The 144,179-nt window shown below is 35.9% G+C and overlaps 11 protein-coding genes and 2 pseudogenes across 13 annotated transcripts; 2 read left to right on the top strand and 11 right to left on the bottom strand.

The window, feature by feature from the left end:
* Positions 1 to 22,854: 22,854 nt before the first annotated feature.
* Positions 22,855 to 27,543, bottom strand: LOC137742637 (65-kDa microtubule-associated protein 1). The gene is made up of 10 exons (XM_068482557.1): positions 27,401 to 27,543; positions 26,410 to 26,504; positions 26,102 to 26,305; positions 25,733 to 25,981; positions 25,413 to 25,628; positions 25,133 to 25,288; positions 24,743 to 25,054; positions 24,043 to 24,130; positions 23,678 to 23,826; positions 22,855 to 23,440 (listed from the first exon to the last, which is right to left on the bottom strand). The coding sequence occupies exons 2-10, from the start codon at positions 26,479 to 26,481 to the stop codon at positions 23,141 to 23,143; spliced, it is 1,746 nt and encodes a 581-aa protein (XP_068338658.1). The 5' UTR covers positions 26,482 to 26,504; positions 27,401 to 27,543; the 3' UTR covers positions 22,855 to 23,140.
* A 15,959-nt stretch (positions 27,544 to 43,502) lies between these two features.
* LOC137742008 (trigger factor-like protein TIG, Chloroplastic) lies at positions 43,503 to 48,097 on the bottom strand. The gene is made up of 13 exons (XM_068481739.1): positions 47,761 to 48,097; positions 47,589 to 47,672; positions 47,355 to 47,483; positions 47,010 to 47,098; positions 46,607 to 46,790; positions 46,008 to 46,098; positions 45,738 to 45,892; positions 45,541 to 45,633; positions 45,358 to 45,450; positions 44,817 to 44,897; positions 44,528 to 44,677; positions 44,271 to 44,366; positions 43,503 to 43,873 (listed from the first exon to the last, which is right to left on the bottom strand). The coding sequence occupies exons 1-13, from the start codon at positions 48,049 to 48,051 to the stop codon at positions 43,796 to 43,798; spliced, it is 1,614 nt and encodes a 537-aa protein (XP_068337840.1). The 5' UTR covers positions 48,052 to 48,097; the 3' UTR covers positions 43,503 to 43,795.
* A 923-nt stretch (positions 48,098 to 49,020) lies between these two features.
* On the top strand, positions 49,021 to 51,428 carry LOC137742006 (uncharacterized). The gene is made up of 3 exons (XM_068481737.1): positions 49,021 to 49,486; positions 49,997 to 50,143; positions 50,980 to 51,428. Exons 1-3 carry the CDS (start codon positions 49,211 to 49,213, stop codon positions 51,124 to 51,126), a joined length of 570 nt encoding a protein of 189 aa, XP_068337838.1. The 5' UTR covers positions 49,021 to 49,210; the 3' UTR covers positions 51,127 to 51,428.
* A 575-nt stretch (positions 51,429 to 52,003) lies between these two features.
* Positions 52,004 to 55,434, bottom strand: LOC137742005 (grpE protein homolog 2, mitochondrial-like). Of its 3 annotated transcripts, XM_068481735.1 has the most exons (6): positions 55,080 to 55,424; positions 53,897 to 54,098; positions 53,619 to 53,812; positions 53,323 to 53,490; positions 52,925 to 53,053; positions 52,004 to 52,291 (listed from the first exon to the last, which is right to left on the bottom strand). In XM_068481735.1, the coding sequence occupies exons 1-6, from the start codon at positions 55,215 to 55,217 to the stop codon at positions 52,208 to 52,210; spliced, it is 915 nt and encodes a 304-aa protein (XP_068337836.1). In that variant the 5' UTR covers positions 55,218 to 55,424; the 3' UTR covers positions 52,004 to 52,207. The 3 variants fall into 3 exon arrangements, with proteins under 3 accessions (XP_068337836.1, XP_068337835.1, XP_068337834.1); XM_068481734.1 differs by having other exon boundaries at positions 53,619 to 54,083; positions 55,080 to 55,434; XM_068481733.1 differs by having other exon boundaries at positions 53,619 to 54,098; positions 55,080 to 55,428.
* Positions 55,435 to 71,125: 15,691 nt separating this feature from the next.
* LOC137742428 (uncharacterized) lies at positions 71,126 to 74,374 on the bottom strand. The gene is made up of 5 exons (XM_068482290.1): positions 74,158 to 74,374; positions 73,455 to 74,066; positions 73,223 to 73,363; positions 72,967 to 73,127; positions 71,126 to 71,641 (listed from the first exon to the last, which is right to left on the bottom strand). The coding sequence occupies exons 1-5, from the start codon at positions 74,223 to 74,225 to the stop codon at positions 71,469 to 71,471; spliced, it is 1,155 nt and encodes a 384-aa protein (XP_068338391.1). The 5' UTR covers positions 74,226 to 74,374; the 3' UTR covers positions 71,126 to 71,468.
* Positions 74,375 to 77,988: 3,614 nt separating this feature from the next.
* Positions 77,989 to 81,171, bottom strand: LOC137742907 (MATH domain and coiled-coil domain-containing protein At3g58370-like; annotated as a pseudogene).
* A 12,683-nt stretch (positions 81,172 to 93,854) lies between these two features.
* Positions 93,855 to 95,325, top strand: LOC137743614 (GDSL esterase/lipase At4g26790). Its single transcript, XM_068483540.1, has 3 exons — positions 93,855 to 94,237; positions 94,539 to 95,028; positions 95,132 to 95,325. Exons 1-3 carry the CDS (start codon positions 93,872 to 93,874, stop codon positions 95,323 to 95,325), a joined length of 1,050 nt encoding a protein of 349 aa, XP_068339641.1. The 5' UTR covers positions 93,855 to 93,871.
* Positions 95,131 to 97,122, bottom strand: LOC137743615 (upstream activation factor subunit spp27-like; annotated as a pseudogene).
* Positions 97,123 to 102,814: 5,692 nt separating this feature from the next.
* Positions 102,815 to 108,271, bottom strand: LOC137742004 (EH domain-containing protein 1). The gene is made up of 16 exons (XM_068481732.1): positions 108,069 to 108,271; positions 107,849 to 107,928; positions 107,279 to 107,347; positions 107,125 to 107,182; positions 106,886 to 106,944; positions 106,723 to 106,765; positions 106,581 to 106,642; positions 105,980 to 106,093; positions 105,718 to 105,820; positions 105,567 to 105,616; positions 104,571 to 104,699; positions 104,237 to 104,488; positions 104,041 to 104,120; positions 103,791 to 103,917; positions 103,469 to 103,612; positions 102,815 to 103,394 (listed from the first exon to the last, which is right to left on the bottom strand). The coding sequence occupies exons 1-16, from the start codon at positions 108,151 to 108,153 to the stop codon at positions 103,206 to 103,208; spliced, it is 1,644 nt and encodes a 547-aa protein (XP_068337833.1). The 5' UTR covers positions 108,154 to 108,271; the 3' UTR covers positions 102,815 to 103,205.
* A 6,692-nt stretch (positions 108,272 to 114,963) lies between these two features.
* Positions 114,964 to 118,013, bottom strand: LOC137742905 (uncharacterized). Its single transcript, XM_068482845.1, has 4 exons — positions 117,612 to 118,013; positions 116,589 to 117,044; positions 116,053 to 116,368; positions 114,964 to 115,182 (listed from the first exon to the last, which is right to left on the bottom strand). The coding sequence occupies exons 1-4, from the start codon at positions 118,011 to 118,013 to the stop codon at positions 115,046 to 115,048; spliced, it is 1,311 nt and encodes a 436-aa protein (XP_068338946.1). The 3' UTR covers positions 114,964 to 115,045.
* A 2,393-nt stretch (positions 118,014 to 120,406) lies between these two features.
* On the bottom strand, positions 120,407 to 123,904 carry LOC137743356 (uncharacterized). Its single transcript, XM_068483236.1, has 4 exons — positions 123,236 to 123,904; positions 121,923 to 122,378; positions 121,213 to 121,516; positions 120,407 to 120,948 (listed from the first exon to the last, which is right to left on the bottom strand). Exons 1-4 carry the CDS (start codon positions 123,773 to 123,775, stop codon positions 120,812 to 120,814), a joined length of 1,437 nt encoding a protein of 478 aa, XP_068339337.1. The 5' UTR covers positions 123,776 to 123,904; the 3' UTR covers positions 120,407 to 120,811.
* A 974-nt stretch (positions 123,905 to 124,878) lies between these two features.
* On the bottom strand, positions 124,879 to 128,328 carry LOC137743357 (nascent polypeptide-associated complex subunit alpha-like protein 1). The gene is made up of 5 exons (XM_068483237.1): positions 128,207 to 128,328; positions 127,535 to 127,595; positions 126,061 to 126,142; positions 125,443 to 125,570; positions 124,879 to 125,351 (listed from the first exon to the last, which is right to left on the bottom strand). The coding sequence occupies exons 2-5, from the start codon at positions 127,592 to 127,594 to the stop codon at positions 125,019 to 125,021; spliced, it is 603 nt and encodes a 200-aa protein (XP_068339338.1). The 5' UTR covers position 127,595; positions 128,207 to 128,328; the 3' UTR covers positions 124,879 to 125,018.
* Positions 128,329 to 136,149: 7,821 nt separating this feature from the next.
* LOC137742241 (ethylene-responsive transcription factor 3-like) lies at positions 136,150 to 137,155 on the bottom strand. The gene has a single exon (XM_068482059.1). It carries the CDS (start codon positions 136,936 to 136,938, stop codon positions 136,246 to 136,248), a length of 693 nt encoding a protein of 230 aa, XP_068338160.1. The 5' UTR covers positions 136,939 to 137,155; the 3' UTR covers positions 136,150 to 136,245.
* Positions 137,156 to 144,179: the final 7,024 nt, after the last annotated feature.

Raw genomic sequence — 144,179 nt, 5'->3', positions numbered from 1 at the left:
AAAAAATTAAAAAATTACTTAAAATATTAATAAATTATTATTAAAATATTATTATTAAGCTTACCAAATATTTATGCTCCTAAAAATGCTTGCAGAGCCACTCCCAATTCTCTGGGCGCTCCACCAACTCATCAAGGCAACCCTCTAGGAGAGTGGTCTTCGGATCATCATATAGCTCATAATGCTTGTGGAGCTCGATCTTCCACAATTGGTACCGGGCTACGAACTACCCATATTTGTAGGTGGCCATCTTGTCATTAATGTTCTCAAAAGGATAATGCTAAGGAGACCAAATTTTTAAATCAAATGATGTGTCACCAATAAAAAAAAATAAGCATGTTAATCAACACTTAAGTAATAATTCAATCTTTAACAACCATATCATTTGGTTTACAAAATTTGGTTTAAAAATTTGGTCTTCCTAGCATTATCCTCCTCAAAATTATAGTTTGTATACAAGTAGGAAAATATTAAAATAATATATACTTTTATTAATACTTCTATACTTTATCGAAAAACGAATAAAAGTTGAGAATTTGTAAACTTACCAACAATTGATGGCGCACCACCTTCATCATGCTGACATTAGCCAACACCTTGACAAAAGGTTGGGCACATCTTGCTCGGCCATTTGGACAGGTTTTGCATAGCCCACCAATTGCCCTTGCAAATTTGGACCGGTGGAGGTTGCTTTATGGGTTAGAGGGCATCTTTTGGGCCTTTCCCTTGCCTTTCACCAACCGATGGAGATGCTCCAAGAGAGCCATGATTTAAATATGTTTTACAAAATGTTCACATCTCATATTTTTTTTAAATGTGGTTTACAATAAGTTGATCATCCATATTACAACCTCTCCACTAATTGAAAACACATATAAGGTATAAAAATTCTAATGACGGGAGGCTATTGATAAAAGCTTAGGAGCGTCAAGTTACAAGTTATGAGGAAAAATCAGCGAACACAATCTTTAAAACAAATACATGAATAATATGAGGTTCAGCCCTTCAATACCAAATTTTCTACATCCTTCTCCTATAGCCAGGGCCGACCTTGAGGGTAGCTAAAGTAGGCGGGCCGCCTAGGGCTCCTACTCCGGAGGGGCCCCCAATTTTTATTTTATTTTGTATATAAAATTAATATTACAAACTTTATGTCCTTTGAAATAAGAAGTTTACAGACATTGAGTCCTTGAGTCTTTGCTTGTGGAATTTTTTTAACCATACCAGTTATTGTTACATCTGCAAAAAGAAGTTTTTCACAATTAAAGTTGATCAAATCTTATCTTCAGTCCACTATGTCACAAAGAAAGATTGAATAGATTAGCTATTTTATCAACTGAAAAAGAATTGTTTGAAAAATTAGATTATGTAAACTTGACATTTGCATTTAAAAAACTAGACGTAAAATATTTAAGTAATGTTTGTATATCTTTCTTCTTTTGATATTAATTTTTAATAATATTTGATGTAGAAAAATCTAAATAGATTTTTCATGTATTTAGCAAATGTTTTTTATATACATATTAATGTATAAAGGGTCGAGGGTCAGAGAACTAAAGGGCCTCACTTTAAAGACTCGTATGGCCCTCAAATTCTCAAGCTGGCCCTGCATCTATACACACACACACACACACACACACACACACACACACACACATATATATATATATATATATATATATATATCAGAGGAAGCTTCCAGCCACTCTACCACCACCACCAGTAAAACAAGAATCAAGCCCAGATTCTTCATTGGCCTTAGCCATTACCAACCGTTTCACTCCCTTAGGTTCCATAATAGGAAACCATAGGCCAAACTACCAAACCACGTCCTAATTGTCAAATGGCATTAGTCAGTCAATATGATCCCTATTCAACCCCAACATACCAACCATCATTATCCCAATCAACTAGTTATACCAAAACATCACCATATGTCAATAAAAACCCCAGTGAATACCTTTTCAATATCCCTTTCAATCTCAATCAAGAACAAAAACCAGAAAAATTAGCCAAAATAGTCTTTCCACCCAATTTCCATTATGATCCTACAGAACCACATAAAACATTGAAATACTATCAAGCCATCCTCAGTGAAACTGAGTCCATTTCAATCAAACCTCTCTACAGCAAAACCCATGAAAACAAAATCCTCTACCATTCTCTTTACATTGGAAGGTTTTTAAACGAATCAGATTGGGGAATCCCCCTTTACAAAACCAAACCTCTTCATACCCAATATATCCACATTCCCAATAACAACTACAATGACTTTGATTATATTGATGTATGGACTAACATCTTTCTCCATCAAGCAAAAGACTTTAGTCATTCATGGTTCATTAATTTTGACAAGAGTTTCAAATTAAATTTTCCTGCATGGTTCCCAATATGGTGGTCAACTCACGACCTAACAACCAGTCTTCTACCAGAACTTATGCTGGTTAACTTTGCCAGTTTCCAACAAAAATTTGACAAAAACCGATTCAACTACAGAATTACACTTCTCCCAATATTCATGGCCAAGTATAAAGTCATATAGATCATAAAGTGGAATTATGAAGTCGAAACAGGTGAAGTCTACAGAGCCAGATCAATGAAGTGGTGGGATAAATTCAACCATCAAAAGACCATCAGTTAGGTCCTCACCGAATATCCCATTACTCCACCTCCAATCATTCCGGCACAGCCAACACATCCATCTCAGCCAGTTATCCCAGAACAGTCATTATCGGACATTAGTCCATCATCATCACTCAAAGGAATAACCAAGTCATCCAAGTCAACTAGTTCAAAAGGCAAAGAAAAAGCCACCCAGCTCAAAGACCTACCTCAACAATTACTTGCAGAAGCAGCGATGCTTCATACTGAAGAAGAAGAAGAAGCTGCAGAATTCAAATCTTCAGACACATCCTCACAGCAACCAGCCAACTCAACAAGCCAAAAAACACAGTTAGCCAAGTGGGCGGACTACCAAGATTCCCAATACCCATTTGCATAAGGTAATGTGAGAATTTCAGTCATCTTTCCAAAATCAACCATGTGAAGTGTTCATGTGTTCAAGCATTACCCGCACCAATAATTCCATGGAATAATTCAGTTAGCTAGCAAGTTCCCACCAATGATTCTAACAAATTTTGGAGTCATTCAATCATTCATCCCGTGCTTCCACAGTAAAAGCAGCAATTATTCCAACAACTTTCATTGTTCATCAATAGTGAAAAGCAAGTCATCATTCATCAAATAGTAAAAGCAAGTCTTCCAAGCCCTTTTCCAAGTCTATAAGAAGTGGACTATGGAGAAGAAAGGGGAAAGTTTGGAATTTTCACAACTTCTCAATCAAAAGTTTCTTTGAGTTCACACTGCACCCAAAGAAATAAAAAATTGTAAACACTTTTAATTTTAAAATGCCAAGGATTCCTGCATGCAACAATATCCTTTTCATCAGTCATTTTCTTATTTGCTGACTTAATTGTAAGTTCCAGTGTAAGTTTTGCAATAGAACTTATTTTCAAATTATATTTGCATCATTATTTTAAATTCATTATTTTCATTATGAAGAATATTTTCATAACAATTGATTTTGAATGGCATAAAATCCATACTCACAGTCAATTCATCAAGTACCTCAAGTTCAAGGTAAACATCAATCAATCATTCGTTCAATTCTTGCTATTTGTTTATAACAGTTGGTTTCATGGCATCTTTAATCCTGGTTATCCTCCACATCAAGTTCCACATAATTCAATTAACAATTCATTTAATAGTTCATTCAATCCTAATCATCATTGCCCTTGGTATAATTGTCCTCATCATTATTATTATCACTAGTTCCACCCCATTTGGTATCAGAGCCAAGTGAGTGGTAATTGAGTTATCATCTTTATAATTACTACATTTGTTCATCTTTCAATTTTCATTTACAGTTTATCTTATTTGTTAACCTTCTAAATAGGATTGTTTACTCTCAACCCAAACAGTAAAGCGTGTTCCAAACAATAAGTCCATAAGATTGGCATGAGCGGAGAGGGAGTTTAGCAAATACGTGAGGAAGGTAAAGCCAGTAAGATTTTTGCATATTGAAAACTTGCATTTTGAACAATATGAGTAGATTATTTAGATCTAATTCAACTGCCAGCACTAGCTCCAGATTCAGTTTAAGTAGAATTCCAAACATAGTAAATGAAGAACAAAAATTAGAATTTCAAACGGATCACAATGTTGACTTTGGAGATTGGAATATCCCAAAGGTTTCTAGTAAAAACATTTACAAAAAGAAATGGTCAATAGCCTCTTTTAGAAGTGAACACCACGTCAATACAGTTGAAAAAGCTTATGCTCTTAGTAAAGAACATGAAACTTGTCAATTATTCACACCAGAACAAATCAGAACTTGTAGAAAAGATGGTTATAATTATATTCACATAGGTCTAGTCCAAATAGCAATCAAACCCTTAACAAGAAGAGGCCTCAATACCTTTATTTTGTTATGTCTCCGAGATGCAAGATTCACTGACTTCAATGATAGTATTCTTGGAATGATTGAGTAAAGTCTTTACAATGGACCAATTCATTTTGATTGCTTCCAAGATCTCACAATAAGTTTTTCAGACCCCCATATGCTGAAAGCACTCACATTAAACATAAAAACTTTAGGGTACCAAGTCCTCAAAGGAGTCCAACCATTAGCTTTAAATTTTAGAGTTTACTACAAAGTCACAGGAACAAACATGAATTTCCAAACCTTAGTCAAAAGTCCTCTAGACCATACACTCCTAATCCAAACTAATCAAGAAAACGCCAACATCAAAATACCAGAACCATTAGGTGGTCAGATATCAATCTACCTTCAAATTGGTGCTCGATTAATGAAAGCAAACCAGTTAGTATCCAAAATAGTTTAGTCAACTTAGACAACATAGAACAATATTTTGACAAAACAGTTAAAATCAACTTTGACCGTCCAGCCAGAAAATCTAGTGTCCACTTACACTCACACAAATCTTTAGAACCAAGTAAAAAAAAATTTTCTGGATCCACATCAACCGATATGGTGGGCCGAGATCAAGATTTAATCAATTCAATAGTCAATAGAAAATTAAAAGCAATAGAAACTAGCTCAGCATTCACCTAACTAGAATTAATCAATGACCTAATTAACATAAAACTAAAGTCAATAGAAATAGCCTCTCAGGTGACTCACCCAAGATATCAGCCCAATACTCAAAACCAAGGAGAACAAACCTCTCCAACAGAATCCGACTTCGAATCAAGTCAAATCAACCACCAATTAGTCATACTGAATAAACCATTCAAAATTTGATGGAAGAAACTCAATGCTGACATCGAAGCAACAGAAAAAATTCCCAAAAGGAATATTTTTTTAAATAAATATAAAAAAGGACAAAAATTGGACATTTACAATAAATGGACCAATTTCATGAAAAAGCACATATTTGAAGTATTTTTGTTCGATTTCGTTGAAAAATATTACAAGTCTGAAAAGAAGTTAGAAGTCATCACCAATGAAAATTGGGTTAAAGAAGACAAAACTATAATCTCTTCTAGTCACCCTCCACAAGAAACAATTTTAATTACAACTACAAACACATAAGTACCAGCTGTAAATTATAAACCAATTAAGCCATGATCATCAAACTTCATGATTTTCACATATAAATAAAATGAGGAAATACATTAAACAACCAAGCGTACCTTGGTCCATGACAACAAACAATATGAGATCCCAATAGGATTCTGTCGGTGGAGGAGGAAATAGGTGTTCTCTTTCTTGCCTCTATTTGCACATGAAAACCTAATTGTGTTTTTCTACTATCAAGTGCATATTAGATGGGTATATGCAATATATATTAGTGAGGTAGAGAGATGACCCGTTTCCATTTAAAGCCCATAATCAATTACCACCCATCACTGTAATTCGGTATGAAACATTTCTCATAATTTGACCAATAGGATTATTTACAAATAATAATATATGTTAAACCCTATATATCATATGGATCGTGTCATGTGGACCACTTTAGAATATTAAAATATTCTTACATTCTCCCACTTGGTCCATAGTGACACATGTTCATTTTCCAGTTTAACAAATAAACATTAAGCGCGCAGTAAAGTTCGAAATAATCCTTACTATCAATTGGTCAACATAAATACTGATCTTAAGCAATTCACTAGTGTGAGTCATGGCGGTTGTACATCAACAAGCGACATAGTCCCTTCCATGTGCCACAACACTAGCAATTACCTAAAACAGTCTGTTAATGAGAAACATATATATAGGTCCAATAATGTCTTTGTCAAAGACATTCCTGTTATCATTCATCCAATCACATAAATGTATACATATAATGGAAAAGAAGAAACATAAAAAACATGTCCAATTAACAAGCTCAGAGTGTTAAGCACAATATTGTCATTAAACAAATTCTCATAAACAAAATAAAAATGGCAATCATCATGGACTACAACCAAGACCCATTCTTTCAACATGATCATTAAATGCGTTCAGCCCCAACCCTTTTGTCAAGGGATATGGGATCATAAGCATTATGTTTATGTGCTCAATAGACACTCTTTGTTTCTAAACCTCCTCCTTAAGAGTCAAGTATTTTATATCCATGTGTTTAGCACCATTAGAATACTTGTCATTCTTGGAGAAGAAGATAGCAGCAGCATTGTCACAGAAAATTCTCAACGACTTAGCAATGGAATCAATGACGCCAAGCCTTGAGATAAAATTCTGTAACCTTAATCCATGATTTGCAACCTCAAAGCATGCTATAAACTCAGCTTCCATGGTGGATATAGCAATAGCATCTTGCTTTGCACTTTTCCAGGAAATTGTTCTTCCAGCTAGGAGAAACAAGTAACCAAGAGTTGATCTTCTGCTATCAATACATCCAACAAAATCTGAATCTGAATCTGATTACCAATAACTTCTAGATTATTAGATTTTCTATACGTGAACATATAGTCTTTCGTTCCTTACAAATACCACATCACTTTCTTTGCAACTTTCCAGTGACCCATTCCTAGGGTTACTTTGGTATCTGCCTAACAACCCAATTACAAAACTGATGTCTAGTCTGGTACAAGTTTGTGCATACATCAAACTTCCTACAACAAATGCATAAGGAATACTTTCCATTTGTGCACATTTCAATTCATTTTGTGGGCATTGCATAAGGCTAAACTTATCCCCTTTTTGAATTAGAGCAACACTGGATGAACATTTTTCCATACCGAATCTCTCTAAAACTCTCTCAATATATGCTTTCTTTGACAGGCCTAACATTCCATGTGATCTATCTCGGCATATTTCAATTCCTATCACATAACCCGCCTCACCTATATCTTTCATTTCAAAGTTCTCTGAGAGAAACTGCTTGGTCTCATGTAATAGACCAAGATCACTACTAGCAAGCAAAATGTCATCAACATACAAAATCAGAAAGATAAACTTGCTCCCACTGACCTTTAGATATGTACATCGATCAACGATGTTTGCTTTAAAACCAAAGGATACAATGATATTATCAAACTTAAGATACAATTGTCGTGAAGCTTGTTTAAGTCCGTATATTGACTTCTTTAGTTTACAGACCATGTGTTCCTTTCCCTTTAATGCGAAGCCTTTAGGTTGACCTATGTAGACTTCTTCTTCCAAACTCCCATTCAAGAATGATGTTTTCACATCCATTTGATGTAACTCTAAATCATAATGAGCTACTAATGCCATAATGATTGTAAAAGAGTCTTTCTTTGAAACTGGTGAGAAAGTCTCTTTGTAATCAACGCCTTCTTTCTGAGTAAAACCTTTGGCCACCAATCTGGCTTTATATCATTCTATATTGCCATTAGAGTCGCGTTTGGTCTTAAAACCCCACTTACACCTAACTCGCTTACAACCTTTAAGCAATTCAACAAGATCCCAGACTTCATTTTGGTCCATTGATTTTAACTCATCATTCATGGCATCAATCCATTTGCTAGAACCAATACAGTTAACGGCTTGTGAAAACGAAACCATATCTTTATTTATTCCTACATCAATGTCAGACTCTTTTAGATATACCACACAATCATCCGAAGTAGCACGTTTTCGTTCTCTTTGAGATCTCCTTAATGCTATTTCTTGTAGTTCTTCCACTATATTTTCACTTGTGATAATCTCATTTTGGAGCAGATGGTCATTAATTTGTTGTTCAACATTGTTTAACGATTCAACATGTGTAGGAACAACAACTTGCTTAGATATTATAGGTGTAGGAATCTGCACCCTAACTTCATTAATTACCAATTCTTTAGGTTTTTCGCTCCCACTGATTTCACCATTTTCAATGAATCTGGCATTGCCGGTTTCAACAATTCTTGTAATATAATTAGGACAATAAAACCTATATCCTTTGGATTTTTCCGGGTAACCAATAAAGTAACCACTAATCGTTCTAAAATCTAACTTCTTTTCAAGCGGATAATAAATTCTTATTTCTGTTGGGCAACCCCAAACATGCAGGTGCCTTAAACTAGGTTTCATTCCTGTCCACAGTTCAAATGGTGTTTTGGGAACTGCCTTACTAGAAACCCGATTTAATAAATATACAACAGTCCTAAGAACATACGTTCACAATGATATAGGCAATGATGCATTACTTAACATACTCCTAACCATGTCCATAAAAGTACGATTACTCCTTTCAGCAACACCATTTTGCTGTGGCATACCTGGCATAGTGTATTGTGCACATATGCCATGCTTTTCAAGGAGTTTTGCAAATAGACCAGGACATTGTCTCGATTCATCGTATTTTCCATAAAATTCACCACCTCTATCCAACCTGACAATCTTCACCTTTTTATCTAATTGTCTTTCCACTTTAGTAATGAACACCTGAAGGGCATTCCCTGCTTCAGACTTATCTTTCAATACATAAATATAGTCGTAACGTGAAAAATCATCTATAAAGGTGATAAAATATTTTTCTCCACCAAAGGATGGAGCATCAAAAGCTCCGCATATGTCTGTATGAATTATTTCAAAAAGCTCTGAACTTCTTATAGCTCATTTCTTGGTGTGTTTGGTTTGTTTGCCCTTAATACAATCCACACACACATGGAGATCAGTAAAATCTAGGTTCGAAAGAATCTCATTCTTTACTAATATTTCTAACCTTTCTCTGGATATATGACCCAGTCGTTTATGCCACAAGAATGAAGAATTTTCATTATTTAGGCTACGCTTAATTCCAACATTATGATGCAAGGTCAAAAGTGTTTCAGCAAAACGATTATTGAGCTTTAAATTATACAGCTCACCTATTAGAATACCAGAACCAACAAAAGAGGTATTCTTATATAAATTGAAACATTCATTACCAAACTTTATAAAAAAATCCATTACAGTCAAGCTTCGAAACTGAAACAAAATTTCTGGAACAACTAGGAGCATAAAGTGTCTGAAATAAATCCAAACAATATCCAGTATCCAAAATTAAATGAAAGGTTCCAACAGCTTCAACTGGAGCATTGACTCGATTCCCCATGAAAATGAAATTTTCATTTGGATTTAAAGTTTGGGTCGTAAGGAATCCCTACATCGAATTAGAAATATGAGTCGTAGCACCGGAGTCAACCCATTATAAGGAACTTCAGTTAAATGTGATTCGAAACTTACATAAGCCAAAGGCTCACCTTTCTTTTCGAACCATTCTTTGCGTTTCTGGCAATTCCTTTAATAATGCCCAGGCTTCCTACAGAAGTGACATAAATCACTTTTCTGTTCCTTATCATGAGCCTGCGTAGCATTAGCAAGTCCATTCATCTTGGGTGATCCTCTTTTCTTGCCCTTTCCAGGCTTTCTTCCAAATTTTCTTTCAACTGTTTGACTTACTAAATGAACGGAATGTTCTCCTTGCTGCTTAAGCCTTCCCTCCTCTTGAACAAGTTTAGTGGCCAATTCATCAACATTCCACTTGTCCTTAATAGCATTATAGTTGATTTGAAATGGCCCATACTGAGGAGGCAATGAGTTCAAAATAAATTAAACAAGAAGGGAGTCATCCACATTCATTCCAAGAGTCTTTAGCTTTGCTACTATATTAGTCATTTCAAGGACATGCTCATCCATGCTTCGCATACCATCAAATTTCTTGGTGGTAAGCTCAGCCATTAATGTCCCAGCAAGAGACTTGTCAACAATCTTGAAAGGAGTCTCAATATTTTTCACGTATTCCTTAGCAGTTTCAGCTTGAGGAAGGCCAGTCTTTATGTTGCTCGCTATAGTCATTTGCATAAACATCATGCTCAATCTATTCAATCTCTCCTAGGCATTATATAGAGATTTTTCCTCAGTGCTACTTGTATTCGTAAGAGCAGCAAGTTTGTCAGTTTGGAGTGCTAAATCAAGATCTAGGACACCAAGGTGAAACTGAACTTGTTCACTCCAATCTGAGAAATTTGTTCCATTGAGTGAGGGAATAGATGGAGCAAGCGAATGAAGAGAAACAAGCACTAACACTGCAATTCAAAAGTGCTCACAACATTAAGGCTTTGAGTAATAAAAAACACGTGTAATAACAAAAAGTGTATTATCATATTCTTCTTTGGGTAGATACTACAACAATACAAACAATCATCGATGCATAATACCTTATTGGATATACAACCACATTCATATCATCAATCATATGAGCAATTAGTCTACCGTTGGGTGACCCTTAAGAACTTATGACAAATGAAAAACATATTACTCATCTACAAACCTTTAAACCATAATAAGGTTTTGTTCGTTCATATGCATCATGCTACCATGAGTAATTGATTAATCATCATTTAATTTGAATCCATGTGATCTTTCTAGTTTGGCCACTTTGGTGAATAACAAATAATTTCGTAAGACGAATTACAAATTAAATGAATGACGTTTATGATCGTAATGATCAGTCATAGGTATTCAAATTACTTTAACTAAGTCCAACTAAAAGAATCGACCAGATTGCATCATAATTCTCACACCCCAAATATGCAATTCGGCAAAAATTGTAATAAAACTAAGATTACAATTTCTTAATCCCAACATGCATAATCGATACGTGCAAATAAAATATAATCATGTCTGCCTAAAAACAGCAGACATTGAACCCAAATTAACCACTGATTCAGTTAAAGTTCATAATCGTAAATGGAAAATCATGAGAGCTCTCAACTAATCTCTGATATCACATGTAAATTATAAATCAATTAAGCCATGATCATCGAACTTCATGATTTTCACATATAAATAAAATGCAGAAATACATTAAACAACCAAGTGTACCTTGGTCCATGACAATGAACCCTATGAGATCCCAATCGGATTCTGTCGGTGTAGGAGGAAATAGGTGCTCTCTCTTGCCTCTACTTGCATGTGAAAACCCTAATCATGTTTTTCTACTATCAAGTGCATATTAGATGGGTATATGCAATATATATCAGTGAGGCAAAGAGAGGATCTGTTTCCATTTAAAGCCCATAATCAATTACCACCCATCATTGTAATTTGGTAGGAAATATTTCTCATAATTTGACCAATAGGATTATTTACAAATAATAATATCTGTTAAACCCTACATATCATATGGACAGTGTCATGTGGACCATTATAGAATATTAAAATATTCTTACACCAATCACTCCTTTCAAACTTCCAAAAGAAGATGCAGGAATCAAGCCAGTCATCGAACAAAACAATTTCACAAATCAGAGTCTACACACCAAAGGAAAACAATTAGACAAAATCGAAACTAAAATAGATAGACTTTCTCAACCAAAACCAACAATTAGGGAAAACCCCTTAGTCAACTTCCCAGAGTCTTCCTCTAGCACAATAACTTTAAAAACAATTTCCACAAGTTGGAAAATAGATTAAATGTTACAAGAATTAAAACAAGAAAAAACAGTCAATGTTTTTCAACAACCAGATGAATCTCAACCAAAAACAACTTCTGCAACGTGGGATTCAGAAGGAGAAAGTGAAACAAATTCCATCATAAAAGTAGAAGAAGCTTTTCAAAATCTTGAACTAAAATGAATCACAAACAAAAGAGTCAACCCAACAACTCTTACCAAAAATTGGAATCCCATGCCAACACATCCGGATATTCAATTTGAGGAAAGAAACATCCAAAATCAATTCTCAGTCTCAGCTGATAAACTCTATGAATGGAACATAAATGGATTATTAGAATAAGAACTTTTGAACAAAGTACAACACATCTCCATAGTTGCTAATAGTTATATTACCAATCATAACCTCAGTCAAACACAAGTTGTCGACCTTTTGGTCACTAGATTTACAGGAATGCTCCATTCCTGGTGGGAAAAACATCTCACTGAACAATTAAGAAATGAAATTAAAAATGCAGTCAAAAGAGATGAAGATGGAACACCCATCTTTGATGAGCATCTAGGACGAGGAGTCTCAGATACAGTCAACACATTACTTTTCACCATTATAGAACATTTCATAGGGACACCCAGTAATGTCACCACCAGAATTCATAACCAACTTAGTAACTTAAGATGTCCAACCCTAAGCAATTTTAGATGGTACAAAGATGTTTTCATGTCTACAGTCATGCTTAGAGAAGATAGTAATCAACCATTTTGGAAAGAAAAATTCATTAACGGATTACCAAATCTATTTGCCCATAAAATTAGAAATGTTTTAGTTAATGAAGAATGTATCATACCATATCATACCCTTACATATGGAAATATTATTAATATTATCCAGAAAGAATGATTGAAAATGTGTATTGATATGAAAATTACAAAACAAGTCAACAAAGACAAGTCAATAGCCAAATAAAAATTAAGAACATTTTGTGAACAATACGGATTACCTCCTATTGCTCCATCCAACAAAAAGAAAAAATCAGAAGCCTACAATAGATACCCAAATAGGTACTCCAGTAGGAGACATCCCAAATATAACAAATTCAAAAATAAGAATTTTGAAACAAATAAATTTTACAAGAAACCCAAGTCCAGCAAATGGAAGACTCAGGAAAATTCCACTCCAAAAACCAAGAACAAAAAGGAATTGCTACAAGTGTGGCAAATTCGGTCATTATGTAAATAAATATAGAGTCAAGAAAACAATCAACCAATTGAAAATCTCTAAAGAAGAAAAAACCCAGCTAATCCAAGTCTTAGAATTAAGAGACACAGACCATAGTCAATCCGAAGATGATTTAAGTTCTAATTCGCTCACATCTCAGTAGTATCCAAACACAAGCACTCATTGGCAATAATGATGAAGAAGACAATAGTTCTTCCTCAGACCAAGAGTTAGAATCCAAATCCATAGAAAATCGAACAGAAAACCTAGTTTTAGGATTACTACAAAAAAATTAGGATTCAAAAATGGTATTCTAAAATAAAAATAATAATTGAAGACTTCCAATTAGAAACAGTTGCCTTAATTGACTCAGGTGCAGACTTGAATTGTATTCAAGAAGGTTTAATTCCCACTAAGTATTGCCATAAATCAACAGAAATTCTTAGTGCTACAAATCAGTCACCAATGCAATTAAAATATGAAATCCCAAAAGCCCATGTCTGTCAAAGCAATTTTGTTTTAAAACTCCATTTGTTTTGATAAAAAATATTTTAGACCCAGTCATTTTAGGTCTCCCCTTCCTAGCTCTCCTATATCCTTTTAAGGTACATAATAATCGTATAACCACTAGAATGTTAGGACAAAAAATCACATTTGAGTTCTGCATGGAAACAGATCTAAAAAAATTAAGACAATTACAAAAAGATAGCATATCGAAAACAATCAATCTAGTTACCAAAAAATCACAATAAATTAATTTCTTAGAAGAAGAAACTAATTACAAAAGAATTGAAGAACAATTAACAAACAAATCTTTGTTACAAAACATTGACAACATTCAAAAGAAACTTTTTAATGAAATTTGTTCGGATATTCCCAACGCCTTTTGGCACATAAAACAACACATGGTTAAACTTCCTTACAATAAGGAGTTTAATGAAAAGAAAATTCCAACAAAAATGCTAGACCAATCCAAATGAGTCAAGAAGTTATGGAATTCTGCAAAACAAATATCCAAGAACTTCTCAATAAATGAATCATTAGGAAAAGTAAATCACCATGGTCTTGTCCTGCTTTCTACATCCAAAAGAACGATGAGTTAGAAAGATGAATGCCTTGGTTAGTCATTAATTACAAACCTCTTAATGAAGTCTTGGAATGGATAAGGTATCCAATTCCGAACAAAAGAGATTTAATTAAGAGACTTAGTCAATCTGTAATCTTCTCAAAATTCGACATGAAGTTTGAATTTTTGGCATATTCAAATTCATGAGGATGATAAATACAAAACAGCATTTGTCACTCCTTTTGGTCCTTATGAATGGAATGTAATGTCATTCGGTCTTAAGAATGCCCACAATGAATTTCAGAATATCATGAACGAAATATTTAATCAATACAGTCATTTCTCAATTGTTTATATTGATGATGTTCTCATTTATTCCAAATCGATAAATGAGCATTGGAACCACTTAAACATGTTTGCTAGGATAATTAAGTCAAATGGATTAGTTGTCTCAACAACCAAAATTAAGTTATTCCAAACCAATATTAGGTTTTTAGGATACAATATCCACCAGTCAACCATTCAACCAATAGATAGAGTAATTCAATTTGCAGATAAGTTCCCAAATGAAATCACTGACAAAACCCAATTACAGAGATTTCTAGGATCTTCAAATTATGTTGCAGAATTTTATCCACATCTTAGACAACAATGCAAACCCTTGTTTGATCGTCTAAAAGAAAATCCCTCATCATGGTCCAATGCTCATACTTCCATAGTCAAACAAATCAAATCATATATTAAGACTTTGCCCTATCTTGGCATTCCAACTCCCAATTCATTCAAAATTGTTGAAACTGATGCCTCTAAAATTGGTTATGGAAGCATTCTCAAACAATCAATTTCTTCCAGATTTCCTAAATAAATTGTTCATTTCCATTCAAGAGTATGGAATCCCGCACAAAGTAATTATAGTACTATTAAGAAAGAAATATTATCTATAGCATTATGCATTAGCAAATTTCAAGATGATTTATTAAATCAAAAGTTTTTAATCAGAGTCGATTGCAAATCTGCAAAACATGTTTTACAAAAAGATATTCAAAACATTGCATCAAAACAGATTTTGCACGATGGCAAGCTATATTAAGTATTTTTTTATTTTGAAATCGAATATATCAAAGGTAGTCAAACTTGCATCCCTGATTTCCTAACCAAAGAATTTCTACAGGGGAAGAATGACAGCAAGAAAACCTGATCAGAGGTAATATATATATTACTAAATTCTACTTTCCTCTTGAACATCACCTTGATGACCCGGTGAACAGAAAATGAATATATCAGCCTCTTCTTGTAGTTTAAAGCTGACCCTTCTCTTTACCTTTCCACTACTTTCTTTTCGGCACAAACAAGGATCATAGACATCACTTCTTCCACTTTCATCAGTCAACAGCTTCTGCAAAGAAAAACTGTTCCTATAAGTGGAGGTCACATCATCTGAATCCTCTCCACCTAAAGATGGATGAACCCAATTCCCTCCAGAACCATAGTATTCCCCTTCACTGTTGTTACTAACCCTATTATCAATATCGTCGTTTCGGCACGGCGATGATGCTAAGAACCACTCTTCCAAAGTGAGCTCTTTCTTCTTAACCACTGTCATCTGCTGCTGCTGCCGCTGCTTCTTCGTCTTAGTCTGCTCGTTATCGGACTGCTCTAATTTTTCCCGCATGTTCTTCTTTCCTCCCCAGAAGCATTTTGGCTTCAAAAATTCAATAACTGATGATGTGAAGCTCACATGTTCTTCCTTTACCTTACGCAATGGCAATCTCTCAGGGCTTGGAAACTGGCCAAAGCAATAGTAATAATTGACACCCACTTCTTTATTTTATTCTCCAATTAGGAGTCACAAAATAGTGCTTATAGATGGAAATGCAATACAGCATTTATACATAGGAAATATGCTTTGTATATTTTTTTTTTTATGCTTTGGATTCCTTGGATTCTCCGAAAAATTATTTCGAAATTTCTTGGCGAGGTAACTTAATTCTTATCAACATATTTGTTAAAAGTTTCAGATGGGCCGAGTGTTTCATCAGATATTGTCTCCAACTTAACCACGAGTAATTTAAGAAGTGTGAAGTTTTATCCTAAAAAGTCTTGGTGCAATTAAAAATAGAACCATTTGTATATAAATTATAATTTGTTTGATCAAATCTCCAATGTGGGATTTGCAGCATACCTCTACATGTGGGACCATATCTTTAGTAGACCACATGTGAAGAGAACTTCCACATCTGGAAATGGAGTTTCCAACGCACCTCCACATGTGAATATTAGGCAGTAATGGGGTCCGAAAAGAGTACAAACCCAGTGTTCGAGTCCAAACAAACCTACTATGATATCACATTAAAGTTTCAGAGAGACGGGTCGAATGGTCCAACACCAATATTATCCCTAACTAAACCACATGTTGCCTAAGAGGTGTGACATTGTATCCTAAAACCATTTGTATATTATTTGTAATTTGTTTGTTAAATCTTCGATATGGGAGTTCAAACATTATCTCCTAGACTAGACAGGTAAAGTTAGGGTAGTTTGGTATTGTTGTACTTTTTTTTAAATAAATTGCTTCTGATGTGCTGTGAGAATAAACAGCTGTAAAATAAAGTTGTTAAGTGTCTGGTAAACCTTTTTTTGTAAAAGTGCTTTTAATAAATAAATAAATAAAATAAAATAAAAAATAAAACAGTGTATGAGTGTTTGGTAAACTTTTATATAATTTACTTTGAATATGTTAAATGACTAAAAATGATATAATATTTAGTATGATATAATAATTGTCAAAAATAATAATGTAAGGCCAAATATTGTAATATTATAAGAACAAGACTTGGCTGCTAAAGAATCAACAGCCCCTAATGCTGAAAGCCAATCACAGCTGGACATGGTGTGATTTTTTTAATCACAACTCAGACACATGTCGCGTTGTGATAGGCTCTCAACAAGAAGGGTTGTTGATTCTTTCAACAGCGAAGTTAAACCTATATTATAAAACATGTGGGAGTATACTTGGCATTTGAAAATTTTATTAAATGAGCATTGATTACTATACTTTAAAAAAATAAAAAATAAATAAAAAATAAAAAACCACTTTTTTAGAAGCATAGTAGACCCTGTTTCTGCTTTTCTCTATTTTCTACTTTCATTGACAATAGTTTTTTTTTAAAAAAAAACTTTCTTTTTTTTTTTTTTTTTACCAAACACATTTAATGTTCTAGATTTTTTAGTAAGCTTTTTTTTTTTTTTTTTAAAGCACCACAATCCGAAACCAACACTTGAAGAGCAATGTGGATTATATTAATTAGTTAGTTATGAGCAATATGCCAATATAGTCCTGTATTTATGATGACTTTCCGTAAAATTATATAGAGTTAGTGGAATCTAACTGGTGGTCATGGGTAGACCTGGCATTCGTGTCGTGTTTCTCGTGTTCGTGTCATTTTCGTGTCATACCCGATAGCTTAACGGGTCGTGTCGTGTAATACCCGTTAAAGTAAACGGGTAATATGACCCGACCCGAAACCAAGCCGTTAATATTTTCAGATAATATGACCCGACCCGTTACCCGTTAAGAAAAATATATTTTAAATCAATAAAAATGAAAATGAAAAACATAATTTGACCCAAAAAAATGTAAAACATAATACTAAATCAGTATATGCATACTAAATTTCGGAGTTGACCCCTTAATGAAAGTTGTAAAGCTTTTTATTACGAGTGATTACATTTTTCACACTTCTACAATAATTATTATTAATTTTATTAATTTTTCACTAAAATAAATAACATTGTTCATGAGATTTGGAGGGTTTTAAAAATCTAAACGACCATGTAACCTTGCCAATGGAACTCAAAGCTTACATGTTATTCCTTTTACAAAATCCTCAATTTTCATAGATCATCATGACATAAGATTTTGTGGTATATATCCACTTCTGTAAATATTTTAAATTGACGATCAAATTAGTTCATTGTATTCATATAGGTTCAAGGAGTGTAGCTGTAAAAAATCATCAAAATCAGAGTTAAAATAACCGTTAAATCGTGATTTTTCGTTTATAACCGTCGAAACATTTTGTCTCGTTACTTGATCACCGAATGTTTGTTTTTTGCAATTTCTGGCGTATGCGATCTCGAAGCATATATAAACATGTTTGATGGTTGGATCATTGAAATTAGTTTCATATGATGCGTATCCCATCAAAACGATACATTAACTAACACTTAGAGTTTATTTATATTTTCATTAAGTATAACATAAGATTTTGTGGTATCCACTAATGTAAATATTTTAAATTGAAGATCGAATTCATTCATTGTATTCATATAGGGTCAAGGAGTGTAGCTATAAAAAATCATCAAAATCGGAGTTAAAATAACCGTTAAATCGTGACTTTTCATTTATAACCGTCGAAAAGTTTTGTCTCATTACTTGATCTCTGAATGTTTGTTTTTTTGCAATTTTTGGCGTATGCGATCTCGAAGCATATATAAATAAGTTTGACGGTTGGATCGTTGAAATTAGTTTTGTAGGATGCGTATCCCATCAAAACGATAAATTCACTAACATTTAAGAGTTTATTTATACTTTCATCAAGTATAACATAAGATTTTGTGGTATCCACTAGTGTAAATATTTCAAATTGAAGATCGAATTCATTCATTGTATTCATATAGGGTCAAGAAGTGTAGCTGTAAAAAAACATCAAAATCGAAGTTAAAATAACCGTTAAATCGTGATTTTTCGTTTATAACCGTTGAAAAGTTTTGTCTCTTTACTTGATCTCTGAATGTTTGTTTTTTGCAATTTTTGGCGTATGCGATCTCGAAGCATATATAAACAAGTTTGATGGTTGGATCGTTGAAATTAGTTTCGTAGGATGCGTATCCCATCAAAACAATAGATTCACTAACACTTAAAGAGTTTATTTATACTTTCATCAAGTATAACATAATCCACTAGTGTAAATATTTTAAATTGAAGATCGAATTCATTCATTGTATTCATATAGGGTCAAGGAGTGTAGCTATAAAAAATCATCAAAATCGGAGTTAAAATAACCGTTAAATCATGATTTTTCATTTATAACCGTCGAAAAGTTTTGTCTCATTACTTGATCTCTGAATGTTTGTTTTTTTCAATTTTTGGTGTGTGTGATCTTGAAGCATATATAAACAAGTTTGACGGTTGGATCGTTGACATTAGTTTCGTAGGAAGCGTATCCCATCAAAACGATAGATTTACTAACACTTGAGAGTTTATTTATATTTTCATCAAGTATAACATAAGATTTTGTGGTATCCACTAGTGTAAATATTTTAAATTGAAGATCGAATTCATTCATTGTATTCATATAGGGTCAAGGAGTGTAGCTGTAAAAAATCATCAAAATTAGGGTTAAAATAACCGTTAAATCATGATTTTTCGTTTATAACCGTTGAAAAGTTTTGTCTCGTTACTTGATCTCTAAATGTTTGTTTTTTGCAATTTTTAGTGTATGCGATCTCGAAGCATATATAAACAAGTTTGACGGTTAGATCGTTGAAATTAGTTTCGTAGGATGCGTATCCCATCAAAACGATAGATTCACTAACACTTAAGAGTTTATTTATACTTTCATTAAGTATAACACAAGATTTTGTGGTGTCCACTAGTATAAGTATTTTAAATTGAAGATCGAATTCATTCATTGTATTCATACAGGGTCAAGGAGTGTAGCTGTAAAAAATCATCAAAATCGGAGTTAAAATAACAGTTAAATCGTGATTTTTCGTTTATAACCGTCAAAATTTTTTGTCTCGTTACTTGATCTCTGAATGTTTGTCTTTTGCAATTTTTGGTGTATGCGATATCGAAGCATATATAAACAAGTTTGACGGTTGGATCGTTGAAATTAGTTTTGTAAGATGCGTATCCCATCAAAATGATAAATTCACTAACACTTGAGAATTTATTTATACTTTTATCAAGTATAACATAAGATTTTGTGGTATCCACCAATGTCAATATTTTTAATTGAAGATCGAATTCATTCATTATATTCATATAGGGTCAAAGAGTATAGCTGTAAAAAAATCATCAAAATCAGAGTTAAAACAACCGTTAAATCGTGATTTTTCGTTTATAACCGTTGAAAAGTTTTGTCTCGTTTCTTGATCTCTGAATATTTTTTTTTTTGCAAATTTTGGCGTATGCGATCTCGAAGCATATATAAACAAGTTTGACGGTTGGATCATTGAAATTTGTTTCATAGGATGCGTATCCTATCAAAACGATACATTAACTAACACTTAGAGTTTCTTTGGGTTAAATATTAGGCGGGAAATGGATGGATATAGGCTGCAAAATTTCCCAAACATTAGGCGGGAAATGGATGAAACTCTTGAAATATTAGGCGGGAAATTAATTATTATAATTTTTTTATGTGTTTGGTATTTTTATATTACTTGATATTTTTATTTTTAATGTGTTTTATGATTTTTAATCTCAATCTTTGCCTATAATATACTATAAAAATAAATAAATAAATAAAACTTAAAATTTAAAGTTTATATAGAATAATAATTAATAAACAATATATACATATTCATTATATCTATTGCATTTTATAGTAAGTTTTTTTTAGTAGTTTAAAAAATTAAAATCATCAAAATAGCATTTTTCTTATCGTGTCGAAACAGGTTACCCGCGTGTCACTCTCGTGTAAACCTATTAAGGACCCGTTATTAACGGGTTATTATCGTGTGACCCGATAATGACCCGATTAGTTATCGTGTTGACCCGAAACCCGTTATTTTCGTGTCGTTTACGTGTCGTGTAAGAAATTGCCAGGTCTAGTCATGGGGTTCTCTTTTTCCTTGTTCGGGGTTTCTCTCATTGAGTTTTTTTCACTATTCTAAAAACCCCCGCCTAGGTGCTAGGCGACTGGTCACCGTCCCGATGAATGCTTAAGCGTTTGAAAATTAAGAAAGGACACCTAGACCTACTGAGGCGCCCGCCTAACCCGCCTAGACCCACCTAGATACCTGCCTAGGCTGCAACTCACTTAGATAGAAAATAGATATCTTTCCTTTTGCATTTTATTATTTCCAATAAATTGTAAGAAGCTTATTGAACACTTAAATAAACACATATTATATGTTTGCTTCCCATATTTTCATTATATTCCAATACTTCATAATATATATATGTCATTCTATTTTCTAGTTTATGATAAAATTATATATATTTTAAGTATAAACAGACATTTATTTACACAAATACAATAGATTTATTTAAATCTGCCTAGCCGCCTGGCCCTAACCCGCCGTCCGACTAGCGCCTAACATCTTTTAGAACCTTGGTTTTTTTTTCGGACAAGATTTTCTCTTAAACTGTTGTTTTCATTTGTGAGTGAGAGGTTTTATGTTTGATTCTATTTAAATGTAAATTTGAACCACATTATTAATAGTCAATTGTAAGATTAGCCCACCCTCCATTATTGTAGATAAAAAAATAAAAAAAAATAAACTATGTATCTTTTTTCTTGTTTGGGATTTCTCGCATTTACGCTAAATAAAATTATTTAAAATATCTTGTAAAAAAATGCCCCAATTTGTAATAAGCAATAGATATGTAGCACTAGATGGTGATCACCAGGGAACCAAAAAAATATCTTTACCCAATTTGTTTTAAAATAAATTTTAGAAACTCTCTTGAATCATCCACCTCTTCCACGAGGACAAATTTTATTAACTGGCTTATTTTGTAGATAACACAAAGGCATCCTTGGCAGACAAATTTGTTAGTTTACAAACCCATAAGATAAAATAAAGTTAATGCCAATATAGAAAATAGTTCTAAATCTCAAAGCTAAACTTATTAATTGGGACCCTAATAATTTACATAAGCCCCTTAGAATGGTGAAATTGAAAGATCTATCATTTATCTATATATATATATATATTTTTTCTTTTTTCCTTTTTTTTTTCTTTTTTTTTTTTTTAATTTCAGCTTATTTTTGTATCCTAGCTACGAAACACAGTAGTATAACAAAACCTGTATAAGGATTTCTTCCTGGGTCCATTGAATCTTCAACAATGAAGTACAACAAAATTCTGTTTAGAATGTGATTTTGAATGAGCTTATATAAAACGCACTACTTCTCCTCTTGCCTTATTCTTTTGGGGGTAAATCTTGAACTTTATTCATAGTATCATGTAAGGTTTGTCCATGTATGAAACCTAACCATCAGTGATTTTCATTACATGATTTGTGTTGTCCATGTATTTAGCTCGAGTGTAGCCAGACATGAGGGGGCGCGTAAGCTAAAGCAACGTTAACCTCAGCATGCTTTGCATCTCAAGAAAGAAAATCTAGGAAGGAATTTCGTACCCATCATTATAGTTTGGAAAAAGATACACACATTTATCCTCCTACATATCTTTGGTTAGTCATGTCAATTGTGTCTGTTTAACTTATTCAATCCAATGAACATATATAAAAAGGGGTGTCTGGGAAAAATGTGTGTTCAAATCAATTCCCTATAACTTTAAAGTTTTCTTACTAGTATTAGTATACGAATGAGCAGCATAGATTACCAAGTTCGTTGCAACCAAGACAGGAAATTCAAATTAAACTTTTGATATGGTGTACCAGTTATGCAAAGCAAAACAATAAAAGTGGCGAGAATGCAGATGCAGGATTTTATTTCCAACACAGAATAGTTACCGGCACAGGCACCATCATGCTTGCTTGCTACAATATAGATCAAAACTTGAAGAACAAAGAAAGCAACATGTATTTAGAAAGCTCCGAATGCCAAAACATAACATGCACAGGTACAGACGTCACAGTTCACTCTCCAATTTACCCTCACTGTTTCATACATTATATCCCTACTGCAGTAACAAGTAAAAACGCTAAACTTCGACAGAGCTGTGTAACCTACAGTACTCTCCCTTATTAATTATGGTGAAGCCGGAACCGTGTCAGTGCCAGAAATGTGGGAGGCAGCATCCTCTTTTGCCATTTCAACGTAGTTCATAGGAGCGACGGGCCTAAGATCTCTCTTCCCATCTTTCACTACAGACCTGCTTCCATTTTGATGAGCATTAAGTGAAAGCCGTCTGCTAGGAGTTCCATTGGGGCCACCATTTGCACGGGGACCTACTACCTTCTTTGTGCCAACTGGTCGAGCCGGGCTAGGCTTTGAACCAAATATGGTTTCTTGTTCTGTATGTTGTAGCTCTTGGTACTTCTTCTGATCCTGCAAAATCCATCGTACATAATCCCAATTGATACATGATGACAATAAAGTCAGACTGCTATGTAATAACCAAAACCATACACACTACAGTAATGTCAGATTAGGATTTGGGTCAAATAAAACGCAACTGGTTTCATACTCAGGCACATATCAGAACTCGTACAATGATCAGTGAAAATGTAATCACCTCATATAATCATCAATAAGCATTTGATTATCTATTCAAGTAAAACGTACCCTCATCCTCCGCTTTTCTTCTTCTCTTTCTTGCCTCAGCATGGCATACTCATCCAGCATAGCAAGGAGAGGAACACCATCATAAGTAAATGATATGCCACGCTCTTCCTCCCACCCACGTGTTTTGGCTACCAACGTGTCTACAAGAGCTGCATTGCCAAGAAAATGAAATAATAAGAATTTGGAGGTAATGGGTAATCAAAAGGTGCTAATTGGCAACAATGCACTGTTTAATTTTCTTTTATCAATAACAATACTACAGGCCACACAAAACTTCCATATACTTATGAGCCACACTTTTTGTCAGTTCTGCATCTGTAAGATACAATCATAATAGTTGTGTTATCCCTTGATTCTACACATACCTGGAATTTTGTTAACCAGAATACGTGCTTTCTCTGCACGCTTGAGGTTTAGGTGCGCACCTCTACTCGCATTATACCTGTTTTCATCCTGTTCGAGCAAGAAAATGTTGGTTAGAATGAAACACTTCAAACGGTTCAAGTATAAAGAATCAGCAAAATTCAAGTGGGCTGCATAGATGCAAAGTAGATTCTCCTCAGCCAGTTATTGGTTTAATGATTAAATGACTACACTAACCACCCTGAAAAGGCAAGACTCCAAGCCAAGAACACACATACGCCCAACCTCCCCCCAAGGCCCTTTTTACCGAAGTCCAGCCATGAAATGATCACATTTTCCTGTATGCTTAAATATAGTTTGGTAGGTGGTTAAAATGTTCGGACTCTCCGCAGGCACTGGCCAGGCCCTTTTTACCAAGTAGCTTCATTCTTGGAACTATTAAGTGGCAATAAGTAATTCAAGCATGTCTACCATCTACTGTAATTACAAAGAACAAGCATCACAGGTATAAAATCTCTGATTCCACCAGCTCTAGTAGTACGGTAATACCAGTCTCTTTATTAAGGGAAAGGTCTAGGTAGTTCAACCTCCAATGATGGGGAGCGGACAAGAAAGGTGAAGGGTATATGAATTCCTAAAATCCCCACTCCCTAATACACATGCACACGTAAGCAGATATATTTTGAGAGAGGGTTTACTTACGCGATTGTAGTCCTCAAGCCAACTCTCTTCCTCACAGGCTGACATCCATTTCTCAACCTTGTCCAGTATATCCCTTCTGCTTAGAGCTTCATCCTTTGCTTTCGCTATCTGATCATCCATGTCAGCCAGTAATTCAGTAGGTTCAACATTCCCCGAATCAATGAGTTCCATAATCTTTTCTCTGGCAGCTTCTGTATCTATTTCTACATGAGCTCGAGCAAATATCTCCTCTAGTTCTGCTTGCTTCTTGAACGCAATTTCTTTCATCCTGCTTGACTTCAGCTGATCGAGCCGGTCAACTTCGACCTCAGTCTGAAAAAAAATCGAAGAAATGAGTAAACCATGATACATTGTTTGACAAACCATTGAACATCAATATGCTTCATATACCTGTTCAATCAGATCCAGCGCAAGAGACCCAGGAACAGTCACTTCATCTACTGAAGCTGATATGTTACAGGTTACATGTTCAAATAATCTCCTTTCCTCGTCAGGGGTATCCATCAGATTCCACAGATCAATGAGCTGAGTTGCTGACTCTTGAAGCTTCAGAGCGAAGACAGAAGTCAATTTTAATTCAAAGATCCAACAATCATTGTTTATTTTTTTTGGTAAACACAATAATTGTTTATAAAACCACAATAAATGGATAAAAAAGGAAAAAGAATACCTTATGCAGCCTCTGCTTCTTATCTTCTTTTAGTGCTAAGACAGTCTTTGCCAGCCTAGATAGAGTATCATTGCTAATGCTTTTGGTATGCACACCAGTTGAGTCATTTAAGCTAGGATGAACCTCTGTAACAGTACTCAAGAAGTCCAGTCCAAGTACAGCACAAAGATCGTGCACTGTGCTCACGAATTCAAGCACCTTGTGCAATCTTTCACTCTGCCAGATCAAATGAGCAATTAACATTATCATAGTATTCCACATGAACTGTAGACTACTGTGATAGTGCACTTGTCATGTTCATGAGGACAAGATATTTTTACCTTTTCCTTTTGAAGATCGTGAAGTTGGGATTGAAATTCATCTAATTTCTTCAGGGATAGATCAGACTCATCAACCGCAGGACTCTCGCTGAGATTCGAGTTCCCAGCAATTTCTCCACATATCTTTTGAATTTGAGACTGAACATCAGTAAACTCCTTCACTCTCTCCTCTTTCTGTTCCCACAGCTGTTCCAGTAGAGGCGCTATAGCCCCAAGCTGTTCCTTGATTGTCCCTGAAGTCTTCTCAGGCTGTAATCAAATTAACAGTTCACTATTACTTACCATATCTTTGATAGTACTATTAACATGCTTTAATGTAGCAATAACAAATCATCAGTACATATGAGGAAGATGTATGCAAGTACTCACAACTCCAGTAAAACTTTTTTCTCCAAGAGCTGATAGAAGACTGGAAAGTTCAAGTCTGGAATCAGACAATGCCTGAAGAAGCTGTGCTCTTGACTTAGCTGCCAGCTCGACCTTCCTCTTGTATACATCAAGGCACTCTTGCTCTAACTGAAGAAGCATTTTGTCTCGTTCTTCATCACTCTCGCCAACTTCATTCCAAATTTCCTAAATAAAATCATGGATTCGTTCAATAGCTAATCTTCAAAGTACATACAAAGAAGCTGTGGGGAAGAAAAAGACAAACAACCAAAGGTAAAAATATAAATTACCTGCAGTTTCTGCAGCAAAGAACCGCAAGTGGTTTCTCCAACACGAGGATTTTGAGCATCCGCGACAGCCATTTTTGCTTAGCCTAATACCTAAACTGCATCATCAAAATTTTCAAAAGGCATTCTATGCTTTTTCGAAAACAGCAAGAGAGAACTTGACCAGACAAATAATGCACAAATTCTTTGGCTTCAGTCATATAAGATGCTAGCTAATCTGCAAAAGGACACTAGCATAAAAACGATCACAAGCATGAAAGAACCTCAGTTGGGTATTAAAAACCACAACGCAGTTTCTCTAAACATTAGTACAAAGATAACCCTCTATATTTCTTCTGGGTTCTGGAAATCACATCTATCAACGACGAATACCTTGAACCCAGAAGAATTAAATTTTGGTGAAAATTGAAGTTCCAAACACAGATCACGCTACTCACATCATGTTACGGACTAAACAAAACTACAATCCAAGTCCAAGTCAAAGAACCATAAACAATTGAACCATATCATTAGTTTTCTTCCTTTGAATTTGGAGTGTCAAGAAAGAAAACTAAAGATTCCAAATCTTAAAAACCACAACAAAGAATACAATAATCAAGACAGGAAACTTCTTTTCCTCCCATTTTCTCATCACCAAAAACAAAGCACTAATCTTGGTAGTACATTACACTAAATCCCACTTAATTAACCAAATCAAATCACTAAATCCAAGATTCCAAGTTCATAACCAGCAACCAATCATCAAGAACAAAACTTATCAAGCCCAATCCCAAATACAAACCCCACAAACAAAATCACCCAAATTCACTACAGTAAACACAAAACCCACCAAGAAATTACCCCCAGAAAAAATGCATTACCAACCAAAACCCATTAACCCCCACATTCAATCAAGAACCCAAACACATCAGATCCCTCAAGAACTTGAACAAACACCCAAAAACCCAAGACACACACAGAAAAGCTGAGAGAAAGTAGCAGAGAAAATGCTTACCAGGTCGTCCTTAATGGTAAGGGATTTCTGGCGTTTGTGGGTTTTTCAGATCTAAAAGAGTGAGTGCCTGTTCTTCCTCAGTGCAATCTCTGTGAGTGAGAGTGATGGAAGCTAACTAAGGACAGAGGAGGAAAGATAGGAAAAAAACAGTGTGCAGGTGATGGATGGGACAAAGATGGGGCCCTTATATACCATAATCTAAAATGGTCGCTAAAATTTCGATTAGCAATGCCCTGCATTTGGTTGTTATTTACGATTCTGGCACTGTGTGAGAGTTAATAGGAGGTTTGCTGATTTGACTGGTTTTTTGTCTGGGTCTGGGATGGTCAATGAGCACTTAGAACAAGTTCACAATTTTGGCCATGGAAATTGAAAAAAAAAAAAAAAAAAAAACCCTACAGTAAAAGGGGATTTGTCTCACTCCTCCATATCTCTTCATCTCTTCGTAAATGTTTATATTAGATCCATTGAATCTTTTATATTAGGTTTATTGTTTATTAAGTATTCTACGTTAGATTTATTGTATGAAAGAAATATTGATGTCTGTAATTAATCCATGTTTTTTTCTTTAACAAGTACAATATGCATTAATACGACAAAAAGAACACATGCATATTAGAGGATAAGGTTCATTTAAATGGGCTTCGATAACAACCTTACCGGAAATTTCAACCCGTTCGAAGGGAAAAAAAAAAAGCTTCCAACACCAACAAGTTACAAAGTTGTAATATCTTAAAAAATGAGATCCGTGATTACATAAAGGATTCCTCAAACTAAAGGCGTTTTATTCAATTGGAAATTTGAGAGATTTTAATGAATTTATAAATTCATGGATTTTTATATAATTTAAATTGGTTGGTTGAGATTTCATGTAAAATTTTGATTCATTCCCTCGAAATCTCATGGAAAGAGATTGGATTTGTGAATACTTAAAATAAACTATGAAATCTCTTCAATTCTCTCAAATTCCTCAACTTTTTCAAATTCTTTAAAATCAGTTTCTAATTGAATACAACTGGAATGTTATAGACTTCTTTAAAATTCTAATTGAACTCATCCGGATTTGTAAGGATTTTAATAAACTAACTCAAAATCTTAATTGAATACACTTTAAATTTCAGAGAGCTACTTAAAATCCTGATTGAATACTCCTAAATTCACTAAAATAATTAAAATCCCTCAAAATTCCAATTGAATACACCCCAATAAATCACTTGTTCTTCTAAAGACAATCCCAGCCTTGCCAACTGCAACCTTGTTTGCCTTCTTTCGAGTATAAGTGAGTTTTGTGTGGAGAATTGCATGCATATGGCAAGCGTTGTTCACCACATGCTGTAACAAAGAAGTATTGTCGGATGCATCAAGTTTTAATGTAGTGAGAACATGTTGCAGAGTCTACCAAAATTATTAATATAGATTATGTTCACACCCCCCAAATTACTTTCCCTACACCTTTTTATTTTTTTTTTTTTAATATTTTTGATAGTCTACACACCACTTGATAGAAAAATATTAAAAAATTAAAAGGATGTGGAGAAAGAATTTAAAGTGTGAATTTAATCTCTCAATTATTAAAGCAATCACACAAATGAGAGCATCTCTAGAGCATCTCCTTTGGAGATGGTATGAGAAAATTATTAAAACAATCAGCTAGAATATTCACTACTGTTTTGGTTAAAAATTATTATTCGTATTACAATTATGATACCCCCACTAGCATAATGTTACAATTATGAAACAATCATTGATGATATAATTCGTGTTCGATTACCATTTTTAATATGCTTATCCTAGACTATTTGGGTTGCTCATACAACACATAAACAATTTTCATTTGTAAATTTTTTTTTTTTTTAACAAACGATATTATCTACATAATAGAGTGTATTTAGTTTCACAATGAGCTAGCAACAATGTGGTTCAAACTCGCATTTGACGAGAATCGAACCTAAAACTTTTCACTTACAAGTGTAAAGAAATATCACTGGGTCGTAGTACTAAGTGATCATGTGTAGATCATTAGAAGAACAATTAAAAACCACAAAAAGTGCCTTAAGATTCTAAACGTGCATTGAAGGGTCACAATAACCCTTAAAATACATCAAATGTTCAATTCCAAAGTTTTTTATATGATTGAAAATTTCCAAACATTGTTATATATACAAGGAAAGGAAGTGGCATTTCTGTGATTGAGTTGAAGAAGAATGGCATTTACTTGGGTCGAAGAAATGATAAGAAGAAAGGAGAAAGCATTGGTGTGGGTAAAGAAAGAGTGGTGATCACTGGCCATGGCTTAGGTGTCATCACGAATCCTACTGGTCTCAATCTTCATATCCAATTATCTGCATGCAAGGCAAGGCCTCCAAAATGTTGAGACATGAGATGAGATGAGCTTTTCTATCTTTATATCATATTTATAGTTAATATAAGAGGTCCGGTTACAATGTTAGGTCTCACTCAAAGCACTAATAGTATGTAGACGTTGTGAAGATTAAACAGATTCTTATAACTACTGTTCTCAAATTTCCGCCTAGTACCTCCGAAGCTCCGTCTTGATTAATTCTAAGTGTTTGAAAATTAAGAAATGAAGTCTAGATCTACTTAGCCGCATGCCTAGAACCCACTTAGGTCACGACTCTCACTTAGACATAAAAAATATAACTTTCATCTCGCATTTTTTTAATAAATTGTCAAAAACTTGTTGAATATTTGGAATACCACTCATTATAATATGGTTCCTCATATGTTTTAAAACTTTGTAATCTATTGTTACTCTATTTTTCAATTTATGTATCTCAATACCACTTTGTATTCTTTAAGTATAAACAAGCACTTATTTATACGGTACATAATAAGTTTACTGAAATCCATCTAGTCCACATAAGCCCCACCTAGCTGACTAGGTGCTAGATCCCAGTTCGCCATCCCATTATCGCCTAGCATCTTTTAAAACCTTCCTAATAACAAGAACATTTGAATGTAAAGTGAAAGGAAAATTACAATATAAAAAGGATATTAGAAACTGAAACTTCTTATATTTCAAAATATACAATTAGAGTAAGAGCTAGGTGTTAAAAATATTTTATTTATACAAAGCCATTCTTTCCTTCTTAACTATTTTTTGTTTTATATATATATATATATATATATATATATATATATATGTATATGTATATGTATATGTATATGTATATGTATATATATATGTATATGTATGTATATGTATATATATATGTATATGTATGTATATATATATAAAATAAAATAAAATAAAAAAGCAATTTACACCATATCTCTCGGCGTAAATCAAAATTCATCTGAATTGCCTCAAAAAGTATTCACATGATCACCATGTGAGTCACGTAGCACGAAAATCATGTTTGGACGGAGCCAATGTTCCTCATTTCCGTCCAATTTCACCCAATTCCACCCAATTCATGGACGGAGCCATCTTGGGCTGAGAGGGGGTGGATGTCCCTGCTCATTTTTTTGGGATAAATTAAAAAAAAAAAAACTCTTTCAGTTGTTTGTGATATTAACGTTAACTTTTCATGTGCTACTTCTATTGTTGAAAGAGCATTTTTGACCATGAAATTTATGAAGATCAATTGTAAAATTGTAAATCAATGGATGAATGATAATATGGTTATATTTATTACAATACAGATATTTGATGGTATTGGTAATAACGTTGTCATCTAACACTGTCAAAACATAAAAAACACATAGATGGATATTATAATAATGTTGTATAAAAAAACCTTATAGATTAATATATGTGTTTTGTTTAATAATTCTTAAGCTTTTTAATTTGTAACTTTATTGTTTGAGGATGTTGTTTGAGGATCCCCTCATCTACATAGATCTCTGGATTCATCTTTGACCCCATTTACCCTAATTTGACTTTTACACCTAGGAAATGAACAAGGAAGAGGTGGGAAGACGAGTTTTCCCTCGAATGAGAAGGTGAGGTGCCTTGTTATACAAAGACAAGTCTTTCTTTTTACATGTTTTTCCATATCCATATAAAATGAGACCAAACTATGGTACAATAGTCATCTTGGGTTTGTAGGAATTCAGTTTTCCTTTTGAAGTCCATCATATGAACACATTTAGGGTGCATTTGTTGCACTGAATTATTTCAGACTGAACTAAGTTGTAGGGATTAAATTAGACTAACTTACAATAGACTAAGCTGGATTGATTTAGTGAAGCGTTTGATGCAGTATGAGACTAGGAAGTTGAATGGTTAACAAACTATCACATTATATCATTTAATCCATATGTTAATGTTTTATTAATTAAAAATTAAAATAAAATAAAAAAACTCTTCACACTCTTTCTCTCTCTCTCGAAACACCTATCTTTTTCTCTGTCCCATTCTCTCCCTCCCTTCTCTTTTTTCTACCACTTTTTGCCAAATCTTAAAACGCATAATCCAAAATCCTCGATCTCGTTGATTTGAAGAAAATTTTGAATATTTTTGGAAGAAAAGAAAAGATTTAAATTTTGGTTATTTCACCTCTTTGGTTCAACGATTCTTCTTGAGATCATTGGAATCATTTCCCATCCGATTTTTCCGGCTTAATTTTCTTATTCATAGCATTGTTTCTGATTTGATCTATTGTTTTTTACAGTACAAAGTGATGCTCCTCTGGTGGTTCCATGGACAAAGGAATGATCGTGATGGGAAATTGCCGACATTCTTGCCTCTCGCGTTCCTTCAAGCACACCGAGTGGCTCATGAGTCTCCTCACGCTTCTCCTCGTCGTGTTCCTCACCCACCATTGGGCTCACAAAGATCCCGTCTTTTGGGGAAATGGGTTTCAACAGAGATGAAGGTCTGACGTCTACTTGTTGGACGGCCATGAAGACGGTGTAAAGCAGATTGGATGAGTTTGAGGCGAAGCAAAGCAGACGGGCTTAGCAATCCGATGCTTTTTTGGAGGTCTCGCTAAGACCTCATAGTGAGAAATTTAGTCGAGGTGTGTTCTCCTTTATCCCATTAAATTTAATCATGCCTATAAGAAACATGCGCTTACACTAATATGTATTCCAGTCCAGTGAAAGTTAGTGATGGCAAACAAACACATCCTTAATATTATAGTTTAGGTGAAAATCATTTACTCAATAGAAACTAAAGACAAATGTCTTACTTTAATTTTTGGAAACACATGTCCAAAAATTTTCAAGCCCTAATCCAAAAATTAAAGTAAGACATTTGTTAGACCTGACAAAGGCACCAGATGACACAAAATTTGACACTTGAGAAAAATAAAAAGTTTGAAGAAAAAAACGAAAGAGAAATTTTGGAAACAATAATATAAAACAAGGACCACTTTTAATTGCAACATTGGGTCGTAGCGATGATGGGTATTTCAATCTCATCCCCACCCTTGTTAAGTTTTTTTCCTCATTCCCATGTCCTACCCATAATTTCAAATTGGAAATTCTCATCCCTATTCCCAATGAGAACAAGTTCCCCGCCATGTCTCATTATAGAACTGATAAAATTAAAATATTTTCTTCAACAAAATCTAGACTATAAGAATAATTGATCCACACAGATATCTGTGGACCAACGCAGGTTGATTCTCATTCTGGAAATAAATATTTTTTGTTATTCACAAATGATTGCACTAGATTGATGTGGGCATTCTTTTTGAGATATAAGTGTGGTGCACTTGAGTGTTTTGAAAAGTTCAAGGCAGTGACAGAATTACAATGTGATTATATAGTGAAATGTCTCATAAGTGATAGAGGAAGAGAATTCCTTTCTGCATAATTTGATAAGTATTGCAGTGAACTAGGAATCCAGAGACAGTTAACTATGGCCTACACTCCCTAGCAAAATGGAGTGTCAGATAGGAAAAATAGAACTGTGGAAATGGCAAAGTCAATGATGCATGAGAAGAATCTTCCAAATGTGTTTTGGGCAGAAGCAGTGAACACTGTTGTTTACTTGCTTAACAAATGCCTTTTCAAAGCTTTGGGAAAAATAACTCCATTTGAGGCATATAGTGGCAGAAAACCAGGGATAGCTCACTTGAGAACTTTGGTTCTCTTAGCTATGTGCACATCCCTTCTAATCTCAAACACACATTGGAAAAAAAGTCATAAATGCATCTTTATAGGCTATGGTGCTAGTGTAAAGGGTTACAGACTGTTTGATCTAATTTCAAGGAAGGTCATTCTATCAAGAGATGTTACATTTGATGAGAAAGCTTCCTGGGATTGGAACTACACTACAAACACTGAAGCAAGATTTCTAGTTCTCACTGTGCATCAGAATGCTACTTAGACCTGTGATATTGGTGAGTGCTCTCAATATGATCAATCCACTACTTAGACCTGTGATATTGGTGAGTGCTCTCAATATGATCAATCCACTACTTCTCAAAGTGATAGTATGACTGAAATACCTCATGTATATGATGATACGCCTAAGAAGTGGAGAAGTGTAAATGAAATCATAGCTCAGTGCAATATGTGCATTGTTGAACCTAAAAGTTATAATGATGCAGCTAAGGATGACTCATAGAGGAATGCAATGAAAGCTAAATTAAAAATGATAAAGAATAACAATACATGGCAACTAGTTGAGAGACAATTTGATAAGCCAGTCATTGGTGTCAAATGGGTCTATAAAACTAAACTCAATCTGAATGGTACAGTGCAGAAGAATAAGCTAGATTAGTGCCTAATGGCTACTCACAAAAGCCTGGAATTGAATACAATGAGACTTTTTCCCTTGTGGCAAGATTGGATACCATAAGAACCTTGATTGCACTTGTTGCATAGAAGGAATGGAGTTTGTACCAACTAGATGTGAAATTAGCCTTTCTCAATGGAGTTCTTAATGAGGAAATGTATGTAGATGATATTGTATACACTTGTAGCAGTTCACAAATACTTGATGAGTTTAAAAATGACATGATGAAACACTACGAGATGACAAATTTAGGTTTTTACATCATTTCCTTGGAATGGGTGTATTACAAACTGAGAAAAGCATTTTCATACATTAAAAGAAGTATGCAGAGAAGCTGATTGAGAAATTTAGGTTAAAAGACTACAAAATTGTTGGTACTCCACTTGCTGTGACTGAGAAACTAAGTAAGGTTGATGGCAGTGAAGCTGCAGCTGAAGGTGAATACATAAGACTTGTGGGGAGCTTACTATACTTAACTACAACCAGACCTGATATAATGTTTGTAGCAAGATTCATGCATATTCCCACTAAGAAACACATGGGAACAACAAAGAGGGTGCTGAGATATATTCGAGAACAAATGATTTTGGAATTGTTTTTTAAAAAGGAAAAACTACTACTCAATTGGCTACTGTGATAGTGATTGGGTTGGAAATTAAGATGATATGAGAAGCACTTCGGGTTATGCATTTACACTGGGATCTGGTGTGTTTTCATGGGCATCAATCAAGCAAAGCACTATGGCACTGTCCACAGCTAAAGCAGAATATGTAAGTGTTGCAGAAGCCACTTCTTAAGCAAAATGGCTGAGATTTGTACTTGAAGATTTTGGAGAAAATCAAGTGGAAGAGACACAGATTATGTGTGACAACACATCAGTCATTGCTATGGCTAAGAATCCTGTCTTTCACCAAAAGACAAGACATATCAGCAAAAAGTTTCATTTCATCCGAGAAGCAATTCAAGCCAAGGAGATTGAACTAGTGTACTGTAAGGCATATGAGCAAATTGCAGACATTCTTACTAAAGCTTTGCCTAAAGATCGATTTGCTTATCTAAGAGAGCTTATGGGAGTCAAGACTGCTAAGGGATAGAATGGAGTGTTGGTGTATAACCCTTCAGTTGAGTCTTGGAGGTAAAAAAAGAATTCAAACCTTTAGTTTAATATTTGTTTCAGGTAGTCATATGCTTGTCTTGACTTGTATCTAGCTTAAGTGATAGACTATAACAAATGGCATCATCTCATAGGGTCATAGCAATTAAAGGCTGAGATTTAGATTGTTATTGATGAGTGAAGAATCTCCCTTCCTCTTCCATGTATAATGGTAACAACCTCACATGTTTGTTGTGAGGAATATTACAATCAATTCGATCATCCTTCTCTGAAATTCTCTCTACCATTTTCTGGTTTTTCTCAGACCTTCATCAAGCTTTCATAGACGCTTATCAAATATTCCCATACTCTAACATTTTCCTCTTCCATGGATCGGGTGTAACAATGTCAGGCCTCTTCAACCGTCAAACAGGCATATCGGAGAACCCTCTATGAAATGCTTGGTCCACCGCATAATTCAAGGAACTCAGTCCTCACAAAGCCTCAACAATGGTTGTTGCAAATCAAACTCACAAATTTCAGACTTTCTACCGCCTCCTTCAACATCACACCCCCCCAAGGCACAACCCACTTCAAAAGTTTTAACCCCTAAAGCCTCGAAGACTTCAGCACCCCGGCTAAATCACACAAACCAACCTCTAACGAATGAGCTCTTTGTTCCACCAACTTGGAGGCAACTTGTTGAAAGACACTTAGCAACAGTACAACAACATTCCAAGAGTCCCACATCAACCACGGGCAAGAATGGGGGATTCTCCTCACATATAAATGGCACTTCTCTCTTACAATTAAGGGCTCTTCGATCTTAGGACCCCGAATTTAGGCTTAGTCCTATATTAAAGTTTAAGCCATTTTATTATGTAGATATAACGTTATTAATGAGAACTCATGTAACTCTGTGGATGTAGTCCAATTTAAAGTAAATCACGTATGTCTTGTGTCTACTTATCTTCCCCTTATCTCTTTACATATCATCCTTCCTGAATGACTGAAGCACCGTTGCGTGGATCGTTTCATCATATTTTACGCAAAGCCCACCATATTTTGTATAGCAACAGCTATCATACACTTTCTTTTTGGTGAATTGCAATCATGCGGCTTTAAGACTTCTCCAATGATTTGCTTCTATCATGATCGAACTTATCCTAAATTAAATGAATAATTATGTAATATTCTAAGAGGGATGGTTGATTAATAAATTAACAAAGTAATCGATATGGTATTGTGTGTGTACTATGTTTTGTTTAGAAAATTGAATTCAAAATCAAAGATGTTTGACTAATTATTTAACATGTGATAGATTCCACTTGGATGGTGATCATCTTTTAATTCCGAAAACTAATGATGGAATGGACCAATGGGAACAGCTTTGTAGGGCTTTGCTTCATGTGGCCTAGACAGGAAAAAGCATGGAACTTGTTTGGGTGCATTGTAGCAACCAAAAGTAGTCACGTGGTCTTTGGACTCTTATGCTATTGGTATTATTAATATTACTCGTTTTTGTTTTGGTGAACACAATAAAATATGAGAATTGTTATTAGCATTTCAAAATTCTCATTCTATACTCCTAACTTTCTATATTTAAAAAGAAAAATACACTTGTGAGGAGTGTAGAATAAGATTTTTGGAGTGCCAATAACACTTCTCTAAAATATATGTTAAAAAAAAGTACAACTTATGGCAAAGCATGATTATCCACTCATTTCGAGCTCAGGGAGACCATGCAGAATTTCACTCCATCGTGATCAGGATCAAGTAGACTCGCTAACTTGAAACATCAAATTTGGGACCTCTCACATTAGCAAGAAAATACGATAAATTGGATACGAAGATGTTTGTAACTTTGTAGGACTTAATTTATTTTGCAGGTACTTTGCTTAGAACATTTTTAACGGGGAACATTGTTTTGTCCTTATATTATGTGAGCTGGAATGATCATTAGGGTGTAATTGAACACCAACTTCACTGCCGATGCTATTATTGTTTTTTAACATATTATGGATGGCATTTTTTAAATAGTATTATTCGAGTCCGGTGCGTAATGCTTGATGTATGAGTTTTTAGATGCAATTACGCTTTAATTTGTGATTGGTTGGGCGATTGTACTCTCTTCTTTCGTATTAAAATCATTAACATAGCTGAAATTATAATTTCCTCCGGTAGTTGGATACAATACACACATGTTATATATACGTTGTTAAGAGAGTAGTTGGAGCCGATGGAGGAATTTTGTCTGTGCAAAGATTTGGTATGAATATTTGTTGGTGGGATATATTTGTTCAGGAAACTTCATTAATGCTTGTAATTTGTAGATCCAACCAAACTTGCAAAGTGGGATTGCAATGCAAAACTCTAATGTCCTCATGCGTAGGTATAATTTTATCAGGCATGAACTTATCTGTTATGATTTTTATACGAAGAATAGAATTTACATGAAACGAGTTTTTTCATCTAAAAGTAAACACTAATTATACAATGTTATGAGTTAATTTTTTTCACCTGATATTGTGTTATTGAATCAAAATCCCATAAAACGATAAATTGTTCTGTATAACTTGCTCTTCATGAAACATATATATTGACTGGTAAGTGGCATGTTCGTTTTTTCACCTAACAAACCATGAAATTTGTTAAGGTGTCTCCAACAGATTCTCTAAAACAATTACTTGGTTAAATTAAAATGTTGACGAGGAAGAAGAAAACTATCCATCCTAATTCCAACACTCCATTATTTTATTAGGCTTTTGCAATTACAAACCAGTTTAACTCGAATTAAAATTATTAAGTTTCTATCTGAAAGTTACTATAAAGTGATTAGTTAAATACATTTTTGGCCATTTTAATAAGAATATAACAAAGAAATAGAGTGTTGCTGAAGATGCTCTAATCTTCGTCTTTCTAATGCACCAATAAAGTGTCAATGTTTTAATTGAACCTTCAAAGTGATGAGCCATTAATACTATGATCTTATTGTATCTTCTCCACTTGTATGTTGAGGTTTGATATATCTAATTACTATGACTGCTCTATTATGTGGTTCAATTCAGATTTGCCACTCATTCAAGTGAAATTTTTGTATCAACAAAAAACAACTTTCAAAACTACGATCTTGTAATATTTATTATATGCTGGAACTTGTGAGGGACAATTGTCACACATCAGCTCCAATCTTGAGGAAAGATATCTTCATAAATGAGATGGTAAAATATAATATGGGTCAAAGCCATGGACCTTGGGCTTTGTATTTGGGTGCATATTAATCTGTCAAAGATGGGCCTTGGATTTGGGTGCATTATTATATTTATTATCTTCTAATTATATTTTCTAATAGACTTATAATAAGATTTACAATACTATTTCCTTGAAGATTTTTTTCACTATGCAAAATATCATGTAGTTTTTTAATGGAAAATAACAAACTAAATTATTTTGGTCTAGGGTGAATTTTTCCTTTTTGTTGTTCACTAATATATCAATTAAAATAATCTATCATAAATTGTCAACATTTCTCTAAAGTTACTACTAAATGATTTCTCAAATACTCTCTTCCTTCTCTCTTCTCTCAAATTCTCTAAAGTATGATCAATTGGTATAGTTGCTACTAATATATTATGTTGAACTTTTGTATGCTTACTGGTAAATGTAGGGTGTTCAATAACACCAAGATAAAAAATTTTGCTTCTTGAGTGTCTTGTTTATTCTCTTATAAATATATGCTAATCTTTTCTTTATGCTTGTTATAGTAGGATGTCTAGAACAATAAACTCCTAGTAATTGTGGTTGACAAGGTCTACAAAGACAATAATATACAGTATTCCTACCAAATGAAATGTTTGTGTGATATTTCAGTTGTGTTGATGACTTATGTCCTCAAGGTACTCTATTGTTATAATTATACTATTAAAATGTTAAACTTGACTTTGATATCAAATTCATAGTAGTGGCTCAGTTAAATAGACATACCTTGCACATGGAACTTGACATGTTTCAGCATGAATGCTACTAACAATGCAGGTATAAGGCCCCAATGGCTGAACTCAGAGGTACTGAGAACTCAGAGGTGTCATGGTTTATGTCCAATTATTTGTATGGCACATATTCAACTATAACAGAGTGCTCAAACAAAGCGTCATCATCAGTTAGCAAGATAATAATATAATTACAATAGTATCTCCCTATTTTGGACTAGAAGTCTAATTAAACAAATGGGTTTTTATCACAAACAGTCCCTAAAATTGACCCACTTCATCAATATGGTTCCTAAAATTGAAAATCGATTAATGTAGTCCCTGAAAATAAATCTCGCAAATCAATGTGGTCCTTCCATTATAATACCTTCAAAAATTCTGTTATGTATTGACATAGCACATAAATGGTTTCCACACCTTTACTGGAAGAAGATGATGAACAATGTTCAATCATCTTCTTCTTGTTTTTTCTTTTTTCTTTTTAAATTTTTTAATTATAAAAAATAAATTTATTTTTAATTATTTAAATATTTTTAATTCACATAATAATATTTAATTAATGTGTGGGACCCATTTATGTGCTATGTCAGCACATAACAGAATTCGAGCTCTCACAAATAGAATTGGAGTACCACGGAGAAAAGCTAGCTGCATAAACAAGACAGGGATCGCAGAGAAGAATGAAAGAATGAAACCAAAAACAATTGCTCGATCATGACTTTTTATGGAATTGTAATGGAATGACCACATTGATTTGCAACACCCATTTTCAAGGACTATATTGATTGATTTTCAATTTGAGGGATCATCTTGATGGATAGGTAAACTTCAGGGACCATTTATGATAAAAACTCTTAAACAAACACATGAAAGAAATAAAACTTACTCAAAACTGGAGAATTTGTACACCTATCTTTATTGATATACAATATACAAAGGATATTTACAATGACTAGCCTTTATGCACGCACTCATGTGCGTGCATAAGACATTTTTTTGAATCACGGCATGTTACACACGACTTACACATTTTAAATGTATTTATATGCGTAAATTGACAAAGGAAAAGTTAAATATTTGAAGTAAATGAATAATCATAGATCATGCTAGAACAAACCCCTCATAAACCAATTAAAACAGCTGAATCCACATAATAAAATCGGTCTCTATAGAATTTACATTAAGAATAGAGAAAATAATATTTATTAAACAATTGATTAAATCATATTATTGCTAGCTCATTGTGAGACTAAGCTCACCTCCTCCCCTTAGTGTAGATAATATCGTTTGTTAACAAAAATTCATTTGACAACTAATTTAATCACATTATAGTCCACATGCGAAAGATCATTTTTATAATCTGCATTACATGCCTTTTAAGATGCTTTGAACGTGTTTAAAATTTGAGAAAATAATATTTAATAAACAACTGATTGAATCAGATTATTGCTAGTCCATTGTGAGGTTAAGCTCATCCCCTCCTCCCTTAGTGCAGATAATATCGTTTATTAAAATAAATAAAAAATAATCATTTGACAACTAATCTAATTACATTATTATCCACGTGCGAAAGACCTTTTTTATAATTGGCATTACACGCTTTTTAAGATGTTTTGAACGTGTTTTAAAATAGAGAAATTGAATTGCATTATTACTAGCCTATTGTGAGGTACTAATTAAAAAAAGAAAAAAAAACATCACAAAAAAAACTAATTAAAATGACAAAGACATTTTTTGAATCACGGCGTGCTACACGCGACTTACACATTTTAAAAATATTTATACGCGTAAATTGACAAAAGGAAAGTCAAATATTTGAAGTAAATGAATAATCTTTGATCATGCTAGAAGAAACCCCCTCATAAATCAATTAAAGCAGCTGAATTCATATAACAAAATCGATTTTTATAGAATTTACATTAAGATTAGAGAAAATAATATTTAATAAACAATTGATTGAATCACATTATTGCTAGCTCATTGTGAGGCTAAGCCCACCCCTTCCCTCTTAGTGTAGATAATATCGTTTGTTAAAAAAAAATAAAAAATAAAAAAAAAAACAATAATTTGACAACTAATTTAATCACATTATTATCCGCGTGCGAAAAAACCTTTTTTATAACCGGCATTACACGCCTCTTAAGATATTTTGAACGTGTTTAAAAATAGATAAAATAATATTCAATAAACAACTGATTGAATCACATCATTGCTAGCCTATTGTGAAGCGAAGCCCAACCCCATCCCCCCTAGTGTAGATAATATCGTTTGTTAAAAAAAAATACAATCATTTGACAACTAATTTAATGTAATTTAATCACATTATTATCTGCATGCAAAAGACCTTTTTAATAACCGGCATTACACGCTTCTTAAGATGTTTTGAACGTGTTTAAAAATAAAGAAAATAATATTTAATAAACAACTAATTGAATCACATTATTGCTAGTCCATTGTGACACTAAGCTCATCCCCTCCTCCTTAGTGTAGATAATATTGTTTGTTAAAAAAAACAAAATAAAATAAAAAAAACAATCATTTGACAACTAATTTAATCACATTATTATCCGTGTGCGAAAGAATTTTTTTATAACCGGCATTATACGCCTCTTAAGATGTTTTGAACGTGTTTAAAATAGAGAAAATACTACTTAATAAACAACTGATTGAATCACATTATTGCTAGCTCATTGTGAAGCTAAGCCCACCCCCTCCCCCATAGTGTAGATAATATTGTTTGCTAAAAAAAAAAAACAATCATTTGACAACTAATTTAATCACATTATTATCCGCGTGCGAATGACCTTTTTTATAACCCGCATTACATGTCTCTTAAGATGTTTTGAACGTGTTTAAAAATAGAGAAATTGAATCACATTATTGCTAGCCTATTATAAAGTACTAATTAAAAAAAAAAAAACCACAAAAAAATAATTATTAATAAAATACTATTAAAATGATGAAAATGCCCTTACCTTATTTGATACATTATTTTGGGATGCCTTTGAAGTTTTTTTGTCTTGGGGGCATTTTTGTTGAAGTTTGGTGACAAAAAAATCACTATTCACTTTTCCATTGGCTTTAATCACATTATTGTCTGCGTGCGAAATTTTTTTTTTTTATAATCGGCATTACATGCCTCTTAAGGTGTTTTGAACGTGTTTAAAAATGGAGAAAATAATATTTAATAAATAACTAATTGAATCACATTATTACTAGCTCATTGTGAAGTTAAGCCCACCCTCATCCTCCTTAGTGTAGATAATATCGTTTGTTAAAAAAAAAAAAAACAATCATTTGATAACTAATTTAATTATATTATTATCCGCGTGCGAAATTTTTTTTTTATAACCAGCATTGCACTCCTCTTAAGATGTTTTGAAAGTGTTTAAAATAGAGAAAATAATACTTAACAAACAACTGATTGATCACATTATTGCTAGTCCATTGTGAGGCTAAGCCCACCCCCTTCTTCCTTCGTGTAGATAATATTGTTTGTTAAAAATAAAAATAAAAAATCATTTGACAACTAATTTAATCACATTATTATCCGTGTGCGAATGACCTTTTTTTATAACCGGCATTACACGCATCTCAAAGAGTTTTGACTTGTTTAAAAATAGAGAAATTGAATCACATTATTACTAGCCTATTGTGATATACTAATTTAAAAAAAAAACCACAAAAAATTAATTATTAAAAAAATACTATTAAAATGACAAAAATACCCCTACCTTATTTGATGCATTATTTTGGGATGCCTTTAAAGTTTTTTTGTCTTGGAGGCATTTTTTTCCAAATCTTTTTGTTGAAACTTGGTGACACTAAAATCATTAATCACTTTTCCATTTGCTTTATATATAGGCTTCGAATACTCTTATGTGTGGGCTTTTTATCTTCGTGTGTTGTGAGGGAAAGCTTTCATTTGCACATAAATGGGTCTGCTAACTTACAAAACTCCTTTATAAAAAGCTACAATTATTTACAATATTTCTGAAAGCAAACCACACCTGACAATGTTCCTGAATGTGGAATTGATTTCTTTGTGACCACCTTCATCTGGTGCAATCTGGTTTGGACCACCATTTTATATGCTTTCTGATTGGCACCATTTCATGGACCACCAAGATTTTGTGCAGCATGCCCTACTTTGTATAGTCACGTATATCAATCTTTGTTTTGGTTTGGTTAATTAGTTTTAATTAGTGTAGTTCTTCGCGTATTTCTTTCCTTCTTTGGTTCCTCGAGGTGGTTTCGGTGCTTGATTCAACAGTGTACAGCAAAAAATAACTCTTGTTACCAATTTGACAGAACTTCAAAAACCAGATATTGGATTGATTAGGACTGGATCCACAAACAAAATTCATCATTTCGGAAAAATAGCTTTGAACTCGCTAATCAAACAATTGAACCTCTCGATCTAAAGGCCCTCAACCCGACAATCTGACTAGCGTAAAATTTAGGCATGCTGCAAACTATGCTGGCTTGAATGCGGCTGGGCATCGTCAAAAGAAACCACCTTTAAAGTTAAAACATGACTAGCCTTGAACAACTTTGTGTACACCGTACGCTTGCAAACACAGACATGCTTGTCCTCTCCGTCATCTGGTTACGTATTGAATCTCTGCATGCTCTCTCAACCATTCAAGCACCTTTGCTCCCTCTAAAATTTCTTGAACCTGCAATTTGGAAGATTAATTATATAATTCAAAACCCCGGGAAGGGTAAAAGATGGAGAAAGCAAAAACGTTAAACATTTAGCGCCCGTAAGGAAGCTCTCTTGTTTTAATTTGATTTATTTAATAATGGTACATAACGAAAAATGGTAGAAATGTGAGAAAAGAGAGGATAGAAGAAAGGGAGAAGATCAATAGCATTTGGTTTGGAAAAATGAACTAAACATTTTCGTATAGGTTATCCTTTTAGTTTTACGTATTTCCTTTCCTCTCTTCCCCTAAATTGAGACTGAAATCAAAGACAGCACAAGTAATCAAGATAACAGAAAGCACATAGCCAACACAGTTGAAACTAAATGCACTTGAAATCTGCTTTTCTAACAGGGTGACACATGCTGACCTGTCCCCTGACACGTTCTTCATCATAATCTTGTTTTTGACGTTTGAATTCATCAATTGAATTTTCAACTTCTTTGACAATCTCCTCTGTTGAAATCTGCAAAACACAAACAATAGGTTTCTGGTTACAACACGTTTTGCAGCCCACCAGTTATTTTTCGTGAAGCCTATGCTACCAAGCAGAAAAAGATACAAAGAGCATAACCCACAGAAAAAAGAGTTCAGGACAAATAATCTGTTAATATAAATATAAATTACCTGAAAATTTTCACGTTTATATATGTCTCCGACAGCCAGACTCTGTTTTATCATATTTGTTATGTTCTCCTTCTGGTTTAGAAGGTACTCGTCCACAGCCTTCTTACTTGACAGAGAAGCCAACTGCTCGTCATTTAATTTTACGTTTGCCTACAAAACCATGACAACCAAAAGATAGAAGATGTTAACAGAAAAACGCAGGAACCTACATGCTCACACACACACACAAACTCAAACCACGAGCCAATAAATGTAAATCTCTTTACATTGATATATTGTAACTACTGACCTGTATCTCCAAAAGTTTGGCTCCATAAAGCTGCCTACCTTGCTCCTCAAAAAAGGACTGAGGAATATCAACCTCTACCATCTAAAAACAACAAGACGCAGTTATTCTGCAAGTCGAAGTTCCCATTTAAGAGGACACTTGAAGTGTCCGCATGTCAACACACTCTGCATCTCCTTTGTGGATTTAATAAATAATACTAAGGGAGAGGAACATAATTCTTTGTTTGAAATATGCATATTTAAAACGACCATTCATCTTATGAAAATTGAGGTTTCCCCCAAAAAGAATTAAGCTTGTCAAGCAATTTAACAGTATCATGTTAAATCATAGGACTTCTGGAATTCACGCAAACATGTTGACCAGTGTAATCACAAAACTTCCTTGCAATGGTTTTGCAACAACATGGGTGCAGTTGTGTGCGTTTGTACACAGATATAAAAAGAAGGCATGCAAAGCCCTGTCTCAGAGAGGCAAACATCAAGTGAAGATTGCAAACGATCAATCTAATCTTAATGATGAATATTTGAGAAGTTAAAAGCACCTTGCAAAGCTGATCTAAAATGGCATTATCAGCTGCTTGCTCTCTAGCTGTTTGCTCCATTTCCTGGAACTTTTGTAACAAAACTTCCTTGACCTGCATATTCGTGCAGCAGAGTAGCGTTGTAGATAGTACAATTTTAGCGTATAACTTCATTGAGAGTATTTAAAATCTCATTCAGGCTACCTGTTTGAGGGTGGTGCCTCCAGGAAGAAGCCTTTCAGCAAGGGAGTCATCCAATTCGGGCAAGTCTCTGTAGAATAATTCTTTGCATTCAACCTAAAGGAGAATCAAAAGAAGCAAAACATGAGAACTTTCACCTATTTAGTCTTTTGAGGACAAAGTATACCAAATGGACTTCCACAAAACAGGAAACCACTCACATTGAATTGGGCATGAACTCCTTGGAGCTCTTCTTGTGTCCATGATTCAGGAAAGACAAGTGGAAAGGACTTTGTTTCACCTTGTTGAATTCCAATTATCGACTCGAGGAAACCAGGAACTACTTTATCACCATCTTCCGTATCAAAATGATAACCTTCAGATAGAAAATAGAGTTGAGAGATTCTTCTGCAATAATATTTCATCACTCCGAACCAAAAAAAATAAAGCCATTGTTAATAGAACCGAAGAAGAAGTGGATATTGGCAAACCTTTACTCTCAGCAGATGGAATATTCTTAACATTTGCTTCATCTTGATCTATCGTTGTTGCAGATATATCAAGGACAGCAAGATCACCAATCTGTAGGAGTCTCAATTTTGCCAGTCACCAACGTAATATAACAAGTAGGAGAAGGGTTTTCAATGGAATTTTGAAACTCAACTAATATGACACTCTAATCCATGAAACACTGTGAATGTAACGCAGAAGTACTTCTGAAGAGAATTCAAACACTACATCTGAAGGTGCAGTGAAGAAAGCTTGTTCAGTGATCTTTCTTTATTGAACAAATAAAGCTTAATTAGTTTTGGGAGTGTCTGACAATTCATAAAATTGAAGGTGATAACCGGAAACTTCTCCAATGGACTATTTTTTTTATGTTGTAACTGTCCAAATGAATGCCTAGAAGCCAACCGTCCATTCCAAATAGAATAAGTAACTCAACCGTATGAAAACTTGAGCAACAGACAGATATCTAACTATTTTCATGCAGTGTTTGGCAGAATTTATCCCAGCAAGGAATGAACATATCATTAAAGTAAAATTTAATTCAAAAGAAAAGAACAAAAGTAAATTGAACTTGAGTCACCTGTAGACCTCTATCGGTTACAATTCTCAATGCACCTAAGGACTTATGGCGTTGCCTTAATTCTTGTTCAGAAGCTTTTTGAGCATCTATGTCACTATCTAGCTCAACTGCAACCTTCAAATTCTTGTATCCCTCCTCAGGTGTCCATTTCAACTCCGGTGCTATATCAACAATGACTTCATATCTGGACCACAAATCAAACTGACAAGCATGATCGATCAAATCAAACGTGGAGGCACATAATCAGTTGACATTATCAAATTTCCTTCAATGCATGCCTCTCCTCTTAACATACTGTGAGAGGAGACGTTGCATGTATTATGGCATTGTAAGATGGATATTAACAGAAATATCAAATATGCAAGTGAAAAAATGTAACTTGAAAGATATCTGAATTAGCAACCTGAGAGAATTGAGAGTTGAATAGATCTGCTCCATTTCTGGAAATCTGGTTACAATACGTACTGAGTCTCTTAAAGGTGTGCCTGTCATCTAAACCATAAAAGCAGATCAGCCACAACAGAGAACTCGAGAACGATAAATCATAAGAAATTAACGCTGATCTTATTATATGTTCTGGGGGGGTTGTGATTGTAAAAATGCTGCAGCATTGTAATTTTGAAGCCATTGCCAATAAGCAAAATCCAAACACTAACTTGCAAGTACACGAATTTAAGAAACTCTATGTTTTAACAACAACGATGACGATAAATTGTAATAAATAAACGATATTTCAGTTTTAACGTACCGAAGACATGGCATGTGGAAGGGTCCTCCTCAAAATAGATTCAACAGTAGCCTTGTTGACACTTCTCTTCCCAACATGACTCACAAGAATACTCTCCGGCACCTTCTTTCCAGGCCGGAATCCAGGAACCTGCGCACATTAAAACCCCCAAAAAATATCCATAAATTAAACTTCAAGTCCAGACAAACTAAATGAAAACAATGGAGAAGGAATGCAACACTAGAAAGTAGAAACCTTGGCTTGCTTCATGAACTCGGCCATAACCCTTTTGTAGCAATCGTCGCAGACCTCCGGCGGTACTTGTATGCTTAACTTGACCTGCATACAGATTACAGACAGTGATGATATTAACCAAAATTGAGATTAAAATCATAATTAGAAAAATTGGCAATTAAGAAGATTTTACTCTGGAATTGGGTTCTCGGGTCTCTGTGACAATTATGTCCGCTGGAAGCTGATCTTTATCGTCGCTGACAGCCGTAGAAGAAGAAGGAGAAGCCGGAACCGCCGAGCGAGAGAGTGGTGGCGGTTGGAGATGTTGGAATTGGCGGGAAAGGGAGGAGGGGGGTCGGAGGGAAGTGAAAGGATGAAGAGAAATGGGGTTTCTTGGGGAAAGAAGAGAGCGTGAAGGGGGTGATGGGTTTACGCTGACGACCGACATGGAGACACCATTGACGACGCCCATACAGAGCTCCATAGTTCCTGGTTTCTTTCTGATCTCACTAGCTTGGTGCCCAGCTTTAGCTTGAAAGATAAAGGGCAAAACTGGGATTATCCAACAAAACAAAGAAAGTTTTCCGTTGCATTCTGCTCCCTCGTCCTTGTTAAATTTAAGAAAACTAACTAAAGTTCAAAAAACTTTTAATTTTAATAAAAAATAATAAATAAAGGTGTAGTAAATAGTATTAAGGAAAAGTAAAAATAAAAATATGATTTTTCATTAAAAATGAATAAGACTGTTTCGTTAAAATTTTCTTAAATTTATTTGTGCTAACTACATTTTTATTTTCAATTTTCTCATATTAAATCATGAAGTTTTAAAATTTTATTAATTTATACATTTTCTGTTAAATATTTAATGCTTCATTAATTTGATGAGTGTGTTTGTGTGTGTGTTTTTTTTTTTTTTTTATCATGTAATGAAAATGTGACTTACATGTTAGTCCATATGAGGATTTCACGTTTACAATATCACCAGTTTAACGATGGATCTAACAATCAATCCAACTAGAAGTTAAATTAATACAATTTTACAATTTTATTATTATGGCAAACTTATTGTGTGACTTAGCTCAATCATAACGCTTTAGTTCAATAATATCATTATATTTGAGAAAAGAAGTCAAATTTATAATCAACTAATTTTTCAATTTAGTTTAGATTTATTCTATAAATTAAAATTTGTCAATTAAGAGCTTTAACTTAAACATTGCGTTGCACTACTGATGATTCCGTGAGACTTTTCATTAATATAATTACGTGGCGTGATATAAGATCCATGCTCAGACCCACAATTGGTCCTTGACTTTCCAGCGTACTTTAGACTTTGTCTTTAAATTTTCATCCTAAATATAAATTCAACAGAAATAATGAACAAAATTAAACAGGGATGAAAGAGAACGGAGGAAAGTGTGATTATCATTTTTCCAATGAGAGAGAAGAAAGTAACACGGTTGCAAACCGTCAACGGAACTGTGTCGCGTGTGTTTGACAAAGACGCTGTAACTGAACACAGAAACGACGTCGTGAGGCCTTGAACAACAAATAATCTGTATCTCTCAACCTCGTAGCTGAAATAGTCACACATACTGGCTCAGTCACTCTAGAAAGCCGAAGAAGCAAAAAGCGGGTCGAAAATGGAAGCACTCGGGTCGAGATTGGGCAGGGCGTCCTCCAGGTACGGCCAAACAGCCACCGTCTTCAGCGGCCCCGTCCGCAGGTGGAAGAAGAGGTGGGTCCACGTGTCATCTTCATCCCCCTCCCTTACTTACCAAAACCCTCACTCCCAATCCAACAACAGCAGCTCTCGCCTCCTCCTCTGCCGCTGGACCCCAATCTCTTCCGCTACCTCCCCCGACGAACCCGCCGCGGCTTCGGATGAGCCCCCTCGCCGGAAGTTCCGCTACACGCCGGTAAGTACACCACCAACATGCATATATGCATCTGTATGTTTCAATTGCTGTGTATTTGTTGTTAGGGTTTTTAGGATTTATGGAAATTGCTGGCTTTTATTTTTATCTTTTAGTTTTTGGAGGATTTCTTTGAAGCATTTGATGGACTGTTCTGTAATCTGTATACCGTGTTTCCAAGTTTGGATTTTTGTCTAAAAGAGTGACCTAGATAGGAATTGTAGCTGCTATTTTTGTGAAAACAAGAACTTGTATGAGTTTGTACTTAATAGTATACTGGCTTTAATTTTGTTAAATTATCGGTATTATTTGTTTGCGAATATATTATCCTGCCAAGTACTGCAATTTAGGACTGATGTTATGCTTTGGGGCATTCATGAGAGCTTAACTTGCGTGATCCCCTGAATTGAACTATTTAGAAATATGAGTCCTCTACTCCCGGAATCCATACAATAGATGCTTGATGCTGTTGAATGCTCTTTGTTAATAGCTTATGATCGATTCGTTGTGCAGGTTTCTGTGCTAGAGGAACAGAAAAAGCCAATTCAGAAAAAGGTTGGAGATGAGGAGAAAACTAGTGAGACTGATGAATCGGTTAGCCCAAGTGATAAGGTGCATGGAAAGCCAAATATTAATCAGATTATGAAGGAACAAGCTGAGGTGAGACTTACTGCACTCCTGCTCAATTATCTTCTTTTTGTTCAGTTGGATGTCTTTTTGTGTTCTCGTGCCCTTTCCTAGAGGTTGAAATAATTTTTAGCGTTGCAGAATGAGCATGTGGGTGGTGGTATTGGCCATCACTTAGTTTCTTGTAGTCCATGAGTATTATTTGTGGGTCATTCTATGAAATCACTTAGTTTTCCCGGTTAAGTTCTTTTGCAAATGAAATTATAAGATAATATGAAAGCTTAAAATAAACATCGACCACCAGTCACTGGCCATGGTGCTACAACTTGGCGCTATGGACATAAGGTCTGCAACATATGGCCGTGGTGTTGGTCTAGGAGGAGCAAGTATTTGTATTCTGTTCTTTCTTGAACTGGTACGTGCCCACACACACAGAGACAAACAGAAATAGTGGTTAAATTTTCTGGTTTAAGAATGACCCGCCTTGTATTGTGCGTCACTAGAAATCCAATATCTTCGCCGCTGCAAGATGCTTTATAGTGTTTAAGTAACCTTCACCGCTGCAAGAAATGAAAAAAAAATCTAATGCATTTATACTGTTGCATTTTTATGTGTCCTAAGTATATTTTAGTAAATTTTATGGGCTATATAAGCATGCGAGGTTTTATATGAAACTACTTGAGGAACCAACACCATCATCAACTATGATACTCTATCAAAGCAGTGTGAAAGTGAAGATAACGTTTTCGCCTTGGCCACATCAAGCAAATAGGGGTTAGGATATTTTGAGGTTCTCTTGCTGTAGTGGAGAAAATCTTAAGTAATTTACCATGCAACAAATTATTGATTAGATGCTGTCCGTGCTGCAGGAGTTGGACGAGGACCAATCAGGAGTGCTGGATTCAAACAGAAGCCATCTGGATTTAGATTTGGGCTTGAAAGATGGTCACGGTGTCAGCCTTGATTCAATGATTCAGATGAAGAAAGCAAGTTCAGGTAGATTTTGGTTGGATTGACGCTTAGCGTTTGTGAAGACAAAAACTAGAGCTGCGTGCAGCGATCCACTAGCAGGGACTACTTCAAGCCGTGTGATTTCTATTTAGTATGATGCTGCGTGTGATGTATGTAACTAAGCCGTAGGATTAGTTTGTGGGTTCTCTCCTTATGTATATGGTTAGCAAGTAGTAGTACATGATCAACAAGCACATGACGTTTCGAGCAGCTGACTGTTCGTAAAGATTAGCCGTGTACCAGTTTGCCATTTCTCTGTATTGGTGACCACTCCTGTTTATGATGTGCGCGTGGCCTATTTTTATGACTTCTTATTGGGTTATGTTCGAGGGAATTGAACCTTGGACCTCTCCTATCGCCATTGGCCACTACGGTTTGAGAGGTTTTATGACAGGACATGAGGAACGAAGAAGTTTTATGAAAGCTAGACGTACAACAATTCCAGACACAAAAGTTGTTCTGTCCAATTTTTGTCAGCGAGATTTGTGATCAGAAGAGGCTGAAATGTTTCTGTAAGTCTTCCCAACTCCTCAAAAAGAATGGATAATCGTGGTTTACCACCAGTTGTCCTTTTTGAAAGAAAAAAAACAAAAAAATAAAAATAAAAAAAATTGTCGGCGAAAGGTTCAAGGTTTCAAGGTTTAAGTGGTTGTGATTCTGTACAGGCGAAGAATGCTCGTGGTTTCTTAGAACTCTTACTCCCGAAGGCACAAACGCCGGACTCCAGAAGCTACAACATGATAAACCAACCACACCTGCTCCAGCAGTACGATGAAAACGAAAGCACAAATTTAACCATCTTGGTTACCATCAACAAGCTTAAAAATCGAACCTCTCGAAAACTCTAACGTACCCAGGGCACTTATGTGGTCGTGTCGTCCATAATAACAAGAGTAATATATTACAAAACTAACATAAATGATTGGGTAGAAAAAATTGTCAGACTGGAAAATAAGTTTATGGACCCTTCAGCCACAGGAATAAGATTAAATCCTATTCAAGTTTCTCAAACGTAGGCAAAAAAAATTGTAATGTGATCCGGTGCACCGCAAAGACGTAACTTGGGAAAATTTTGGTAGCTGCAATTTAACTGTCAGCATTGTTCTCCGCTTCCGTTGTTACACCAACTTCAGCTGGTCGAACAACTCGATCATGAAGCATGTATCCCGGCTGCAATACAAAAACGCATTAGGGTATTTACTCATGGGCTTAGTGCTACAGTAATATAAGTCATTTGAACAAACGTAAAATAATTTCTACACACAGATTTGTAAGGAAAACCATATTTTGTTCATCAAAAAAAGTATAATGTAAAGATTCAAGCAATTATTTGGATTCCTGCATTAGTCACATTCCTGCTAACAATTTATCCAAGTCCTTGCAATGACCCTTCTCCATTACTAATATAAGTCATAACGCAAAAACGGCCAATTAATGTTGTTGGAAACAAAAACATATATCAAAGAAATCAGTGCAAAAATATGTGCGGCGATGTGCCTCCAAAAGCCATTTTCTGGAAGTAAATCTTGAATATGGCAGGTTTTCTAATAACATCAAGCGTGTGCCATTTTTTTCCATTAAGTATTTACTCTAGTAGAGAGAAACAGGACATGCTTAACAATTCCAAATTTTTTCATCTCAAACTTGTAAGATGTCAAGATATCCATTGGAGTTCCAATCGCAGCACATAAAGTGTCACCCCGAGGCTTCCAACTTATAGACTTATAGTACTGATGCCGAGCAGTAGTAAACTTCTTTCTCATTTGAAAAGAAATGCAAAAGAATTGATTATATATTTCATACCTTGAGAACCACAGCAATAGTACCCGGAGGCTTGGAAGCATCTTGTAAACTGAATACTGCATTATGCCTGTTTGGGTCAAATGCTTCATTTGTAGGATCATACTTTTCTATTCCGTACTTTCTAAATACCTGAAGGGAAAATGCATTATACGTTACAACTTTGTATTTAATTTCCTCTATTGCTAACAGAACCATTGAGCAGTACACAACTACACACAAAATGTAACCTGAAATAGAAAATATAATATGCGAGAATGAGCCTGATTGACACAAAACATATGAGACGAACAGAACGTACATCCAACTCATTTAAAACAGTGTTATCTCAGCCTTATAAAGCCACTCAAATTTTGAAGGATTACAATGGGTGGTTATAATTAGTGATTAAAACAGTGTACCTCTAAAAGCTGTTTCTCGGTCATTTCAACACCTTCTAGAAGTGTTTTCAGAAGTGGGAATGCTGCACCAGTGTCCTTGGACTCGTCAAGTTTTGAGAAACTTTCTTTGACAACTGAAGAAGCTCTGCCTAGATTGTCTGCAACATCTAGTAAACTCTTTGCAAAACTCTGCAACATATTTATGAAAACTCCGCAGAGTTAGACTTCAGACAATTGTGCAACAAGAAAGAGGTAAAAAGAGAAGCAAATAACAAGTCTCTGAGGACAGGAAATAAATCGTCAAAAGTAACCAGGACCTGTATGGCAAATTTCTTTGAATTCTCTGCCTCACGCTTTGTCCTCTCCATGACATTTTCAATCTCTGCGTAACTTCGGAGGAATTTATCTTGCATTTTCTTGAATTCTTCATGTTTCTCCTTCAGAAGATCTTCCTTCTCAGCAACAAGTTTTACCAGGTCATCCATTGTTAAGTCACCGTCACTCTCTGAATCTGAATCAGAAAATGCAGTTCGTTTAGTACCTCCTCTCCTTCTTTTCACAGAAGACATGGTAGACTGCGAATCCGAAATATAACCTGACTCTTTTGCTTGATCAGCAACTTTCGCGTCTCCACTTGCTTTTTCTGGCTCTCCATTTGTAGAAGCGCTGCCATTCTCTACAGCACTTCCATGATCCTTTTCAGGATGTGGCGATGCAGACGAAGAGAACCCAAATATTTGAGAGATAGACGAAGTTGGGGTTGAATGATGCAATAGGGACACCTGCCTTGGAACAATCTGTTATTCGAAAACAAATGAGATACATAATAAAAAGGAAAAAAAAACACCTTTAGTAACCATGAAGTTTTAAGCTTGTCCAACAGGCTACAAAGTTATATGCTTCAACCCTCAATAGAAAAAAAAACCTCATACTCAGCTGCCCAGCGGAAAGTCAGAGAGCATAACGAAATTCAAATTAAGCATAGAAATTAAAGTGATACAAAATTATGCTCAGATAACTATATCATATGCTATGAAGCACGGATACTTTAGTTTGGTAGCGAAAACAATATTTGTCAGGTACTCCCACATACCAGTATTTGGCTGCTAGGATACCGTTACACTTTCAGATGAGAAATTACGAGGTGAAAGTTAATAGGAAACAAAGATTTAGTTGAAAGTTGATGAATACAAAGAGCTTGCCTCTAATTGAAACAAGTGATATAACTCTCACACTTTATTAACTCGAATTCAGATGTTTTCATGTTAAAATATGTTTTAAATTATAATTTTTATTGTCATATCCATGACGTATCATATCGTATCCTAGTTTTTAGAGATTCTACGTATCACCATATCCGCATTCGTATCCATGCTTCATAGATCACACGGACATGCATACATATGATATTTTATATATCATTTGGAGTAAAAATATATTATTTAGTGCCTACAGAACAAATGAATTCATCAATATTTCAAATCCACTAGCAAAAATACGCTATATTAATTTCTCATATTAGAAAAAATTGAAACCATATACCAGAACCCAATATTCACTAAATACAAAAATAAAATTTGAATCCAATAATCAAACAGAGATAAAAAGTAAGAACAATGATTTCATAAAACCCTAGCAAAATCCTAGCGCTAGATAATAAGAGAACGGGAATTGGATCCAAAAAAGCAGATTAAATTGGTGAAATTTGCAGAAAACCTAAAACCCTAGCAAAACCCTAGTGACAAAAAATTGAAGAAAAAAGAGGGAATTTGAGGCACCTTAGAGGAAAAATCGTGGATCAAAGCTTGGGACTGATTGGAGAGGATTGGCAAGTGATGATTCTGCGGAGCCGCCAAAAGCATTGTGCTCCTGGGGAGGGTCCTCGAGGCCCGAGCTAAAACCCTAGACACCAACATGGCTGGAGAATTCGAGGGGCAAAATGGGAACCAAAATTTGGAAACCTAGAGCGAGAGAGAGACTGCGGTGGCCGTATGGGAAGGGGTTTGTGAAGGGAAGTGAGAATCTCTTGTGCTTGGAGAGAAAGGAAAACAGAGAGACACCGGTGGGATTTTCTGGTTGACGAAAGTATCCTTTTGGATGGGAATATTTTAACCGCTTTTCGGAGGGTGTTTCCGTCAGAGCACCAATTGGGTTCTTGAGGGTTTAGAAGACTCCAGAAGCTTTTCGGCTGGCGCAACCGATATTTGTAGATGACCAAACGTAAATGGTGACACGACATCGTTTAGAACCACATGCATTGCTCGGTCTGCCTTCATTTTCAAAGATTATGGTTGTTTAGAAGTGTTTTTAAAATGATTAAAAACGTGTTTAAAGAAAATGTTTTTAAATTGTAAAAGCGCTTGAAGTACTTCATGCAATAAGCACATATTGCAGTTACAAGAAGCATTTCAAGTATTTTTCCACGATTCATTTGCATTTTTATTAAAGATTAGTTCAAAAAACATTTTCATTTTCACTAAAAGCGTTTCCAAAATTATAAATAAAAAAATACTAATATTTTATTGCTTATTGTCAAGGCTATTCAAATGCAACGGTGGAGGTGCAAAAAACAGTTACTGTTCATTAAGGGCAGTTATTGTTCATTGAGTGGATTAAATAGTGAATAGCTTGGGGGAGGGTTTCCAATTGTGGAACTGCTCTAATAAGAAATCGAACCTAGACCTCGAGAGTTGCAGGAGTAAATGCTTAAATTTTATCACTGGACTATAAGAATTTTATGATAGGACCATAGTTCTAATGGCTATATGATTGAAATGATGGAAAAATTAGGCCAACAGGATCCTCTCCGGATCCTTTTGGTGAGGATCCTGGGATCCATTCATCGTACATTATGCGGTTAGTTATTATCAGGTATTGTTTGTATTTAATTTTGAATAAAAATATTTAAAATGATTTCTGACCGCACGATGTACGATGAACGGATACGATTCACCGATTTCCGGAATCCTCACAAAGAGGATCTAGCGAGAATTCAGATTCAAAATTAGAGTACTTTTAGAGTTTGAATTCATCCAATGTAAGCAAAGTGTAAATTTATGAGCAACAATTGCACTTGTGCAACAAAAAATTATAAATAAATAAGTTTTCACAAAGGTTGTTGTAGGATTTGTACACCCAATATAGGGTGTGTTATCGATATGTAGTATTCGTCCAAGGCTGGCTTTGAGGGGTTGCGAAGAGTGCGACCTTACAGGGCCCTCAATTTTCTAAGGCCCCCAAATTCTAAAATCCTTCTTAATATTCTATACATAAAAAAGCTGGGAAATAATTTATAGATGTTTACCTAGGATGAGCGCTGGTACCTTCATGTTCATGTGGTAGTGCACGGTGTTCGACTCCTTACTTCCTCATATTTGTTAATTTTGATTTTTTTTTTTTCATTTTGGGAATTTTGAGCTCACTAGTTTTTCTATTTTTAAATATTTGTAGTTTAATTTCTTTCATTATAATTGTAGTTAGGAATATCATAATAAATTAAAATTCTTAAATCTGATATAATCTTTAAAAGCCTTCATTCCTGATATGATATCATTTAATGGAATACATTTCATAATTAGAATCGTTTATTCTTTTGGTCCCCGTTTAAAAGTCATCTATTTTTCATTTCATTTGAAGACTATTAAGTCATCCATATCAAAAAGAAAATTATAGTACTACTACACCTATATTGTTAGATTAAGATGGTTTAATTGTTTAAGACATGAATCTCAAAATTTTTACTAATCTAATGGCAATCAACGGGAGAGGGGGAGTGAGAATCATCCTCACTTTAGGGCTTGACCAAAAATGCAATGAAAAAGGTTCATTACAAGATGCTACTAATATCATAACCAGTGATTTGTTTAACACATAAATTTTTCTTGAGATGAACTATAGATGATAAGAAGAGCATGAATGGTTTTGATCGCTGTTCTAAAAATCCCTGCCTAGCGCTGCCTAGACCTTGCCTAGCTGCCTAGGTGCTAGGCCTTAACCCGCCGCCCAACTAACGTCTAGCATCTTTTAAAACCTTGGTTTTGATTATGATATTTTTACAGTGATATGATAGGTACATAGTCATATCACCATGCTTTTTGTATTTAAAAAGTACGGAGATTCAAACCAAAAACATAGAGAACGGAGATAGGTACATGACCATCACATTATGCTTCATTTTTATTTATTTATTTATTTTGCGTTATATCAATTTACACACAATATAAAAATATAAAATATAAAAGAAAATATAGCAACCAAAATTTTAGACCATGCAAGGGCCTCTGTTTGAGTCTCGCACAGGGCCTCCAAAATCTCAAGGCCGACCCTGTATTTGTCCCACTTTGATCATTTCCCTTTCTCTCTTCCCTCCTAGCCACTACATAAAGAGGGCTTTGGGAAAGGAGAAGACACCAACAAAAACAATTCTCTTAGCTATAGAGCTCTTAGTAATCTTTTTCTCTTAGTTTAGCCTCTAGGGTATCACCTTGGCCTTAGCATTAGGAGGCTACTAAGAATTACGGCAGTTTGATCCTTGTGCATGGGCACAAGGTACATAGGCAATCTAACGGGGCTAGATGCAACCGAATCCTCCCTTGGATGACGCTCTCCTTCGTGGTTCGTAGGAATGAGACGGCGATCCAGAATTCGTTAATTCCGCAAGGTATGTCCTATATCGAATTCTTTATATTATATTCGTATAAATTCCCAACAGTGGTATCAGAGCCATAGGGCTCATTCCTCGCCTTACAATTCGATGTAAATTGCGAGAACCACTATATCCACCATGGTTGCATAAACCTGAAAATATCACATTCTAATTCGTTGCCTTTTTTTAAGGATTTCTTTTGAGAAATATATTATCCTATGTGTGAGAATCATTCCCGCCAAACTTCGTGCAAATATATGTCACGGTTTGAGAGAAATCACAAACCCTAGTTTTGTGATTTCTTGAAAATTTTAGTTTTTTCAGCCGTTTTTCAAGCTGAATTTAGGGTACATGGAGCTGTTTTTTCTGTAGTTTTTTTATTTTTTATTGTGATTTGTAGTCGGTCACATAAGCTTCAAAACCATATAAACTACACTTCATTTGGACGAGTATTGAAGAAGATATGGCTTCGCAAATATGCCTTTGCGAATCTGTGAAATCTGGGATTTCTGCATAAAAATTGGAGAAAAACGTGATTTTTATGTTCAGATTTGGGAGCTCTTTTTCGTGCTATTAGAGTCAGTTTTTGGAATTTGTTCCTGAAATAGAAGTTGTAGCTCGTAATTTCGGATTTCTAGTGGTATACAATACGAATCAAACGGATGCATATAGATTGAGATATGGTCTTGGGAAATTTGCCTTACGAAATTGAAAATCTGGGATTTTCATATTTCTTGGAGGAAGAGAATCTCTAATATTTTGAGATATTGTGTCAGTTTAAATTACTTGTCTCGATTGAGTATTTTAAGCGGGATATTATATCATTTTAATTGCTCCTTTTTAGACTTGAGCATTTAAATGGCGAAAAATATTCTTTTGTAGAATATTATTTTATGAGATTAATTCTAATTAGGTGATTTGATCATAATATCATGATTATCAAATTAGAATTAGAATTATTAAGAGGATTATCTCCTATTATATTTTTAATTAATGTGGATTGATTATCTCCTTATTAATTATTTTAAATTGATTATCTAAGTGATTATCTTCTGATTAATTTATATATGATTGTTTATTCTTTATTATTTAATTACAAATAATTGAATATTGTTGTTGGGCTTATTATGAGCATGTCATTTAGGAAAACAATCCATATTTAGGATGTTCATTAAACATGGATTGGGGTTCACTAATGATCACCTCTTACTTGATGTGGTGTCTAGGAAAAATCTTTAAGGAGACATTTTGGATGTCAAAAGGGGTCGGTTTTTAAAAACTTAGCACTGCCACCCCTCCCGGATTTGACCTAACCACACTTACGGAGACCCACTTGTCAAGCCCATTGTCTAAAACTCGAACTTAATCCCAATAAAAGGCCTATTATATGCATGAGTACTATATGATTGTTTAAGCCTTTGCCCATAATTTTTTTTTCTTGCGCTCAATTGGATGTAGCATGAAAACGAAATGGAAATGTGTTTGGAAAAATGTGGAAAAAAAATTTCAAAAATAAATATTTGTTTCCAAAATAATTAAAATTGTGAACTCAACCTGTCACATCCACTAGTACAAAAACATGTTTGCGCGACGAAAACTTGCGCGACGCAGCTAAATGCGTCGCGCAAAGTATGTTTGCGTGACGCTAAACAAAAAACGTCGCGCAAATGGCCTTTGTGCGACAGCACTTTGCGCGACGAAGATTGGCGTCGCGCAATACTGTTTTGCGCGACGTAAGTGCCCTTACGTCGCGCAAAACGGTATTGCTCGACGCCAATCTTCGTCGTGCAAAGTGCTGCAAGCTTTTGGCGCTAAACCAAGTGAGTTTTACCGCTTTTTCTGTTGACCTTGCGTGACGCAGGGCTACATGAGTCGCGCAAAACAGCTTTACGCGACGCACGTGCACTTACGTCGCGCAAAACATCTTTGCGTGACGTATGTCGCGTCACGCAAAACAGTTTTGCGCGACTCATGTAGCCCTGCGTCACGCAAAGATGTTTTGCGCGACGCCGTATGCGTCACGCAAAGTCAACGATTTTTTTCTCCTTTACTTCATCAGTTTGGGTGGTAGAAACTGCAAACTAATTGACTTTTTTCTCAATGCTAAGACAATAGGTTTTAGTTCAATAATGAGCGGGTTGATTTTTGTGAGCATATGCCATACTTATGTAGATAAACAATGGCTATGACGGTTGGATCGTTATTTTTCTCCGTTAAATCGTTATTTTTCATTTATAACCGTCGAAAAGTGTTTGTCGCGTTACTTGATCTCTAAATGTTTTTTTTTTCCTATTTTTCGCGTATGCGATCTCGAAGCATATGCAAACAAGTTTGACGGTTCGATCGTTGAAACTAGTTTCGTACAATGTGTTTCCCATCAAAATGGTTGATTTATTAATACTTTCATTAAGTATAACATAAGATTTTGTGGTATCCACTTGTGTAAATACTTTAAATTGACGATCGAATGAGTTCATTGGATTCATATAGGGTCAAGGAGTGTAGCTGTAAAAAATCATCAAAATCGGAGTTAAAACTACCGTTAAATCGTTATTTTTCATTTATAACCGTCGAAAAGTGTTTGTCGCGTTACTTGATCTCTAAATGTTTTTTTTTTCCTATTTTTCGCAATGCGATCTCGAAGCATATGCAAACTAGTTTGACGGTTGGATCGTTGAAACTAGTTTCGTACAATGTGTTTCCCATCAAAATGGTTGATTTATTAATACTTTCATTAAGTATAACATAAGATTTTGTGGTATCCACTTGTGTAAATACTTTAAATTGACGATCGAATGAGTTCATTGGATTCATATAGGGTCAAGGAGTGTAGCTGTAAAAAATCATCAAAATTGGAGTTAAAACTACCGTTAAATCGTTATTTTTCATTTATAACCGTCGAAAAGTGTTTGTCGCGTTACTTGATCTCTAAATGTTTTTTTTTTCCTATTTTTCGCGTATGCGATCTCGAAGCATATGCAAATAAGTTTGACGGTTCGATCGTTGAAACTAGTTTCGTACAATGTGTTTCCCATCAAAATGGTTGATTTATTAATACTTTCATTAAGTATAACATAAGATTTTGTGGTATCCACTTGTGTAAATACTTTAAATTGATGATCGAATGAGTTCATTGGATTCATATAGGGTCAAGGAGTGTAGCTGTAAAAAATCATCAAAATCGGAGTTAAAACTACCGTTAAATCGTTATTTTTTATTTATAACCGTCGAAAAGTGTTTGTCGCGTTACTTGATCTCTAAATGTTTTTTTTTCCTATTTTTCGCGTATGTGATCTCGAAGGATATGCAAACAAGTTTGACGGTTCGATCGTTGAAACTAGTTTCGTACAATGTGTTTCCCATCAAGATGGTTGATTTATTAATACTTTCATTAAGTATAACATAAGATTTTGTGGTATCCACTTGTGTAAATACTTTAAATTGACGATCGAATGAGTTCATTGGATTCATATAGGGTCAAGGAGTGTAGCTGTAAAAAATCATCAAAATCGGAGTTAAAACTACCGTTAAATCGTTATTTTTCATTTATAACCGTCGAAAAGTGTTTGTCGCGTTACTTGATCTCTAAATGTTTTTTTTTCCTATTTTTCGCGTATGCGATCTCGAAGCATATACAAACAAGTTTGACGGTTGGATCGTTGAAACTAGTTTCGTACAATGTGTTTCCCATCAAGTGCAATGGTATATGTATTTACTAAGTAGATTTTAATTTATTTATTTTGTACTTATAACACTTAAGAAATTGAATGATATATATGTAAAAAAAATTATTATGGGTTTTTTTTTGGAATAATATATTATTGTGGGGTTTATGTGAAATAAAAATTGAACTTGAAAGGAGTAAAGTCACATTTTTGGTAATTTTTTTAATATTAAAAAAAAAAAAAAAAACCTTGCGCGACGCTTTAATCTTCGCGCAAAACCACTTTGCGCGACGTCAAATTGTATACCTACGTCACGCCAATTGAAAATTTTGGCGGTCCATAACGAAAAATAGGCGCTTTTTTTCAATTTTTCCAAGTTTTGCAACACGGCCTAAATTGCAGACTTTCCCTAATCATATACCCTATCCTCTTTTCCTAAATTACAGAGGAGGGAGACACGGGTTGGCGACTTCGATCATGCGTCCTACAGTCTGCATCGATCTCTTCCATCTCTGCTTCGTGATCCCTTCGATCCCTTCAAGAGGTAATTAAATCTCACTTCTTTCTCTGATTCGTACCTTATTCTCACTGTTTTTCTCGAATTGTTAGTTTTTCTTGGATATTGTTGTGTTTCGATCCCAAAATTTTTCGTAAATTTTTCGTATTTGAAGGGATCTTATTTCTGGTATCTGATTTGTGGAGGGTTTTTTATACTTTTAAACGTGGGGTTGTGGGTGTTTTGTCCAGGGAGCAAAATTTATCTGGTTAGGCTTTTTCCCTTTGAAAATTAATAGATGTTCAAATTCGGAACCATGAATTATTAATTTATTTGTTGTTGCGGTAATTTAGGCACTTGAAAGCGAGGCAATCATGGTTAGATTTCATGTGGTTCATGAAAGACTCGGTCAGGCTTTAGAAGGTTTGCCTGATGAACTTTACCTATCAGATGAAGTTGAGGAACAGGCGTATACATATATGTCCCTTTTATCCATTTTCAAGCTAATGCTTCCCATGTGTTATTTCATTTTTTTTCACACAGACAGATCCAAATTTTACTACATATATTTCAAGGAATTAATGTTGGATGCAAAGAACAATGTTACAGTTTCACCATCATACGTCCAAATATTGTAAGTTTGGGACTTAACCTAAGGTGTAGTTAGCAAGACCACTTACAAGTTATAAATGTTTTCTTTTTTTTCTTTTTTTTTTTTTTTGGGGGAAGCAGTTGAAAAACTTGATATCACCTTTGCATTTGTATGTTGTCAATGTAAAGATTATTCTTTTGTTCAGTTAGATGTCAGTTTTATAATCAATGCTTTGGTTAACTATAAATCCACACACCGTTTTCATAAGATTTGTTTTTCTGCCAACATGTTAATTTTGCTCAATGATAATGCCATAATTGGAATATTTTTTATAGAAATGATGTAATGGGTTAATCTGAAATTTCGAACTGAACTCTTACATGACTGCTATTGCACATGCTCCTCTTTTTTGGTTGTTGGGTTTTATTTTTATTTCATTTTTTGGTAAATGCAATTGTTGGTTTTGCAAAGAACTGACTTCTATCTTATTTTTAGTTCTCTATGCATGTAGTTTCACCTTTTTTGATCTCGAGTATCTGGTTGGCTTTATTTATCAGGCCCAGGGTTGTGATTCTGGATGCTGACATGATTAACCACACTTGGTGCGGAGAAATGCAAGCATGTTGCAGCGTAATATGGGTATATTGCTACTACTTTTTTTCCCCCTTTCTGTAAATGATACTAGATTTTAACCAAGACCAGATTGTATCAAACAAAAGCATTGTTTTCCAACTGGTATAAAACAAGATTCTTTTCCACCAAAAAAAGACTAGGTATCCATATTGTATCGTTATTTTCTTTATAGTATAAACCTGTTGAATCAACCATAGAATTGGTTTTGGAGTTTTCGTTTGATCAGAGAGTGTTTTTTTGGGTGAAAGTTTTAATCGGTGAGACTCGGATGAAAATGGAAGAATTTCTCTAAGAATCAGACCCTATGCATTCTTACTGTTTAATGCTGAGAGTTTCTATTCTGTTATATTATAATGGAACCAATGCAGGTTTACTTCGACTACATGAGGAGCTTCAGAGTTGAATTTGATTAGTTTTTTGAGGAAGGAATGATATCAGAAATTGAAGTTGGATTAGGTCCGTGTGGAGAGCTATGGTATCCTTCTTATCCTGAACGGCATGGTTGGAAATATCCTGGTATTGGTGAATTCCAGGTACCTTAACAAATGGTGATCCCTCATTTCATTAGTGGCATGCATATAATATTGAGTGGTAATTACAAGCGACTTAGTGGATTTTTCGATCTTAATTTATAGGATAGGTTCATATTTCTTAATTAAGACTTGTGAAATAAATAAGAAAAATGTGTAGTTAATATATAATCAACGTTTATATATTACTTTTGTGCATAGTTATATGGCTTAAATTATCGAGAGTTGCAAAAAAAAAAAAATTATATATATATATATATATATATATATATTTAATGCTTAAGTAGATAAGCGTTTCTCATGTAATTAGAGCAAAAGGCTCCACCAAAGGGTGTAATGCTGGTTATAATAACATGTCTCTAATGCTTTTAGGAATTGGATACACCTTGACCCTTAAGAGAACCGAGATCCTGATGAGAATTCTCATCAAGAATTAGCTTGAAAGTTAAGGAAGTGCCCTAGGTGGCATGCTAAAAGTAGTCCAATTGAAGAAGTCGAGAGAGAGAGAAAGAGAGGGAGAGAGAGAATGGATAAAATTGCTCAAGCATAGTTGGTTATATTAATGTTGAAGATAAAACATCTCACTCAGATTGGTTGAGTGAGTACTACTATGATCTTCAATTTTAGTTGAGTGAGTACTACTATGATCTTCAATTTTAACTCTCTACTAAATGAAGTATACATGGTGCAAATTTGGCTTGTACTTCTTTTTTAGTTGTGCTTGAAGCAATTTTGGCATATGTGGTGAGAACTTAAATGAAGATAATATAACTTGGTTATCTAATTCTATTCCTTGAAGTACTAAGCGATTGATCCACTTGGAAATGCAAGGAGATTGTGAATAAGTTCGCATTCCTTAGTTTGGCTTAGAAAATTTCTTCAACATTTCATCATCAAGCAATATTTTTGGAATATATGCCCTTTTCGATGCACCAATATTTGAGAAGTTAAAAATACTTTATAATTTTAAGACGACACTATTCCTCAACTTGCATTAAATGTGTTTTTCTTTAAATATGGAATGCTAAAAGTTAGTTGATCAAAATTGTTAGAGATAGGTCATTACTTGACTCACTCGCTAAGTGATCAACAATACTTTGACATTTTAGTAAGTTTTGAAAAAAATCTCATGGGAGTGCTATTCAAATCTAGCTCAAATTAGTGAGCTAATTCACTATAATTGTAATTTTATTTGAGAGCATTAAGTAGATGCTTCCCATGTTTTTCTGGAAAAAAAAAAAAACTAATTAATTTTCCTACTACTCAAGGGCAATTATTCTTTAATTGTACATTGTCATAAAACCTTGGTTTAATTACAGCTTTATATGTATATCAAAAGAATAGAGTCTATTATACTCTTCTTGGAAAACCATGAAATTGTGAGTAGGATTCCAATCACTTGGAAAGGAATTTTCGGAAATTTTGGGCATTGCCACACACCATTTAAGGTGGTGTAGGCACAGTTGAACACTTCCAACCTAGTGGGAGATGTTGTTTGAAACAATTAGTCCCTAAAACCCTAAAGCAATTGAATGAGCAAAGTAACGACTTTGAATTTTCAATTAGCTTACATCAGTTTTCACATATGGTGAGACGGTTGTCTAGGATATAGACTTAAGGGTTGACTAATTTCTTGTGACATTTAAATTGCAATAGAATTGACTATAAACTTGTTCTTCACATTGGAAAGATCTTCCAATCTTTAAGCGAAGGTGGAAAAAATAAATATATATATATATCCTTACCTAATGTCGCTAAAAGATTGTACGTTTAGTGGGAGTACAACTAATGGAAGTGTACCACTAGACTTTAAAGATTTTCCAAGAAGTAGGTTACTAGGCCTAGTGGGAGTACTAATAAATGGAAGGGTACCACTAGTCTAGAAGCAATCTCTAAGCTAGAATGCTAGCTTAAGTACAAGGGGTTGTAAGTTTAAGGGGTTGTAAGTTTAGTGGGAGTGTAACTAAGGGAAGTGTACTGCTAAACTACAAGGAATCTTCCACCTTAGGGAAGTACAACAGAAGAAAATGTACTAAACAATAGTGGGAGTACAGCTAATGGAATTGTACCATTGCAGTTATGTGAGAGGATCAAAGTTTTCACAAAACAATATAGGTTGTGAATATGATACAATCAATAAATTGAGTGACTTTTGATAAAAGTCATAAAGAATGTGAATTGAAACTTATTAAAAATAAGAGTGGTCTTAGAAGGTTCATAATCCCACTTAGTAGTTGAACCAGTAAAGTGGTTGGTATTTGTGGATTGTTGAACTTAGGATCCTAGCACATCGTGAAAAGGCTATTAGGTCTTAAAGACATTCTCCCTAGATGGTGATGAATGTTACTCTGCTTTGTTAAATGACTAAAAGAGATGGTCCTCACAGACAAATCTTTCATTAACAAGCGAAATTGAAAATTTTTCTTTTCATAAAAGAAATGATTTTTCAATAAGAGATGGAAAGTATGAGATGTCTTCCCAAGGTGGGGTCAGACGTGACTCATTTTTTTCCATGACCTAACCTAAGTGAACAATTTTCAATCCAAAAAGAGAATTGGGTTCACACATTATTGGATTCTAGACAAGTGTCCTTATTTGTGTTGACATTTGGAAGTCTTTCTAGCCGTTGTTGTTGTACTTTAAGACTTAGAGCCCAAGGTGTTCTTGTCTTTCCATAATTGCTGACATTTGATGTCTTTATTGAAAAATAGATTGTCTCCATAATTGTGGTGTGAGACACAAAGCATTTTTGACATGCTAGAGAAGTTTTAGTGATACTCTTAGATGCTTCTTAGTTGATTTGCTAAAGATTAACGTATAGAAGCTCTATGGTTGCCATTTGAGCTATACTGAAACTCAAGACATCTTAGAAGAGATAGAGTGTCGTGTGATTCTACATCAAAGCTTCCTAGAATATGAAATGAGGAATAGTGTTAACCATTGTCTTAAAATGTGCATCTAGACGATAAGAGAAATCATACGTGTGCCAATTGTAAGGCGGCATGTATGAACCACGTGTGTGGATAAGAAATAATATAAATACCATTTTTGGAGATGTTTATATATAAACTCATCAGTCCTTGTGATAAAATGGTGTACGCTCGCTATTCACAAAGCGTTGATGCGTAGTCTATCCGAGAAGTGGATGATTGTCCAAACCAAGCCATTTTGAAGAAATCATAAGTCATTGCTAAACTTCGAACAGTAAAAGGATTTTTGATGTCCATAAAACATCATTTTGGTTCTTATATCATCATAAGGTTGACATAAGATCCTTCATGGAAAAAATGATTGTTCAAGGTACAAGTAATTCCATGTTTACTCATGGTTGAAATATTTTCTCAATAGAGTGATGAAAATATACTTGCATTTACCTTATATGGAATTGAAAGAACCCACTGATGTGATAAATAATAGCACACAAATTAAACCCTCTTTTTGACAATTGTAGTATAGATATAAGTAGGGATCGTTCTAGGCCGGGGATTAGGAGGGATTGCTAATCTAATGAAAACTGACTCAAAGATACAAAAATATGCTTAAAAACACTTAAATGAACTCAAAGACTCTTAACTAAACTTATATGACTCAAAGCAAACTCAAAAGACTCAAAACAATACAAAACAACCAAATAGACTCAAACTAGACTCTAAGACTTACTTTGGACGAAAATTGAATTAGTTTTGACTCAAAACACTTAAAAACACACAATAACTCAGATTCTAGCCTAATAGACACTTAAAACAAAGGGGGGGTTTTGGTTTTGACGAATTTGAATTAAAACAAAACAGAAACTAAACTAGACAAAGTTATGAACGAATTTGGGTATATGGATGGGTGATTAGCTAGCTAGAGGGTCCTTCTCCACACATGACACACTTGCATACAAATTGATTTCTAGTTGCTTTTCGATAAACCATGAACCTCAACACCCCAGATTAACCGTGACATCACTAATTAACCCTCAGATTTTCCTTAAGTTATTGGATTGGATGACATCATACGACAACCCAAAGCATTCTTCAAAAGTCCCCTACATGACATCATAATAGAGATACAATCAAAGATCATTACGTTCTATGAAAATCATAAGTATTGACAAAGCACTTGTAACTATGACATCATGATACTCATGCTAGGAATTTACTTAACATGATTGTGAAAACAACCTTAACTACTTGTGAATATAAGTTTGTAACGATTATGTGAAACTCTCTTATATTCTAGCCCCAAAGTCATGCGTGCTAACTAAGTGTGCACCCTTAATCAACAAACAAGAATAAGTTATCCATCAAACGGTTAAATAAATTGCATTCACAATTTATGAAATCACAACTGGAATTAATCAATTCATATTGCAAATATAATCATGGTTTCAAAGTCTCCCCTAGCCAAAACAAAATTAGTTCCTCATGTTTACAACAAAACAAAGAGAATATAAATTAAACATTGAAAACAAAGATTGAATACACCTAGAAACGCTCCAACAATCCAAGTTTGAATGGCCAAAACGTCCAAGGCTTCTCGTCTCTTCTTTCTCCTTCTTTGTTGCAGCACAAGGGTGTTTGTGTATGAATTATGGTGATGGGTGGATAGGTTGGATGGTGGTAGGGGGTGGATGATGGCTGAATGAATGGGGAGAATGAGAGAAAATTCGTATGGATGTGTATGGATGTCTAGAATCTCCCATAAGTGCGGCAGATTATGTATATATAGAGGGAGAAAGGTTAAGGCAATAAGTAATTAATTTGGGAAGGTTTTTAGCTCCAAATCCTCAAGGAAAAAGGGTAACAAATCAGAATTCTAATGGAAAAGGGAAGGAAAGTTGCGGCATTGACTAGAATAAAAGGGAAAGAAGTTATATGGCAGATTTTGGAAGAAAAGGGTAAGAAAGGTTCGACATAGACTAGGATAGTGCAAGGAATCTTTGGTTTGTGTCCTAAAATGCATAAGATACCTTCAAAGTTGCTGGAACTTAGGGATATTTAGGATTAGGAAAGGTTAAACAAAAATAGGAAACCTTGGCTTAACTTTCCTACTTCAAGTTGGAAACCTTCTTTGACTAGGAATCCTTCTTTGATTAGGAATCCTTCTTAGATTAGGAATCCTAACACCTTTAGGTCTTCAATTTCGTCCATTCCTTTTGCTCCAAGCATATGTTATCCATTCCAAGCCCAATTTTGCTCCAAAATGCTCCAAAATGCACCTTTTTGCTTCCTTAGCCATATGAACCTAAAAACACACGAAAATAGCTTAAACTACTAAAATAACTACGAACTAACAACATAAATGTACGAAAACAAGCTAACTAAGTCGCCTAAATATGCTCCTATCACCCACCTACTTTTGAAAAACATAGATGCTCCTTATGGAATTATTTTGGAGGTATTTTGCATAAACAAGAGAGATTTTATGTGAACCTGCTCTGATCTATGCAAAAGAAGTCCCTAAGTTGGAGGGAACCCAAATTTGTTCATGATTACTTGCAATTGCACAAGGTGAGGAGTCTCAAAGATGTAGCCCTAGCGATAATGGTAATATGTCACACTCCTAAGTATAAAAGCTACAAGAGACTCATTAGAATTAATTTTTTCAAAGAACGTTATGATGCACATTTTTTTTTCGAGTGTCACCAAGCTAGAATCAGTTTCACTCACTTGAAACGATTTGCCCTAGCGTTGAGGTAATGAGCAAGATGAGACATATATGTCTGAAACGCATTTGAGTGCAAGACCAGACATATGTATGATTTCACGTACAAAACATACCCTAGATATATGTATATGTTGTCTTAGAAGTGTCTAAGATGAGACCTAGCAAAGGTCGAACATGGAGATTTTTCCATTTGAAATCGATGTTAAAGCTTGTCAAGCTGGAAGTGAGTAACTAGGTAGGCGCCGACAGGGGTGACTAGGCTAGATGCTCAAGTTAAGCATTTGTGTAGTGCTTAAACTAAGATTCATATGGTGTATGTCCAACGGACATGTGACACACTCATTAAATTGAGAGTACACCATAGCATACAATTCATACTGTATGTGCTAGTTATGGCCAACAGTGAGAACGACGAATTGATCCCTGCTTCAAGTCACTGTGTGAGCCACTAGATCTATGTGATCCTACCCTTATACCCTTTGAACTAAAGTCTATGTCAAAAAGAGAAGGTTTGATGATCGCTACTTTAACACGTTTATCTTAGACGATCAAGTTAGTAATTGTCCCAAGAGGCGTGTCTAGGCAAGCAGTTAAACCAAATTAGACTAACATGAGAGCTTAGGGAAGATAGTTTAAAGACTACACTATGTCATGTGATTCATTAGCTGGCCAGCGTCTATTTGATATTAGTTGTCAAACGTAAGACATGGATACATGATATTTGTGGAACATGACATTTCTTTTTATATCGTAATGAGGGATAAAGAATGTCAAGTTTGGTGTATGACGAACTGTTTGGGGTATAAAGCAATGAACTTTCGAGTGATGCACTCTTGTTAAGTTTGGTGAGAGCTTAATGACAGCAATCATGGATGTGTACGTTCATTCTCGCAAGGTCGCGCGCCCCATATCCTGTATGAGGAGGTAAATTATAATGGATGAGAATTAGATGAGCTAATTGAGATGATTCCAACACCCTATGTGGGTGAGTGGGAGATGTAGGATTTATACACCCAGTATAGGGTGTGTTATTGATATGTGGTATTTGTCCCACATTGACCATTTCCCTTTCTCTCTTCCCACCTAGCCACTATATAAAGAGGGCTTTGGAAAAGGAGATGACACCAACAAAAACAATTCTCTTAGCTTTAGAGCTCTTAGTAATATTTCTCTCTTTTAGTTTAGCCTCTAGGTTATCACCTTGGCCCTAGGATTTGGAGGCTACTAAGAATGACGGTGGTTTGATCCTTGTGCATGGGGACAAGGTATATAGGCAATCTAACAGAGATAGATGCAACCAAATCCTCCCTTGGATGACGCTCTCCTTCGTGGTTCGTAAGAAGGAGATGGAGATCCAGAATTCGTTAATTCTACAAAGTATGCCCTATATCAAATTCTTTATCTTATATTTGTATAAATTCCTAACAGTAGTGAAGGTTGGGGTGCAAGTGGAGTCGACGCTACCATTTTGGGGCCCGAATAAGCTGTTGCAATCATATTGCTCTCAACTTATAAATGTGAGGTGTTATGTTTAACTTCGATGAATACAAGTTCAATATCAAATCACTGCTGTGCAATTGTATATGGCTTAGCCTAACGCACACACTAGATAAAATTGGAAATGTATTTCCTCCATCCAATCATAATATAAAAGGTTACGATGACCTAATTTAGTTGTTTTTTTATGCAAACTCCTAATTTATAATACAACTTTGAATATCCTACATAGACAAGCTTGACGAGCACGTCAATAATCCTAAAATAAGGTTAGCCCCTACCGTAACCTAGATCACCGGATGGTGGGACGGCACATCATCCTCCGAGTTCTTTGAGTACGGGAGGGTTAGCAGGGCTATCAGTAGGCTCGGTGCAAACCTGCTCGGAACTTGGTGCATCCAACGGTAGGCAACTCTTCAGAACTTGTGGGCTAATCTGCTGCTCCTTAATGGTTTTATCTGAGGGCTCCGAAAAGCTTAATTTCAGACTTATGGACTGCAAGCTTTGCCTCAATGATACATATGTCATTCACAAGATATCCTTCACGGTGGTCGTAAAACTCCCTTAGAGGAATTAAAGAGGCGAAGCCCCTTTCGCTTTCATGTTTAGTGAACACGTGTCCAGTATCTGCAAAGTCCAAATATTCATGATCACAAACAATACAAGCACAACAATTTCTAATATAGAAATAAAAATAACAGGTAGCTCATTATGCAGAGTACTTAAAATAACTAGCGGAAACAAACAGTCCTAGATCATTTGATCCAGGAATAAAAGACTTCCACAGTCAACAAACGTAAGACTCAAGATCAAAACAATCCAATTTCAATCGTTTCAATCCCGACCAAAGAAAGAGATTTGAAGGTCCAGAAATTAACTATCTATTTTAGCTACTTATATCAACTGCTTAACAAACACACAGATTGCCCATAAAAAGAACGTTGCGCATAGCAAACCCAGGCACACAACAGAATTGCTCGCCCCGCCTTTAGCTAACATTTGAGGCCAGACTACCCAAATCGGGGTGTTAGATTCAATATTGATTTAGTAACACATAGTAATGTACCTAAACAAAGGACCAAAGTCAAAACTCATTGTAAAACTTGATTTCGATGGAAAAAAAAAAAATCATATTCTACAAGGATGAAAATCTAACAATCCTTACCTTAAACTAAATAGTTTTATCACGCGAGTATTTACTAAACAGAAGGTATTCAATTGCCATAACTTAAAGCAAAATTTGAAAGGTTATGCTTTCAACGGTAATCACCTTTTTAGACATGAAAAGTTGTATTACTGTGCCCATGTGATCTAATATACTAATTAATAGCAGGTAAACTATCAACCGTACTGCAGATAAGGTATGTTTTGCCATGCAAGATGCACTGGCAAACAGTTAGCATCCCCAATATACAGCCATAAAAACAAGACCCCATCTTTGGTAGAAGATAGATATCCAGCATCTCAACCTTCAGTTACACCATGTCTTCAGGGCCCGGAGAAATTACCATTTGAATGTTTCCTAAAAGGCGACCCGGAATAAAGCAAACATATTATTGAACAATTACATATTCCGCAAGTTCTATGATTTTCTTCAAAGGAGATCTCCATATGGTGAAACGTATTGTTAGCATTCTACTTCCGTTCTAAACCTAATTAATCTTTTGAACCAGAGATACAAATTTGCATATTGCCTTTCGTTTATCTACTTTCAGTATCTCGCATAGTAAAGTTCAATAAAATGTCAAGAAGGCAGTCGGGCATGGAAAGTAAGCGTGAGACAAAAAAAAAAAAAAAAAAAAAACAAAACAAAAAACCTCCATGACAGGATACAGCAACAACTAGTTGCCTTCGATAAATTACCTATACCCTAAAATTTACAAACTAACATGGCAAAAGACAAAAACAAGGATGCATGTGAAATAAGCAACAGGAACATAACAACAAAGTACCCTTTGTTATCGACTTGCTGCTTTGAAGTTGATTGACGACACTCAAGCTGAATTGCGCATATCTAGCCCACCCTTTTGGTAATGTTGAAGAACCAGTAACATCCAGATAGACCGACAAGGAGCCTACGCCGTTCTTCCCCCTCGGATACATAAGGATTCGCCTGATAGAACCAACCAAGACAAGTGGAAAACCCTAAATATAACAATGCAAAAAGAAAAATTTTAAGCTTGTGGATGGTACGAGACAATAAAATACCATTCAAAACAACCGACGACGAAGACACCAGAGTAATGCTTGACGGCATTTAACTGAGAGAAGTTGTCAATTTTCCATGTGAATGTCAAAGATGCAGCATCATCCTTGTGAATATCCAGTTCCTCCAATTTCTTTACTCCTCTACAAACTCAAAGCAACAATAACATGCCACCGTAACATCAAATACCACACAACAGAAACTAAAAACATAAGTATGCAACCCGCAACAAACCTGAATTCTATAACTGTGGGAAGAAGAGACCTGGGCTTAGCCACCCTACAGATATCCTGGACCAGAACCGCCTCGCAGCCAGGCGGCGGAGCATCGAAATAATGGCAACCCAACCCCAATGTCAGCCCAAAATTGGCCAAAAAATCAGCCACGCTGTTTTTTTGCCGGTACACATGCTGCAGGGAGTAGTTTTGGATTTGGTTAAGTAGATTCAGGCAATTCCTAATCAGATTTTCGCTATTCCTAATCTGATTCAGGGACTTATGAATCAAATTAAACTGAGGGTGTTTCGGGTACAACTGAACCGGGCTGAACACAAGCGTCACCGCCATGGCTGAGTCGGTTTCCACCTCAATTGGGTACCACCCATAATTCCAGGCAAGCTCCAGGCCTCTGTACAATGCCCAGACCTCAGCCTCAATGGGTTTCTTGCCCGTTCCCAGATTTTCAGCAAACCCAGTCAGCCATTCTCCGTCTTGATTTCTGATCACGCCGCCGCCTGCTATACACCCCGAGCGGTAACTTCCGTCGACGTTGAGCTTGTACCAGCCATGGTGGGGAAAACTCCAGCACAAAAGCACCTCCTGATTGTTTTTATGCTTTTTCTTTGTGCTGGGTGGAAATACAAGAAAACCCATAAGTTTACAGGTCTAAGCTTTAAAGTTGAAACAAGAGAATCAGAGAGTTTGATCGAGAGACGTACCTTCCCCTGGACGATTCCGGTAACTCCAACTCGGAGCCAGACACACTCTGTAACTGCAACTCAGTCATGGTAAAAGTGGATTCAGGGGGAGAAAGACGAGGAGTTGACGGTGGCTCACACCACTTTTTCTTCACTTTGCAGGGGGTGAGAAAAAAGCGCTCGAACCAGTTGGGTCGCTGCTTATGATTGTTAGGAACTGGATCCTCTCCGAGGCAAACCCTCGGATCCTGCTGAGCGACAAAGACGGGAGGTTGGATTTTAATTCAACGGTTAGAATTATTATAATTTTAAAAAAGACTTTATATTTGTAACCGTTTGATTGAAATCCAACGTCCCGTGTTTCTCGTTCAGCAGTATCTCGAAGGTTTACCTCAGAGAGGATCCAGATCTTGATTGTTATATTATGGGAAAGAGGCCCTCCAGATCCCTTTATTCTAATTCACCAAATCAGGAATTCGTAGCATCGAAATTTAATTTAATATCTGAAGTTATTATAATTTTTAAAATAGTTCTTGTCTGTAACCATTTAATCAAATTTTAATATCATAGATTCCTTAATTTGGTGCATTAGGATTCCCTTCTGTTATTATGATCACTAGATTCACCACTATTTTTCGTCGCCAGGAAGCGAAGAAATATTCGGTCCGAATCTAAAATGATGATTTGCAACGAAATTTCTTTACCTTTTTTCAGGTGGTGGCCCAATTGTTTTTTTTTTTCCTTTATCTATGTTAAGTTGTAAAGGAGTGGGTTAACAATAAGTTAGTAATAATGGGATTTAAATTCAATTTTGACGAGAATCAAATATAAAACTTCTCATTTACAGTAAAGAGAGATACTACTATACCGTAACAATAAGTGGCAATTGTATTTGCTTTTTATTTGTAGAACTATTTGGCAACTTAAACTGTACTGACTATTTCAGTCGGATAGAATAAATAGTCATCAAATAGTATTAACTAAATTAGTCGGACGTTTGATGCAATATCAAACTAATGACTGTAATATTCATATTGTGTTTTGTATAAATATAAATTCAATGTTAATTATGTTATTATCTAGAAACCCAAATACTTTTCAAATATTATCTTTAAACTAAGAAGCAAATGAAAGATAGCCATCACGCTCCAAACCCAGGGTCGGTGGAAGAAATCGAACCCAAATCTGGAGTATAAGTTAAAAACTAAATAAATAAAAGAAAATTGAACGGACTGAAAAATAAATTATTCTTATAAAAATAACTCATAATTCTTAAACAAATAAGGAATTCTTTACAATTTTATAATAAATAGATGAATAAACTTTTTATTCTCACATCTAATCCAATCTCATCTTGCCTACCCTTTTGAATGTTTATTTCATGAACCTGCATAATAATAGAGGGATGAGCTTCAACAGCTTAGTAGGAACATAACTTTACCACAGTAAATTGACAATACTAAATTAAGTGTCATGAGATTATATAGCCAAATATCAAATCATTATTGATAACAATGCATGAATGCAATGCGCTACACCTGTTAATTTATATAATAAAACACACGGGTGCATGTCACATACCTTACATTTTACCACTGCAGTGGTGGTTCGAATGTTCTATTATACAGACTAATATCCCAAGTTCATAAATCCTCTTTACTAGTCATCTTATCTAATTCATTGATCTTCAACCCAAATCACCCACATCGACAATTTATACCGCCGATATCCTATTCTAATGTGCACACATGGCTCGCCTAGAACTGATTTCATAATGAATAGATTCAATTACACAAAAGATCATTTCCAACCACCCACATTTCCAAAATTCCAATCTCAACACTAAAGTTCCAACCACATCTCACAACATGAGTGATGCATAAATAATGTCATTTTATCTTTCATATGTATCATCGATTAAGCCATGTCAAATCTTATATTGATTTATTTTTTATAAAGACAATAAGATCGAAAAGCAAAGTGTGAGAGGAGGGGAGGAACTGGGATGAGAATAGGAGGGTAAAGAATCATACTCCCTTAGACCATCTCCAACCCTTGGCCTAAAACCTAAAATTGTTAGCCCATAAATTTTAGGTTTTAACCCAAAAATAGTTTTTCTGCTCCAACCCTTCTGGCCTAAAATTTTAGTCCCAGATTATTAAAGAATGAATTTAGACTAATTTTTTTTCTTAAAGTAAAATTTTTAAATAAAAAAAATTATGTAGACTATCCTAATTTAATTTTATGAACATTTTAACCTAAAAAAAAATTAGATTCTAACAAATACTGAAAATTCACTAACAGACACCATGAAACTCGTTAAACACTATGAAAAGACATCGTGATATGCATTTACTGTTTTCGACTAGTTTGTAATTGATCTTAATCTCTCTTCCCCTTCAACCTTATGATGTTGCAGAGAAATGGAGAGGAGCAATGCGAGTGTCTTGTAGAGTACATGGAAAAGACGCTGGAGCTTGGAAGGTGACAGGGAAAACAGAGCCAACGAGAGGAGGTTGGGAGAACAGAGTGCGAGACGAGGAGAACATAATCCACAAAAGGAGATAGGGAGAACATAGTCGGCGAGAGGAGACAGAGAGAACGGTGACAACGAGAAAAGGCGAGAGAAAGCTTAGTTCGCAAGAAAGAGAGAGGAATGAGACCCTACTAATTATAAGCTTTTTTGGAAGGTTTTATTAAGGAGGGAGGATTCTCTTCTCTCATAATCTCTCTCTCTTTTTCTTATCTCTTATTTGAATGGTTACGATTTAGCCACGTCAACACCTTATATTGATTTTTTTTTTTATAGAGACAATAAGATAAAAAAACAATATGTGAGAGGAGGGGAGGGAATGAGATGTGAATATGAGGGGAAAGAATCCTACTCCTTTAGCAAGAGGGTGTATGCCAAATAAAATAAGTGGGTTAGATTAAATTAGCCCGGTCCAATTTAATACGAGAGGGTGCCAAACGACTGAGTCCGTATTATTAGACCTATTCGGTCTCTTATACGACTTGCTAAACGAGACCTAAAGGTATATGCGAGAAAAACAAAAAATTATGCTTTTAGAGAATTAATTTCATAGTTCATAGTAGTTAAGTCTGTTGATGCACAAAATCGGCGAGGACTTTGGTACAACAGAAAGTGTCAAGTTTGTGACCTTCGCTAGGTTGCTCTGGTCATTAGTGTGGATAAGTATGTAAATGAATAGAGACAGGGAAACAAACAACACAAGATGTACGTGGTTCATCCAGATTGGCTACGTCCACGGAGTAGAGGAATTCTCATTAGTTGTGAAGGGTTTACACAAATACATAGGTTCAAGCTCTCTTTTAATGAGTTCTAGTGAATAGTTTAGTACAAATGACATTAGGAGTTATTGTGGGAGAATGATCCCCTTTTATAGAAGAGAGTTTCTAGTTTTGTTCTGACATTGACACGTGTCGTGTTGTGATTGGCCTCTGATATCGACACGTGTTGCGCTGTGATTGGCCTCTGATACCGACATGTGTCGCGTTGTGATTAGCCTCCTGGTTGGAGGAAAAGTCTTGTGGGTCCTTGACAGTATACTGTTGACCGGTGCTTAGTAGTTTCAGGATTGGTCAAGTATGGTACAAACAAAGTCCACATGTCAAATGATGAGTGGGAAAGGTAAGTAGGGAAAGATAAACAGGAAGGGCAGTGTTATTCACACACAATTTTTTACTTTTCACACACCCTTACTAGTATTTGTCCATTGATCCGATGGCCGAAATTTAGAGAAGTGTGTGAATAGCACCACCCACATGAGAAAGGTAGCTACCATTCCTCATTTTGGAAATGTATTTCGTCCATCCAAACAAAATACAAGGTTAACCCCTACCGTAACCTAGCTCCCTATCCATGTATATCTCGTCCACGCCTTCTTGAGTCTTGTCAAAATCTCATACTCTTGCCTCAAGATTTACCTCCGCAACAGCTAGCTCAGCCCTCAGCCTCTTCGCGTGCGTTTGTAAAGCATCCACATCCTCTCTCTGTCTCTTCAACTTCCTTCCCTTTCCAGTCTTCTTCATACCCAAAGCCCTTTGAACACAAGGCTCCAGCCACGCCAAGTCAAATTTGAAGGCCTCAAGCTCCTCCCACAAAAGTTTTAGTTCTTCACATGCATCGGCTGTCATATCCTTGACCTTTTTCGTCTTCATAACAAGCAATAGCCGGCCCAAAGCTGTCAACGCCCACTCAGTAAACATGCAACTTCTCTTGCGTTGGCATTCAATTAGCGAAGGATGCCACGAACAAACCTCATCTAGCAGTGGAACAAAAGCATTGTCTATATTCCCTAAACCCCTAAAATCCGCAAGCTCTCCGGTTGGTGGGGATGGCACATCATCCTTAGGTTCCTCGGCTATGGGAGGGTTAGCAGAGCTATCAGTAAGCTCGGTGCAAACCTGCTTGGGACTTGGTGCATCCTGTGGTCGGCACCTCTTCAGAACTTGTGGCCTAATTTGCTGCTTCTTTATGGTTTTATCCAAGGGCTCCACAAGTGCAACACTGCAACTTTTTCGGTCTTCTAAAAGCTTAATTTCAGACTTATGGACTGCAACCTTGGCCTCAATGATGCATATGTCATCCACAAGATATCCTTCACGGTGGTCAGAAAACTTGCTTAGAGGAATTAAAGATGAGAAGCCCGATTCTCTTTCCTTTTTCTTGAACACATGTCCAGTATCCGCAAAGTCCAAATATTAGTGATCACAATACACTCATGAAGCATAGCAATCTCTAAATGATATAGAAATACTCATATAAAAAATAAGGATAGTCATTGCACAGAGTACTTATAAGTAACGGAAATTACCAGTTGGTCCCAAATCATTAGATCCAAGAACAAAAGACTTCAACGGCGAGCAATCTCAAGATTGAAACAATCCAATTTGAATTGTTTCAATCCAGGCCGAAGAAAGAGATATGAGGTTCTAGATTAACTATCAATTTTAACTACTTATTTCAAGGACTTAATACATACACACATTGCCCATAATTACATTCCAAAAAGGATGATGTGTAAAGCAAACCCAAGTACATTGTAGAAAGTGTTCGCCTTTAGCTAACATTTGAAGCCAGAGTACCCTAGTCGGTATCAAGACTGTATCCTAAATAGGTTTTGTCAGTCGGAAGACCGGAGCATTCACTAAATAGAAAGTAAATACTTGATTGCCATAACTTCAAGTAAAATTCGAAAAAAATTGTTCTCTCAATGCTAATAATCTTTTTAGACATGAAAAATCTTATTGGCCAAGTGATCTAATATACTAAATAAAAGCAGGTACACTATCAACCGCACTGCAGATATGATTTGTGATATCAAATGCACTGGCAAACAGTAAGCAACCTCAATATACTGCCATAAAAACAAGATCCCATCTTTGGCTAGATATCCAGCATCTCAACCTCCAATTACACCATTACACACCCTTTTCATTTTTTTATCTTTTTTTTAAGAAGAGACAAATTTTTATTGCACAGAACAATAAAAATATAAGGGCGGACAAGAAGTCCACACCGTTTTCATTTTCAAAGATCTAAACCAACCAACCAGACATGCAGGCGTGTAATTTTCAGAATACAAAAGTTTACTTGGCACAACTGAACGTCAAAATCTGCAGGTATTTGTCAGCGGAAGAAATGCAACTCCAAATTACTGGGAACGAAATCAGTGAAACCACAGTGCCGTTCACTCTCAGACTCTTAGTAGAGAAAATGGCATAGAAAGAAACATAGCCGTAAGTGCTTATTTTTTCAGAGGAAGACTAAAGAAAGAGGATATGATCTAATTGTCTTCAGAACCCGAGATATTACCATTTGAACGTTTCCTAAAAGATGACCAGGAATAAAACAAAACATACTGAACAATAAGATATTGTGCAAGTTCTATGACTTTCAAAGGAGATCTCCCTATATTGGAAAATATTGTTAGCATTCTACTTCTGTCAAATTCTAATTAACCTTTTGTCCATAAAAACAAGAGAAACAAATTAGCACATTGCCTTTCGTTCATCCACTTTTAGTATCTTGTATGGTAAAGCACAATGAAGGGTCGAGAAGGCATTCAGGCAATGATTTGTAAACATTACGATACTCATTCCTTTGCATTAAGCGTGAGACTGAATTAAAAAAAAAACAAATGTACGTAAAAGCATACAACAACCACTAGTTCCCTTTGACAAATTATCTTTCCCGTAAAAGTTATAGAATGACATGCAAGAGGCAAGAAGAAGGATAAATGTGAACCAAGCAACAGGAAAGTACCATTTGTTATTGATTTGCTGCTTTGTAGTTGATTGACGACAGTCAAGCTGAATCGCACATGTCTAGCGAACCCTTTTGGCAATGTTGAAGAACCTGTAACGTCCAGATGGAGCGATAAGTAGCCTACGCTGTTGTTCCCCCTTGGATACACGAGTCGAATACCATAAGCATCACAAGTGAACAACAAAAATAAAATTTAAGCTTGTGGTTGGTAGGAGACAATCAAATACCATTCAAAACAACCGATGACGAAGGCATCAGAGTAATGCTTGGCAGCATCCAACTTAGAGAAGTTGTCAATTTTCCATGTGAATGTCGCAGATGCAGCTTTCTCCTGGTGAGTATTCAGTTCCTCCAATTTCTTTACTCTTCTACAAATTCAAAACCGACAAATAAGTAACAATAGCATGTCACCATAACACCAAATACAACCCAACAGAAACTAGTTTACAGAAGGCCCAAAAACACAAGCATGCAACCCACAACAAACCTGTACTCTATGACTGTGGGAGCAAGAAACCTGGGCTGAGAATGAAAATAAGGAATCCGATTCTAATTACGCATTATATCTGTGTGTTATTAAAATTGAGAGAATCAAAAGTGCATAGGATCCACACAAAAAATGGAATATAATTCCAAGATTTGGCTGATTTGAATTCCTAACATAGAGAAGGTATTTGGATTCCGAATTGCCCAAGCAATCAGAATGATAATTTTTTTCCCTTTATGTCTTCACTTACTTTCATTATTTCCAAGATTATCCTTAACCCTAGACTCACATTATACACAACTCTATACATATGCCAAAGAGAAGAAACTACAATTTGAGCAAGAAAATTTAGATATTAAAGTAAATACTTAAATATACAAAAAAAAAATAAACAAAATCATTTTACTATCTATGAAATAAAAAAGCAATTTAATTTTTTCTTACTATTATATACTATATCAAATTTTATTAAAAAAAGTATATAAAATATTTGATTTGGAAGGGCATTTTAGTAATCATATTGGTTTATATTCCGATTCTGCTGAATTAGTAAACAGTTTTATGGAATTCTATTCCGATTTCAGACAGTTTTAGTAAACAACTTCAGCAAGAATTTGATTCTGATTCCGTCTCAATCTAATTCCTCTTCAATTCAATTCATTTCAATTTGATTACGGATTAGTAAACACACCCTTAGATTAGTATATTAGCAATTCGAAATCCACCAAAAATAGACAAAACCTCCGAAGATTTTTAAAAGATCGTGATCGAATTCGAATCACAACTCCAGGATAAGCCTTCATAGAGGCATCAAATCCTAATTTTAATGGTGATTGAATAATGGAATAGGATTACCATTTATTGAGTTTTCTTTTTCTATTTTAATCCAGGGAAGATTGGAATTTAATCTTGAAAAATAGGTTTGCATGTCTCCCACAAAAGATGAAGACGAATGCTCCAAACGAGCCCTTAGAATTGTAAGGTGTCAGACGAAGTAGAATGCATTTACGACAAAAAAAAAAAATGGCAATTTAGTTACTCGTATAATGTGACAAACGTGATGCGTCAGACATGCGTATCTCCTATGAAAGATGCACGTAGGAGTCCAAGATAGTAGATATAGCTTCATTTAGTGCGTTCACGACAAACGTAATGATCGATGGAATTACTCTTATAATTAGACAGATGTGAGATGTCAGATAGAGTAAGCGTCTGTATCTCTTATGAAAAATATAGGCGATCAATCACGACAATAAGCAGCATCATTAAGTGCATTCATGGCAAAAAAAACATCAATTGTTACTCATAAGCTACTCAGTATAACGGTCTAATGGTATTCCTCTTCACTTGGAAGTAAAAGGTCTTAGGTTTGAATCTCGTGGATGATGAATTCGATATTAAATTAGGTTGCCCATTATATGGCTTAGCCGAACTCCATCTTTCCTTAGTGTAAAAATATCGATGTACTGAAAAGAGGAAAAAAAAAAAAAAAAAAAAAAAAAGCATTATAAATATTTAGGGGTAAATTTGGATTCCGTTTTTTGTTCAACTTTGTTTAAGAACAGTGGTCTCTTGGACGACAGCAACGACGAGGCTGCGCTGGCCGCTGTCGAAATGCAATCAAATTAGCATTTCATTTTGTTGAACAGAAATAAGTCCCAGTGGTACATGGTGGAAGCGTGGCGGACACAGGGGTACAATCATCAATTTTGAAAAGGGGATGACGAATTCGATATTAAATTAGGCTGCCCATTCTTTGGCTTAGCCGAACTCCCTATCTTCTTAGTGTAAAAATATCAGTGTACTAAAAATAAAAAAAGTCACTCATAAAGTTTGACAAAGTGTTAGACAAAATAGAAACTGCATATCTCTAAAAAAAACATACATGGACGTCAAAGACAATAAACAGCTCCAGTCGGTATATTTATTGACACACAATCCAGCATATCATCACAGTTTTCTATTTGCTTAGTATAACTAATTGTTGTCTTAGTGTAATTAGTTATACTTGATTAGTTGCTAATTATGATTAGCAGGTGTGTATATATATATATATACACACACAGTTGTAAAGACTCATTTATTCAATGAAACAGAATCTTTCATAAATCTCATATGGTATCAGCTGCCTTTTGCTTAACCACCTCTATGTGATCTTCTCCACCTCTTCGCGATTCTCATCGATCTTCATCTCTAGATTGATTCTCTTCACGCTTTCATTTGTGATCTTTCTTCAGTTTTTTATCAATTCTCCATCTTTTCGATCTTTCATCTCTGTTTCTCTTTGTCTCTACAATAGCATCTTCAGCGTCTTCTCCAACAAATCTTGACATTCTTGCCCCAAATTCATCTTCAATGAACCCTAACCCTAATTTCCTAATTTCATCTGTTTCTTCTATCATAATCCAAAACATTAGTTGTATGGTTCCCACGAAGCTTAAATGAGACAATTATCTCGTATCGAATGCGCTCTTTGCTCCAATCTATCGTCATTACAAGCTCACTGGAATTCTTGGCGGCACTGAAATGTGTCCACCGCCATTTCTTCTTGACAGTTCTGGCCACAGCACCGGTGCTCCGAATCCAGCCTTTGAAGCTTGGTATGAGAATGATCAAAATATCCTCATTTGGTTGAATTCCACTTTATCTGAAGAAATCATACCTTTCACCGTTGGTATATCTTCATCTTACGAATTGTGGATCAATCTTGAACGACGTTTCGGTGGAGCCTCTGCTACGCACATTCACCAACTCCGCACTCGCCTTCACTCAGTTCAGAAAGGTGATCTTTCAATCTCTGAATACATTCAACAAATCAAAAGTATTTCGAATGCTTTAATGGCTGCCGGCACGCCAGTTTCTGATCCTGGTCTTATTATTGTTACGCTCAATGGCCTCTCTGATGAGAACAAGTCCTTCATTGACTCTATAATGCTGCAAATTTCCTCCACAAATCTTGATGAACTTCATGGTTTATTGATCAACAAAGAACTCTTTATGAATCGGAAGAAGAAATTTGTTGTTCCTGCTGTTACAGAACCTTTTCATGCCTATGTTGCTCAGTCTCAGCATTCTCAGGCTCTGATTCTTCTAACACCTCAATTTAATGCCTTTCCTCCAGCATTTCCTGCTCCATACTCCAACTATAATTCTTCTAAGAATTATAGATGCAACAATCATGGTCACAATGGTGGCAATAATCGTGGCAACAATCGCAGTTTCAACAATTATCGTGGGACTGGTAATTTCTGAGGCAACTCCTGCAATCCAAGTCGTTCTTCAAGAGGCTCAAATCGACAATACTCTGGTGGCTGAGTTCCCTGTCAAATCTATCACTCTTAAGATCATGAAGCAATTAACTGATTTGAATGCATAAATCATGCGTTTGCTGGAAAAATTCCACCAGCCAAATTAACAGCAATGTGTGCTCACACCACTGCTAAATCTACCTATCTTACCTGGATTTTGGACTCTCGAGCTAGCTCGCATATCACGAATGATATATCTGCTATTCATTCTCCTATGTCTTATCATGGTGAAGACAAGGTTTATATCGGTGATGGTCAAGGTATGCCCATTGACCACACTGGTACTTCTATTCTTAAAACTCTAACTGTAGCATTTAAGTTGAATAATTTTCTCCATGTTCGTCACATGAAGTGTAATCTTCTTTCTACATATCAATTTTTAAAGGATAATTACTGTCAAGTAATCCTTGATTCTGATGATTTTACAATCAATGACCGTTCTACAGGGATGATGCTTTTTCAAGGGCCAGTTAGCTCTGGCTTTTATCATGTGCAAGGTACTTCACCTACTTCTGTTTGTGCTCCAAATTCTTCATCACCCTATGCTAATATGAATACTCCATCTTCCTTACAACTTTGGCATAAGAGGCTTGGACATCCCTCTTCTACAATATTTCAGAAGATATTAAGTAGAAATAAGTTTGCTTACACTGACAAACAATATGTATCTTTCTTTTGTCAAGATTATGCAATTGGTAAAAATCATAAGTTGCCATTTTCTATAAGCACTAGCAGTACTACTCACAGTTTAGAACTTGTTCACTGTGATGTTTGTGGCCCTGCTCCTATCTCCTCTGTTAGTGGATATAAATTGTATGTTTTGTTTGTTGATGAGTTTACCAAATATAGTTGGCTATTTCCTTTGAAGTTCAAATATGAGGTCTTCTCCATATTTGTGCATTTCAAATCATATGTTGAGAATTTGACTGGAAACAAAATCAAGATTTTACGATCTAATTCAGAGGTGAGTTTACAAGTTCTCAGTCTAGTTCATTTCTTCTCCAACATGGTATTTTGCATCAGTTCAGTTGCCCTCACCCCTAGAGTAAAATGGGTGTGTTGAGAGGAAACATAGTCATTTAACTGAGACCACTCGAACAATGCTTGCTGCCTCCAAAGTTCCCCACAAATTTTGGGTTAAAGCTTTCTCCACTACAGTTTATCTAGTTAACAGATTGCCAATTTCTGGTTTGGATAAATCACCATGGGAACTTCTTTTTCAAAAGCCTCCAAATTACTCAAGGTTAAAAGTTTTTGGATGCAGTTGCTATCCTTGGCTCAAACCTTATGTTTCTTCTAAACTTTTTGGCAAGAGTACACCATGTGTATTTCTTGGTTATAGCCTACAACATAAAGGGTATAGATGTTTAGATATGCAAACATCTCGGGTCTATATTTCTAGGCATGTCTTGTTTAATGAGAGTCATTTTCCATTTCATCAAAAACCTCTTCAACCATCTACCCGGTACTCATTTTCTGTTCCATATTCATCATTTATTTTACCCTTTCCCATTACTTCACCTCTTACTGCACTCATTGTACCTTCTACTATATCATCTTCTCCATTACATTGTTCCAGCTCTACTTCTTCACATCTTGCCTCTTAATTGGCTTCTCCACCTTCCGTTCAACCATCTGTTTCTCCCATTCCCCCTTCACCTCCCCACAATACTCACTCAATGATAACTCGATCCAAAGCTGGAATCTTTAAACCAAAGGCTTTAACAACAACCAAACACCCTATTGATCTTGCCCAATTTGTTCCTACTACATATTTACAAGCCTCTAAACATGATCACTGGAACATACGCTATGTTAGAGGAATTTCAAGCTTTACTGGTACATGGACTCTTGTTCCATCTTATCTTCATCAGAATTAGATTGGTTGTAAATGGGGTTTTAGAATAAAGAAGAAACTCGATGGTTATGTGGATAGGTACAAGGCTAGATTAGTAGCCAAAGGTTTCCATCAACAAGAAGGTGTGGATTTCAAGGAAACCTTTAGTCCTGTTGCAAAGCCCGTGACTATTCGGATCTTGCTAACATTGGTTGTTCAGTTTGACTGGTTCTTGAATCAATTGGACATTAGTAATGCCTTTCTCCATGGTTCCTTCAAAGAAGAAGTATTCATGCAACAACATCCAGGCTTTATTGACTATTCTAAGTCTTCTTATGTTTGCAAGTTAAATAAATCACTTTATGGGCTCAAGCAAGCTCCTAGAGCTTGGTATGACAAATTGTTTCATGCTCTGTTATCTCTTGGCTTCTCTAACTCACAATCTGATTGCTCATTCTTTGTTACATTTTCTCCTGCACTGGTGATTATTTTGGTCTATGTGGATGATATATTGGTCACTAGTCCAAATCCTTCAGTCTACAAGGATTTTATCACTCAACTTGGTAAACTGTTTCCAGTTAAGGACTTAGGTCCTCTTCATTATTTCTTAGGCCTGGAAGTCCACAGATCTTTCAGAGGGCATTTTTCTTTCTCAAGGGAAATATGCTCTTGATTTATTACTTAAAGCAAAGATGGAAGGCTGCAAACCGTGTTCAACACCACTTGGTAGTCAAAAATTAGATCATGTTGGCTCCCCTTTATCTGATCCCCATGAATACAAGTCTATTGTTGGTGCTCTCTAATATTTGACATGGACACGACATGACTTATCCTTTGCAGTTAATCAAGTTTGCCAATTCCTTCATTGTCCACGAGATACACATTATCAAGCTGTAAAAAGGATCCTTAGATTTCTTAAGGGTTCTGTCAATCAAGGGTTATGGTTTACAAAGAGTCTTCTCCATCTCACTGCTTTCTCTGATACTGATTCGGCTGGCTGTGTTTATGATCGGCATTTAACCAGTGGCTATTATGTGTATTTGGGTAGCAACCTTATCAATTGGAGTGCCAACAAACAAAGCACAGTTGCTCGATATTCCACAGAAGCTTAATATCGTTCTCTAGCACATACTGCAGCAGAAATTACATGGGTTTGTAAGATCTTCAAAGACATTAGCTTTCCTTTATCCAAAGTTCTTGTCTTATGGTGTGATAATGTCTCTGCCATCTCCCTCTCTTCGAATCCAATTTTTCATGCTTGTACCAAACATGTTGAAATGGATTATCACTATATTTGGGAGTTAGTACTCTCTCATCTTCTTCATGTCAAGTATGTGCCTACTCAACATCAAATTGCTAATATTCACACAAAGGCTCTTTCTAAAGCTCGGTTCAATGCTTTGCAGTCCAAGCTTACCCTCGGATTACCTCCTATCAGCTTGAGGGGGTGTATTGACACACAATCCAACACATCATAACAGTTTTCTATTTGCTTAGTGTAACTAATTGTTGTCTTAGTGTAATTAGTTATACTTGATTAGGTGCTAATTATGATTAGCAGGTGTATATATATACACAGTTGTAAAGACTCATTTATTCAATGAAACGGAATCTTTCATAAATCTCATAACATTCACGGTATAGAAATGGCAATGGCATAATTGTCTTTCCACAAAGTTCCTTTTTAGCTGGATGCTTTTGGATTTCTCATAATTGTTCCATAGAACTAAGGTCCAAAATATGGAAGAAAGTCAGAAACAGATGTTTCCACGACTCTACCGCTCAGTCAATTATGTTTCCCTTTAATCCAAGTTTCATGGCTGCATACCTTTTTGGCTATGGAATGAAAAACCTTTATGTTGTAACAATCAATTTTCCATTTCATCTGAGAAAAGCCTTATTTTTCTCAATAATGCCTATCATTTGATCCAATAAGGTTAATCGGTATTTATTTGACACTAGTGTAAATAACAGGTCGAATTTGAGTACTCAAATTCTTTTGCTTCTTGAAGTTCTCTCCATGGTATTGAAATTATTTCAATTTCTTGACTTCCCATTTATTTGACAGAGAGACAGCGAAATTATTCCGATTTCTACTTCTCCGTGATTGACAAGAACTATCTGATTTTGCTTGTTACTCACGGCAAGGTTAATATATACTTTATACATGGTTCAAAGAAGGCATCCTTGTTCTTGGTCGTCGCCTCGACGGCGTATACTAATTTTAACACAAATTTAGAATAAGTTGATCACACATTCCTTCATTGACGATAACCTTGCAGCTTCTCTTTACCGACTCAGTAGACACGCAGCTTCTCTTCTCTCGGAATTCAATAGGAGAAGGATGCCACAAACAAACTTCATCGCGCAGTGGAACAAAAGCTTTCCTTATTTTACCTAAACTGGTGTGGAGGACGCATCCTAATGGTCCTTGACAATGGGACGATTAGGAGGGCTATCAGTAGGCTCGGTGCAAACCTGCTTGCAACTTGGTGCATCCTGTGGTAGGCACCCCCTCAGAACAAGAGCAGCTTTACAACCTTTTTGGTCTTCTAAAAGCTTAATTCCTTGGCCTCAATTATACACATGTCATTCACAAGATATGCTTCACAGTCGTTGTAAAACTCGCTTAGAGGAATTAAAGAGGCGAAGCCCGATTTTCAACTGCTTAACAAACACATCGGTTGCAGAGTAAACCCAAGTACATACTCACCTCACCTTTAGCTAACATTTGAGGCCAGACTACCCAAATCGGTAAAAAGATATTATTTTCAATAAATTGGGGTGTAAGATTCAATATTGATTTACCTAAACAAAGGACCAAAGTCAAAACTAATTGTAAAACTTGATTTCAATGAAAAAACCATATTCTCCAAGGATTGAAAATCTATCCCTACCTTAAACTAAACGGGTTTTATCACGGGAATATTTATTAAATAGAACCTAAATACTCGATTGCCATAACTTCAAGTAAATTTGAACAGTTGGGCCTTCAACGGTGATCACCATTTTAGACATGAAAAGTTATACTGTCACTCCTAGGTGATTTACTATACTAATTAATAGCAGGTAAACTATCAACCATGCTGCAGATAAGGTATATATTTGCAATGTCAAATGCCATAAAAACGAGATCCCATCTTTGGAAGAAGAAAGATATCCAGCATCTCAACCTTCAGCTGCACCATGTTAATTAAACAATCATGGCTCATGCACGCCCTTTTCATTTTCAAAAGGTCTAAGCCAACCAGCCAGACATGCAGACATAGAAATTTGGTAAACAAGCTTCCGTTGTTAGAGGTCGTTAAATATAAGATATAATTTTCAGACTCCAAACTGGAAATCCAAGCCGTGATAACACATTGAAGTTTCACATTTAGTAGAGAAAATAGAATAATAAGAAACCTAGCAGTAATATTTGACGGTTCCTGGATATTCTGAGGAAATGATGGGAGAATAAAGAAACAGAACGTGACCTTAATTGTCTTCAGGACCCGGGGAAATTACCATTTGAATGTTTCCTAAAGGGCAACCCTACATACAGCAAAAATAACATTGACCAATAAGATGTTCCTCAAGTTCTATGATTTCCTTCAAAGGAGATCTCCCAATAGTGGAAAGTATTGCTAGCAAACTACTTCCGTGCTAAACCTAATTAATCTTTTGAACCAGAGATACAAAATTACCTATTGCCTTTCGTTTATCTACTTTCAGTTCCTCATATGGTAAGTTCAATAAAAAGTCGAGAAGGCAGCCAGGTATTGATAGTAAGCATGAGACTAAATCAACGAAAAACCTCCATGACAGGACACAGCAATGACTAGTTCCCTTCGATAAATTAACTTTACCCTACAAATTATAAACTAACATGGCAAGAGACAAAAACAAGGATGAATGTGAAATAAGCAACAGGAACATAACAACAATGTACCCTTTGTTATTGACTTGCTGCTCTGAAGTTGATTGATAACACTCAAGCTGAATTGCGCATATCTAGCCCACCCTTTTGGCAATGTTGAAGAACCAGTAACATCCAGATAGACTGACAAGTAGCCTACGGTTTTCCTCCCACGCGGATACATAAGGATTCGCCTGATAGAACCAAGATAGCTGGAAAACCATAAATAGCACAATGCAAAAAGAAAAATTTAAGCTTGTGGATGGCACGAGACAATAAAATACCATTCAAAACAACCCATGACGAAGACATCAGAGTAATGCTTGACAGCATTTAACTTAGAGAAGTTGTCAATTTTCCATGTGAATGTCACAGATGCAGCATCATCCTTGTGAATATCCAGTTCCTCCAATTTCTTTACTCTTCTACAAACTCAAAATAACAATAACATGTCACCGGGACACCAAATACCCATCAAACTATGATCTATGCCTTATGGTTTGGTGGGCCATTTGGGGGGGCTTGGAATGCTATGCTTTGGAACGGAAAATCGGAAAAACCTGATTTTGTTGTTGCCAAAGCTATTAGCTAGTGGATGGACTTTCAGAGATCGGTGGCAGCCACCATCTCTCATATCGTTTCCTGTTGGATTAGACCCCAGCTAGACTATCACAAAATCAATGTCGATGGTGCGTGGAGGGAGTCCGTCTAATTGGGTGGTGTAGGAATTGTGATTCGGGACCATCGGCGTATGTTTGTAGTAGCAAGATCTGCTATTTTTTAGTACGTTTCCTCGCCCCTCCGTATCGAAGCTCTTGCGGTAGGGGAAGGGTTGTTGTTGGCGGTTCAAAGGGGATTTCTTAATATTGTTATTTGAGATTGTTTCAGCTCTTCATTGTGAGCTTCCAAATGACTCCCCCATCTGGATCATTGTGGAGGATTCCAAGGTCTTGATGTCTTCGATCTCTAGAGCAACTGTGGCCCATACTCGCCGCCAAAACAACGAAGTTGCTCACCGTTTGGCACGTTATGTTGTTGCAAGTTCGGTTTCTTGTTCGTGATTTGAAGAACCACCTGATATCATTTCGGATATTTTGTTTTCAAACTGTAATCCCCGAGCTTGAAATGGCAGCTCATCACCTAGGTACCGTTTGGTACGTGGGACGGGACGGAACAGAGTGGGACAAGGCGTTCTGTCCCACGTTTGGTGCGCCTAAAACGGGTGGAACAAGCTGTTCCACGCGACGAGTTTTGGGTGAATTTTCGTTCCACCTCACCCCCCTGGAACGACTCGTTCCACATCCGTGGAACACAAAATTATAACCTCTCCATCTCCTTCTTCTTCCTCCTTGTTTCCATCCGAGGGCATCTTTGCTCCCGCTCCGTTCCGTCCCGTCCTGTCTGCATACCAAACGATACCCTAATGTACTCATTTTATTACCCTATGAATTAATATCGTCTCTTTCAAAAAAAAACAAAAAAAAAAAGGAAATAATATTACGAAAGCTTTGGCTGCGAGTAAAGTTGCCAGAAGCATCAAAGTAGTTTTCTTAGAGCAACTCCAGCGTTGGAGTCCTCCCCTCAGGTTATGCACTATTCAATCCACCTTATGAACAGTAACTTCCTTTAATGAACAGTAATAGTCCTGGCAATAGCATTTGCATCTCCACTGTTACACTTCAATGGCCCTGGCAATAGGTAATAAAATATTAGTATTTTTTTATGTATAAAATAATACAAAATAATTTTAATTGTAATTTCGGATAAGATTTTTAATCGTTATCGTTGCGCTACGTGTTATTATCCAAAGTATTATTAAATAATACAAAATAATTTTATTTGTAATTTCGGATAAGATTTTTAATCGTTGTCGTTGCGCCACTTGTCATAAAATCCGAAAAGACAATTATTGGGGATGGATTTCCGATAAATTTTTTAATCGTACTTGTTATGCCACGTGTCATTATCCGAAAATACAATTAATCGTACTCGTACATGCACCAGTGGTCATTTTGTTGAAAAAAAATGGATTGAAACTTTGAGACAAAGAAAGGAATGTGATTGAAAGTAGTTGAGAAAATATGAAATTGTTGTGTAAGGTAGATGATAATGTGAAGGTATTTATAGAAAAGTAAAAACAATTTTTTTTAAAAAAAATTTCAGATTTTTTTTTTGAATTTTTTTGAATTTTTAAAAAAAAATTATTCAACTAATTAATCTCTGCCGTTGGATATAAAAAAATTTGAATTCCAACACTCCAGATTGTGCCACATGTCACAACGGTAACTTTTCTTAATTTTAAAACTATTTTTTCTTTTATTTTTTTTATTTATAAAGCATATTAATATCCACCATTGATCTCAGATCGAATGGTGGATATTAAATAAGACTTTTTTTTTTTTACCGTTGAGATCGAACGGTCCAAATTAAGGATCCATTGAGATCGAACGGACCGTGGGAAGCCACGTGGCCTCCCAACGGTCACTGAAAAAGCAATTTTTTTTTCTGATTTCTTGTCGGCGACGCACCCCCACACGCGAGTGAGGTGCACGCGCCTAAATTAAAAAATGCTTGACGCCATGCTGACGTCAGTACTAGCATCACAGGGCCTCAGGCTCTCGGGCTGGTAATTCTCCACGGGCCTGAAGCTCGGGCCTCCACCTCCACTCGAGCTCTCCAACACTGGAGCCGGTCCATCGGGCCTCGGGCCTCGGGCCTCTTTTCTCTCCCCCGTCCCCCGAGCAACCAGCAACGCTGGGCTTGCTCTTAAGGATTTTAACATTTATGGGATGGTTAACAGGATTCCCAACAGATTCTGGATAATATGACCACTAGCATTTGGGCCTAATAATATACTCCAGTATGTGGGCCAGTATACTATAAGCAACATGTGGGCCCATAGTCCATAAATTTGGGCATTAAAAAAGAAAAAATAAACCCAAAGAAATTCCATGACTCGAAGACACTTCTCAAATTTTTAAGGGAAACAAAGTTGAAAGTACTTTTGGTTGGCTACCGACTGAAAAAGTCACTTTTGGCCCTTTCAAGGGAGTCCCAAATGAATAATTGCCCTAACTACATTTACATTTTTCACGTTCGGGGAAGTTTACAATGAGTCAGTAGGTTTCAATCTTCTCATATTGCATTTTAAATCGTATCAATTTATGTATTTTTTCTGTCTGATTTTATGATCCTTCGTTAAATTGATGACATGACAAGCACGTGAATTATTTTTAAGTTGACGTGGAAGCTACACCCAAAGTACAACCAATCATACAATTTGGTCCCGATGGTGCAAAATTTGCTTCTATACAGCCTAGAAACAGATTCCACATCCACCAAATCATTAATTTAACGTAAAATCATAAAATTAAATAAACTGAAGACATAAATTAACAGGACTTAAAAACTTTAAAGTGCAATTTGAGAAAATTAAAATCCTACTACTCATTTGAAAATCTAAAATCACCTAAAACACACAGAGAGCGTAAATACAACCACACCAACAAAATTGTTTATTCTATATATCTCTCTGGCTTTGTTTAACCCTTCAATCCTTTTGCCTTTCTCATTGGGGTTTAAGAATTAAACAAACATGACAAAGCCAGATTCATGATCTAGCTTCACTCTTTTTTTACCATCCCTAAACCAGAATCTCCTATTCATGACATAATTATTTATTAGGTTTCGGATTCAGCTACAAATTAGGTCATTGCTCCTATTTTCCTTACCAGTTCCTCCACCATTGACTCTCCCACATACAACAACTCCAACAGAAGTTGAACTCCCAACAAACTTCATCAACCTCCACTTCTACGAGCTTCTTCCATTTCATATATATTCAAACCATCCCTTCCAACAACCTTCAGTATTTTTATACTCTAAACCCAGTGAGTTCGAGAGAAGCAAAAATATGACAGTTAAGGCCATTCAATGGCTCCTCCTAAGCCATCTCCTAGTGCAGGTTTCTATGGTGTGTGCCAAAGTTCCAGCAATCATTGTGTTTGGAGACTCTACCGTGGATGCAGGGAACAACAACCAGATATCGACAGTCCTAAAGAGCAACTTTCAACCCTACGGTCACAATTTCTATGGAGGCTTGCCTACTGGCCGGTTTTCCAACGGTAGGCTTCCAACGGACTTCCTTTCTGAAGGTTTTATGATCAAGCCGACCATACCTGCATACTTGGATCCTGCCTATAAAATTTCGGATTTTGCTACCGGAGTTTGCTTTGCCTCTGCCGGAACTGGCTATGATAATGCTACTTCTGATGTGCTAGTAAGTCGCATTATGACTCAACCTAGTACGCCTAACGTACGGCAATGACCTTCGGGCCAAATAACATCGCCTTCAGCCCTAAGATATGGGGCGGAAGGGGGAGCTCGTAGGTTCAATACCTGATTGATGAACGAGTGAATCTACAAACTGAAAAGATAAAGGAAAACTATGTTAATTCTGAGTTCTAATCATTTCAATCATCTTATTGCTTTCGTGTCGTTTCAAATCAGAATAGTTATACTAAGTTAAAACAAAGAAATACAGGCCTGTTTTGTTTACAGCTGCTACACTGATCTTGCAGTCTGTGATACCTCTTTGGAAGGAACTGGAGTACTATAAGGAATACCAGAAGAAGCTGCGAAGCTATCTAGGCAACGATAAAGCTAATGAGGTTCTGGGAGAAGCACTTTACCTGATCAGTGTAGGAACTAATGATTTTCTAGAAAACTACTTTGTATTTTCACGCAGACGATCTCAGTTTTCCATTGAGGAGTACCAAAACTTTCTACTAGGAATTGCTGGAAATTTCATCAGAGAGCTTTACCAGCTTGGAGCTCGGAAGGTGGTTCTAAGCGGCCTTCCTCCAATGGGTTGTGTGCCACTGGAGAGAACTACAAATGTCCTTTCTGGGGGTGCTTGTAATGAGAAGTACAATCATGTGGCTAGGAGTTTCAACGAGAAGTTGCAGGGATTGGTTGAAAAGCTCAAGAAGGAACTGGTTAAATTTCAACTTGTTTTTTCAGACCCATACGATATTGTCTCAGAAATCATTCGAAACCCAACCTTTTTTGGTGAGTTCTATGGTCTTGTCTTCACTATGATTCCAATTCTATCGTCACTTACACATTTTGTGCATGACATAAAAAACAATCTGGTAAATTTCCTATTTTACAGGATTTGAAAATGTAGCAAGAGCCTGCTGCGGCACAGGAATGTTCGAGATGAGCTATATGTGTAATAAGATAAGCCCGTTCACATGTTCAGATCCAAATAAATATGTATTCTGGGATGCCTTCCACCCCACAGAGAAAACAAATGCTATTGTTGCAGATCATGTATTTAAAACTGACCTGGCTCAATTTCTATGAGAAGTACAAGTATAGAATGCGGTGTCTGTAATTTTTGTTCTAGTAGTCTTGTCTGTGGCACCATCCTTTTACCTATATAAAAGATATGATTGTTCATTTTTCCCGAGTCTAAGTTTGACACCGACAGAGATGCCATACAGATGAGCTGAGTATTTAAACAAAAACATATTACCTTATAAAACTACCATTAAGGTCTACAAAACCATATTGAATACCAAGTAAAAAGGGCTGGACATGAAAATAGAACATAACTTAAAACGGATGACTGAGGCTGCAATTACTCATGAAATGGTTTCTTATGACATAAGGTACCAAGAATTATACAATTCTTCTTAGAGAAAAGATTACCGTGGGGTGAAACCTCAACTTGAAATGGGAATTTTACTTTCGCTCTTTGGGGAAATGGAGCTTGATCAGTGTAGGAAGTTCAGATAACTCAACTTGAGGCTTGCCCAACAAAACACTCTTCAACTTTTCGTCACAATTGACCACATTCTTGTTGTTCGGATCCTATGCAAGCAGATTACTTTTCTGGTCAGAATACAGAAAAAATCTACACCATGAAAGCATTAAAACTGAGTTGCACAGTTAGAATCCAATAAAGGATATGAAGGCAAGGTGAATGCTAATATACTTTTCCCATTTGCTTCCCTAATTCACAAGCAACATCGGCAACAAGAAGTCAAAACGTATTTAGATGACTAAACCCTAAGAACTGCTTCTTAATTGAAATTGAACAGCAAACATCAAGCACCATAACTAAGACAAAGCATCACGGAAAGAATTATACAGCATCATTTTACTTCATAGGATAACATTCAACTGAATGCACTTTAATTTGCAAGAACACACAGATTGCTTATATCACTAAAAAACAAACGAAAAACAAATAGACAAATATAAGAAACCTGGAGATTATTGTCCTTGATGTATTGACCAGACACGCATGAAACATCCCAGACGAGAAATCTGAGACTGACCCACGAACTCTCTCAGTGTGGAAGGAAGATTTACGAGGTCATTCAAGTTAGCCAGCTTCTTTGGGTTATCTGTAATGGCCTTCTTCATCCTTGGTGGCAACATTGTTCCCGCTCGCACCTGGTTCAACTCTCTCTCTCTCTAAATTTGAAAACAGAAACCATTGAGTCAATGACCCAGTAAACTAGTACACTATTCATATACACAACTTTCCCACCACTTGATTACCCAGTTCAAAGAAATGTCTATAATTTGAACATAAACTGCATATTGCACTAAACAGATAAAAAAATGCATAATTAAGTACCCTTCTTTCTTGTGTCTACTTATATAAGTTTGTGCAACTATGCGCATGAGATAAGTTCTCCAAAAAAGCGTTGCACGTAAAAGTGCAATTTCCGTTCTCAGAAACAGAAACTGAGCTTAAGAGGAGTTTTATCAAACACCTGGTGTGCTATAAACACCAGCTCCCACAAGAACACACAATCTAAATAAAAAAAATAGATAAAAATTCAAAATTGGTATTAAGGAGATCGCAGGGTTAAAAATAACAATGATCGTGGCAGTGATTAGTTTGGTGGGATTTGGTATGGAAAAATTGGAAGGTAATAATTTACCTAAAGGTGCAGAGACAGAGAGAGGATGTCTGGTCTAATTGCTTGCTGTCTCTAAATCCTTCATGCTAGGCATTACCTGTACCTTGACCTGAATCCAGCCAGGCTTGCAATTTGTAGGTTATTATTTGGGAACTTTATTGGAATGTATGAAGTTTCAAGTTCGTATGATCATATAAAGGGCAATGCTTGGGGTACTCAAAGATCAGCGGCAGTTCTTACTCAAAATTTTCGTGTCTGATTTACTGAATTTTGCGTTTATAATCACAACTGTTCATATTATAAATCACTTTGTAAATATCATTCCTACAAAAAATGAATTAAGACTAAGATCATTAAATCGATCAATTGTAGTAAATAGACAAATGGTTTGTAATGTTTTTACTATTTCCGTCTGTTCTCATACAATTCAATGACTAAACGACCTTAGTTCTAATTGAATTTTTGTAGACATTATTTTTATAGAGAGATTTATAATATGAATGGTTTTAATCATAAATACAAAAGTCTATAAATAAAAAACGAAGAGTTTTAAGTAGAAGTTCATACTTATCCTTTTAAGTAATCAAGTATTATTCTCATATAAATACTTCTCTTATTCTCCCTTGCTTTTCTCATCATTTTCTTCACAAGCTATATTGGAGAAAGGGTAGGGCTATTCACGCACACATTTCTATCTCTCACATATCTTTGTTAATTTTGTACATTGATTTTCTTCAAATCGTTCAATTCGACAGTCAAATCAAGAAAAATATGTGAGAGGTAAAAATGAATGTGTAGATAGCACAACTTTAGGAGATTTTTTTCAAAATACTCGGAACATATGTTGTGTGTGTGTGTGTATATTCACTATATATTTTTATATATTATTATATTAATATAGCTTGAAGTGCAACATATCCATGGAAATGTAACATCATGTGACAAGTTTTTAATACACAGAACAAATTTGTCGCAATATTTAGAGGGGTAATCAGGTAATGTGAATTCAAAACCTCAGGAGCAAGAAGGTGTTTAATGGACCAACCTAGCCAGACCTGAACCATTAAGATTGGCTTAATTGTGTTTTGTGCCAAAACACCTTGACCCAATTCGAGCCATGGTGCATGTCGTGCTTGTCCCAACCCACAAAAATTTAAACTGGTTGGGTTCATATTGTGTTGGGTTAGCTGAACTTGTGGGACATCTCTATACAAGGGTAACGACTTGAATCTATGAACTCCCAAGTATAGCATGCAAATGTGAGGCATATAGTGATCAACAAGTTTCTTTGGATTAAAATTGGCTTGCAATGATTGAAATGAATATCGGCACTAAAAGCATGCTTGCTACATTAAGGACACCGGAATAAGGTTCTCGTAGGCCTTAATGTACTAAGCATTGTTATAGATGGATCTTGGCTTGGTTCTAAGTTGTCTCCACCAAATTGCTTCCATAGTTTTCAGGGTTCCGTCGTACCATAGAGATCGAACATTGAAATAAAGCTCCCGTACTTGAAAGGTCTTTGTATCGACAAAAAAAGAAAAGAAAAAAGAAAGGCCTTTGTAAAACCTTGTTAGGCAGGTAGTAACCCAACAAGTCGGACTATATAGGATGAAAGTAACATCTGATAGGAAGATCAAGATGAGTTTGCAAAAGTAGAGAGAGGGTTTCAAGTTCAAGGCTTAGAGAGAGAGAGAGAGAGAGTGTGTGTGTGTGTGTGTGTTTAAAGAAACACATTAAACAATTTCGTAGTGTCAGAGATCAATAATATAGATTATTTTATTCAAATATATATTTCTCACTATATATTGTGATGTGTGTGTATTAACATAGCTTAAAGTGAGATATATTCCAAAGCAACATCATGTGATGGTGTTTTTAATACACAAAACAAATTCTTCTCCCGATATTGAGAGATGGGTGATCTGAATTCAAAACCTCAAGAAGCAAGAAGGTGTGGAATGACCCAACCTGGACCATTAAGATTGGCTCAACTGTGTTTTGTGCTGAAAATCCTTGACCCAATCCGAGCTACAGTGCATGTCATGTTTGTTCCAACCCACAAAAATTTAAACGGGTCGGATTGTTCTATGTTGGGTTAGCTTGACCTATTGTATATCTCTACGCAAGAATAACCACTTGAATTTATGAACTCCCAATTATGCATATGCCTAAGCTTTGAGAGCCGTTTTATAGCCTAAGCTTTTTAGTATTAAAGCGATTCATTTATCAACATTGGTCACCTCCATTTTTTGCTCCTAGAATCTAAAAAGGAATATTGTTTTTGTACTTTGACCATACCTTTTCACTTCGAAATATCTCTAACATTCGTTAAAATACAGCCACCTCCAGTTGATTCAATCTGAGTTATGGTTCATGTGATACTTGGTCCAACCCACAAAAAAAGAGCATTGTATAGTTATGGGCCATCTTTATACAAGTCGGACTCGTGATATGTTGGGTTTCGACTTGTTGTACATCGTTATGCGACAGTAATAACTTGAAAATAAGGTACCTTGAATCTATGGGGCCGAATTACAGCATGCAACTGTGAAGCATATAGCAATCATTAAGTTTCTTTGGGTTGGGGTTGTGTTGTGCAGGGCTTGCTCGGTGTTCAGATGGGTTTGGGGGCTAGATAAACCTTAATGTTTTAAAAACTGACTCTCAGTACTAAAGCAGGAAAACAACTTTATGCAGTTTCACTAGTTTGGATGAGGCATTTCCTTCAGTTAGTCTAAACTTTGTTGGTGGTGCATCAATGTTGTTGAAACCAGAAGATTACCTTCTGAATACCACTTATTCTAATGGTGTTACTTTGTTGGAGGCTCCTTTACAGGAAGCTTATAGAATGTACACAATTTTAGAGATACAGTTCTTAAAGATAAAATTATCGAGTATGATTTAGTGCAGCAATGGTTGAGATGGGCCAATCGGGACAATTTGTTGCCCTTGAACATCAGTGTTACTTTTGACAAAGATGAAGGTCGTAAGAAGCGAAACCAGAACAAGGGGATCAAGTGGTTGCTGATGGGGAATGCTCCTGAAGATTTTTTTTCTTTTTTTTATTCATATTTTTTTTCATAATGTTGTCCACTTATATAATAACACATGAAAATGTAACATCTTGTGGTGGTGTTTCTAGTACACACAACAAATTGTTACAAATTGAAAGAGGAGCGATGTGAATTCAAGATCTCAGGAGGTGTGTAATGGCCCAGCTTAGCCCTACCTGGACCATTAAGATTGGTTCAATTGTGTTTCGGCCGAAATTTTTTGACCCAATCCGAAATATAGTGCATCCTGTGCTTGTCCCCATTGGAGAAAACCTAACAGTCACAACCCACAAAAATTTAAACGGGTCAGGGTCGTGTTGTGTTGGGTTAGCTCGACCCATGGTAAATCTCTATGCAGGGATACCACTTGAAAATATGGTATCTATGAACTCCCCATTTAAACTTTACAATTACATTTATGGGAATCGTTTAAGCAAATACCAATTACGGGTATACCTATTTACCCGTGAAATATAAATAAAAGAGTATTAGCCGCCTGTACAAACAAATACTTGTTTAAGCTTCTTTTTTTTTTTTTTTTTTTTTTTTTTTTTTTGTGTTGTCAAATTAAAAACCCTAAAAATTGTTCGACGACTAAGATTTCTCCTATCGCCGCCATTCTCTCTCATATCCATTTAATAATAGAATATTGTACAAAATAGCAAATGGTTTTATTTCTTTGTCGAACAATTTAAAATAGTTTTGATTTTTCATTTTTTATGTACTCAAAATTTTGAAGGACAGATGACAGACAATTGGCAAGTTCCATTTCATCCCCAACCCATAAAAATTCAAACTCAATTTTAAGGTCAAGGGTGATCCTCCATATCCCTAAAGCTTAGCTATCTCTGGCTTCTGACCATTACAGACTCACCAAAAATAATTTATATACTTGATGGAAGAAACTATATATACTTACCTTAGAATTTGACCTAGCTAAAAACCCCTTCTCAAGTAATCCTACATGTCTGACACGCTGAAACCAAAGGGTAATTATGTGTTTTTTTATTTTCGACTTATTAAAAAAATGGATAAACAGATATGCCGTTACGGTTAAATGGATACGGTTACCCATTTATAACCGGTTATCTATATGGGTATACTTGTTTATAGAACACCAATGGATAAAAAGTTAAACGGGTAATGACTTGAAAAGTTATGGATAAATAACCGTGCTTATCCACCCGTCATAACTGTTGTTGATCCCTAATTAAAATTGGCTTGCAATGAGTGAAATGGATATTGGCGTTAAAAGCATCTCCCAAAATGCTTGCTACATTAAGGACCGTAACTTGCTAACAGTTGTCCCTTTTTTTACATTTCAGAAGAATAACGGGATAGGGATCTCGTACTTGAAAGGTCGTACTGTAGCAAGCATTGTTGTAGATGGATCTTAGCCTGGTTCTAGGAGCATGCCCAATGGAGGTTTTATCCTTCATGAAGTTACTACATTTAAAGCCCTAATGAGAAATTTTATTCCCAATTAACCAGAAAATGAGGCTAGATCTACCACTTAGGCTAGCAACTTTCTTCATTGGGTAGCAAAAAATTAGGCTACATCTAACTCCAAAAATGAGTTGGGTCCATGAGAAAAGTAGCTACCCATGTGAGCTAAATTTTGCCACTCTCAAGTGAATACACGTATACTCTCCTTTTATTCTTTATTTTTTAATTCTTTCTCTTTACATATTTATGTTCAAAATGTCCTCCACCATTTTATTTGTATGTTTAATGCTTAAGACATAAAATGATGTAAGATGTTCTACTAAAAGGGTTTACTTTTGTTATTTTCTAAATTAAAACACTACATATTAAAATGACATTGGAAGTTTAGAGACCTAAACCGAAAACATAAACAAACAATTTACCTAAATTGCAAGGGCATTACAATTTAGTTATGAGATGAAATCTTATCTTGTTTAATTTCAAAGAAACAAACCAATGGATAAGATTAAGATAAGAGAACGTAGACCTGGTTTGGTACTAAGGTGATTCTGAAAAAAACTGGTATAAAAAAAAGCTGGGAGCTGTTTTTGTGTTTGGTAAACATTCAGCTTCAGCTTTTTTTCACAGTTTTGGGTGAAAAAAAGCCAAAAACAAGAAGCTGCAAAACCTAGCTTTGAAAAACTAGCTTTTTTTCACATCCGTTTTACATAAAAGTTTACCAAACATTATAATACTGTTTTTTTTTTTTCAAAAGCATTTTTACAAAAAAGTTTACCAAACACTCTGCTGCTTTATTTCACAGCCGCTTATTCTCACAGCACAGCAGAATCAGCTTTTTTTTCAAAGCACAGCAATACCAAACCAACCCGTAATCCAACGGTTCAAGTGATGAAATCTAATTTTGTCAGAATTTGAATTTTTTTAGCCTCATATAAAGACAACACGTTTAAAAATCAACTTAAGAATAGTTTACACAAATTTTTTTTATCTCGTAATCAAATTATTACATAAATAAATGTATATAGTCCCATATATAGTCAAAGGTAACTAGCCTGTCATTGGAAGAGATTATGTTATAAAGTCCCGAAGATTTTTTGGAGCTCTAAATTGGGCTCTCTCCCCCAAATTGCCTCCATTTCCATGGTACCGTAGAGATCAAACACCGGAATAAAACTCCTGCACTTGAAAGGGCTTGGTAAACCCTTGTTAGGCAGATAGTAACCCAAGAGGTCAGGACTCTGTAGGATGAAAATAACATCCGACTGAAAGATCAAGATGAGTTTGCAGAAGTGGAGAGAGGGTTTCAAGTTCCAGGCTTTTAGAGAGAGATTAAACAACTCCGCAGTGGCAGAGAGCAATGATATTAGCAAATGAAGTTTGTTATCAGATAATCTACGTAGAACAGGAATATGATGATGAATTCATGGTTGCTTCATGAAACTACAATTGGACAAAGAATTCAACAAACACAAATCCGCAACTGTGACAATAGATTTAGCAAACCTCTCAGGGAATAATAGCGTACATAAAACCTTCATTCACTTTCGATCGTTTAGGCACTTTGACAATCGCCTGCTCTTGGTCCTAAATCATTCCCCAACAACATTAACATTACAAATAAGGAGCCCGCTTGCGAAACCTTCTATAGCGATTGGCACTATCTAAATGCCGAAAAAACTGTAATACGAGTTGAAACCATATTATGCTACAACAAACACTAGGATACTCAAGACGAGCAATGCTCCATCAACATGTGCACCTCAAAGCCACCATAGTTCATGAGACTTCTCAGAACTGTTTTTACCTATTGGTCGTATGGATTTCTGAAATTCTTCAAGAGTTCTGGGATATCATAACCCAGCATTTCATCGATGGCATCTATCATCTTAGGCTTTAACTTCTCGAAATTGTCAATGCTGTAACCACTCAAGATGTCCCTGAAGTGGTCTACGTCTGGGAAATCCCCTGGAGGCAGATGATGCTCCCTCTGAACCTGTATGGTACGTCAAAGTGTGAGCATTATAGAGTAGAGTGCGCATATGAAGGGGGGGAGGGAGGGAATAGTACCTTTTTAAATTCATCTTCCAAATTATCAATAAGCCTCTGTTGAGCCTTAGCTTTCCCCAATATGGCAGGCATCTCCTTCTTTAAATGGCTAATTATGTAAGCATGTATCTTGGCAGCTCTGGCACGCTTCACAAATTCATTGATCTGCGAAAAACAAAGGTCATCAAAATTCCATTCCATATGAATCTGCAAGAAACATTCAGTTTCTAACAAGAAATAAATAAGGGGCCCAAACCTAATATCACCTCTACATAAAGCTTGCAAGTTTGCAAATAAAACCAGAGAGCAACTTGGTAAAGATACGTAAATCTAACAAACTCACTCTGCGATCGCAAGCCTTCTTTGGAATATCCTTTAAATCAGCAAGAAGATCCTCCTGTTCCTTTTCAAAGAGTTCTTTCCCAACTGGACCCGTAGCAGCCTCATTTACAGGTTTGTCATTGAAGGAGCTGCAAAAGAGAAAATTAGCTTGCAACCATCGAACCAAGGTATTTGCAAGGAACATTGGAATATATTTGCAACTACAGGATTTACTTCCAAGGAGTTAATGAATGCAAGGATGGAGAGGCTACCCGATATAAACTCGCATGACCTCAGGAGTATTAAGAACCTTCCCAAGTGACCACATCAATGCTCCATAAACCCTCATCAACTGCATACCAAGAATGAAAAATGACTTGAGCGCAGCATCCACTGACCTAATTAAGTTCCCACAAAAATATGTACAAGGATAATAATCAAAGAGATCCATGTATTGCCTATGCTTACTTGTTGGGTATCAATTTGATCTGCCTTGTTCAGAACAACACGAATTTTATCGTCATGGCCATGTAAAGATGAAATAACGCGCTTGAACTCATCACTGACATCAAGTTTGTGAGGATCAAACAGAAGTAGAATGAGGTCACACTTTGCAGCAAACCACGAAGTTACCCCAGTAAAATCGTAGGCTCGTTGCGTCCGTTGCTTCTCTCCAGATAAAACTCCAGGAGTATCCACAAATGTAATGTGTTCTAGCAGCTTGGATATGAAAATGTGTAAGCTTTAGGTGTTTCAAAGGGCAATTCAGAGAATTTCAAGGTGATTCTAAAAGATAACTCACAGAATGTGGCATTTGAGAACACTCAAACTTTGACAAGAATGCTGTTCCAAAGGTTGTGAGACCGCTAAATGGCATGTCAGCTTGGACGGCAATAGTATTCCCAGGAACACTTCTTTCATCAGGTCCAGACTACATGCAAGAAGAATTAACTAGTAAACAATATTAATTTCAGAAACGTTAACAGAAAACAAAAAACAAAAGACAATACTGCAAATGAAATGTGGAAAAGTTTAATATCTACGAAAACCAACAGAGTATATATGGGTAACAAGTGAAATATTGTTTTATTGACAATGGCCAGAAACACAAAATGTCCCTCAGTTTCTCTCCAAATTCCTAGAACTAGGCTAATAATAAGCTTAGTACCCTATCCATACCCTTGGCATTCTGCCACACTGCTCTGCAATCTGCCTTCCAATTCCATACCCTTGGCATTCTGCCACACTGCTCAACCAATAGAAACCAGACAAAATACAACTGTCTTTTCTCTATTGAAATTTAAAATACAACAGTCTCTAATATATAGAACAAAACGCAAGATTACATTGTCAAAAGGGCCAATGCACCCTAGTTTTAATGAAATGTTAAAGGATATATACCCCTACTGAAAATTACCAAAAAGGGTGACACATAAACATAAAGAAAAAGTTTCTTTAAATTCAAAGCACAAAAATTTAAGGCAAGCCATGGATGGCTATCTGTTTAAGAAGTTTAGGGACTTTTGGTATCCTTCTTGAATCCAACTTTTTGTTTTTGAAACTAATGAATATCAAGTAATTTAGCTACATTTGTCATTTTTGAAAATAAAAAATTGGATCCAAGAAGGATAACCAACAGGCTCTTAGTTTCTACCTTCTTACTGAGTCCCTGTACAGCCTAAATATATGGCTTTTTAACTTGCATGCAACCATATAAAACATTTAGTTTAACTTTTAATTGCTAAGCAATTCAAAACTGTCTTAATGACAACATAAAAGAAGATAAATTGGCAATTACCATAACAACAACAAATCTATCGGTTGTAGGCTCAGGACCAATGTGAGCTCCTGTCAAAAGTGAAATAAGATAAGGGATGAAATAGATGAACACACTTTCTGTGCAAGACAAACAATTACATAAAGATACACTTTCCCAGAGGATAACTTGCCTGGATAACTACTTTTAAGCAAATGTTTAATGAATGTTGTTTTCCCAGTGGAGTATTGACCCAAAAGCATAACCATGGGTTTGGCATCAAAATCACTATTTGCCTGCAGAATAAAGCAAATAAATATCAATTGATAACTATAGCATGCCACAATTAGATATATGTTTGAGAAGATCCAATAAAAAAAAATGAAATAAAACTACGAGGGATTGGGCATTAAATCTGATGAAAGAACTACAAGCAAGGAATAATTCTCACTCACCAGTAAGGGGGACACAAAATCGTTGAACTTGTAAGTAACTTCTAATGGCTTCAGCTTCTGAACATACAGTCTCTTCAACCCATCAATAATTGATGTTACAGAAGAAAGCGGTACCTAGAAATATGCCAAAGATTTTTGTATAAGGTATTAAACGGAGTGCACAACTCATGTCTACACAACAGTATTGCAAATTTCATCACAGGAAAATTTATAATCAACTCTGACATATCACACATAAAAAACCTAAAACTGACGTATGCAAGGTTCTCTCTCCATTTTTTTCACTATGTAAAATGGCCTCTTCTAGCCTTTCTTGTGGACGCTGAGTCTTAATTGACTCAAAGCTTTCGCATGACCTTCATAAACTTAACTAGTAAAAACATAAGTATTTTGCAATCAACTTGATGTATAACAACTCGGAGAGACTGAAATGCAATACTATCATAAATTTCTCACGAAAAATGAAAAAATAAACTCAACTTATCCAAATAAGAAAATTCAAGTTCGTATCCAATAGAAACAATTTTAGGATAAATCATTTTTTCTGAATACCGTGAAAGCAAAAGGGCAATTGCCTCCAAAAATAAGAAACAACATATACCTTTTTTGCTGATTTTGAAGAAAACCAAAGCGCGGAAGATGATTGTTGCACCACAGCAGTTCCTGCGTCACAGATTATACGTAAATAGACAGCCAAAACCAAAATTAGCAGTACACATCTCATAGTTAGAGAAACTCCTCACCATTTACTTCGTTTTCATTTGACTTGTGCGTATGCTTTTTCTTCTGAATAAATTAAGTAAACGAAATCAAATTGCTTCAGCCATATACAATGAATTAATTATAAATAAATAAATCCATAACAATGAGTAACACAAATAAGAAAGGTTTAAAAAGCATATCTACCGCTGATAATAATGCATCCAAACCCTCCATAACAGGAGGCTTCAGACCTTCCAAGTCCACTGAAAATTCAAAGTTTAAGTTACATGTGTGCTAAACAAGAAATTAAAATTAATAAATAAATAAAAAATATTTGTGCGCTATTCATATTTATGAAGAAGCAGGTATTACAAGTCGCCAACTTATACATGAGTATCTACCAAGCATGCATTCCAACACAAAGTTAAACAAACGAAACCCACCATTGCTATTCTGTAAACCGTGTGTAATATCATGTCCAGCTTGTGCAAGAGAAACTAGCTAGAAACAAAACACTAACAACATGTCAGATTCCTATCAATCCAATATTGATTTTTGTTATATATGGAAAAGAAAAATAACAGTTTATAAAATAACCTGCATAGCGGCAATGAACTCATTAAAACCAAGATATCCCTGCCTCTTTGAATCGGCAACGGCCCAAACCTTAATAAAAGGAACAAACTTAATAAAAAAAATAAAAAAACCTCTATAAAGCAGGCTGGAAGCCACCAAAAAACTTATATTTGACAAATGTATTGTAAACCCAATTCAAGCAACAAAGTTTAACCAAAGTATAAAAAAGAAAGGGGCTTTGCTACAAATGCATTGTGATGTTTGGCATAGATAATAATCTTAAGCTTGAATTAATCAAAGTAACCCAATCTGCAAAATCAGATGCCAACTTCAATGGCTCTACTCGCGTATTACGCGTCACAATAAATCCGCATTGCTCAACGGAAATACAAGCCCTCAATCCTAACAAAATGTATTTCTGAAATGATTCGATTACACATTAACTGAGCATACACTAACCTCTACATCAAAAACAAATTCACCAAATACTAATAGTATGGAATTACAGCAAAAACGACAAACGAATGAAAACGAGACGCACTAATTTGATAAAAGAAAATATCAGATAAACAAAATAAACCGCAAATTAACCTGCTTGAGATCCTGCCGATTCAGATTGGACATGCCGAAGAACTTTATCGCATCGCCCCCGGTAATGCGGCCATCACTGTCTGAACAAAACCACAGGAAAAAAAAATAAATAAAACTCAATTACAGTTGCTCAATTTTCTCGGGAACCAAACAGAAAACCAAGAAATTTTCCTGGAAAATGCGTGTTGACAGACTGACAGTGTAAAATGTAAGCGCGCACCTGAATCAGCGAATCGAAACCATTCCTGGTAGATTTTCTGATGCTCCTTGGAGCACGAAGTGATCGGAACTGAAGAAATTTCCATAAATCGTAACCCGAGAGAGAAAGAATCTGATCGAATTTTCAAGATTTAAATTTTCCAAACTTTTTAAAAACGGAGACGCTCTTTGATGGGTTTGTTTTTGTTTCTCTTTCCCCCAGGGTGTCCTGCTCCTTAAAGACGTAAAGGCGTTAAATCTTGTTTCGCACGCGTCGTTTTGATGAGCTGGCATGACGGGACGTTTTACGTTAATCGGGGGTCATTAGGAAGTCAAGGCCTGAAACGGCGACGCATCTGTTTCGTTTTCGTAGTTGTGTGTATCACAAGTGGCACGCGAAATAATTGGAAAGTTACTTGTCAATGTGACTAATTGCGAATGTAATGGAAATGGTGACTACTTGATGTCAAGGTGTAACATCCAAACCTTGCAACAGCAAAATTCTGCTACTAAATGTCTTTTTCTATTATTCGTATTAGTGGAAGCCGGCCAGAAAGCACAATGAACTAATTACAAGACTCTCGTAATAGAGATCCAGGAAAGAAAATGACAAATCTATATGATCATTTCGCAGATGGACACATGACTATATACAGTTTGCAGCAGGAAAGAAAAATTCATGTGGTAAAAATGAGTTAACAAACATTTATGAGTGTAATCTTCAAGCCATTGTCAATAACAAGCATTTTTATTGGTAAAAAATAATTAATTTCATTAACGATCGTGTATATAGTCTTATATAAACAAAGCAAACACAAAAGAGTAAAATGACCCAAATAACCCAAGTAAAAGGAGAGAGACAACCTAAAACAAAGAGGGAGGCCGTTAAAACTTAGTCCTAGAAAAATTAGACAACAAACCATAACAAAAAAGAAACCCTAATTTCCAAAGAAAGATGCAAAAAGTAAATCTGAAAGCCAAATAAAGTCATCAAGAGCTGCACCATCCACAACCACATTTCCATGGGAGATCAGATGAAGTAAAACACGCTTGTTATGACGAGAGTTGGGTACCACACTTCGCCTAATTTTGTTGACATGCCAATTCGGCAGTGAGTAGGGATAGATGGGTCTTGTGAGAGGCGTTACGTTGGGGATGGGGAATGGGGTTGGTGGGTAGGCATTTGGAAATTGAAATTAGGGCTTGGAGAGAGGGTGGAGGAGATGAGGAGATGGGCAGAAAAAGCAAAATTGTAGAAAGGGAGCGGCGATGTGTTGAATTATAAGTTGTGAGCTAATTTTGGAATAAGTCTGTTTATGATTAAATTGGTGTATCCACTTGTGATTAATTACCAAGTGTAAAGTTTTGGTTTGTAAAGGCCATGAGAGCCATGTGGATTCTTTCTTTGTTATTACAAAATAGATGTGTGGCTGTGATCTAAGCTAGGAGTGTGAATGGATCCAACAGTCACAATTACTGTTTTATTCCTCATCTCACGACTTGTGTGAGAGAGTGAGTGCTCATATATATCTAAAAAGAAAATGCACCTCTGAGACTTGCAGAGTGTGTGAAGAAACCCTTCTTTATTCTCATTATCTTCTCCTTCGACTTCTGTTAGCATTAAAAACAATCTAAGATTCATTCATTTCAACATGGCCTCAGAGCCAAGTTCCGATTAAAAACTGGGCGTGCACTGTAAATTGAAGCATCACTAGCGTTGTGTTTTCTGGGTTCACACAAGCTTGCGATGGCTGGATCTGGAAGTGCTGAAGTAAGGACTCCAATTTTCTCCGGTGAGAACTATGAGTTCTGGAGGATTAAAATGGTCACTATCTTCAAGTCGCATGGGCTATGGAGTATGGTGGAGAAAGGGATTACGACTCCCGACTCGAAGAAGAAGAAGGTGAAGACAGATGAAAAATCTGATTATGATGGTGACGATGATGAGAAAATGGCTGCAATCTTCATGAAAGATGCAAAAGCCCTCGGCATAATCCAAAATGCTGTCTCCGATCAGATCTGCCCCCGAATCGCAAATGCAGACTCGGCAAAAGTGGCCTGGGATCTGTTATATGGCAAATATCATGGTGGAGATCAGGTAAGATCTGTGAAACTTCAAAATCTTAGAAGAGAATTTGAATACACTAGAATGCGTGATGATGAATCCTTGTCTGGGTATTTAACTCGCTTGAATGATCTGATAAATCAAATGAAGACGTTTGGTGAAATCCTTTTGAATGAGAGGTTAGTTCAGAAGGTGTTAATTAGTCTCACTAAAATGTATGATCCGATATGTTTAGTGATAGAAAACACCAAATGTTTAGAATCTGTTGAGCTACAAGAAGTAATAGCCATTTTGAAGAGTCAAGAGCAGAGGTTTGATTTGTACTCCTCTGATGCAACTGAGAGAGCATTCTCTTCTCTTACTGTTAATTCAAAAGGACAGAATCGAGGGTATGCTCAGTCAAACACATTTAAGTCACAGAGAAATTATAATCAGAAAGGCAGGAAGTGGGATTCAAAACCCAAGTTTCAACAAAAGCCAAATCTTAATGTTGCACAGAATAGTACTTCTTTTCAAAACATGGGTCAAGAGGGTACAAAACCTCAGTGCAAAGTATGCTCTAAATTTCATTATGGTGAATGTCGATATAAGGGAAAATCTAAGTGCTATAACTGTGACAGATTTGGGCACTGGGCAAAAGAATGTACTGTTGGAAAAGCTGTTCAGAAAGCTAACTGTGCAAATCAAATGGAGGTGTCTGGAAATCTATTTTATGCAAATTGTGTTGTTGCTAAAACAAAGATTAATGGAGAATGGTATATTGATAGTGGCTACAGCAACCATATGACAGGAAATGTTGATCTTCTTGTTGATGTGAAGACTAATGTTGCAGGGAAAGTTCAAATGCCAACTGGAGTGTTAGTGAATGTGGCAGGAATGGGATCACTGGAAATTGAAACTAACAGAGGGAAGAAATATATCAGAGAAGTCATGTACTTACCTGGTTTAAAGGAGAATCTACTTAGTGTAGGACAAATGGATGAGCACGGATATTATCTTGCGTTTGGTGGAGGTATGTGTACTGTCTTTGATGGCCCTTCTCTGGAATGTCAAATTATCAGTGTGAAGATGAGAGGAAACAGATGTTATCCCCTATCTCTAAGTCCTGAAAAGCAACTTGTGTTGAAGCTCAGTTTTGCTAACTGTGCCCGGACTTGGCACAGAAGACTTGGCCACCTGAACTTTGGTGGAATCAAACAATTGAAGGAAAAAGACATGGTTCATGGATTACCAGATCTAGAAGAGCATGATAGAGTCTGTGAAGGTTGTCAATATGGTAAACAGCACAGAGAAAGTTTCCCTAGTGGTCAAGCATAAAGAGCTGGTGCTTCACTCGAATTGATCCATGTTGATCTATGTGGACCAATGAGAAATGAATCCACTGGAGGAAACAAATACTTTATGTTGCTTGTGGATGATGCAACACGAATGATCTGGGTATACTTTCTTAAATATAAATCTGAGGCCTTCTCCTGCTTCAAGAAATTCAAAGCAATGACTGAGTTACAAACTGGTTTAAGGGTGAAATGTCTGAGGAGTGACAGAGGAGGGGAGTTCTTGTCTACTGAGTTCAATCAGTTCTGTGATACAGAAGGCATTCAAAGGCAACTTTCTCTTGCATACACTCCACAGCAAAATGGAGTGGTGGAAAGGAAAAACAGAACCGTGGTTGAAATGGCCAAGTCTATGCTACACGATAAAGGAATGCCCTATTATATGTGGGCAGAAGCTGTGCATACTGCAGTGTACATTCTGAATCGATGTCCTACCAGGTCTCTTGATAACATAACCCCCTTTGAAGCTTACAGTGGAAGGAAACCGGGTATTGCACATTTGAAGATTTTTGGCTCAGTTTGTTATGTTCATACCCCAGCTGAATTAAGGCACAAATTAGAAGCTAAGAGTCTAAAGGGAGTTTTTATTGGCTATGCAAAGTGTGAGAAAGGTTATAGGGTCTTTGATCCACTTTCTAAAAGGGTAATACTGTCAAGAGACGTTGTGTTTGATGAAGATTCAAGTTGGAATTGGCAGGAAAGCACAGAGAAACATGTGTCTATGTTCAATTATGGAGGGCAGTCTGGTGAGTCACCAAGCAGTGCATTCACAGAGGTTGAGACCCCAGCCTCTAATACTTTGCCATCTAGAAGTTTGACAGAAATACCAAGTGATACTGATAATGCACCGGTTACTCCTCAAGTCCAATCTACTGAATCCTCTAGTAGATCATGTGAAAGTACAAGAGATTCACAAGCGATTGATCATACTCCATTAAAATGGAGAAATCTGAGTGATGTACTTGCTCAATGCAACCTGTGCATTATGGAACCTGAGAAGTATGAAGATGCTGCAGAAGATGAATCTTGGATGAAAGCTATGAAAGATGAGCTTTCCATGATTGAGAAAAATGCAACTTGGGAACTAGTAGATCGACCATCTGACAAGCCTATAATTGGAGTTAAATGGGTGTTTAAAACCAAACTCAACCTTGATGGAACTGTGCAAAAGAATAAGGCAAGGCTTGTTGCAAAAGGATATGCTCAGAAACCAGGAATAGACTACAATGAGACATTTGCTCCGGTTGCTAGGTTGGATACAATCCGAACTCTCATTGCTTTGGCTGCACAAAAGAGTTGGAAACTCTATCAACTCGATGTCAAATCCGCTTTTCTGAATGGTGTTCTGGAAGAGGAAGTATATGTAGAGCAACCTGATGGATTTGTTATCACGGGAAAAGAAGATAAAGTATACAAACTCCATAAAGCTCTCTATGGTCTCAAACAGGCACCCAGAGCCTGGTATGGAGAGATTGATACCTATTTTTCACAGTGTGGTTTCATGAAAAGTCTAAGTGAGGCAACTCTCTACATCAAAGCAAGGGGAGATGAGATTCTGATTGTTTCAATCTATGTAGATGACATAGTGTACACTGGAAATAGCATTGTGATGTTAAAGGAATTCAAGGAGGATATGATGATCAAGTATGAAATGACTGATTTGGGTCTTCTTCATCATTTCCTTGGCATGGGAATTATTCAAACTCACTCTAGCATCTTTATACACCAAAGAAAGTATGATGATTCTCTGTTGAACAAATTTGGTTTAAGTGAGTCCAAATCTACTGCTACACCTCTTGTTTTATCAGACAAGCTAGGAAAAAATGATGGCAGTGGACCAGCAAGTGAGGAACAATATAGAAGAATTGTAGGAAGCTTGCTATATCTTACAGCTACTCGACCAGATATAATGTATGCTACCAGTCTCCTTGCACGATTCATGCACTGTCCCACAAATAAACATCTTGGTACTGCAAAAAGAGTGTTGAGATACATTAAAGGTACTCTGGATTACGGTTTGGAGTATGTGAAGGGAAAGAAAGAAATGTTAATTGGTTTTTGTGACAGTGATTGGGGAGGATCCATTGATGACAGCAAAAGCACCTCTGGATATGCTTTCTCCTTTGGCAGCGGTGTGTTCTCATGGGCTTCAGTAAAACAAAACTGTGTAGCTCTCTCCACTGCAGAAGCTGAGTATATTAGTGCTTCTGAGGCAACTGCTCAAGCCATTTGGCTTAGGTTTGTTCTTGCAGACTTTGGTGAGTTACAAACTGAAGCAACACCAATGTACTGTGATAATACAGCAGCAATTGCAATCACCAAGAATCCAGTGTTCCATCAGAAAACCAAGCATATCGACAGAAGGTATCATTTCATTAAGGATGCACTACAAGAAGGAGTAATTGATCTACTGTATTGCCCAACTAATGAACAAGTTGCAGACATCTTTACTAAGGCTCTAACCAAGGATCGGTTCAACTATCTCAGAGATTTGCTTGGTGTGAAATCAGCTCAAAACTTAAAAGGGAGTGTTGAATTATAAGTTGTGAGCTAATTTTGGAATAAGTCTGTTTATGATTAAATTGGTGTATCCACTTGTGATTAATTACCAAGTGTAAAGTTTTGGTTTGTAAAGGCCATGAGAGCCATGTGGATTCTTTCTTTGTTATTACAAAATAGATGTGTGGCTGTGATCTAAGCTAGGAGTGTGAATGGATCCAACAGTCACAATTACTGTTTTATTCCTCATCTCACGACTTGTGTGAGAGAGTGAGTGCTCATATATATCTAAAAAGAAAATGCACCTCTAAGACTTGCAGAGTGTGTGAAGAAACCCTTCTTTATTCTCATTATCTTCTCCTTCGACTTCTGTTAGCATTAAAAACAATCTAAGATTCATTCATTTCAACACGATGAACGTCGGAATATCATGTCACCGACTCTCAAACAGGCAACGGGGTCGGCGGTGGTGAGTGAGGCAAGGGAAAGTGAGTTTCTAGAGAAAAGGAGGAGCTTTCTCTCTAAACCTCACGGCAGAATTAATACTTTTGTCAATACAAAGCTTGAAAAGTTCTTCTACATGATAAGCTTGTAACTACATGAATCCACGATGCACAGCTCAATGCGAAATAGTTCGTGAAAGTTTCTATTTGATATTACATTGCTATTTTTCCAATTTTCTCAACTAAGGATAAAAAAAATTGTCCTTCACTTTTACAAGGAGACGAACGACTAAAAAAGACATGCGTAGTCTGGTCCACGTTCGACATAATTTCTCTTGATGGAGGCTCTCAATTTCCTGGTGGCTTCTCTCTTCTAATCTACTTCCTCCTAGCTAGTCATTCATTTACTCCACCCTGACTTGTTTTCCTCACTATTACAATACAATTATAATTACGACGTACAAATTAAAGAGAAGTAAGAGAACAACTATAAGGGGAGATTTAAATATAGTAGTGAAAACTAATGGAAATATTATATGAGACCAAATATATACATCTCCTAAATGCACCCTCCAAATTCCAAAACCCTATATTTTTCCAAAACTCCATTGGGTTGCAATAATACACAATCCTACACAGTCGCTGTTGGACTATTGTCTCAAGAAATTCCAACTGTTTTACCCAACAACCAAAGAATCAATGATAGCTCAAGCATAAATATGGTGTGGAGTGTACTCCTGTCCAATGTAAATCCGTATATAGTAATACCAGCTCTATTATTCTCCAGATATGTCACTGCAACAACAATCAATATTCAATATCATCAAACTAAGCGATACAAAAACTAATGTGCATAGAACATGCGGGGTAATAAAAATGCATGTGTCGATATATAACATGTTGCCGCATTTTGTTAACTAAATGTCATCAACACATTATCTAAGACTTATCGACGGTTTGTTCTTTATTCAAGACACTGTTCTAAAAATCTTCGCCTAGGCACTAGGCGGCTAGCCACCGTCCCGATTAATGCTTGGACGTTTGAAAATTAAGAAATAGCACTTAGACCTGCTGAGGCGCCAGCCTAGACTAGGTGGTTGATCGGGGGAAAGCTAAAATCCAAGGTTACCCACCTAGGTTGCGACTCACTTAGACAAAAAATAGATAACTTTCATTTTGTATTTTATTTTTTTCAATAAATTGTAATAGACTTGTTGAATACTTAAATGAACAGACATTATATGTTTGTTCCCCATGTTTTCATTATGTTCCAATACTTCATAATATATATATCACTCTATTTTGTAGTTTATGATGTAATTATATATAATCTAAGTATAAAAAGACACTTATTTACACGAAATATGATAGATTTACTTAAATCCACCTAGTCCGTCCACACGCCCGCCTAGGCCCCGCCTAGCCGCTAGGCCCTAGGCTGCAGCCCGACTAGCGCCTAGCATTTTTAGAACCTTGATTCAAGAACGACGCCCCTTCCATGGTCAAAATCTCTATGTAAACTATTAAACATTATTTTCTCCATCCCATCATCTAGAGGATTCTTGTGATTCCATTCTTTACTATAATTTCTGATCAATGCAAACTAATCAATGAATAAAAGTTGTTAATGACATGGATATGTGCTATTTAATTAGGCTGGCTTACCTAGAGCTTGTCTCTTTTGATAAGAGATTGTACTATATGCATATGATGGAACAAACTTGGCGTTTTCCAGTTCATCTTGATCATCACTTGCCAAATCACTGTCTGATTCTCTGTCACTACTGGCACCAGAAACCACTCGGCCATTCCCGGTCTCATCAGGCGGCGGAGAATCTCCTTCATTTGCATCAAAGGACTCCAGTGTGGCGCAAACATGCCACTTTGTAGCAAGGCATGTGACTGCTTGGGCCTTGTGTGTGATTTTGGTTGCACTGCGCAGTAAGATGAGGACTCCAGTGACTAAAGTTATGGAGCATAGCTGTACCCAAAAAAATAAAACGTCATCACTGAGATTAGTTTTTGTTCATAAAATGATTCTCTGAGGCTGGAAGTAACCCAGTTGATTTTCATCTCTCTCACTCATAACCAAATTAGTCCTTTCTCTTCTTGAAAAGGAACTGAACAAACATTAAAATGGATCCTCTACGGATTCTGATGCTATACAAATCAACCCGTGAAAACTGGAAAAGAAGGCATACCGCAAGTTCACCGGATCTATAAACATCAAGATTGGCAGTGGCACTAGCCCTGGTTGTGATGAGCAACAAGGAAAATTGGCTGCCCGTGACCAAGATCAATGACCATAGGATGAAACGTCGGTATCTATGACTTATGATTGTTAAGTGCCTCCGGATCCTAAGGTGCTCGGACAACACTGACCCGACATCAGATTGCTCTTGGAACACAGTGGCAAAGTCTTGGAGCCGTAGGATTTGGAGGTAGCATATCAGACGGAACAGAACGCACACGAGGAAAAACACAGTTGTACGATACAACCACGAGCACAACTCCAGCGTACACGCTACCATGTCACTTACGTAAACATTGCCCAGAAAAGGCATTTGCGAGGCTCTAGATGCGTACCACCAAATCTTATATACACTCTCCGCGGCAAAGCATGGCATTACAAAGATGCACAGAATCTTCAATGATCTCTACAAGGAACAATATATGTGTGACTTTGAGAAACAAAGAAAGAAGATACAATTACGTACCTACCTACAATTACGTACCTACCTTGTAGTCTACTTTTCGCGTAGTGAAAAAAAAAAATGTTAATAGAGCTATTTACATTTTACAGAAACCCAACGACATGTATCTTCTATGTTCAACTGAACTCATCGAGTCTGCCCAGTCCACATCTATGTAAAAGCCTGGTTTCGCCCTAACCCCGCTTATTAGTTTAATTTCTACTCATTGTTTTACATTGAATCAAATTCTATAGTTTCATAATGTTAACTTTTGGTGTCTTTCGATGCAAGGGTTAGTTTTCTTAGGGTTCCTTAATTATTATGGTGATGAATTTCTACATAGTTTCTATTGATATACTGCTTTTCAGATTGGGTGGTTTTGTATCTAATCATTTTCTTCTCAAAAACTAAACCCTAATCTTAATTTCCATTCTAAGCACAATTCATATTAGTAAAACAAATTGTGAAAAAAATTAATACCCATTAGAAAACAAAAATCAATGGAAATTTTGAATTAATTAAATAACTCACATTGAGCTGTTGTGTGTATTCCCTCCTGACCGTCTCGCTCTCATTATAAAGCTTATCGAAAAACAAGAACCTCCGGAGCCCAAACTTCCTCACAAACCATGACAGGCACAGAAACGATACCGTTGCGACGCTACTCAAAGACAATTGCACTACACCATCATAAGGTCTCTTGTGCTTGCCATCGCATGATGCACATGTGAACACAAAGTGGGAAATGGCAGGAACAACGATTGCAAACAAGATGAATATGGACCAAGAAATGCATGCCCTCCATGCATTAGATTGGTCCACACACATCCATCGTACGTACGATCTAAAGCTCTTCAGTTCGTCTTGTACGTGTGAAACACAGCGTCCTAGCCCTGCGCTTGTCTTGTTGTTCGGGTTTAACAAGCCCTCCATGACTTCGTTTCTCATATCGGGGTTTGATGAATTTTGTTTTTAGGGTTGAATTTGGTTTCCAGTTTAAGAAGAACATGATTGGCTTGGGAGTTTTGAGTTATATTTAGAAAGTGTTTGCAGAGAAATGTGGAAACAATAGGTTTGTGTTTTGTGAGTGATATGATGTTGTGGAACGACCCATTGTGGATTATATATTGCACAAGGTCAGGTGATGTGCGATTTTTCTTTAGAATGTCTTTGTTGTAAGTTTGAATGAAATTAAACCTAGTTCTTTTGTCCCCCATTGATTAAAGAAGGTTTTCCAACACTAATTTATAAGATTATGTGAATGGGAAGTGTTATTGGTACTCCAAAAATCTCATTCTACACTCCTCACAAGTGTATTTTTCTTTCCTAATATAAAAAATTTGGAGTGTAAAATGAGATTTTTGAAGTGTTAATAACAATTCCCTAACAATTCCCTATGTGAATAAGATTTAGTAAATTGGATTACACATAGAGAAGTTCGGGACTTGGGCCTAGCTATATATTAAACGTCAAAAATGGCCTTCGGCTCAGGCGAGTTCAAATTAAACATGTTTGGTTTTCATCCTTTAACAAAAACGACACAAAACATAACAACGAAAAACCTCATCTTTTCTCTATCACTATAATATATTTTTCTTGAGAGAGATACTTGTACGTTCACCAGATTCAAGTTCCTGGTGCTAAGAATTTGGATTGATAGAGTGGTTCTGGTGGACAGAGCCTAAACGACTCCAAGCATCCGAATAGAGGCGAAATTTTGTCTATAAAGGACATTGTAAAATTTGCAAGCCTCTTTCACTTCATATTGTCAGTTTTCGAAACTTTTTTCTTTTTTATACTGTTGGTTTCATTTTTACTGTTATAGACGTGGTGTGGTATACTTGATCATTTTGTCAACAAGATGTACGCAAGTTGACATAGCTCCATGTATATGTTCCTTTGAGCTTGAATCCATAAATAGAATGAAATAATGGTGAGCCTAGTGGAGCGACGAACTCGGCTCAAGGGTTTCTATACAAAGCCATTCTCTTCTTCACTCAAGGGGGCAATGCACTCTTTGTATGGTACTTTATTCATTAAGAATGAATCTTTTTTTTTTTAGAAGTTATACGGACTTTATAAAAGTAAATGCCACACTCCATGTGTCAGATATGGGGCTTTCCAATCGAAGGGTCATACTTCTCATCTCGGTCCTATTAGGGTAAGGCCAATGTACCAGCCAACCGGTGTGGTGGCCAACACGAAGTGCTGTAAGCTAAGTTATTCACCTTGTAGACGGAGGAGACATAGAAAATGTGTTGCGAGTGATTCATAAGATTATATGGTAACACCAGTATATTATTTTATTTCTCTTAGCTTGCCTTTCCCATGATTTTGCAGACCAACCAACCCCTCGCAAGTCTCACTGCATTTTGGGAGCAGAGCATGCAGTATGTGGCGGCGGCGGCGAGGGGGGGAAGGGGGTGAAGAAAGATAACTCTAGCAATATAGGCCGAGCCTGCTTCCCATTCATTCTTTTATAAGGATGTTCTTCAGTTGGTCAACAGGGCACGTCCCTTTCTTTTCTGTAATAGAGCCTCTATAATGGGTGTACGGAAACAAAAATCCAAGATGAATACTTTCAAAAAACGAGTAAGGGATGAGGAGGCCCTCGAAACCAAACAAGACCAAAAGGAACATGCGAATTAGCACCATTCCTATGATTTGTCTCGAAAAGCCAACGAGCATCCCTATCTCTATCTCGGTCTCGATTTAGCTTCATATATCAATCTGGGAAACATTTTTATTGGTTTTAGTGCAGATTAAGGAACCCCTCCCCCATGCTATGACTACGGACGTAGGGCTACCTGCTGCTACCTTCCTTGGTTTTTGGTGGGAAGTACCCCAATCCTTTTTTACGGGCCTGCCGAATCCTGAAAAAGGGTTCTTGGGGAAGCATGGTAGGGGAAGGTAGGGTCTATCGCCGCCTAATAGAGGCAAACTCATCTACCTTGATATGTATGCTTCGTGGAGAGATAGAGAGAGACGTTGATGTGTCAATTGAATGCAGTATTTTTTTAAATTCTACAATTAGCTACACAAATGGAGTCCGTTGAGTTTTCTTATGTCCTCGTCGATGCAATGAGCGCCGCATTTAGTGACTTCTTTTGTAAGTCAGAATATAAGTAGTCATAGATGAGGTTTGCTTTTCCCTGAATTTTTATTTAATATTATTGCAGATGATGTAAACATTTCATTACAAATTTAATAAAAAGCTCTATCATTTGACGAAAAAACCTCAATTATTACTATTTATTAGAAAATTGACCCAGACCTTTTTTTTCTCCTATGGAGCCATGAGAAAGTCACCGGCGTCAGGTTAGTACAGTTCTCATGCTGCTGATTTGGCCCCGTGCTGATTTAGGAGCTTCTTCTTTAGTATAGAATTCAAAATAACAATAAAAAAATAAAGATGCGGTCGTCGTCCAGCGGCCGAAAACTCCGAATATAGGCCTAGATCGTTAATTTTTACACCGGGCGAGGAATCCCTTGTTCGGCATTTCTCTGAAGTTTTAGTGAATATGTGGACACAATGATAGTTATAAATAGATAAAGGAAATAGAGGCTCACCAAGAAAAAAAAATTCCAAACCATGAAACATAAAAATTATAAAAGAGAAAAAGAAAGAAAGAAAGAAAATTGGATGAATATACATCCCCAATTGCAGTGCAAAATTCCTCTCCCGGCACGGGCCTAGCAACACAAGGGCAGTCTGATGTAGGACCTTTCTGTTAAGAAATTCCGACGGTCTTTCCCAATAACCAGAGAACCAATGATAACTCCAGCATAAATATGGTATGAAGTGTGGTCCGGTCCAGTGTAAACCCAAAAATTGTGATTCCGGCTCTATTATTCTCAAAATATGTAACTGCACAAGAAATATACACGAATACAAATGTCAACACCACGATTGATACATGTTTCAGTAACGTCACACGTATAAACGAGTTGTATGTTTCTTCTATGTCATATGTGTAAAAGTTATGTTGTGTTCTAGTTGAGAGATTCGACGTATGATTGTATCGTGTTTATGTTGATCCTAGTCACGTTCGAGTGTACCATCAATATGACACAATCATGAAGTTTTTAAATGTGTGTTAACCGATTTGATGCATTGAAGTAACTGGCTTACCGAGAGCTTGTCTTTTTTGGAAAGAGATGGTACTATATGCATATGACGGGATCAGCTTGGTGTTGTCCAATTCATCTTCATCGGCATCACCCTCCTCATTGTCTGATTCTCCACGTTCCGTACCAACGGCCTCAGCCAGCGCTCGGCCGCTGGTAATCTCAGCCGCAGCTGCATCGAACGAGTCTAGTGTCGCGCAGACGTGCCACTTGGCTGCGAGACATGTGACGGCTTGCGCCTTGTGAGTGATTTTGGTTGCGCTGCGTAGTAGGATGAAGAGGCCGGTAACCAATGTTATGGAGCATAACTGTACCAAAACCAAATCAGAATATAAGCTTTGACTTCAGTTTAAGGAAAGTTATATAACAAATATTCCTTTAGTTTTCGACTCGATTAAGAGAGTATGAGGACAAGACACTTCAACTATATAACAAATATTCTTCTAGTTTTGGGCTCGATTAAGGGAGTGTGAGGACGAGACACATCAACTCTATAACAGACATAAGACTCGCTCATATTCTATAAAAGGTGAACCACACCTATATTAAATAATAAATGAACAAAGTTGTACCAACTAGCTATTGATCTAACAATACTTTCTTTTTCCAATGGTAGAAGATATTTCAACTTCAAATTTCTCGATTCGTAGACAAAATAGTTATATTAGTAAAACATTTATCAATCAGAAAACATTAAAGCGACATATAACGTACCACAAGTTCACCAGCTCTGTAAACATCGAGATTTTCCTTGGCGCTTGACTTGGTAGTGATGAGCAACAAAGCAAACTGGCTCCCTGTGACCAAAATGAGAGACCATAATATGAACGCACGGCACCTGTGGCTTATGATCCTCAGATGCCTTCTGATCCTAAGGTGCTCAGACAACACTGAACCAACATCAGAGTCCACTTCAAACATTGTTGCAAAGTCTTGTAGCCGTAGGATTTGGAGGTAGCAGATCAGACGGAACAGAACGCAGACGAGGAAAATCACGGTGGTCCGGTAGAGCCACGAGCACAACTCCATGACGCAGGCTACCGCGGCACTCACGTATACACTACCCAGAAAAGGAATTTGTGTGGCTTCAGATGCGTACCACCATATCTTATACACACTTTCACTGGCAAAGATTGGAATGACAAAGAAGCATAAAAGTTGCAATGATCTCTACAAGAAAATTACCACACCCTATATAAGTCCAAGAAATTAAATTGAGTCATTTCGTTTGATAAATTTGTTCATTGTCGAATTATGTTATAAAATGATATATAAAAGGCATTGATAACTATTTCGTTTTCACTTTTTGTTTTCACTTTTCTTTAAAACTCAAAATTGAAAACCCGTTTGGTAACTATTTCAGTTTTCAAAAGAGTAAAATTGAATACCAAAAGTTGAAAAAATCAAACTACTTTCTTGAATTTTCAGAGTGGGTAGTGATGATATATACACACTAATTTTTACTTCTCACATACCCTTCTCAATTTTCAGGCGTTGGATCGCATGAATTGTAGAAGATCAATGGCAAAAAATAGCAAGGGTATGTGGGAGGTAAAAATAAGTGTGTGAGTAGCACTATCCTTCAAAATTTAGCTTTCAATTTTTAGTTTTTCATTTTCATTTTCTTTCTTGAAACCTGAAGATGGTTACAAAATGGGTTTTCAATTATTTAAAAAAAAAAAAAAAAAAAAACTAAATAGTTATCAAACAACCCTAAGTATTTCGTTTATTTAAGTGTGCGACAACTCTTAACAGCTCACATAAGCAAGAAACACGGCACATTGGTAAAGAAACATAACATATAATAAAGGGTAATGTATGGACAACCAACTATTTAAACTAAATTTATTAAATCATATAACATGTTTGTTGATGATTAGATTATTACTAAAGTGTTTATTTCCTATTAGCGACACATCATGATTTGTAAATTTTGATCTAAAAAGTTGGTTTACCTGACATTAATCAATAGTAAATTAAAACAAAAAATAATTAATAATGTAGAAAATGAAGCTTGTAAAACTTACATTGAGCTGTGCTGTGTACCCCTTCCTTACCGTCTCGCTCTCATCATAAAGCTTATCAAAAAACAAGAACCTTCGCAATCCGAACTTCTTGACAAACCTTGTGAGGCAAACAAAGGACAAGCTCGCAACACTGCTCAATGACAATTGCACCACACTATCGTACGGCCTCTTGTGCTTGCTATCGCAGGCTGCGCAACCGAACAGGAAATGGGACACGGCCGGGACAACAATCCCGAACAAGATGAACATGAACCAAGAAAGACATGCCCTCCAAACACTGGATTGGTCCACGCACATCCATCGTAGGTATGACCTAAAGCTATGCAGTTCATCTCGTGCGTGTGAGACGCAGCGTCGGAACTTGTTCTTCGATCTGTTTAATAAGGCCTCATCGACCACGGTGTCGTCTTCCATGCGATGTCGAGTAATTTCTTCAACGTGTTTGATTTGGTTTGAATTAATGTGTGAGTTTGAGAAAGGAGGGGGACAGAACAATAACAGGGAGGGTGCGACAGAACATTTGTGTAATAAATTAATCATATTTGGTTTTCAATTTGTTGGTTAATTTGTTAAGTTTGAGTTGTTTCGGGAGTTTTAAGTTATAAATAGAAACTATAAAGTGCTGCAGAGGAATGTAGAATTTATATATAGTACTAGTCTAGAAGGATTACGGTAACCCTAAGGCAAAAAAAGAATAATTGTTCCTTATTCTTTGATTTGTATAAACGAAAGGCAGCTCAGTTGTTCAATGGTCCATTCATCTAAACTACCTATTAACAAAACCGTCCATGTAAACCAAAAAAGAGTTGAAAAGATAAGTTAGTCTTCGATCACAAAATAATATCATAAGCAGTAATGTAATTTTTCACAAACCAAATTTTGTTTTTTTATTTTAAACATCACCCATATATAATCCTAACATATCTCTAATATTAAAAAAATAAAAATTTCTCTTTCCACTCCCACATTCTCTCTCTCTCATTTCCATCTTGAAAACAAAAATAAAAAATGTTCATACACAGAGTGTGTTAAAATATGCTAGTATAAATTAAGGTATAAATTAAGGGGTTAATCACCAGAAGAACATAGACAATTGTTTGTTGAAAGGGAAACGAACATTTCATTAGGGGGAAAATTAATGTGTTTGGTTAAATAAACAGGTTTATGATACGACGTGAAGGAGGGGAAATTTTTGAGTCCGGAATCCCGACCAACAGAACCATATGACAGAGACATGAAAATACTCTTTGGTCCCACCCTCCTCTCTATTTTGCCCTACCCTATTTGATGAGCCTAGTCCCGAGTGCCGGACAAACATGGAGGGAGTCATGTCTTGGGCTTTAAATCTTGGCATCTTATTTTTGAAAATGTCCCCTAACATGGAGGCTGTAATTTTCCGAGCTTGAAAATGAATCCAATTATAATCAGATCCAACGCCTATCAAATACACAGCGATGCATTCAATCCGACGATCCGTATTATCGTCGACCCATTCAATCCAACAATCCGTACAACGATAGTATGATTAGCAATGGATTTAAATTTGATTGAGGTGAAACCCAATCTGAACCAATCTAGTCCATTTACCATATCCTACATCATGCAACATCATCCAAACCATTCATCACACCATAGTTATATCATACCAATACATTAAATACTTTGTAATAATAATAATAAACCCGAAATTTGAACTTCAAAGGTCTCAAGAAGACACAACGACCACGATGCAAAAAGAACGAGAAAAATTCATCAAAAGTAAAGTTACATACTGCAAGGCGACTCAGTTTGTTAATTCCATAATGGCAGAAACAATGTCACCGTCTGCTGCTTTGAGTGCCTTAACTGCTCTTGATCTTGAAACCCCAGCTTGAGTCATCACCAACTCGATGTCCTTGGGCTCCACACCAGTTTCGTCTACATCTTCATCGTCTTGAGCCAAAGTTGATGGCTCTGGGTTTGCTGTCACAGTATTTAGATTAGGAGCCTTGAACTGCTCCGCGGCCTGGGTTTGAAGCTGTGAGCTCAGGTCCTCAATCTTTGCTTCCCCAAAAATGACATACGTGTCGGATGCGGGGCTCTTAAAAACATCTGGCTTTGAGATCACGAACAGAATCTGAAAATAACAAACCTTACTACATTAATTCCATATATCAATCTCATGCAAGCTGACACAAAATGCGTGATAGCAATAAATCAACACTTACGTTCTTGCTCTTCTTGACAGTCACACGGCTGACACCAGGAATTCCTTTCATTCCAAGTTTCAACATCGCTTTGCGACTCTTCTTTTCACTTCTGCTCTGCTTAGACCTACCACTTGCATCTCCTTGTCCTGCCACAGTGGCATTTTGACAACAAATTACACCCGTGATAAGCAAAAAAAATTGGTTATACAATAATGTGCAACTTCCCAATTACTACCCACAATTTATATATAGCAGGAGGGGTAAGCCAAAATTATTTTATCAAGGTGGGCTTAACGGCAAAACAAAAGAATTCAGTTAAAAAGTTCTACTAAAATTGTCTCAATATCTCATCTCTAACTTTTGACATTTTCAGCCACAAAACCAGACAATATATAGGCATATTGCTTCCCAAAAGGCACCAGAAAGAGAGACAAATGAGCTAAACTAAGAAGACAAGCACTGCATAATAAATTGAAGACAGAAACACCACCCTTTTCCTATGCCTTTTACGTCAGTCTAGAGATGGCATTCACTAAGATCTTCAAGCAAACTATATGCTTGAAAGAGCGGGAGCATTTGACGGGAAAATCATAAAACAGTTTAGCATCACATTTAAGTCTTCACAGTGCAATTTACCTTCTACATCTTCATCTTGGTCATCATCTTCATCATCGTCATCGTCATCGTCATCTTCGTCCTCGACTATCGGCTCATCATCCTACAACCATTTCCCTCAAAATTTCATGCCCCATAAAAGAAAAAGGTGAAGCATCTTGAAGAGTTTATTCACTATCCTCCACAAGTAAACATCAACTCACATGTAAGGAACAAATCATATTAAGGACGAGCATAGCCTACGCACTTCCATTATACTGTGCATAAACTTGACAAAGTATGCAAACAAGTTAAAGATAGAACACTATGAACCTCCAAAGACTTGCCACATTCTTTCTCCACTAACGTATCGTAGATAGGAAAATCAACTTAGATTAGTGAATTGTTATGATATGTTAAGCAGTTCAGGATTGATTCCATAATAGCAGGGCCCAAATTAAGTCAACATATTTGGTACTAACCCAGTCAAAAGGTGACAATGCAAAATAAACACATCTAATTAAATGTAACCAAAAAAACATCCTATATGCTTGAAGGAATGAGGCATGAACTAAAGTAAAATACACCTGTTAAACGGAATTCAGGCAAAGAGGTAACAATGTCAAATGAGTGATCAAAGTTCAAAAAAGAGTAATGATGAAAGATTGTTTGATATGGTATCTGGTATCAGGATCATCCATACAAATTGATGAGATAGATATAGAAATACCGATTTGCAAGTGATCCAATAGGATAAAAAACAGAATAATTACCAGGTTGGTACAAACTTAATGACAGGTGCAGAAATTAAAACAACGAAAAACCTTAAGAAAGAAATTCGGGTCAACAGCACCGATCAAACTGGCTCAATCTATAGCCAAAAACAAGTGTTGCAGTATTCCACCTGGGTATACTGCTCATTTAAGATGATATGAAAATTATCTGAAATACAAATAAATGAATAAAGAAACAAACCGTTGCCATCGCCAGCCAAACCAATATAGAAAGAATGACAAAGTTGATTTCTCCAATATTGTAAAGAAAGGTTTCCACTTAACCTAACAGCTACCACATAACCAACAGAAGCAAAGTCAACTAAATATGACTCCATTAAAGATAGACACCATACTAATTCCAAAAGGCTGACAAAAAAATAGCGATTCATAAAAGCTAAACCCTTCTTGGGGTTACAGCTGATTTCACTTGGTAGGAATCCATTTCACATTTGTTGGTCACTGGATACAAAAAATCAAACAGCATCCCAGCTAAAAAGTAAACACGCAACAAATAAAATCACACTTCAACCGTTAAATCTTTCCAATTTAACCTAATGCATAAGGCAAATAAGAAAAATATCACATAAAACATGCCTCTACTCAATTGAAACAGTTGGTAAATTGCGCATGAACCCCATTAAAATCAACGAGAAATGAATATATATATATATGTGTGTGTGTGTGTGTGTGTGTGTAGAGAGAGAGAGAGAGAGAGAGAGAGAGAGAGAGAGAGAGATTACATTAACTTTTTGTTGTTCGAGTTGGGCAGCAAGGAGCTCTTCCTGAGTTTGGGCAGTCATGCTGTCACAATTTGATAATAAAAATGTGTAATTCCAGTAGAGAATTATTCTTATTCAGATCAAACAAAAAAAGGGATGAATTTATAAGAACAAGTAAAAAAATTTTAATTGAAAACCATTCAAATTAAGTCCTCAAATTTCAGTGGAGAAACAGAAATTAGAATTCTAATCTACCAAACCTTTTCTATTCTAATCTATACATTAAGATAAAACAAAAAAAAAAAAAAGATAATCGATTCGGCACTTGACTACATGTTATATAAATACATGAATATTGGAGTTGCAAAGTTTCGAAATGACAGAAATCCCCAATTTGAATGTAGAAACATAAATTAAACGTAAACCCTAATTCGAATTAAAACCAACATTCTGCAATCAATTAAACAATTCAAGTAAAACAATAGATTTAATTAGATTCACTAAACAAATCAAGCAAGATAAGAAATTAATTTGCAAAAAGAAACGAAACACTGAGAGACAGACAGACAGACAGAGAGCGGTAGAGAGAGAGAGGGAGGGAGGGAAGGAGAAACAGAGAGCGGGATAGAGAGAGAGAGAGAGAGAGAGAGAGAGAGAGAGAGAGAGGAGAGAGAGAGAGGAGAGAAGAGTTACCTTGGAGTTGGGGCAGATGAAGTAGAAGCGTAAAGGGGAAGAGGAAGGAGGAGCCAAAGCAGCTGCGCAATGCGAAGGAAGTTTTCAGGGTTGAGCGTGTTTTTTAGGGTTTAGCGATTCAGATCTCACTCTGCACCGTTTAGTCCTGACCGTTCACGCTGATCGTGCGGCCAGGAATCCATTTTACATTTTTCCTTTTCTTTATTATTTTCCTGTCAGTCTATTGTAAGCTATCAGTTTACGACAAAAAGAAAATTCATTTCGACATTTTTTGAGTAAATTATAGCACTGGTTCTTTAATTTTAACTTAACGAGAGCAATGATCTTTCAACTTAAAATTCATTATCATTGATCCAATCAACTGATCAAAATGTGCAGTTATGGTCCTTCAACTAAAAATTCATTATCACTGATCTCTCAACTTTAATTTAATTAGATAAATGGTTCCTCAACTTTAACCCAATTGGAGCAATGGTCCCTCAACTTTAACTCAATTGTAGCAATAATCCTTCCAACATAACTCACTTTGACAAAATTCTGATGAAGTTGACGAAAATAACTATAGCTACACGTTTTGATGGGTTGATGGACCCTAATTGTAGCAATGGTCATTCCAACATAACTTATTTTGACAAAATTCTAACGAAATTGACGAAAATGATCATAGCTACACATTTTGATGAGTTGAGGGATCAATGGTAATGGATTTTTAGTTAAGGGACCATTGCTACAATTTACTCGCCTTTTTTCTTGTGAGTAAATTGTATCAATAGTCTCTCAACTAAAAATTCATTATCATTGGTCACTTCACTCATCAAAACGTGTAGCAATGGTTCTTTTCGTCAACTCCGTCAAAATTATGTCAAAATGAGTTATGTTGGAATGATCATTGCTACAATTGGGTTAAAGTTAAGAGATCATTGCTCCAATTGAGCTAAAGTTGTGGGACTATTGCTCTAATTGAATTAAAGTTGAGAGACAATATAATTTTTCTTATTTGATTTTCCATATTTGTCTCTTGATTTAGTCTCACGTGCATAACACATGACTCATTTTGATCGAAGTTCTAATGGAGTTGACGAAAATGATCATAACTGCACGTTTTGATGAGTTAAGAGACAAATGGTAATAAATTTTTAGTTGATGGATCGTTGCTACAATTTACTCTTTTTTTGTCGAAGTCAATTAGGCCATTAACGAGGAGATTATTTTCTTAAATTATATTTTGAAAACCACTCTAAAGAAGAAATTCAACTGTCAAATCATGTGGTCTACAAAAGAAGAAATTCAACTGTCAAATCATATGGTTTACAAAATATAATTTAAGTAAATAGTTTCTCTATCATCAACTATAACACTAGTATAAAGAGTGCATTCATATGAAACTCTTTGACAGATGAATCTTTGCATACGCACTTGGTAGTCTTGGCAGCTATCTCACAGCTAACTCAATCAACCCATAACCACAAACCAACAAGCTTGAATAAATTACTATTAAATGACAATAAACCTATTCATTACATGTCTATGGAACATAGATGATTAGGTGAAGTTCATAATAAGAAAATTAAGCTCACAACATTCATTCACACATTGAATCAAACACTTACACTTTAGGAAGAAAGAAAAACAAAATAAGAGAGAAAGAGAGCAATCAATCGCCGAGCGAGAAATGAATAGGAAATAGAAGGGGTGGTAGTCAGTTTTTATCATACAAGTGTTTTTTTTTTTTAACAGAAAGCCAACTTTTATTAAAATAAGAACTAGTACAAGGCCCAAAAATGATCGGGTAAACAAATATAGGGAAAGTAAAAGGCTCAAGCAAAATGAGAGCAACAACCCAAGATACAACAGGATGCCCACATAAGCTTAGGCTCGAAGGTAGTAGAAAACAGAAGATAAAAAACCTAATCTCCAGCAGCAAAGACCACATCGCCATCGTCGTCACATCCTCGGATGAAACCAAACTCCGAACTGAGAAATAGACATCAGATCCAAATTCCTTTCACAAACCCCTGCAAATATATACTAGTATTATACAAGGTAGAGGGTGAAGCTAAGGGGATATGTAAAACACTAGAGGGTGAAGCTAAGGGATATGTAAAACACCCAACAATTGGCCTCGATGGGGATCCGGCAAATGCCGGCTAGGGGATAGGATATGAATGAGGGTAATAGATTTGATATCCTTCTCCCAATCGAAGCCCGCCTATCCGTGTACATGGTGGGTTGGGGATGTAGTATCACATCTAACGAGGAGGGACGACAGAAAGTTAAAAGATAGAAAACAGTAAAATTAGGCAAAAGATGCCAGATAAAGGCATAAAACCCAGATTTGAGACAAGCTCAGAGGATAGTTGAGACCCAGCTCAACGAAAACTAAGATAAACTCAGAGAGAACAGGGAAAAAAAACGAAAGAATGAGACTAGAATGAAGAAAGGAAGAGATGGATGCATGGAAGATGATGAAGTAGAGACAATGAGAGGGGAGGAAAAGAAGAAAAGGCAAAGAAGTGAAGGAAAGAAAAAGAGGAGGAAGGAAGAATGGAGACTGGAAAAAGGAGGAGGTAACGGGGTTGCCACCTACCCAGAGCAAGAGCAAGGGGCGACGGCTGAAAGTTGCAACTGGAGAAGAGGCTATGAATTTGGGTTTCTAGAGAGAGAAATTAAGGGAGAGAGAGAGAGAGAGAAAGAAAGAACGCGTTTGCTTTCTTATCATACAAGTTAAATAGAGTGAGGACAATGTGAAGAAAGTAACTAAAAAGCGGTATAATTAAAATTCTTGAATAAAATCTAATTCTCATTAAAACCAAATGTAAGATTGAATATTGATTTTGGTCATTGAAATTTATATCCATCTCAGTAATTGCTACCTAATGATTTAACTAATTTCAAACGTAGTTTCATTAGTTCCTAAATTTCCCATGTCCTCCAATCTAGCTAGTAGCTACTAGTTGGCTTTCCTAAGTTACCCACAGGCGGCAACTATCGCCACGAGCGAATCAACAACTAATGTTGGTTGCTCAGTTGCACCATCAATGCAGAATAGGCTAACTAGATAATCATTGGACTCAATTCAGTATAAGATCGAGTAGTAGAGTCGTAGACAACTTGGAGGAGGTCAACATAAGGGATCTCATAGCGATAGAGCACCGCATGGTAGTTCACATAGAGTTGCTAGAGTTTGTGCACTTTTCGATTTGGGGGCCTAGGTGAAGCTTAACATGATCACAGGTACACTGAGTTTGGGGAACTAAACTGTTTTTAAGGGGGAAAGATGTGAAATTCCTTCATCATATATCACTATTCCATTATCGTATGTCGTGTTTCTACGATTTTATTCTATTTTGTTAATTTTAGAGGTTTTGGTTTTTTATTTAAGTTCAAATTTTTATCACTGGCCAATAAAAATCTGTAGACCTTTTGGGGTCACTATTAGACTTTTTAGATAGAGCTCGATCCACAAGTATGTAGATGAAAATCGTTCGCTAAACGGAGTTTTAATGAAAAAGTTATAAGAAATCAATGTTAGGGGCATTTATGTCATTTGACACCTTCATATATAGTAGGCCCCCAAAGGGTTGGAGCAACTTCCCTATATAGAACCCTAGCTCGTGGGTTAACCGTTTAGCCCTCCTCCATTAGCGATCTGACCCTGCTCATGGGCAGATTTTCTAACCATTTTTTCAGCCAAATCCAACTCATTAGTTCCTAAATTTCCCATTTCCTCTAATCTAGCTTGTGAATTTTAGTTGACTAGTTCCAAAGTTTTTTTTTCTTCTCATAAATAGTCATTAAAAATTCGTAGACCTTTCGGAGTCAATATTAATATTTTCGAGTAGAGCTCAATTCCACCAATGTGCAAGCGAAAACCATATTAAAGTTATAACGGAGGAGAAATAAGCAAGCAAAGATAAGGCAAAATGATCATTTGCACCTCTATTTGTAAAAGGCCCAAGAATCTAGGAGAGAACCCCCTCCCCCTGAATTGGCAACCCGACAACCCGGTTCTCTGCGAATGACCCGGTTGCATGGGTAATTTTTCGACATCGTTTCTGACGAGTTCCGGCATCGCCGGTCATCATGACCGCCACCAACGACTCTGCCTCACCCCAACTTCCTTTTCCACCCTAGCATCATTTCGTTTGGCCACCTGTCGTGGCAGAGCAAAGCTCCAATTTTCCCAAGCTTTTTTGACGGCGATTTCGTCGTTCCTGTTCAATCGACATCATCCAACACCACCAATCAACTCACTTTGGCCCCAACTACAAAACCTATAGCTCAGATCTACGGCGAGGCAAAGATGAGGGTGCACCGTTTATGAAATCCAATGGTTTCCGACGAAATTCAAGGTCCTCCAGCCATTTCCAAGCCTCAACGCAGGTTTAAAAACTTCTCTTCTTGCTGTGAATTAAAATACTGGTTAAGAAAGGCTCACAAATAACCCCATTAAGGAGGCACTTATCGACGGAAATATTAAGACGAAAAAATGAATATGCAACAATCTCTGAGAAGAAAAAGGAAAAAGCTAGAAATATGGGGATAGAAGTTGCCACCAGCCCCAAGCTGGAGTAATTGCCTATTGTATTGTTGGTAACTATTATGAGAGTGTTTTTATTAAGTATCAATAACAATACCTATATTGTTAGGTACTATTACCATAGATTAATAAACCAATTTAACCTATGGGATTCGAATTGCGTTGATTTGCAAATCCAAACCCCTTCTACTTCCCTTTTTTAGGGTCAATGAATCGTTTTAACCTACAACCCGATTATCAAGCTTGGAATTTCAAGTGCATGACGTAAACTTATTTAAGCTTAAGACGGAACTCAATCTTCCTCTCACTTTGCCCTATAAAATTCAAAATGTATCACTTAATTATGTGAAAGTTAACCTTGCCTCACTTTGTCTTATTCCATCTTATTCCATCACTTCCGTTAAACGTTCTGTGACAAATATAAGGCCCGTTGTTTGGCTGACATGTTAACCATGTCATCTCCACATGGATAAATTTAATAAAAAAAAATCATTTAACACTTTGAAAACGTTAAAAGAGTAATGTTATTTTTACCACATTTATTTACCATCTTAGGTGGCAGATGAGTTGGACAAGCTACATAATTTAATTTCAATTTTTTATTAATTAAAACACTTAAATAATATTAGGTGGAAAAAAGAGTCTCTTCGTATATCACAATCATCATTTAATTAACAATCTTTTTATCAATTATTGATTAACATTTTGAAATTAAATGCTAATTTAATTTAGATGATGTGACTGTCCACATTAAATATCATCTAAGGTGGTATATAATTATGGTACAAAAATATTATAAGAATAACATTATTGACGTTAAAAATACTTTAAAACTTAAAAGAGAAAAAAAAAATGGAAAGCCAGCAAACCCACCCTCCGGCCACTCCGCTCATCTGCATCTCCCTCCTTTGTTGGAATCACATCTAAGGTGAGTATGGATATGGGAGGCCTGGGTTGGGACGGCAGGAGTGGGGGTAGGGGTGGGACAGCGACATGAGGGATTTGGGAAGGGATGATGCTGGTGTTTGGGGGAAGGGCGAGGCTTTAGGTGTGATGAATAAGATTGAGTTTTGGAGATATGACCGGATTAAGCTAGATAACATATTTTATTGTGGATTCATAACCTATCATATCCAGTCTTGTCTACTTACATTTTGACACAACAAACAACGAACTAGACTCAATATTTTAATTTGTCACAACTTATCTCATCCAATCCACCAAATGAAGCCTTCGGGTTTATAATCTTACTTTTTTCAGTTCTTGGATTTATAAATTGATTTATTTTCTTTTTCCACATGGTGTTATTTCAATGGATGTGTAGGTCACATGCATGCCATGTCAACAAACCAAACGAAAATTTTAACAAAATTGAATGGCATATGGACCAAGTGTAACAAAAAATTAAGTTTCAAAGATTACGGATACATTTTGAGTTTCATTGAGCAAAACGAGAGAATGATTGAGTTTTAGGGGCATAGGCATAAATAAGGTCCTTTCCCTTTCTCTTACTATTTGCATATGAAAATTTCAAAGTCCAAGTTCAAGGGTCTTTGAATTTGTAAAAGTCCAAGTTCAAAGATAGCCTCCACTAATTTTGAGTGACTGCCGTGCAATTTTGTTGACTCCTTTTCCATGCCTTGCCCTCTTACTAAGCAACATGCTGAGTTGCACTAATAACCCTTCAAGTTTACTCAAGTTTGTACCATCATCCTGTCCTTCTAATTTACTCAAGTTTCTACCATCGTCATCATCATCCTCCTAGCTTTTCTGTTGTACTATTGTGTTTGTAGTTTCATTATGTTAGCATTGTTAGTCCAGTCTGTCAAATGAGGTAAAATTCCTTTTAGCTTGGGTTTTATAATGGGAAGATTAAAATTGGATAAAAAAATTTGCCAAATTGACGGATTGAACTAAAGTGATAACAAATTAATCTATTCGGACGAAAATGTAACAAAAAATATCTTATATTAACATAAGTGAGAAGGGAGCTGCTATTGCTTGCCCCTTCACAAAAATCATTTTGCACTCCTCGCATTTTATACAAAGAGAATTTACAAATTTACTAAAGAACAAATGCATAATGACATTTTTTAAGTATCAATATAGTACCTAAGCGAAAATTTTGAGTAAACTATAACATGAATAATGGGTTTTACTTTACACTCCAAGACATGTCAACATGAAGACGCATTCAACACGAGGTTAAGGGAGTATGATTTTTTCCCCATCTATTCTCATCCGTTTCTCTCCTCTCCGCTCACACTTTGTTTTTTATTTTTTTCTCTCTATTAAAAATAAATATAAAATATTAACATGTCTTAATCATAATGGTTCAAGTAAGAGGGGAGGAAAGAAGAGAGATTAGGAAAGAAGAGAATCCTCCTCCTGCTTAGAATGAGCCCCAAATTTTCACATTTATGACATAATTGAACCGAAGATTAATTTCTTCTCAATGAACAAAATCGAAAAAATTAAAGCAATGGTCCTGAACTTTGGCTCAATTGGAGCTGCTAGACTAAAAATTCATAAGTTTTGATTCATGAACTTGTTAGAATGTGGAACAATAATAACTCCGTTAAAATTTTCATTCAAAATAGAGTTTAAAAGGGGCAAAAATATAAATAAAAGTTCTAACAAAGGTAACTAAAAGACCTATTCCTTCATGTTATTACAAGTTCAGAAACCAATACTTACAAACTTTTAGTTCAGGAACGAAAGCTTCTATTGAGCTAAAATTAAGAGACACAAAATCACATCCATATGCAAAACTTACTTAGGCCAATGATTCATTTTACTCCATTATAAACAAAACAAAAAAAAGGTTATGAGGAAATGAGGTTCGTATAGAAATGGTGACACATTACGCATACCAAACATTCTTTGCCTTCTCTTTTGCTTTCCCCAAATCTGCCCTTCCAAATTCAACCCCTTTCTAAACATAGACAATGAAATCAAAACTAGACGAACTACAAAATTAGCAACTCAATCATACATTAAACCTTTTCTACAACAATATCAACTGCTTGGTAAGACTCAAGAAACCCAGATCAATCGTCACGTTCCGGATTGAAACACTGTAACTTAGATTAGTAATATCGCTTTGTAATATATTAAAAGAAATCGTTATTAACACTTCAAAAATCTCATTTTACCTTCCAAACTTTCTATATTTGAAAACAAAAATACACGAAACGTGTAGAATGAGATTTTTAAAATGTCAATAACACTTTTATATTAAAAAAACCCAGAACAATAATCGTGCACAAATCCTAATGAGGGTTACATAAAAACAAGATTCTCAATTGTTTTTTTTTTTTTTTTTTTTGGTTTATAAAATGAGAAAATTGAAAAAGTAATTCTCATCAAACACCATGCTTGTCATCATACAACAAAAATAAAAGGAGAAAATTTAGATTTTTTTTAGAAGTGAAAAAATTGAATCATCGATCATAATGCTTCATCAAACGATCAACGGCATTAAAATAACAACGAACAATCAGAGGCATAGAGCCGTACATCGAAGATCCTGACCGTCCACCCCACCGCCCGACTCCCCATCCACATCCAACGGTGGGAAATTTAGATCGAAGGGCAGCGGGGCCTTGCGAAACGACGACGACGCGACGAAATCCCCGTCGTCCTCTACTACCGATGAAGACGAGTCGCAGTCGCTGTGGCAGTCCTCGGGAACCACGGGCGGCGTCCTCGGCTGTCGTTTCCGCCGCGTCAACTCGGCAGCGACCGTCGTCGATTGAAGCGGCGGCCGGGGCCCACTGAACGACTCCACGGTGGAGCTCAGGCTGCTGGATGCGGGTCTCTGCGGATCTACAGCCGGATGGTCCTGAAACCCGTAACCCGACCCAAAAAGCTTAGCCTCGATAGCCGGGTCGGTAGGGTTGTTGTAAAAGGAAGGGTAAGCACATGAGATCTGGAAGTTGGTCTTGGCCTTGGGGCCGCGGAGGATACGAGCGGCGGCATCGTAGGCTTGGGCGGCGTCTTCAGCTGAGTCGAAGGTGCCGAGCCAGACCCGGGTCTTCTTCCACGGGTCACGGATCTCGGCAGCAAACCGGCCCCACGGTCTTTTCCGAACCCCTCGGTACCGAACCTCTTTTCCAATACAGGGTCTGGATCCGGTGGGTTCGGCCGGCGGCGCTGCGGGTCTCGTAGCGGCTCCTCTTCCCCTCCTCATGGCCAAGAATCGGGCTTTTTAGAGTCTGATGGTCATAGAAAGAATTGGGTGTTTGAGAGATTTGGATTGGGAAAATTGAAAGATGGGTTTTGCAGAGATAGGAAGAGGAGAGAGAGGGAGAGAGAGAGTATATGGGGGAAGGTTTGCTTAGAGGGATGGGTGGGAGAAGAACTGGATGGCACCAGCACCACCTTCTCTTCTACACAAAAAATATATAAATAATAATGATTTTTCTGATTTTTTTGGTTTTTGGTTTCTGGGATTATTATTATTATTATTTTACTTTTTTCCGGGTCAAAGAAAAGAAATAGGGTATTTTGGTTGTTTCTTTTTCTTTGGTTTCTTTGTTCCTTCCTTTCTCGATTAGTGTAGCTTCTGTTGCCCCCACAAACCGACCCGGACTCGATTTCTTTGCTTCTTCCTTTTATCATTCTCATCCTCCCCCCCTTTTTTTTTTTTTTTTCAAGTTTCGTAAATTATGAATTTTCGTTTCTTCCCTTTTCGGCTTTTCCATCGTGTTCCAAATCTAAAAACATGTTTGGTATTTTATTTGAATCTAATTTTTTAAATTGAAAAAAAAATTTCAAGTTTTAGACCTTAAAAACATGTTTGGTATGACTATTTTAAAAAATTAACTCAAAAATATAGTATATTATATAAAAACATAAAAAGTGAGTTTTTAGAGATTTTAAATTTAAACTTACTCATTTCTTTTCTCTCCCTCATCCCCTTTCATTCTAAATCTATCTCTCTATCTTTTCTTCTTTCTCTCTCCTCTTTTTTTTTACCTTTTCGTCGCTCCTCCAATTAGCTCTCTTCATTCTCTCGATTCTTTTTCTCACTCCTCTTCCTCTCAATCTCGTCTGAACCTCTCTTCTTTCTCTTTCCTTCAATCATGTCTTACTTTCTTTCCTCCTCTCTCCTGTTTCTCCCTCTCCTGCGACTCCTCTTTTTAGATCTCTTTATCTAGTTTAAGTTGTAAGATTTAAAATTTTTAAATCGCAAACCAATCAAGTTTTTAAGTCTTAAATAAAATTGTTTTCAAGAAATGTTTTGAGAAATGATAAAAATTTTAAATATGATACCAAACAGGCCCTAAATGTTTTATGTTATTTTGCAAAATGATTATTTTTTGTTCTTTTTATTTTTATGTCAAAGTCAAACGGTGTCCTAAATTCGACACCAAATTATCACGAATTCAATATCAATTTTGTTTTGTTGGTTTTTTTATGTGTTCAAGTTTACATATTACAATTGAGTGATAATCATCTTTATTTGTAAGTTAATAAAATCTTAAATTCGACGCCAATTTATCACAAATTCTATACTAAATTATTAAGGTTAGCCTTTGTGTGGCATGACCAAAATCCACACTCCTACATTTTTTTTTTAAAAAAATTTTTAAATTCAATGTTGGGGCTCTGAGCAGAATAATAGATCTCCTTTTTCTTGGTTGTTAATTTATGATATGATTTACTTTGTTTGTTGGTGAGTTATATTCACTGCTTTGGGTTGGGAATTTTGGTTTGGGTGGACGAAGACAGGGGTTGAGTGTTGAGGGCCAATGAATAATGGATGTAGGTAAGGAGGCAATGATTTCATAGGGTGGAATAGCAATAAAACCTTGTAGTGACTTTATTTATTTTGTTTTAATTTTGTTGGCACGAAGAAGTTATCATTCCAATTCATTTCAAATAGTTACACGATATTCTTATCCTCATCTAGATCTCACATTTCTCTTCAGTACAGACATTAGTCAAAATCGTCTATGGTATTGACATAATTTCTCATTTTGATCCGTACCTGAGATTTGAAATCAGTAGAAGTGGTTCTTGAATTTACCCATCATTAATTATTTTGGTCATTCTGTGAATTTTTTTTTAAAATAAAGTTCAAAATGACAAATATACCCTCAAAATTTTATAAACAATGGGCCAAAATAATTTGATAAAAATTGAGGGTATTTTTTGTCATTTTGATCCTTATTGAATGGAGATTTTTCACGAAATGACTAAAATGATTGATGGTGAGTAAACTCAAGGAACACTTCTATCAATTTTAAATCTCAGGGACCAAAATGTGGAGTTGTGCCAATCTTAAAGACTATCTTGCTTATGACTCAATTTTATAGGAAACATAATAAGGAAAAAAAAAAGGTTATGTGTTCAACCTTCAAAGATGACGGAGAAAAAACTCAAACAAGTTAGTAGTTTTCTCTTAAGGATTTCCACGATCTGATCTCACTTTAGTGGGAGATTGAGATTCGACAGTAACTACTCATGTACCACCAATATTTAGAGATGAATAATCGAAGGGCAACCATTTTTCATTTTCAAGAATTTACCATGTGGTTTCCATTCATTCCAAACAGAAAAGGATAGAAAAAATCAGTGACATATCCCGTTTTTGGTTGTTGGCGTTCTGGGTTATGTGCTCTGCAGGCAAGGGGGGCTTTTTGGTATAGCACTTTCTGGAATATGTATTAATTTTATTTGTGGCATTGATTTTAATGGAATTTTGATCCCACAGCAATTACTTCGTAAATTTATTTTTTCTTTGCCCACTATGAGGAATTCAAGTAACAATTACTTTGTAAAATTGTTTATTTTCCCACTATGACGAAATCAAGTTATGCTTTAGGAGAGTGTATTCAATTGAGAATTTGAGAAATTTTAATGGATTTATAAATCCATAGAATTTTATGGAGTTTAATTGATTTGTAGATATTCTATGTAAAATTTTGATTCAATTCCCTCGAAAATCTCATAGGAAGAGATGAGATTTGTAGATGCTTAAAACACATTTTGAAATCTCTCAAGTTCCCTCGAATTCCTCAACTTTTTCAAATTCTTTAAAATCAATTTTTAATTGAATACACCCGAAATTCAAATGGGATTTTGAGGGATTTTAATTCTTTTAACGAATCTAGGGGTATTCAATTAGAATTTTAAGTGATTCTCTGAAATTCAAAGTGTATTCAATCAGAATTTTAAGATAGTTTATTAAAATCCTTAGAAATCCGGGTGTATTCAATTAGGATTTTAAAGAAGTTTATAACATTCCAGATATATTCAATTAGAAATTGATTTTAAAGAATTTGAGAAAGTTGAGGAATTAGAGGGAATTGGAGAGATTTCGTAGTATATTTTAAGCATCCATAAATCTTACCTCTCCCTATGAAATTTTGAGGGAATTGAATAAAAAATTTATATGAAATCTCTACAAATCAATTAAACTCTATAAAAATCCATGGATTTATAAATCCATTAAAGTCTTGCAAATTCTCAATTGAATACATCCCTATTAGTTTACAGTATTTTTTCCCCATTTGTATGGAGTTTATTTGTATAGATTCCATGTAAAATTTTGATTCAATTCCCTCAAAATCTCATGGGGAAATGTGAGATTTGTTAATGCTTAAAATATTTACGAAATCTCTCAAATTCCCCAACTTTTTCAATTTCTTTAAAATCAAATTCTAATTGAATACACCCGGAATGTTATAAATTTCCATAAAATCTTAATTGAATACACTCAGATTTCTAAGAATTTTAATAAATTATCTTAAAATCCTGATTGAATTCCAGAGAATCACGTAAAATTCTAATTGAATACCCTTAGATTCATTAATAGAATTAAAATCCCTCTAAATCTCAATTGAATACACCCTCATTAGTAATAAATACATTTTTGGTATTTAATACATTATATATATATATATATATATATATAATTTTGGTATGAGGCATATGTCAGAGTTGTGTGTTTAAAAAAAAAAAAAAAAAAAAAAAAACAAGTGACAAATGTGACAGCCTGTTCCGGATTTTCGAACCGTAGGGTTGAAATGACAATTTTGCCCCTAGTATGTTTGTTTCGTTGTGTGGTTGTTTTTGAGCTTGGTTTGGCTGGTTGTGGACCACACACACACCCTCACCCTTTCCCTGTCCCGTGCCCTGTCCCTTTCTCTCTCTCTTTCCCATTTCCATTCCCATACGTACGGACACACCCAAAAACACACCAAACCTTCATAGATCGAGGAAACAAACTACATATTCGTGCTCGTGAGGTCCGTAGGAGTTCAACCATACCCATTTCAGGTAAGGATACCTTTGTTTTCACGTTGAACTCGGGATACCCCGATTTGGTCACTGTTCATGCACACGTTAATTCTTGTGTTTTTGGCAATTTCAAGCTTGTAGGAAGCTTGGTGAGGTCCTTAGGAGGCTCGGGGTGGTTCCTTTGATGGTTTTGGACGTCGGGATCGTGAGTTACAAGGTTGGCTGGAGTTGGTGGTGTTTTCCCGGCGAGATTCCGTGTGTTTTAGCACTTGAAAGTGGTATGGATTTGTTCCTCTCGTTGTAAGCTTCATTTTGGTACCAATTTTGTGAAATTTGGTTGAAAAACGAAGAAGTTACAAGGTTTTGAAAATTACCCGATTTTCCGGCGTCGGAGCCTCACCGGAGAAGACGACGGAATATTTCGTCAGTTTGGACGGAATATTCCTAACGGCGTTAACGGAATCCGTTAAAGTTAACAGAATATTCCTGACGGCGTTAACTGACGCTGTCCTAGCCCAATCCCCGACATACGTCCAGAATTGACACATGACGTCACCAAAAATCCGTACCTATCATATCCCACCTTCGGGATATGGGCAAGCACAACTCAAAAATCGAATCGCATAGTTATTTTTCGTATGTTTTATGGCTGCATCTAACCTCCCCGTTAGACTGTCTACGTACCCTTAACAGGGATCAAGCCATTCGTAGTTCGTCATGCACAATAATTGACATATAACACAGTCCGATTAAATCGAAAGGTATAACATTTCTCAATCAAGCAATAGAACTTGACAAGCATGAAAATACTAGACTCAGGGTTACATAACAAACCCATCTGAAAAACATGATTTCCCCTCCAAGTATATATAAATCATTATGTTGCAACATGATACCGCAATTCACAACATATATCACTTCAAGAACCAACGAAGCACAATACCATTCTCTAGCCACATTTATCAACAAGTCTAATCCTGATATCCAACATAACAATGCCACATGACGATTAACCTTTCCACTTCATCCATCACGTAATTCATCACGTTTTCCACATAAAATCGCATTTCATAGTGTGTAACATAGTTAAGAATTAACAAAGTACACATGATTCTCTAGAAATATTAATCAACTAAAATACTCAAGATAACCACACTCATATCCAACGTCATTCCACAATCCCGTCAAATAAGAATGCCAACCATCACATCATCAATAACACATACAACACGTTGAAACACGTGGGCTAGAGTGACACAGTTCGACCGAAGACTACATCTTTGAAAAAGGGAAATTTTGGACCACCCAACGAAATCAAGGCATCAAAGGGGATTCCGGACCATCACTCAACAGGATCCAAATCAAGATATGATTCCGGACCATCACTCAACGGAATCCAAGCCGAACTCAGTTCCGGACCACACAACAGAACTGAACGGAAGTCCAAGAAACATAACAATGGCTCGAAGGAACAAAACATGATTCAAGTTACTCAATTCCCAAAAAATCAACGAAACAATCTCGAGCAACAAATCCATATCACAATGGCTTATCGGTCCATTACTAGACCTCACATCTCTCAAGTAATTCAATATGCATTACAATCATGTGTCATAACCATTTCCAATACCCAAGTTAAATCACATTTCACTTCATCATACCAATCACTATGCTTCCAACATTATATTCCGATCCATAGCTTGTAACATATCAAGGAATTACGAAGCACAATATTAATATTTAATTACGTTAATCAATCAGTGAGATAACATATCATTTCACGAATTTAATTAAAGAACTCTACATAATTCCCAATTTGGGTTAAGAATAATAACATGGTAATTCTAATTTATTTTCACAATATCTATTGTGGATAATTCCCATCTACTCGAATTTAGGATTCTAAGATCACCTTACGGAATGAACAAGAGCAAGGATTGCGGACCACTCAACGGAATCCAACAACATTGGGTTCCGGACCACACCACGGAACCAAAATATCAAGCGGTTTCTCATAATCTACCCAGACCTGTCATATGTAAAGTCAATGCCAAATATTATGGAATTGGTGCACTGGCAATTCAGGCACTCAGATAAGCTGAGAGGCTCGGGTGAGGGACAATAAAATAAGCACGTGATACAATAATAAAACTAGCCATCAATCATAATTTATAAACCTTGAATATAAATCTTTCATAGGAAATCAATACCAAACTTTTGAAAACTCCGAGGGAGGCACCCAGACATCCAAAAGTTCATTTCAAACGACCATAACATCTCACACCCATATTCACATACACACAATGAAAGTAGAATTAGGGCGACACTGTTCATCCAAAGCCTACACTTTGCAACCATCTCAAACTAAACTCCATGAACTAAGGTGGATACAATCCCAGACCATCACTCAACGGGAACGCGGAGTAAAAGGGATTCCGGACCATCACTCAACGGAACCCAAACCAAGATACGATTCCTGACCATCACTCAACGGAATCGCAGAGTGGAGTAGGAAGGATTCCGGACCATCACTCAACGGAATCCAAACCAAGATACGATTCCAGACCGTCACTCAACGGAATCGCAGAGTACATTGCATAACCACCAATCAATTGAAACAACACATAAATCAAGTTACTCAAGTTATAAAGGCTCAACGAAACAAGAAATGAAATAATGAAACGAGCATTGACACATGTTTCAAAGCAACAAACCCCATGACAATGGGTTAACGATCCACCACTAGCCCTCACCTCATCAAATCAAGCCAATCATACAAAACAAACCATATTTCCAATATGCACGTCAAATCCCCCTTCATATAACTATATCATTGGCTAAATATGAAACTTAACAATTTATAGGAAAAATGATTATAAAACCATTTCATATTCACATAAATTAAAGTCACTCACATTTCATCATATCCTACTATCTATGTAAATCAACCACCTTTCGAATATGCACGTCAATTCACATATCACGATCATCATCAGTACACAAGCCAAATCATGTTTGATAAACATAGGTCTATGGCTAAATATAAATAAATATATATATATATATATATATATATATATAATCACATTTCAATAGAATCACATTATAAGACCAAGTAAAATTCACAGATGATACCAATATAAGAAATCAAGATAATAACCATACCACATATGTTCAAGTCAC

Source organism: Pyrus communis, chromosome 8, assembly GCF_963583255.1.
Source record: "Pyrus communis chromosome 8, drPyrComm1.1, whole genome shotgun sequence".
Classification (NCBI taxonomy): domain Eukaryota; kingdom Viridiplantae; phylum Streptophyta; class Magnoliopsida; order Rosales; family Rosaceae; genus Pyrus; species Pyrus communis.
The sequence above is the reverse complement of the archived record's forward strand: the minus strand, read 5'-3'. Positions and strand labels throughout refer to the sequence as shown.

Bases quoted from the DNA above. Each gene is read 5' to 3' on its own strand.
- LOC137743357 (XM_068483237.1), bottom strand. From the start codon at position 127,594: ATGACTGCCCAAACTCAGGAAGAGCTCCTTGCTGCCCAACTCGAACAA. The intron at 125,571-126,060 runs GTAAATTGCACT...CCACTGTGGCAG, and splicing joins CCAAGATGAAGATGTAGAAG to GACAAGGAGATGCAAGTGGT. The intron at 125,352-125,442 runs GTAAGTGTTGAT...TGTTATTTTCAG, and splicing joins CTGTCAAGAAGAGCAAGAAC to ATTCTGTTCGTGATCTCAAA.
- LOC137742637 (XM_068482557.1), bottom strand. From the start codon at position 26,481: ATGGCTGTCGCGGATGCTCAAAATCCTCGTGTTGGAGAAACCACTTGC. The intron at 26,306-26,409 runs GTAATTTATATT...GATTTTATTTAG, and splicing joins CTTTGCTGCAGAAACTGCAG to GAAATTTGGAATGAAGTTGG. The intron at 23,441-23,677 runs GTACGTTTTACT...TGGATTTTGCAG, and splicing joins AAGAAAAGCGGAGGATGAGG to GATCAGAAGAAGTACCAAGA.
- LOC137742905 (XM_068482845.1), bottom strand. From the start codon at position 118,013: ATGGAGGGCTTGTTAAACCCGAACAACAAGACAAGCGCAGGGCTAGGA. The intron at 117,045-117,611 runs GTGAGTTATTTA...TGTTCCTTGTAG, and splicing joins AATACACACAACAGCTCAAT to AGATCATTGAAGATTCTGTG. The intron at 116,369-116,588 runs GTATGCCTTCTT...TTTTGGGTACAG, and splicing joins ATAGATCCGGTGAACTTGCG to CTATGCTCCATAACTTTAGT.
- LOC137742006 (XM_068481737.1), top strand. From the start codon at position 49,211: ATGGAAGCACTCGGGTCGAGATTGGGCAGGGCGTCCTCCAGGTACGGC. The intron at 49,487-49,996 runs GTAAGTACACCA...TTCGTTGTGCAG, and splicing joins GGAAGTTCCGCTACACGCCG to GTTTCTGTGCTAGAGGAACA. The intron at 50,144-50,979 runs GTGAGACTTACT...TCCGTGCTGCAG, and splicing joins TTATGAAGGAACAAGCTGAG to GAGTTGGACGAGGACCAATC.
- LOC137742004 (XM_068481732.1), bottom strand. From the start codon at position 108,153: ATGGAAATTTCTTCAGTTCCGATCACTTCGTGCTCCAAGGAGCATCAG. The intron at 106,643-106,722 runs GTGAGGAGTTTC...TCTGTGACGCAG, and splicing joins AAATGAAAACGAAGTAAATG to GAACTGCTGTGGTGCAACAA. The intron at 105,617-105,717 runs GCAAGTTATCCT...CACTTTTGACAG, and splicing joins GCTTAAAAGTAGTTATCCAG to GAGCTCACATTGGTCCTGAG.
- LOC137742005 (XM_068481733.1), bottom strand. From the start codon at position 55,217: ATGTTGGTGTCTAGGGTTTTAGCTCGGGCCTCGAGGACCCTCCCCAGG. The intron at 54,099-55,079 runs GTGCCTCAAATT...TTCGAATAACAG, and splicing joins TCCACGATTTTTCCTCTAAG to ATTGTTCCAAGGCAGGTGTC. The intron at 53,054-53,322 runs GTACACTGTTTT...TTTTCCCTTCAG, and splicing joins CCGAGAAACAGCTTTTAGAG to GTATTTAGAAAGTACGGAAT.
- LOC137743614 (XM_068483540.1), top strand. From the start codon at position 93,872: ATGACAGTTAAGGCCATTCAATGGCTCCTCCTAAGCCATCTCCTAGTG. The intron at 94,238-94,538 runs GTAAGTCGCATT...CTGATCTTGCAG, and splicing joins ATGCTACTTCTGATGTGCTA to TCTGTGATACCTCTTTGGAA. The intron at 95,029-95,131 runs GTGAGTTCTATG...CCTATTTTACAG, and splicing joins TCGAAACCCAACCTTTTTTG to GATTTGAAAATGTAGCAAGA.
- LOC137742008 (XM_068481739.1), bottom strand. From the start codon at position 48,051: ATGGAGCTCTGTATGGGCGTCGTCAATGGTGTCTCCATGTCGGTCGTC. The intron at 47,673-47,760 runs GTAAAATCTTCT...ATCTGTATGCAG, and splicing joins CCCGAGAACCCAATTCCAGA to GTCAAGTTAAGCATACAAGT. The intron at 43,874-44,270 runs GTCAGCATGTGT...TCCAAATTGCAG, and splicing joins AAGAACGTGTCAGGGGACAG to GTTCAAGAAATTTTAGAGGG.
- LOC137742428 (XM_068482290.1), bottom strand. From the start codon at position 74,225: ATGACTGAGTTGCAGTTACAGAGTGTGTCTGGCTCCGAGTTGGAGTTA. The intron at 73,364-73,454 runs GTTTGTTGCGGG...TTGAGTTTGTAG, and splicing joins CCCACAGTTATAGAATTCAG to AGGAGTAAAGAAATTGGAGG. The intron at 71,642-72,966 runs GTACTTTGTTGT...TGGACTTTGCAG, and splicing joins CAGCAAGTCGATAACAAAGG to ATACTGGACACGTGTTCACT.
- LOC137742241 (XM_068482059.1), bottom strand. From the start codon at position 136,938: ATGAGGAGGGGAAGAGGAGCCGCTACGAGACCCGCAGCGCCGCCGGCC.
- LOC137743356 (XM_068483236.1), bottom strand. From the start codon at position 123,775: ATGATTAATTTATTACACAAATGTTCTGTCGCACCCTCCCTGTTATTG. The intron at 122,379-123,235 runs GTAAGTTTTACA...ATTTTCTTGTAG, and splicing joins GGTACACAGCACAGCTCAAT to AGATCATTGCAACTTTTATG. The intron at 120,949-121,212 runs GTAAGCCAGTTA...TTTCTTGTGCAG, and splicing joins CCAAAAAAGACAAGCTCTCG to TTACATATTTTGAGAATAAT.